Source organism: Grampus griseus, assembly GCF_964374135.1.
Source record: "Grampus griseus genome assembly, chromosome: 5".
NCBI classification, from domain to species: domain Eukaryota; kingdom Metazoa; phylum Chordata; class Mammalia; order Artiodactyla; family Delphinidae; genus Grampus; species Grampus griseus.
Window position 1 is genome coordinate 74,989,922 of NC_138998.1, and position 121,896 is coordinate 75,111,817.

Consider the following 121,896-nt stretch of genomic DNA (forward strand, 5'->3'; position numbering starts at 1 on the left):
TCAGCTCTAACTTAAAGTCTTTTTATCAAGTTTGAGTTCTACACATTTTAATAAAATCTGTGCTTTTAATACATCTGTGCTATTGAGTATCAATGAGCTAAAGAATAACTGAATTCTAAAGAAACTCAACTCTCCACTTTTCAAGAAAACACAGGTAATACTACTTTCTTTAACCCTTGGGAATGCCTCTGTATTTCGAAAAGGAAGCTAATGTCTGTGACAGTCATTACTGAGGCTCTTTGCCCCCTGGCACATGATTAGGACCACATTCCTGACTCCCTGTGTGAGATGGGAGATGGGGCTGTGTGACTAATTCCAGTCAGCGAGGTAGAAGCAGAAGTGATGTTCATCCCCTCTGGTCCAGAGAATTTAAGTACTCGTGCAAGACTCTCCATAGTGACTGGCAGCATGTCAGATGGTGGCTACTTTATCCACCTAGGTCCCAAGCCAATCCCAAATGAGTACATAACACAAGCAAGAAATAAATCTTTGTTCTTATAAATCCCCAAGATTTTAGCATTCTTTGTGGCTGTAACATAGCCTAGACTATCCTGTTATAAGGTCATCACTGTATTCTAGATCTATTCTGACCAATATGGTAGCCATGACTCACCAGTGACTATTTAAATTTAAATTAATGAAAATAAATACAATTTAAAATTCAGTTCCTCAGCTGCACTAGCCACATTAAGTGCTCAATAATCACATGTGACTAGTGGCTGGCTATCTTATTGGACAGCACAGATTAAAACGTTCTATAAAGTTCTATTAGACAGCACTGTTTTAGATGGACTAGGAGGAAAAGAGAAACTCCAAATTTTACCTTAACTATGCATATCACTTTTCAAATTGTGAAATTAAAACATAAAAGTTTACATGAAATCAGTCTGGAAAGTATGGTCTATAGTTTCATCAATCATACTGGATAACACAGACTCAATACTTACGTTATTGTGTTTGATTATTTATGTTCATATATTTTTTCACTTTTTAAGACATTTAAAAAGTACCAGTTCTGTGCTTCTCACCACAAAATCGAAATAGAGACCTGCAATTCACAAGCAATTACCAGATTACTTGTGATATGAAGCAACCAGTTAGGCAAAAAATCTCTGGTGCTTTTGGAACTTGTAGCTACTTGAGACAGGGGAGCATCCAACAGGGACAACTGAGATAGCAGAGAAAGAGACAGCACCCCTGGGGCAAGATTTCCGACAGTGAACCAAAAGGAAGGGGGAGGGGCCATCCTGATAGCTACAGTCATTTTAACCTTAGTGGCTTTGATCATAACTCCCTTCCCATTGGAACTGGAAATACCCAGGAGATCTACAGCACTTAGAGACAACAGTCAGTTTCTAACTGCTGGTTGTTTGAAATTTTAGCTCACAGGCCTTGCCAGTGTTCCAAATGCTTGTACATTGCAAGGAGGGCTTCATGTCAGAGATCACAGCCCCAGTAGTGACCACACAGAAGTACATGAGAACTCTTCACAAGACATCATTATTTGACTCTCTGGGACTAGATTTCTTCCAGCTGGAGATAACTAAGGAAGAAGAAGGTTACAAGTTAAGCTAAAAGTCAATTCATTATTATTAGCTTCTTTTGGGCAGACATCAGTAGCTTCCAACAGTTAAGAGACAGGTTAAGCTATAGGGCTTCTTCACAGTCTTGCTCCAGATGGTATGTTACAATGACCAATAGCCTCTGGTCAGATTTAACAGACATTTATTAGCAAGCAGTCATACAGCCTATTCTGTAAGCTCCATGAAGTCCCAGATCTGTCTCTCCAGAAAGCATCTCACCTGTTCACTGAAAGCAAGCACTGCAGGATATGAGGGGTAGGATCTAGCTGACCTGGGAAATCAGCCAAGTGGAATCAGTTCCAGCTCTGCTTCTCACTGGAGTTGTGTAGCTTGTGCTTCAGTTTCCTCACCTATAAAATTAGAGAAATTATATTTCCTCCTTCACAGATCGTTATAAAAATTAAAAGAGCTCATGCACAGTACCTGATCCTTACGGTCAGCTCTATCCTTCTAGCACTCGGAGATGCTAAGATGTGTCAGGAACATCCTCTACCCGCAAGGAACTGATAATACTTCTGTAGAAACAAAACAAATATGTGGAAAAGTTATACACTAATGAAAGATGGAAAGAATTATTGAAATTCCACCCACCTCCGGAAAAACATCTTTGTAACTGAAAGTGCACATACAGCTGTATGAAACACAATTGCTCTGAGTTTAGGAAATGCTACAACTGCCTTCTTGGTCTCCGGAAAAGTTTTAACTTCCAGTCTCTAAATACTCTCTTCTTCATAGTCAAAAGAGAAAAGCTCATCTGACCTTATGAGTCTTAATTTCCAATCAAGAGGAAATTTCTCAAAGTTGGCTTGACTTTAAACACACACTTAACCTTTAATCCCCAAAAGTTCTCTAATTTTTAATTCATATTTACAAAAGCTAATTCACATTGACTTGTTTCTGGCAGTATATTAACCACAGAACAAATAGGGCTCTGCTAGGCAGTCCCAGGAAAAGACTAGGTAGACACCTTTTTTAAGTTGTCTAGAAAGCTCAAAATGCTCCTATTTTCTGGAGGATCAAGAGATTAAGGGTTTAGAAAATGGGAAGCTACCATAGTCGAGAGAAGACCAAACATGAACTCCAGAAGACAAGCAGTAACCGTTCTCTTCAGAACCCCATTAAACCGAGAGTGAAGGAATACTTTTTATTAAAGCTATAAACCCCTCAAAGACAAATATGGGAGAAGAAAGATGAAAAATACCAGAATTTTGGAAGGTGGAAAGCAAACAGATGAGCAGGTAACTTACTTAGAGCACAGAAGCTGAAACCTGACTTCCTGCAGAGAAGAAGGCCAACAGGAAGGCAAGTCAGTTTTACTCTGAAGAAGCCTAAAAGGTTAGAGACTGAGGGAACCATGTACCTATGAAGGGGAGCCTCAAAAGGAATGTAAGGCATCAACTCACTGATGCATTGAGGTCATTGCAGGTCAAAAGTCCAACCAGGAAATCAATGCAGAAGTAGGATGGGATATATAGGAGTTAGGACAGACAAGGGTCCAGAGTCCAGGAAGTCAGTCTGAACACATCAATAGTACCCACGTTCAAAGTACAGAAAAGAGCCTGATTCTGGAAAGGCATCTGCTTGCTCAAGGAGTTTTTAAACACAGATAAAGTCATTTAAAGTTAAATTGGTTGTCCAAGAAGCCAAATCATTTAGACTTTTAATAATGCACCCTGTTAATGAGGGAGATCAGCTCGGTGCTTTGTGTCCACCTAGAGGAGTGGGATAGGGAGGGTGGGAGGGAGACACAACAGGGAGGAGATATGGGGATGTATGTATATGTATAGCTGATTCACTTTGTTATACAGCAGAAACTAACACACCATTGTAAAGCAATTATACTCCAATAAAGATGTTAAAAAAATAAAATAGAAATAAAATGCACCCTGTTAATGAATGTCTTATATTCATTTATTTAATGTAGAAGCTCAGTTAACTAATTTCCATTTAATCCAACTTGCCCAACCTAACCACAATTTTCATTCTTTCTGTAAAATAAATGAACTGGAGCCCACACACTTCTGTTCTACTAACTGATGGCCACTGAGTAGTATTATTTACCAAGAGTCAATTGGATTTGTTCTTAAACTTCTTTATGCCAGTTGTACAACTGTAATTACATAATTTAATTATTATATAAATCAATAAAAATGGGGTGCTAAAGGGAAGAGAAGCTGTTTCTATGGAAACTAAATTGAGGCTAGTGGTCATACGTGGCAGATTGGACACCTGAACTTATCTCCTGCCTCCCAAAACCTCACTAAAATGAAAGTAAAGGCACAAAAGGCATTAAACCCACAGGGCAAAGAATAAGAGAGGTGATACATTAGACTTGAGTTGTTGACAAAATTTTGGGATAAACTAATTGGTAAGTAATTTCGTTTCAAGTTTTTCCACACTGCAAGCATCTTCGGGGAGAAACCGTCAAAAAGCAAGCTGAGTCCTACCACAGAACAAGGCAAAAAACAGGAATTAGATTGACTGTCCCCCCTCCATCTCCTCCCTTAGCCGACAGGCCCTCTGACAGTCTCTCCTCGAACGCTGGCAGGAAAAGGGGTCTTTTAAAGTTAGACCAGAGGGAAAAAATAAATAAAGTTAGACTAGAGAAGCTGTAGACTGGTGGACAGCAGGCACAACTGAGAGTGAGAAGTAGCAACTCAGAAAACACAGGGATCGGGCAACAATCCCAACAAAGAGAACATCAATGTGTTCTCTGTATCTATGATGTTGGTTGGGTTTTTGTTGTTCTTGTTGTTGTTGTTTTATATTCCACATATAAGAGAGGTCACACAGTATTTGGCCTTCTCTGTCTGACTTATTTCACTTAGCATAACGCCCTCGAGGTCCATCCATGTCACAAATGGCAAGATTTCATTCTTTTTTATGAAAATTTTATATATATATATATATATATATATATATATATATATATATATAAACATCTTTATCCATTATCTGTTGATGGACACTGAGGTTGTTTCCATATCGTGGCTATTGTAAATTATGCTGCAATGAACATGGGGGTGCATATATATTTTCTAGTTAGTGTTTTCATTTTCTTCAGATAATGCCCAGAAATGGAATTGCTGGATCATATAGTTATATGATCACATAGTTATATTTTTAATTTTTTGAGGAAACTCAATACTTTTTTCCATAGTGGCTGCACCAATTTACATTTCCACCAACAGTGCCCGAGGGTTCCCTTTTCTCCACGTCCTTGCCAACAATTGTTCTTTCTTGTCTTTTTGATAAAGTCATTCTAACAGGCAGGAGGTGATGCTTCATTGTGGTTTTGATTTTCATTTCCCTGATGATTAACGATGCTGAGCATCTTTGCAGGTACCTGTTGGTCATCTGTATGTCTTCTTTGGAAAAAAAAATGTCTATTCAGATCTTCTGCCCATTTTTTATTATTATTATTATTTTTTTGCGGTACGCAGGCCTCTCACTGTTGTGGCCTCTCCCGTTGCGGAGCACAGGCTCCGGACGCGCAGGCTCAGCGGCCATGGCTCACGGGCCTAGCTGCTCCGTGGCATGTGGGATCTTCCCGGACCAGGGCACGAACCCGTGTCCCCTGCATTGGCAGGCGGACTCTCAACCACTGTGCCACCAGGGAAGCCCCCATTTTTTAATTGGATTGTTCTTTTGCTATAGAGTTGTATGAGTTCTTTATATATTTTGGATATTAATTCCTTATCAGATATATGATTTGCAAATATTTTCTCCCATTCAGTAGGCTGCCTTTTTATTTTGTTGATGGTTTCCTTTGCTGTAACAGAAGATTTTTAGTATGATATAGTCCCATGTGTTTATTTTTGCTTTTGTTGCTTTTACTTCTGGTGTCATTATGTGTGATAATGTCATCACTCTGACAGCTTACATATTCTTGTGATTTAAATTTTTCTTAGTTTTGATTTCTAATATGGATAATATAAAGTAGTTATAAACCACATAAATAAAAGTTCTTTAGGGGCCTCAATAATCTTTAAGAGTTTGAAAACCACTATTCTAGGCGATGATTTAATCCTAAATATAGCTAGGCAGTGCACTTTACTCTGAAAATCCCAGGCAGCACCCAAAATGTAACCAATACTACTGTTGTCTCCTCTTCCTTTTGAGTTTCCCACCAAAATATTCAACTCACACAAAAATATTAAAGAATTTACTGATTTTGTAAGGTAGGTAAGGTAAATAAGGGAATTCATATTGATCAGCATTTCATTTGAAAAATCCTCCCAGACCTGTCTCTTCTCCTAGGTTTCTCTCCTCTTCTCTTTATCTTTCACTCTCTTCCCTCCCCACTTTGCAGGGCAATTTAAGTACATCCAAGATGGGGGTAGAAAAAACCAACATGTCACTGCTATCTACCCTCATTAGAAGACATAAAGGGATTCATTTTTGATAAACTTAAAGAAAAAAATTTACTCACAAAACCACTCATTGGGGAAAGAAAAGCAGAATACATATAAACAGAAAGAACATTAAAAAAAAAAAAAACCTAGGGCTTCCCTGGTGGCACAGTGGTTGAGAGTCCACCTGCCGATGCAGGGGACACGGGTTCGTGCCCAGGTCCAGGAAGATCCCACATGCCGTGGAGCGGTTGGGCCCGTGAGCCATGGCCGCTGAGCCTGCACGTCCGGAGCCTGTGCTCCGCAATGGGAGAGGCCACAACAGTGAGAGGCCCGCGTACCGCAAAAACAAACAAAACAAAAAACCTAATGCCCTTACTCAGCCAAAGATAAACACTAATAATATATTGGTATATCCCCTTATAGATTTTTTCTCTCTATAGACAGATATACCTAACTGTTATAAAAATAAGATCTTAGTACACACCATGTATAGTCCACTTTTCTACTTAATATATTCTAAACAATTTCCATATCAAATGCATCTCTGCATTATTTCCCCAACTTTTTATTTAAAATTTTTTCAAACTTGGAGAAAGATTGATAGAATAGTTCGATAAACACTCTTAAACCCTTCAGTAGAATACTGTTGGGAGATGATCCACTCCATATTGTTCGGAGATGATCCACTCTGAACATCTCACTTTTCTGGACAATTCAGGTCTTCTGATCAAAAGCATTTACAATCAATTCCAGTATTTGTATAAGGAGCTGAAGGGGATCAGAATGTACCACCCCCCAAATATGCCACTTTGGCATAAGGACTATTTTGAGCTGAAGGCAAGTGAGAAACAGCAGATACAGAAAAAGCTCTCTATCCTCCCCCTATTTGCCTAAAAGCAGGGCATAAATTTCCCTTTGTGAATGTGTCCCCATCCTCTCTCATATATCAGGAAGAGCACAATAACACTTAATCACCAGACACGAGTTGACTCTAAACTCGTCTCAGCCCAGAGATGGCAGCTACATAACAAACTTTACTAAAAACAACCCTTATCTTCCATTAATTTTCCCCACAAGCTTACCTTCCCACAATTCACTGCCCATAAAAACCTAAACCCACGTTCCTTTGTCTTGTCACTTCTCCACAAACTTATTGCTCTTTGTTAAAATGGTATATAACCCTCTGGGTCTGACCACCTCTTTGGGGTTTTCACTTCATTTCTGTGAGGGCCCCCACATGTATATGAAGTAAACCTTTTTCTCCTGTTAATCTTTTATCAGTTCAATTCGCAGGGTCCCAGACACTGAACCTAAGAGGGTAGAGGATAAAGGGTTTTTTTTTTTTCCTCCCCTACAGAGACATTCCAGTAGGGTAAGGATTAGATATGTTTCTCTTCCCAGAGATGTTCAGAATAGTAAAGATAAAGACCTCTCCTTCCCATCTTGGAGAAGACTGGCTTACATTCTAGAACAAAGACAAGGTTTCTCTCTCTTTGGAGGGCAGGAGAGACAGGTCACCAGCAGCCATATATAAGATCAGAGTTTCCTAATATTTGTATAAGGAGCTGAAGGGGATCAGAATGTACCACCCCCAATATGCCATTACAGGGTTCCTCTCCTGTAATGCACCCCACTGCATATGCAGGTGTACCATCTGGCCCTCACTATGTTGCCCTGTGTGGATGGGGCTTGGTAACCAACATAAGATGTTGCTCTGGCTGCTGCTTTTGCCATAAATGATAAACTGTTTTTGTTTTGTGGCTCAGAGGGCTCATTATTTGTGTGTGTGTGTGTGTGTGTGTGTGTGTGTGTGTGTATGTAACAGTATAATATATATATAAATAACATGTATATTTTATTTTATATATATAAACATACACATACATACATACATCCTCTTCCTGCCCCTCTATCTGGACCCAGACTAACCCCCACACACATACCTTAAGCCACAAAGTACACCCTGAGAGCAAGCTCTGCCCTGCTCCTCTTCCTGTGAAACCCCACACTCCATCCACCTGGACCAGGCCCCAGACCATGTGTGTCCCCCATGGTATTCAAAAGAAGAGAACATTTCCTCATTGAGGGACCTGGGTGAAGAGGCCAGCTTCCTCAGCACAGGGTACTGGAACTTGGGCTGGGTCACAAAGAGAGAACAATGCCTTGAGGCTGTCCTTTGGGAGGAAGACTCCAAGAATTGGCAGTAATGGTCTCCAGGGACAAAAATCTGGAGCCCCTTGCTGCGGCTGGGCCCTGAAAGAAAAATATACATGAAAATACGAGAGTGTGTGGGGTGGGGGCCAGGCCACCTTGTTAGCTTGCAGGCAGAGTAGACATTTCTGACCTGTTATAGTTTTTGTCTTAACAATCACATCATTTTCCACATTCGCCCTTTGCTCACAATTTCTCTCACACTTGTGCTCTCTGTTACACACACACACACACACACACACACTTTATTTTTGCTGAATCATTTGAAATTAAGTTTCTGCAAAATCATTTTTAATGTCTGAATGTTACACTATTTTAAACCTCTATCATAATTTAACCAGTCTGTACTGCTGGACATTTAGATTATTTACAACAGTTTGGTACTGTAAATAGCATCGTGATGAGCATTTATAACTAACTAAATCTTTTTTCACACCCTAAATTTCTTAAGATAAACAGACTCACAGACAGAGAGAACAGACTTCTTGTTGCCAAGGGGAAGGGGAGTGGGGGAGGGAAAGACTGGGAGTTTGGGATTAGCAAATGCAAACTATTATATATAGGATGGATAAACAACAAGGTCCTCTACATGGGAATAGAATCTAAAAAAGAGTGGAAATACACACACACACACACACACACACACACACACATATATAACAAATTTACTTTGCTGTACGGCAGAAACTAACACAACGTTGTAAATCAACTATATTCCAATAAAAAATTTTTTTAAAAAATCAAGGTCCTACTGTATAGTACAGGGAACTGTATTCAATATTCTGTGATAAACCATAATGCAAAAGAATATGAAAAAGAATATATATAACTGAATCACTTTGCTGTACAGCAGAAATTAACACAACACTATAAATCAACTATACTTCAATAAAATTAAAAAAAAAAAAGTTGAGCTAAATCCCTTAAGATAAATTCCAAGAAGTGTACTTATTGGGTCAAAGGACATTCATGGTTTGAAGGTTTTGCTATGTATTGTCAAGCTGCCTTCCAGACAGTGTTATCAGTCTGTACATTCAGTAGCAAAATTTAAGAATACCCATGTCCTTATATCCCTGCTAACAGTATTATTTTTATCTTTGACATTCTGAAGAAGAAAAAAAAAGGGGGGCATCTATCTCATCATTTTAATCATCATTTGTTCATAAATGTTATTTATCTTCATTGGTGTGTTTATTAACCATTTATAAGGAGACCTATGGCCTGAAGCTGATCATAGAAAGTCATCAAGTACTAAGGCAGCTATCTCACAGTCTCTCATAGAGCGTCTCCTCTCTCCACATCTGCTCAGGTGTCAGCTCAAATTCTCAAAAGAATAATGTGATATAACCTTTTCATATTAGTCATATCACTGGCCATTCTATGGGCTAACTGGAAGTTTAGAGTGGAATTTAGAGTTTGAATCCTATCACTCACCCCTCCTTTTCTGCAGGGTTTTGTATGATAATGAAACTATAACAATTCAGGAAGGTGGGGAATGACCTCAGCACCATCTCCTATCTGGCCATTAACAGAGAGCCCTCTACATGAAAAGATACTCAACATCATTAACTATTAGAGAAATGCAAATCAAAACTACAATGAGATACCACTTCATACCAGTCAGAATGGCCATGATTAAAAAGTCTACAAATAACAAATGCTGGAGAGGGTGTGGAGAAAAGGGAACCCTCCTACACTGTTGGTGGGAATGTAAGTTGGTACAGCCACTATGGAAAACAGTGTGGAGGTTCCTCAGATAACTAAAAATAGAATTACCATAGGATCCAGCAATTCCACTCCTGGGCATATACCTGGACAAAACTATAATTCAAAAAGATACATGTACCCCTATGTTCATAGCAGCACTATTCACAATAGCCAAAACATGGAAACAACCTAAATGTCTATGGACAGATGAATGGATAAAGAAGATGTGGTACATATATACAATGGAATACTACTCAGCCATAAAAAGAACGGAATAATGCCATTTGCAGCAACGTGGATGCAACTAGAGATTATCATACTAAGTGAAGTAAGTCAGAAAGAGAAAAATACCACATGGTATCACTTATATGTGGAATCTAAAATATGGCACAAAGGAACCTACCTACAAAACAGAAACAGACTCACAGACACAGAGAACAGACTTGTGGTTGCCAAGGGGGAAGGGGGTGGGGGAAGGACTGGGAGTTTAGGATTAGCAGATGTAAACTATTATATACAGGATGGATAAACAACAAGGGCCTACTGTATAGCACAGGGAACTATATTAAATATCCTGTGATAAACCAAATTGGAAAAGAATATAAAAAAAGAGTGTCTATATGTGTATAACTAAGTCATTTTGCTGTACAGCAGACTGGCACAACATTGTAAATCAACTACACTTCAATAAAAAAATAATAAAAGAAAAAGAGAGAGCCCTATAAGGGTATGTTTTGGGGCACGTGACCAACCATGGAGATTACTGACATCTGGACTTTCAGCTTCCTGAATTGAAGATAGCCTGGCCAGTAGCACAGGGCTGATCAGAATTACACCCTACTCCCTATTCCCAATCACAGACAGAGAAACTAGAAAAGAGAGAGAATGGTGCACTGCAGGGCAGAAGTAAGAGTCAGCCTGGCTGCCTTTCCTGACTGTGCAGAATCTCTCGTCCCCCGGTTAAAACATGGCCCAAAGAATTTCACAGATCTTAATCATATTACTCTTTCCTCCTCCCTGTGGGGCCAGATATGTTTATTTCTGATATTTCCTGTGATGGGTGTCTTTCATTTTTGGCCACCCAGTATCTAAACACACTTCCTATTTGGAGGTAATTCCAATAAAGAAGCTCAAGTGTGGGCAAATAGCCCCTTTCCCATCTGCCTTGTCTCTAGAATTTGGGCATGTCAGCTTCCAACAATATGCTCCTACCTACAACCTCGACTCTGGAGTGAATAACACAGAGAAGTAAATGGCAGTTTAGAATCTTTCCAGAGGTGACAGAGGAAACAATAATGGCAGCATCCAATGCCCAATGGTGGCTGTGCCAATGAGAGAAGTTGTTAGATACTAACCAAACTCTTCCTGTGTATTGATTTGGTCTCTATTTTTAGATGTCTAATTTCCCTTGGCTCCTGTCGATGTTCCAAACCTTATTCTTCAGCTTTTCCATCAATTTTGTGAGCTATCCAATGTCCTTTCAATACACTCCTCTCTAACTAACCAGTTTTGGTCTCCATTGTTCAGGAAGCTGGAAATCTGATTAGTACATAACCTCTTTTGTACAGAAGTTGCCTTTTTTTATGGAGATGAAAAGATGAGGAAGAGGGGTGCCTCCCTATCAATAACTCCTGGATCAGGTGCCCAGCTCAAGTCCAGAAGTATCCACTATCCTGAATGTGTGATAAACATTTCATTGCTTCGTTGTATAGTCTTACCATCTGTATATGTATTCCTATCTGTAGTCAAAGGGATGAAGATAATAGGGTACAAAACATGGCCACTATCTGTCACCAGGGTTTTGCCTCAGCAGCTTCCCTTTAAAAGAGGTGCCAGGGACTTCCCTGGTGGTCTAGTGGGTAAGACTCCGTGCTCCCAATGCAGGGGGCCTGGGTTCAATCCTTAGTTGGGGACCTAGATCCCGCATGCCGCAACTAAGACCCAGAGCAGCCAAAATAAATAAATAACTAAATAATTTTTTTTTAAAAAAAAGAGGTGCCAGCGATGCTGTCCCCTTAACATCTTTTTTTAAAAATATATATTTATTTATTTATTTTTAGCTGCGTTGGGTCTTCGTTGCTGTGCCTGGGCTTTCTCTAGCTGTGGCGAGCAGTGGGTACTCTTCATTGGAGTGCACGGGCTTCCCATTGCAGTGGCTTCTTTGGTTGCGGAGCACGGGCTCTAGGCGTGCGGGCTCAGTAGTTGTGGCTCCCGGGCTTTAGAGCGCAGGCTCAGTAGTTGTGGTGCACAGGCTTAGTTGCTCCGCGGCATGTGGGATCTTCCCGGACCAGGGCTCGAACCCGTGTCCCCTGCATTGGCAGGCGGATTCTTAACCACTGCACCACCAGGGATGTACCCCCTTAACATCTTTATTATACCCAGATTAACTACAATAGCTTCTTACATGATCATCCTGATGCAGTATTTCCTACTATCAGGACTCCTCTTTATTTTTCATTATATATCATTTATGTATATCAAGCATATAAAGTATATCTAACATATAAAGTATAAGCAAAAAGCACCCAAAACATAAATATACATCTTAATGAATTATCACTAAGGGAAAAACCTATATAACCACCACCCAGGTGAAGAAATAAAGCATTTCCATTACTCCCAGAACTCCTCTCCCTGCCACTCTCCGAATCCTTGCTACTTGTCCCCTCTCGGTCATAAGTTCCTCCCTCCCCACTATCCACCTATCTTACCTATCCTGAGTAAGTATCCACTATCCTGACTTTTGTGATGATAATTTCTTTGCTTTTCTTTAGTTTTACCACCTGTGTATGAATCCCTTAAACAATATAATTTTTCATTTAGCCTGATTTTTAACTTTAGATGAATGAATCATACTGTATGTATTCTTCTGTGCCTTACTTCTTTCACTCAATATTGTTTGAGATTTCTCTGCTATAACTGAATAGAGCTGCAATTTGTTCACCTGCATCGCTGTAAAGTATCCCATCGTAAGATATACAATTTATTTATTTATTCTACTGTAGATAGATGTGTTCCATTTAGTGTGGGACTATAACGAAAAATACTGCTTTGAATATTCTGATATATGTACCCTAGGGAATCTTTAAGGCCATCAACCTAGCATTAGAAAAACAGTCATGGGATATGTGTATCTTTGACTTTCCTAGATAATGCCAAACTGCTTTCCAAAGTGAATGTGCCAACTCGCCACTTGCAGTCCCCTCACCAACAGCTGGTGTTATCAAACAGTTTCATTTTACCCACTCCAGAGAATGGCTAATGGTATCACACTGTGCTTATAATTTTCATTTCCCTGATTAATAAGAGGTTGAACATATTTGCATATGTTTACTGGTCATTTATATATTTTTTGCCCACGTTTTCAATGTAATTATCTCTTACAGATTTGAAGGAGTTTTCATACGTTGTGGAGACTAGTCATTTATTAATTACATGTGTGGCAAATATCCTCTCCCACTCTGTACCTTGCTTTTTTTTTTTTTGCTTGTTTTATGCTATCTTTTGATGAACAAAAATCCTTTACTTTAATATAGTCAAAGTAGCAACCTTTTCATTTACAGTTGGTACTTTTTATATCTTGTTTTAAAATTCTTTTCTTACCTTTGAGGTCATAAAGATATTCTCCTATACTAATTCTAAAAGCTTTAAATGTTGACTTTCACATTTTAAGTCTAGAAATGATTTTTGTGTATAGTGTGAGGTAGGAAATTTTTTTTTCGCATACGAATATCCACTTCTCCCAGAATCATTTACTGGAATGTTCATCTTTTCCCTACTGTATCTCTGTCATAAATAAAGTGACTATATATGTGTGGGTCTGTTCCTGGACTCTCTATCCTGTTCTATCAGTCTATTTGCCATCCTTATGCTAATACTATACTGTCTTAATTGTAAAACTATAGTTTACAATAAATGTAGTTACCTTGTAGAGCAAGTTCTCCCAATATCCTGGTAATTTTTGGACCATTAAAATTTCCATATAAAATCTCAATCTGCTTCTCAAATTCCACAAAAATCAAAACAAACAACAAAAACTAGTTGGTGAAATTTTGATTGCGATTGCATGCAATTTATAAATTAATTTGGGGAGAACTGTCATCTTTACTGTATTGAGTCTTCCAATCTATGAACTCAGTATCTCTCCACTTATTTAGGTCTTCCTTAACATCATCCAATAATGTTTTATAATTCTCTACGTAGAATTGGAACAGTAGCACAGAGGCCATACCTCTTAAATTATGCATACCTGTTTAAAATTGTTGTTCTCCTGGTGAACAGAACAGTTTATTATGAAAGATTTTACCTCTAGTAATGCTTTTTGGCTGCTATCGATACAGATGTATTACTGTATTAGTTTTCAATTACTGATGTAACAAATTACCACAAACTTAGTGGCTTAAAAAACAATACAAATTTATTATCTTATAGTTCTGTAGATCAGCAGTCCAGTACAGGACTCACTGGGCTAAAAGCAAGATGTTGGCACGGCTGCATTCCTTTCTGAAGGCTCTAGGCAAGAACCTACTTCCTTGTGTTTTCCAGATTCTGGAAGCCCCTTCCTCCATCTTCAAAGCCAGAAACACTGCATCTCACTCTGACTTTCTTCTGTAGTCACACTGCCTTCTGGCTGACTGATTCTTCCTCCGCCTCCCTTTTATGATTACAGAGGACCCACCCAGGTAATCCAAGATGATCTCCTCATCTCAGGGTCCCTGATTTAATCACATCTACAAAATCCCTTTTGTCAAGGAAGGCAACTTCTATGGTCTGAATGTTTATGACCCCTTCAAAATTCGTATGTTGAAATCAATGGGTTGTGCCCAAATAGAAAAAGCCCTAGAAAACTCACTTGATTAGTCTCAGCCCTAGCACTGGCATTAGCATTTACCTTCAGAGAAATCCTGGCTTTTGCTTTTACTAACTGATCACTGTTCTGGTTTCAATTTCCTATTCTTTACCATGCCCAACATAAGCCCTCACTCCACTTCTGATCCCCACTTTGGAGATACCCTTTACTTTCCTGCAAATTCAGCAATGGTTTAAAGAATGTTTATCATTTTTCAAGTCTTTGGGGTTTTCTCTCTCTCCCTCCCTCCCTTTCTTTTGGTAATGGAATGTGGTAGGCTGAATAATAGCCCCCAAATATGTCCATGCTCTAACCCCCAGACTGTTATTTATAAGGTAAAGGGGACTGGCAGATAAGATTAAGTCAAGGATTTTAAGATGGGGAGAGTATCCCTGACCATCAGGTTGGGCCCAATGTAATCGCAAAAGTTGTTGTAAGAGAGAAGCAGGAGAATCAAAATCAGAGAAGGTATTCCAACAACAGAATCAGAGATTGGAGAGACTGGAGAGATGTGACTGTAGCCAAGGAATGCCAGCAACTTCTAGGAGCTGGAAGAGGTAAAGAATGGATTCTCCCTTGGAGCTTCCAGAAAGAACCAGCCCTGCCAACACCTTGACTTTATCCCTGAAAGAATCATTTTGGACTTCTGATCCACAGAACTTTAAGACAATAAATTCCATGATGTGTCAAGCCACTAACTTGTGATAATTTTTTACAGCAGCAATAGGAAACTAATAAATGGGAGTTGATTTTTCTTTTCGGATAATATTTTCAACCTATAACTATTTAAGAACCTGATTCATTACCATGTCTTAGTTCAAATTTAAATTCCTCAGTCCAGCAATCAAGTCCCAACTATTTATTTAGACTTATTTTTATCCCTTCACCCTTGTTAGCTTTCTGTAGACACAACATGGCTGTGTCCTCTTACATTTTTTACCTTTTATCTTCTCTCACTTTAATGACTTTCAACCTTTTCATAACACATCCCTATGATTATGTTTGAGACATGCCTTCGAGAAGATTTTCCTGACTTCTCTCCTCACAACAATACTGCTTTGTAGTCCTCAGAAATAATGTTTATTTAGACCACTCTAACCTGCTTAACATTCTCAATTATTCTTTGAATGTAGCAATTCTCCCAATACTCGGCTTGGAGTAAGATACTTGGAGGCATATAATATGCATTCAGTATCTGTTGTTTTTATCTGCTGTATTAGTTTTCTGTTGCTGCAGTAACAAATTACCACAAACTGGGTGGCTTAAGACAAATTTGTTCTCTCACAATTCTCTAAGTCTGAGATCAAGGTATTGCAAGGCAAGTCTGTACTACCTCTGGAGGCTCTAAAGGAGAATCCATTCTTTGCACCTTTCAGATTCTGGTGGCTGTCAACATACCTCGATTTGTGGTTCATCACTCCAATCTCTGCCTCTGTGGTCACACTGCCTCCGTGGTCACACTGCCTCCTCCTCTTCCTGTGTGACTCTTTTTCTCTGTGTGTCTGTTCTATAAGGATATGTGATTGCATTTAGGGCCCACTGGATAATCCAAGATTATCTTCTCATCTTAAGATCTTTAATTTTAATGTATTTTCCAAATACGGTAACATTCACAGATATTTGACATCAATGAGGGGGGGCATTTTTCAGCCTACCATACCTGCCCAACATCTATTCTCTTCTTCTGATAACAACTCCCTTATTACTTCTGGGGGAACTATACCCCCCAAATGTGGGGGATGTATAAACTCAATTTATATAGTTTGGGTGAAGCCTCCCTCCTCCTGCTATGTGTATATGACAAAGACCTGGCCAGTCAGCATATTGTATCCCCTTTGGTTGCAATGATTGGCTCAGTGATGGGCATGTGAGTCAAACTAAAGAGATTACTTTCCAGGGCTTTTATTGGAACAAATGGGATAGAGCTGTGGTTTGTTGTTGTTGTTGTTCTGGGACTGCTAGATTAAGCAAAAGAAATATATTGACTCTCTTGCTGGGGAGAATAACGAGAAAACCCACAAAATTGAAGGAAAAGCATCAAGTACCAGACCTCAGGGACTGGAATCAAGACCCAAAGCCCTCAAAACACAGAGTCCCTCGTGTTTGCTTGGTTTCTCCTCTCCCCACATGGAAGGGAAGGTGACTGTCTGGAGCCAGGAGCGCAACCTCTTATTTTTAATAATCCTGACAAAAAGATGAACACTACACTCCAGCATCCTCATATCAATTTCACAGAAGAACTCTAATGAGCTCTGCTTGTGTCATGATAGTCCTAAGGCTTGAAATAATTACTTTTGCTAGAGAAATCATGCTTGCTCCAGACAGAATCATGTTGCTGGCAATGTGTCAGGCAATGAAGGGGAAAACACAAACAACTCAAACAAACCACTACTACAAGAAAATACCACTATTCCTGTCTAATGAAACTTGTGGTCTATTGGGGAGATAAGTCACATGAGTAAATATAAAATTACCGTGGCCTGTGTCATGAGAGGAAGTACGTGGAGACAAGGTGAATGACTCATTCCAGAAGTTTAGGGAAAGTGATGGCAAACTTAGATCAGAAGGAGGAAGGTAGGGATGGAGATTCTAGGCAGAGAGAACAACAGGCTCAAAGCCCCTGTGGCAGAAAGGCTCATCACTCATTGGAAGAACTAAGCTAAAGGTAGTATGTCTAGGGAGAGCATGGTGTGACGTGAGACTGAAGAAGCAGGTAGGAGTTAAGACCACGCACATTATTGTGGGTCACATTAAATATTTTATACTTTACCATAATTGCCATTAAAAGCCATTTAAATGTCATAAGAGAGTGGGGGGAAGGTAGTAGAAATGAACAAGTTTGTATTTGGAAAAGACTGTGACTATACTGGAGAGAACAGACTGGAGTCTAAGTGACTGTAAGAAGATACGTTGAGTTTTAAATTGATTTCCGACAGAGCTTTATGCATTCCTGCCTCCTACTTTCCCACTAAGCAGGTTATATTGGGAAACATATCAGTTAAATGAATGAAAGAAGCTTTTAGATAGTGATTATCTGCTCTGCAAAATGACTCGCTTCTTTATTTCCTTTGCAAAAATTTTTCCCTCTGATCACAGTCTGCAACGTGAGTACACCAACTTGCACTTTAAAGAAGTCAGGAAAACCAGGCAACAGGATCTCTACACAATCGGTGGGGCTGTAAGGATGAGACACTGACAACCGTTTAGTTATTACCTCTCAATCTTTAGATATCTCACGGCTCTAAATACCATCACCGCCCTGATGGCTGTCAAATTTATACCTCTAGTCCACACTTCTTCCTGGAACCTCAGTGTCTATATCTGTCTACTCAACCTCTCCACTTGAATGTCTAATAGACGTCAAGCTCAGCAAGTAAAAGATAAAATCTCAGATTTCTGCCTTCAAAATAGCTTCTTCTACAACTCAATTATTCCAAGCTACTCATAATGTCTTTTACCTCACACTCCACAGCTAACATATCAACAAATCTTATCAGCGCTACTTCTAAAATATGTCCAGAATTCAATTCAGTTTTCATCACCTCAATTGCGACCACTCTGGCCCAAACCACTACTCGCTACGGCCTGGATTACTGAAACAACTTCCTAACTGATAACACTCTTCACCAACTAACACAGTTATTTTCACCTGGCTCCCTCTATAACGTCTGGGAGACCGAGGACTTGGTCTTTCACTTAGTGCCATGAACCCCAGTGCAATCTCGCAGACGCTCCATAAAATAAATACTTACTGGAAAGAATAAATAAGTATCGTATACCACCACATGTACAGTAATTAATTTAAAGAGAGATTTGGGCATGAGAAAATTGACGGTTAGGAGACTTCTAATACAAACCAAAACTAGAACAAAGCAGTGAATGGAAAGTGAGGTCAGCTGGTTGAAGCAGGTTCCCCAAGCTGTCCCGCTTTCCTTAAGCAGACATGTTTTCCATATAAGCCAACATCCCTCTACCTTGGAATACTGTGGGTGGAAAGCTTCTCGCTCCACTCGACACCTCACCCTTAGCCGGCAGCCTAATCGTCTCATCCTCGTCCTGCTTCGACGACGGGCTTCGGCGACGGGCGAGCCCACGCGGCTTCGGGCTGGAAGACGCATTTGGGCATCCTCCAGGCCCTCAAGAATGACACTGGATCCTAGGCCACACGGGCAACTTTAATCGGATAGTAAAAGGGACATACTTCTCGTTGACGTTCTCCACTGTACAAGTAACTTAAAATCAAAAGGCAGGGAATAAACCTTCAGAGACAGAATCTTCAACCCGGCTAGCAGTTAAGATAAATGGCAGTTCCCGCCGGCCTCTAGGGATGATGGGAAGCGAAATCAGCGTAAATTGCCCTGACCCAAAATGGCAGGTTACTCGAACCGCGTGTATAGGGGTGAAGATACGACCACTGCGAGAAGTCAAGATGAGAAGGGAAAATGAAAGCATCATTTTATTAATCCCACACAGAGGCGGAAATTACAGGAGAGAGAATAACCAGGGACGACGAAACAGCCAGACGGCAGAAACAACTGGCCTGTCGAATAAGGCCAAACACAACATTGACCTAATCCAAGATGGCGCCGGAGGTTATTACCGGAAGCGCAAAAGCGGCGGTGATTACCCTGTTCCACGATGGCGGTGGCGACTGAGGCGAGCGGAGGGGCGGGAGGGCCGGGAGCGTCTTTGCCCTCCTCCAAGATGGCGGCAGCCGTGGGCGCTGTCCCTGGCTCCGCCCCGCGGCCTCGGCCCCGCCTCTCCCTTGTCCTTCCCACCACCCCGCTCGCAGTGGCCAGTCTGGGCGGAGGTGTTCGCGCGAGGAGAGCGTGCTCCCGGCGTTTGATATGGCGGCAGCCGCGGCGACTGCAGCGACGAAAGGGAATGGGGGCGGCGGGGCCCGGGCCGGGGCCGGCGAAGCCAGCGGCTCGCGAAAGAAAAAGGGCCCGGGGCCTCTGGCCACGGCGTACCTGGTCATCTACAATGTGGTGATGACCGCGGGGTGAGGCTGGGGCTCGGGAAGGCGGGGAGAGAGTCTGGCCGGGGAGGGGGCTCTGCGGCAGGAGGAGCGGCCCGGCTGGCCCGCCGCGCGCAGCGCAGCCCCGGTGGCGGGAGTCCGGTCCCCGGCACCTGGGCTCCGGGGGCAGTCGAGGCTGAATCCGCCTGGGTGCTTGCTGGGGGTCGAGCAAGTTCCCAGGTACCGAGCTGGAGTTCCAGTGCTCCAAGGGGGCTCGGGGGAGGCTGCCCAGGCGCTGGTCCGGAGGGCCTTGGGAGGACGTATGGGCTAGCCACACGTCCATGTCTGAGGGGCGTTGTGCCGGGCGATCCTGCAGCGCTGAGAGCCCAGGCGGCAAGTCACGAATGGCGAGCTGTTCTCCCCAAAGGGAGTGGAGGGAGCTGTGTCTGCAGAGTTGACCATTTATTTCGGCGGCTGTTTTCAAAATCCAGGATGAACTTTAATGGGAAAGGTAGTGGAACAGCGTTCAAAGTTTTTGCCCAGTGACATGAGCAGTCCTGTGCTTTAGGTGAGTTTAGACTTTGTAGGATGGATTGAGGTGGGGAAGACACTAGAGATGGAAGGCAGAGTTACTGGGGAGAAGCGTAATAGACCCTGGAAACAGATTTTACCCCCTCTTGTTTCTCCTTTATTTCAGTCCATCCCTTGTCGCAGAGAGTTTTTAGTTGTAGTTATGACACTAACTGTGTGACCTTGGATAAATCATTTTATTTCTCAAGACATCCGTTTTTTCATCTGTAAAAACTAAAGAGTTGAGCTAGGTGATCTCCAAGATTCCTCTAATTCTCTGACCCCATTATTTTTGATGACAAGGATCACAGGATCAGACTGTTACATATTTTTAAATTTTATAAATTTGTAAAAAAAAAATTCTTAACATTTTATTATGAAAATTTTCAAACATATAGAAAAGTTGAAAGAACTGTATAATGAACATCCAGTTTTATTTATTTTTAAAATAGATAATACATTGGCCAGGTGCAAAATTGAAAATGTATGCACGGGCATACAGTGAAAATCTTCCCTCTACCTTCCCTTCCACCCAGATTTCCTCCCTGGAAGGCAGATAATTTTGTTTATGTTTCAGATACTGATACAAGCAAATATGTGTACATAGGTATTTTAAAAATATGAATGCTAATGATTAGCATTTCAGCACCTTGCTTTTTTCACACACACACACGCAAACACATCTTGAGAGGATCATAGGCTTTATGGCTAGTATTAGAAATAGCCAGTATTGAAACCTAGGCTCAGAGAAGTTGTGACTTGCTTGACTTGAGGTCACAGAACTTGTTAGTAGTAGTTCTGGGTTTAGAAGCCATATTACAGATGCACGTTTTCTTTATCACATAAATGGTCACAGAATGATTTTAAAAGAATATTCATCAGTGCATATGTGTGTATTTATATATAAAAATTCTTGTCATCTTAGCAAGGGCTTTGATGAGAGCATTGTACTGAAGAGGGATTTTAAGATACATTGGGGAAGACGAAAAGAAGCCTTTATTCCTGAACCATGAACATAGAGAATGGGGTGGAGGGTAAGGAGTGGTATCTTAAACCAGAAGAAAAGTTGGGGATATGAGAGTAAAGTAAGCTTTTTTTCTAGGCTACTGAAAATGCTGAACCAGTTACACCATTAAGGAATTCATTTCTTTTTTTTTTTTTTTACAAACTCTTGTTCGATGTATTTGTATGATAGTTTCTAGAAATAACATAGACCACATACCCCACTGCTTAGTTAAGATTTTACACATAAATAAATCTGTTAGCACCTTCAAGGAGACACACCTTAATAATGATATACCTCATTTAATTATGGAACTTAACAAATAAAAAACTACAAGGCCTGAGAAATTTATTTTGGAGGACAGTAGAACAGAAATGTAGAGTTCAGAGCCATATGCCTAAGTGCTTCCCTGTTTTGTGTTTTGTATTGATCTGGCTTTCTTTACTAAATTGATTTTGGGAATCTCAGCTTAAAAACCTTTTATTCTTTTTAAAAAACAAACCATTTATTCATATGTCATTTGCAGTCTTTTAAAAGAATAGATTTTAAGGTAGGGGTATGTTCAATGAGATACTTCTAAAAATAGTTTAAAACATCTCTCCACCCTGTTGTTATTACAGACCCTTTAACTGCACAGGGCATTTAAAATTTTCCTTTAATAGTTTTTTTCTCTTGTCTTGGACTTCCTGGCACCTAATTTAGCTGCTCAAGGACCAATTTAGCTTATTTCCCTCCTTTTGGTCTTGTTCTCAACGGGCAAGGTTGCCAAAAAGCTGAGCTCCAGATGGGTGAGGTGCCACTGTGCTTTTGCAAAAAGCACTCTTCGTAGGGTGCTGCTGGAGGTGCAACATTTCTGTGCATTACATACAGCTTAGCATTTGAGAGTGATAATCGATAAACCTAGGACACAGATCTTGAGGGCACCTTTAGTAATATCTATGATTGCCACATCTTTCTATTATAATCCTACTTACTTTTTTTTTTTCTTCTGATTGCTCTTTTTCTTAGGTGGCTCGTTATAGCTGTTGGTCTGGTCAGAGCATACCTGGCTAAGGGTAGCTATCATAGCCTTTATTATTCCATTGAAAAGCCTTTGAAATTCTTCCAAACTGGAGCCTTATTGGAGGTGGGTCCTGAGATTTGTTGTTGTTGATTTCTGTTGTTTTAAAATTAAAAACAAGCTACTAAATTATATTGAAGTAGCCATGTTTCTGCTGGATTTGCTTTAAATGTTGAAAACTTGCCTCGTAGAACGCCGTGTATAATGTTGATACCTGGTTTATCTTTTTGACATTCTACATAAATAAGATCTCATTTAACTTGTATTACCTGGAATATATTTTACATTTAACTTTTATTGGCAATCAAATGAAACAAGCTTATATTAGGATTTTTAAAAATTCTAGGGACTTCCTAGGGAAGTGTTAGCAAACTCAGATACTTACAGGGACCAGGCATATAATGGGAACAGTGAAGTTGGTGAGTGTAGGATGTCAGGAATGATAAATATAAGAGATAGTAGAGCCTGTTTAAAAGCCTCCAAAAACCTTTTTAAACAATAGTTTATTAATTTCCCTGTATTAAGGGTAATATATATATCCAGTCCTGTCTTCTGGGGTAAGTATATGATAGGATTTTTGACTTGCAATTCAAATTATTTTAAGCAAAAGGAAATTTATTGGCTTCTGTAGTTGATAAAGATAATAGGGTTAACTTACAAAATCAAAGGAACCAGCTTGGGAATGAGAACCAAGGATTTGATGTTGCAGCACTCTCTTTCCATCTCTCATCACTGCTTCTCTCTATTTCTCTTTGAATATTAGTCTTAGGCTCTCCTACTGCAGATTGCCTTCTCCACCTGGTGGGAGAGAGCTTATTTTTTCAGCGTTAGGGAAGGTTTCTGGTTGGTCTTACCTAGACCAATCACTCTTGCCAGTGATGTGAAATACTTGATTAGTCAGATCTAGGACACATGCCCATACTTCTGGCCAAGGGACTGTAGACTTCGTTAATGGAAAAGGGGGAATGAGGTAGCTTTGGGCACACACCATAGCTGCCATAGTTCATTATGGTGAAAAATTTTCGGGTTGCAGAGAAGATCTGATATTCAGTTTCATTTTACCTAGCCTTTAGGCCAAGCCCATCATGACATTTGGAAGGCTGTTTAAGAAAAGACCATTTATCTCCATGAAATGAGATGTTACCTCAACCTCTCACCCTCTTTTTTTTTTTTTAATTAGTTTATTTACTTATATTTGGCTGCGTTGGGTCTTCGTTGCTGCGGGCAGGCTGGGGGCTACTCTTCGTTGTGATGTGTGGCCTTATCATCGCAGTGGCTTCTCTTGTTGAGGAGCACGGGCTCTAGGATGCATGGGCTTCAGTAGTTGCAGCATGTGGGCTTCAGTATTTGCAGCATGTGGGCTCAGTAGTTGTGGCTCACAGACTCTAGAGCGCGGGCTCTGTAGTTGTGGCACACGAGCTTAGTTGCTCCACGGCATGTGGGATCTTCCAGGACCAGGGCTCGAACCCGTGTCCCCTGCATTGGCAGGCGGATTCTTAACCACTGCGCCATCAGGGAAGCCCTCACCCTCATTTCTGAAAGCAGAAAGTTGTAGGTTTTGGGTTTTTTTCTCCTAGAAAGCAGAGAGATTTCAATACTGTCCATACTTATATGTTTAAGTTAGATGGTATGATGAAATGAACGTACAGCTGGAGGCTGAGTGCCCTTATTCTAAGCATGCTGGTTTTACCAACTTACTTTGTGAATTTGGGCGAGTCATTTATCTCTTGTCCACCTTGTTTTCTCATTTGTAAAATAATTAGTTTGAAGTAGATTTGTAAAGTTCCTTTCTGCCCTAACAGTTTGAGTTTGAGGAGACTAGCAAATCCTTGTGTGGGCCATATTGTAAACTTAGAGGCTTAAATTTTGGGGGGAAAGGGGCAGTAGTAAATAAGTATCACTTGTCTGTCAGAGCTTTGGCCAGCACAGTTCTCAAGCTACAGAGAACCAAGTTTGGAGTCAAGACCATCAGAAACTGCCTGAGTGCTTGATATAGTAAGTTGTATCCAACTGGAATACTTCAATAATTTACTAATTTAAAGAGGATTCTATCTCTGTAAGACTTGGTAATATTAGAGGTATAATTTTTAAAATTTAAGGATATCTTAGGGAAGGTTGTGACATTAAATAGTGTGATGCAAAATCTACTCAGGAACCAGATCTTAGACTTGGAGGGATTAGCGCATTTATCCCTATAAAATTTTTAATAGGGATTTAAGAAAATATTTTGGAGTTCTGGTTTTCTCTCTGTTATCCCCACTAAGACCCAATTAGGTGACAAATCCTGGATTTGATTTTGGGAAAAGAACTCTGCAAAATGAATGAAGACTCCCTGGGATGTGCAGAGAATTAGCTTTGTAGATGGCAGTGATGGCAGTAGACCCCTCAACCTGAGACAAGAGAGCAGGCTTGCTAGAGCTGCATCTCCTGAGCCGTCCATTAAGGAATGTTTTATTGCCTACCTAACCTACATAGTATAATAATGTGCTTAGTGTTGTTTAATTACAGATAAGTTGTCCTTATGGAAATTATTCGTGCTTGACAATAAACCGTGTTTATAGGAGGAAAAAATGAGTCCAGGGAGGTCAGCTACTCACTTATATCTCTGCATGAATATTCTGAATAGTAATCTGTGTGATTATTCTTTAGTAGGTTCTGTGGGAATTTGCTTTAAGAGGAAATAGAGATTACTTGTTCTCAAGAAACTTCAAATCTTCTTAGGAAAATATAACACTTTGCTTTTTAAAAATATAAAACATTTACTAAGCAAGTGTAAATGGGCATGTAGTAGTGTAATACAGAAAGACTTTCTGAGGAAATTAAATGATTTTTTGCAAAATGGGTGCAAAGATATATTGAGTTTGTGATACAATAGTATAGCTTTTTAAAAAAATATTTATTTCTGGGGCTTCCCTGGTGGCGCAGTGGTTGAGAGTCCGCCTGCCGATGCAGGGGACGCAGGTTCATGCCCCGGTCCGGGAAGATCCCACATGCCGCAGAGCGGCTGGGCCCGTGAGCCATGGCCGCTGAGCCTGTGCGTCCAGAGCCTATGCTCCGCAACGGGAGAGGCCACAACAGTGAGAGGCCTGCGTACTGCAAAAAAAAAAAAAAAAAAAAAAATTATTTCTTTGGCTGCACCAGGTCTTAGTTGCGGCGGCAGACAGGATCTCCATTGCTGTGTGCGGGATCTTCATTGTGGCATGCAGAATCTTTCTGTTGTTGTTGCAGCATTCAGGACCTTTAGTTACGGTATGCGGGACCTTTAGTTGCGGCATGTGGGACCTTTAGTTGCGGCATGCGGGATCTAGTTCCCTGACCAGGGATTGATCCTGGGCCCCTACGTTGGGAGCATGGAAGCTTAGCCACTGGACCACCAGGGAAGTCCCAATAATATAGCTTTTTAATAATGTAGACAGAAATCCTAATTTTTTTCCACATACGTATCCAAGAATGTCTTGAGTAATTTTTATAGATAGTTTTTCAAAATATTCCACAGGTGATAGTTAAATAAGTATGTGTTTGAGTCACTGTAATGGGTGCCATGGAGGTTGAGCCCTTGCTAGTAAAGACATTAAAATCCTACTGGGTAGATGACTATGTTAGGACTCTTGGCTGGAGATTATAGAAACTGACTTAAACTGTAAGGGGAATTTATTATAAGTGTATAGTATGTCCCATGGAATCCAAGGGTGGGGATGCAGCTGGGCTTTAGGAATGGCCTGGAATCTGGGACTGGAGCACCACAGGGAACCCAGGAGGTCTTGCTCTGTCTCTTATCTCTACTATTGTCTCTCTCTCTTTTTCTCTGATTCTTCTCTTCTTGCAGACTGGGTTTTGTTTTTGGTTTCTTAGTCTGTGTGGCAGACAATGGTAACAGAAAACTCCTGAGATTGTAGTTTCTGCAATCGAGAGCAGCTAATTAAAAACAATATTATTTCCATTTCCATATTCCTAGCAAAGGGCCTATATATGTCCAGCTTGAATCAGGTGCTTATTCCTGGACCTGTAGACAAGAGTAGGGTCACATTAACCATATAGAAGTTGGAGGGAAGGGACAATTTATAGAAAAGTGGTGCTAGGCATTAAGTCCAAGAAGTATTTACCAAAGTAATGAGACGCAATACAGTGAAGATGGTAAGGCATGAGATGATTTATAAATTGTTAGAAAGTAAAATACTGATAACTTTGTGGGCCAAGGGATCAGTGTGTGAATAACTACAATGTGTCTTGAGTTGAATCTGAGAGCTAATTAACATAGGTAGCAAAAGTATATTTTTAAAATGCCATTCATAGATAAATAAAATATATCTCCATACCATAAAATGAGTGAATTACTGGTACTTGTTATAACATGGATGAATCTTGAAAACATGCTTTGTGAAAGAAGCCAGAAACAAAAAGCCATGTGTTGTTTGATTCCATTTATACAAAATGTCCAGAATAGGCAAATCATAGAGACAGAAAGTAGATTAATGGTTGCCAGGGGCTGTGGGGAGGAGAGAATGGGGAGGGACTGCTAATGGGTACAGGATTTCCTTTTAAGGTGATGAAAATATTCTTGAATTAGATGGTGGTATGGTTGCACAACCTTGGGAACGTAACTAAAAATCACTGAATGTACACTTTAAATAAGTGAATTTTGTGATATGTGAATTATATCTCAATTTTTAAAAAATGCCGTTCAGGGGCTTCCCTGGTGGCGCAGTGGTTGAGAGTCCGCCTGCCGATGCAGGGGACGCGGGTTCGTGCCCCGGTCCGGGAAGATCCCACGTGCCGCGGAGCGGCTAGGCCCATGAGCCATGGCCGCTGAGCCTGCGCGTCCGGAACCTGTGCTCCGCAAGGGGAGAGGCCAGAACGGTGAGAGGCCCGCGTGCCGCAAAAAAAAAAAAAAATGCTGTTCATCTATAATGAGCCGGATAAATTTTCTTTTTACTTTATTCTTTTTTTCGGGTCCATGATGTTCATGGATAAGGACAGACTATCTTTCCAGCTTTGTTAAGAACTGAGTTAAAGTTTAGAAATTAAAGATCCTACATTATGGCGCTTTAAAATTATTTCTAAGAGAATTTGGATTTCTAAATATATTTAGTTAACATAAGAATGTAATTGCAGCAAAGACATTTTCAAATACTCGTAATTGGATGTGCCTCTGTGATTGACAGTGAGGATTCCAGTAGGTTAAGGACTGCTCTGCAGAGACATTAATTGTTGAGACTAATACAGACCATCTTCAACACATGTACATCAGTACATATATTCAATATCATTTACCTGCCACCGTCCATCTTGGAATATCTAATGGACCACAGGCACCTCCTTTCCTTCTTATTCTCTTCCATCTCCTTCTAATGCTTGGAACCCTCTTATCTACCGAAAAATAAAATAAAATAAAGAAAAATAGTGTCATTTGTTATCTTTTCCTAGAGTTGATTTAGGACTGGGTCTGAAATGGCAGAACTGGTTCTGGAGAAGCAGTGAAGGAGAGAAGATAGCTTTTGTTGTTTTCTAAGCCCCATCTCTGTATTCTGGTCTAATTCTCATGCCTCACGTCACAACTCTCCTCAGATCCTTTAATGAAATAATAGGAAACTGATTTTGGATATTTCTCTAAAATATAGCAAAATCTTAAGAATTTGTAGGAAGAGGGCTCCCATCTTGTCTCCCTGCCAGTTTTTGTCTTTTTGCCTCAACTACTGGATGATTTTTTCCCACAGAGATACTAGGTGGTTGGGTTCTGTGATATTACTAATACTTTAGGCACATTATATATTAACTTTGCCTTTCTGAACTCATCTGGGGACATAACCATCATCTGTAATATTTTTCTTCCTTTTGGAAACATGCTAATTTCTCAGTAATTTTAAAAAGGAACTTCTGAAACACAAGCTATATGCACATTTTAGACTAACTTTATTCTGAGGACTTGTTTTGAGAAACCAGCCCTCTAAAAGAGACTTCTGAAAAGCTAGCAGAGCAAGTCATAGTAGAGCTATCTGACACAAACAGGAATGACAGCAAACCCAGACAAACCAGCTTCAGAAACAGTGTGAAAACCAGAGGGAAATAGAACTTGGGTATAATTAATAAGTGTCACAACATTAGAAGGGAAGAGGGAGACTGTGGGAAACAGGAGTCCACCCACACAGGCCTCACTGCTTAACAACTCAAGCAAATTGATACGGTATTCAGAGAAGATAGGTATTGGCTATAGAAAAGAGTGTGCTAAAATTTTTTTTTTTAAGAGAACTAAAAATGTCAATGGTGGCGGTTCAGGGCAGGAAGCAGGCCACAGTGCAGAGAAATAAGTGATACTGAAGATTCAAGAAAGGCAGGAGTTCCTAGTTATAGTCTCAGCTAAAACAGATTACAGAGCAGAAACCATTGGGACTGTTTAGAGTGTACTATTTGAATGTCAAAAAGAACATTACAGAATACATAGTGCCAGGCATATCAGAGATATTATGTGTTGGTGGACTAGCTAATGCATGAATGATTATCAATAAAACAGAAAAACAAAATATACAGGAAAGTAGTGAAACTTAACAGATGAATAGTATAGTAGAACCCAGGTATCTAGAAAACAGAATGAGGGTATACAACCTGTCAAAAAGTACGGCTACCAGAAGTAGAAAAGATTGGAAAGTATAGCTCAAAGACAATCAGGAAAAATTCTAGAAAACTATTCAGAACGGAAAGCCCCTCTCAGTGCGGTTATTGAGAGTATATGGAGTTGTACATAGGCACTGTTTTTCAAGAAAAAAAATCCCTTCCCTTCCTGGGCACCTATTTGTTAAATTTTTAAACTTAAAAGAAAGATAAGTGATTTCTAGCAGAGAAGAGATCTTAAAATGTAATAGTAAAACAACTTGGGACGTTAGACTTTGAAAAATAAAAAGATTCATATGAAGCTAGGAGACAGCATTAGGTTCCTGAATAACAGACCATGCAATTTCCTACAGATGGAGACATTTTGAAAACACCTACCAAAATAATAGAACTTTGAAAGAACCTTATCAAAGGGTTTTTAACTGATATATAAGTAAATAAAATTAACCAATTCTTTTTTTTTAATAAATTTATTTATTATTTATTTATTTTTGGCTGCGTTGGGTCTTCACTGCTGCATGCAGGCTTTCTCTAGTTGTGGCGAGCAGGGGCTACTCTTTGTTGCCATGCACGGGCTTCTCATTGCAGTGGCTTCTCTTGTGGAGCATGGGCTCTAGGCGTGCGGACTTCAGTAGTTGTGGCGCACGCGCCTAGTTGCTCTGCAGCATGTGGGATCTTCCTGGACCAGGGCTCAAACCCGTGTCCCCGACCTTGGCAGACAGTTTGTTAACCGCTGTGCCGCCAGGGAAGTCCAATAAAATTAACCAATTCTTTAGACTAGCACTGTGCAGAAGAACTTTCTGCAACAATAATATTCCAAATCTGTGCTGTCTGATATACTAGCCGCCGTTGAGCCCATGGGGCAGGTGAGACTGAAAATCTTGAGTTTTATTTACTTTTAACTGAAATTTAAATAGGCACATGTGGCTAGTGACTACTGCATTGACAGCATAGCTTTAGACCGTCATACAGATTGCAAGATATCCACATGTAATTTCATAAAATATTTCAGGTTCTCCCAGGGTAGAACGAAGTGGGAAGGAGGGAAAGCAAAGGAAGGCAAACCTTGTGATGTAAATTTTAGGTCACAACAGAGTTTATAAACTTTTTAATTCATAAGACAAAAGTAATGAGAATAATTATTAAAATATGGTGATGTTTTCAGGTTAGGAAAATCAAAAGAAAAAAAAGCAAATTGCAGATATTGGAAAAGGTATGGAAGGGTGCATATCAAACTGTTACTAGTGCTTACCTCTGAGGACGGATGTGGTATTTGGGGGGAATACAAGGGAATTTCTGCTTTTTATTCTATATACTTTAGTGTGCATTTACATATCACTTTGTGAATCTTTAAATTAAAAAGGAAAGATATAATATGTAATAAATATGTAATAAAGTATAATAGAAAACAAAAATGAATTAGGAAAATAAGATTTAAAAGTTCTTTGAGGGCTTCCCTGGAGGCACAGTGGTTAAGAATCCACCTGCTGGGCTTCCCTGGTGGCGCAGTGGTTGGAGGTCCACGTGCCGATGCAGGGGACATGGGTTCATGCCCCGGTCCGGGAAGATCCCACATGCTGCAGAGCGGCTGGGCCCGTGAGCCATGGCCGCTGAGCCTGCGCGTCCGGAGCCTGTGCCCCGCAACGGGAGAGGTCACAACAGTGAGAGGCCCACGTACCACAAAAAAAAAAAAAAAAAAGAATCCACCTGCTAAGGCAGGGGACACGGGTTCAAGCCCTGGTCTGGGAAGATCCCACATGCTGCGGAGCAACTGAGCCCCATGGGCCACAGCTGCTGAGCCTGCACTCTGGAGCCCATGAGCCACAGCCGCTGAGCCTGCGTGCCACAACTACTGAAGCCCACACACCTGGAGCAGGTGCTCCGCAACAAGAGAAGCCACAGCAATGAGAAGCCCACACACCACAACGAAGAGTAGCCCCCGCTCACTACAACTAAAGAAAGCCCACACACAGCAAAGACCCAATGCAGCCAAAAATAAAATAAATAAATAAATTTATTTTTAAAAAAAGTTCTTTGAAAAAAGAAGAAAATAGACAGCTTAGATAGGTTATCTTTTGATTTAAAATGAAGTACAGAATTTTACATCTGTTAAATTAAAAAGACAGTAGCAGTAACAATAAACTTATAGGATGATTGACTACACACAAATGCATTGTTTCTGATGTCTTTGCAAGTAGACTCATTAATTTTATCAAAGTAAAAAAGTAGGATGGTGGTTACTCGTTTAAAAAGCAAAATTCAACAATCTGTTGCCTGTAAGACTGACGTAAGCTTACTAAAGGACAAACCGGCCTTCCACGACCAAGCAGGCAAGAAAAACAGGACCATCCTGCTTAAGATAAAGTTGATTTCAGAGCAGAAGCCAAAGAGAAACTTGCTGCATTTACAATTTGTCACGCAGAAGGAACATGGTAGACACATGTTGGTGGAATTTATTAATGGCTGAATGATTATCATAGAAAAGCTGGCAGAAATGGCTAAAGAAGTAAAAATAGAATTGTACTTGAGAAGTGTCACAGTATATGTAAAAGAACACTGGAGACAAGAAATTGGGGTACTAAGACTTGGTTGTGCCACTTGGTCTCAACCTCTCTGTAATGAATATTCTGGATTAGATGACCTTAACACTTTTTTTCCAGTTCTAAGTGCTGTGGGGCTTCAACATTTCACAGTCAGAATATGAAAATAAAGCAGATAATGAATTAATAAATTATAGAGCCAAATACAGCAAAAAAGGTCAGATTAAGTGACAGAAAAAGTAACAGTGATTACGGAAATTTCACCTATTTCCTCCTTCAAAAATGGATATAAAAGGATTTTGAAAACATGTTTGGATTGAAACCTTTGAGAGAGCGCACTAAATACCCTCTTTTTCTTGCTTATGTTCTGAACATTGGGAAATAACTCAAATTGTATAAGGACCCTAAAAATCACCTTTATTAGTGATAAAGGCCTAGCGGGAGGCTGTGTGTTAGTGTGCAAGTCAAGCAGGTTTGCTAACTGAACTCCAGAGGTAGACTCTGCCTCCCCCAGGCAGCAGGGGCCAGGGCAGCATGGAGAAAACCAGAGAGCTTGGGGTTCTCTGTGGAAGCCCTAGGGTGGAGCTGAGGTACGCATGCCCCATTCTTGCCAATTTACTGATCAGATGCGTCATCCTTCCTTTCCCAAGTAAAGTGATTAATGGGTGGAGAGAGACCAGAAATATTTGGAAGAAAAGCCTTCTCATGAAGCCAGAGGAGAGGGGAAAGGTGTTTGCCTCTAATCATAATCATCTATAACATAAGTGCTATATATTCATCGTAGCAAAACCCAGATATACATAAAAGAAGAAAAAACATGTCGGTCATAAGATAATGATAACTGCTGATAACGTATCGATGTCTTTCAAGGCTACATGTTGTTATATAGGTAAGTTTTAAGAAAAAAAGATGAAATCATAAATACATATAATTTTCAAAACTAACCAAATACTGGTAAACATAACCCAAATTAGTTCTAGACCTCTCCATAACATGAGTGTAGTAGACATGCTTTGTGGAGCTGCCCAGCTCAGGGGGTTTTATTCTCTGGAAATTTTCACAGTTCTACCACTAGACCCATACCAGCTGCATCTCTACCCCTGACTCTGCCTCTCAGGCCATAGCTCGCTGATCCAGGGTTGCACACCTGGCCCAAACTGGGCTGGTCAGACTTTTCTCCAGGAATGTGGAATTTTGAATTGAAAGACAGAAATTGGAACTTACTATAGCTGAATAATGTTAAATCCATGAACTAAAGCTGCTTGGGTTCGTATTCCTCTTGAGACTTGTTACTCTTTTTTGGACTTTGTTATTGTTATTTTACCTTGGATTAAAAATGAAACTGAAGGGTGAATAGACACAGCACAGAGGATTTTTACCGCAGTGAAACTACTCTGTATGATACTGTAATGGTGGGTACATGTCATTATACATTTGTCCAAGCCCATAGAAGGTATAACAGCAACATTGAACCCTCAGCTACGGACTTCGAGTGACAGTGATGTGTCAGTACAGGTCCATCAGTTGTAACAAACATACCACGCTGGTTGGGGATTTTGATAGTGGGGAGGCTGTGCTTGAGTGGGGGGCAGGGGGTAAATGGGAGAGCTCTGTACCTTCCTCTCAGTTTTGCTGTGAACCTAAAACTACTCGTTAAAAAATGGAAGTCTTTTTAAAAAATGAAACTGAACAAACTTGTTGGTAACTTACAAAATTAATTTCCTTAGTGCAAATCTTAGAAACTTTTACAAAAAAGATGTTTCAAAGTAACCTATTGTGAAAGATGACATTCAACATTGAGCTTGAATTTTGAAACTAAAATGAGCTTATTGCCACTGGGTGGAAATGGAAAGGGTTCAAGAGAGAGATGTTTACTGCTTTTTTTTTTTTTTTTTTTGCAGTTTTTCTTTCTGTAATTGATCATGAGGTTATAGTTGATACCTGTGGCTTCCTTCTTCTACTACCCATTCCATATTTCCCTTACCCACAGCAGTGACCCAAACGTTCATTCCCAAGGGGTCTGAGTCCTTAGTCATTCTGCCTCTTTTTGGTTGCTGTAGTTTTCCATTAACGTTTACTACTGGAAATGCTAAGAGGTGCCTCAGAACCCCCTGGCTTCCATATATAGTCCGCTTTGCCTCGATTGTGTATGGCAACATGATATCCCCTTGGCAATCAGGATTGACCACTCCCTCCATAGATAAACCCCCTTTTTTTGCCTATTGGTGCAGTAGCATGAATAAGGAGCCCAAAATGCCAAATGGCAGTCTAATCTTCCAATTCAGTAGAACCATTGTTGTCACCTGGTGCAACCAGTAACCTTGTGGAGACTAAGCTCTCCAAACAAGTAGAGCTCAAAGTTGCCAGGATGGAAGGCAGAAATTCTTTACGTGGGTTAATAGGTATAATAGTGAGAGTAGCCACTCCTACTTCCTCCCCTTGATTCTTGGACCTGTGTAATCCGGTGATGAGGAATACAGCATCTGTGATTCAAAGTATAAACTGCGTCCTGTAAGGCAGAACCCTATTCTTTCAAGGTGCTGTCTCCCAGTTGGCATCATAACTGAGTCTTCGGTAAATCATTCTACCTTTCAACTAAGCCAGGCATTTCTGGGTGATGGCATATGTGGTTAAGAGCAAACGATCCAGTGGGCCTGAGCCCATTGATGTATGCATTTCTTTTGCTGTGAAGTCAGTTCTTTGATCAGACACAATACTTTGTAGAATGCTGTGATGGCAGATCAGGCACCCTGTGAGTTCATAGATGGCGACACTGGCAGAGGCATTGTGGGCAAGGAGGGCAAATCCATATCTAGAGTATGTGTTTATTCCAGTGAGGGCAAATGTCTGCTCCCTCCTTGGTGGAAGAAATCCCATGTAATCGACCTACCCTCAGGTTGTGTGCTGTCCACCTGGGAAATGATGCTTTATAGGGCCCTTAATTCTGATCTCGGCTATTGGCAGATTAGGCGCTCAGCAGTAGGGTTAACCAGGTCTGCCTTGCTAAGAGGAAGTTCATGTTGTTGAGCCCGTGCGTAGCCTCCATTCTTGTTAACGTGGCCAATTTGTTCATGGGTCTATTGAGGAAACACTGGGATGGCTGGGAAGAGTCTAGTTGACGTTAATAGTGTCCATCATTTTGTCCACCATCATTAAGAGTCTCCTTTACAGTAGATGCCATTTGGTGAGCATTCACGTGAGACAAATATTTTCAATGTCTATGCCCATTCTAAGAGATCCATCCACATACTTCTTCCCCAACTTTCCTTGTCACTATCTTCCAATCCTGTTCCTTCCAAGTCCCTGACCATCCAGCTAAACCATTAGAAACTGCTCATGAATGAGTCTAAATCTGTACTTCTGGTTATCTCTCATTCCAGACACAGGAGAGAAGCAAATGTACTGCTCAAAGTTCTGAATATTTATGGTTTGTAAGGCACAGATCTCAAAATCAATAATATATGTAGTGGTTAAGAACACCAGCGCTGGAGCCTGGCTGCCTGTGTACAAATTCTACCAGTTCCATTCATGCCCCAGTCTCCTGCTGGCTTTGGGGAGTCTCCTGGAGAGGCTGGGGAAGGGGGGCTCACCCAGGGAACACAGACACTGGTGGCAGACACATTGGGGAGCATTCAACCGCGTGAACACTCCTAGCAGCTGACATTGGATCATTAGCACGATGACATATTTTCAAGGGAGATTTTGAACATGGCAAGTCTTCTGAATGAGATATGCTTATTTTAGTTCAGTAATTCTCAGTAGATCTCAGCAAGAGCAGTGTGACCCCTCTAGAGTGCGATTTAGAAAACTGAGAGGGTATTTTGATTGCCACAATGAATGGGGGTGCTATAAGTAGATGTCCTGCGCTGTCTGAGACAGTCCAACCCAGTGGAGGTCTGTATTCCCCCTGACTTTTGTGTATACCATGGGCTGATCCCTCTCCAAATATAAATTGATAGTTTTGTAGTACATATTCATACTAAAAATCTTCACGAGAAATTAAACAAAAAGCTTATTAAGTTAGAAGAAGGTCATTGTCTTAGTTTTCTCTTGCTGCATGACAAAATACCACAAACTTAGTGGCTTAAAACCACACTCATTTATTAGCTCACAGTTCTATAAGTCAGAAACTGGGCTTGGCTGGGTTCTCTGCTCAGGGTCTCATTAAGGTGCCAGTTGGGTTGGCTTCTATCTGGGGGCTCTGGGAAAGAGTCTGCTTCTAAGCTTATTCAGCTTGTTGACAGAATCCACTTAACCTGTGGTTGTAGGTCTAAGGTCCCATTTCCTTACTAGCTATCAGCTGGAGGTCACTCCTAGCTCCTAGAGGCTGCTTTCCAGTCCCTGCACATGGCCTCCTCCATCTTCTAAGTGAGAAATGGCGTATTGAATATCTTTTGTTCCTTGAATATCTTTGAGTTCCTCTTCTGCCACCAGCTGGAGAAAACTCTCTGCTTTTAAAAGACTGGCCTGGTTGGATCAGGCCTACCCACATAATCTCTGTGCCTTAAAATCAGTTGACTTTGGACTTTAATTACATTTGCAAAATTCCCGCCCTGTGGTACCTTGTTTAGTGTTTGATTGGATAACCAAGGTACAAGAATCTTAGGGAATCATCTTTAGGATTCTACCTAGCACAGTTGGTATGAATAGGGAGCTTAAGTGAAATAAAGGTATCATCTCAAAATAATTGAGTAATTTGTTCACTCTGCACATTCTGTTCTGTAAACATGATAGCATTTTCAGCTTGCATATTTAGTTGAAAAGGATTCCAGTGCAACAGTGCTATAACTGCAAAAGCAATGAAATTTTTGATTGAAAATATGGAACAGATTGAGATTCCTGTTCAGACTTTAAGTTAATGGAGACTCGTTAAATGCAGGGATCTCATTCAATTTCTTTTTTTTTTTAATGAATTCATTTATTTAATTTATTTTTGGCTGCATTGGGTCTTCGTTGCTGCGTGCGGGCTTCCTCTAGTTGCGGCAAGTGGGGGCTACTCTTCGTTGTGGTGCGTGGGCTTCTCATTGCAGTGGCTTCTCTTGTTGGGGAGCATGGACTCTAGGTGCGTGAGCTTCAGTAGTCATGGCACGTGGGCTCAGCAGTTGGGCCCATGGGCTCTAGAGTACAGGCTCACTAGTTACGGCCTATGGGCTTAGTCACTCCGCAGCATGTGGGATCTTCCTGGACCAGGGATCGAACCCGTGTCCCCTGCGTTGGCAGGCAGATTTATTTTTTAATTAAATTTTAAAAAATTTTTAATTTATTTTTGGCTGCACTGGGTCTTCATTGCTGCGTGTGGGCTTTTCTCTTTGTTGTGGTGCATGGGCTTCTCATTGTGGTGGCTTCTCTTGTTGTGGAGCACAGGCTCTAGGCGCACAGGCTTCAGTAGTTGTGGTTCACAGGCCCTAGAGCGTACGCTCGGTAGTTGTGGCACACGGGCTTAATTGCTCCGCGACATGTGGGATCTTCCCGGACCAGAGCTGGCACCTGTGTCCCCTGCATTGGCAGGCAGATTCTTAACCACTGCCCCACCAGGGAAGCCCCCTCGATTTCTTTAATATAACTATTTTAATAATATTTTATACTGCCTTTTTTTGAATCACTACAGTTCAGTTTTTTCCTAAAACTATCCACAGTTAAACAACTACTTTATCACATCTTGCATTACTGTTTTTTTGTCTAATCCATCTTCTTTTCCTTGCCACACCATTCAGAGAATATTGTTTCCAAGTTCTTTTTACAGACCAGGCACAGATTGTATGTCCCAGTGGGATTTCAAAGCAGAAGGATGTTTTCTGTGATACTTTCTTCCTACCCTATCCCATGACATAATCTAGGGGATTATTTTGACACCACACTTACAAATAAATAAGACCTAGCTTCATTTGTGATAATGTTGTACTTCCTCATTTTCTCTACTTTGTTATTTACTTGCCGTGTTGTTTTAACTTCAGTTAAGATTACTCCCCTATGTCCATTATTATCTTAATACTGTTTTTATTTTAGGGTTGGTCTGTACCTCTGTTCTTTTATTTTCCTTTTCTTATCCAAAGTGCTTTCTTGTATTCTTATTTTTAAATCCAAACTTATTCATCATAAGTTGATACATATATCTGACTGCTTCATTATGTCATTGTGTCCCCAAGCATTTATCTGTGGAAATACATATTTTTTTAAATAAACTACTATCTTTTTATTTCTTCTTTACATATTGGTTAGGACACTTTATTTGTTTTAATTTTTGTGCAAGTAAGTTGTATCATCTATGAATTTTATATTTAGTAAAGGAGGCATTATAAAATATGTGATTAAAAAGGGGAGATTGGGTCTCATAGGACTAAGATTTGTTCTGTCACACAAAGAAGACATGATAGGCCTTAAGGTTATCCATCCTTTCCTGCAGTGTCCTATTGTAAATCAGCAGCCTGGATGTCTTGCCACATACATGAATAGAATAGGTTTTCTATCTAGGCACTATCATCTGTCTTGTCTCAAAGGATGCTCATCACTCATCTTTCATTCCATTTCATTTCAGTCAGCACATATCTTAGTTTTCCTCAACTTTGCAGCAGGAGGTTTGGCTTATCTTGTAATATTCACACATTTGAGATTCTTAGCAGTGTTTTCTTTTGAAAAATATAAGATTTGCAGTCTGGTAATTCTTTTATCAGTTATCGACATATTTGTGCAGCTTGATTTTTTTTTAATCCAAGCCACCCCCATCCTCCTCCCTTCAGAAAAAACTTAGTGAAATCATAGACTTGAGCACAGAGTCTTATTAGACATGGTTTTTTTTGGTTTGTTTTTTGTTTGTTTTTGGTTGCGTTGGGTCTTTGTTGCTGCACACAGGCTTTCTCTAATTGCATTGAGCAGGCTTCTCACTGCAGTGGCTTCTCTTGTTGCGGAGCACAGGCTCTAGGCACACGGGCTTCAGTAGTTGTGGCACGCAGGCTCAGTAGTTGTGGCTCGCAGGCTCTAGAGCACAGGCTCAGTAGTTATGGCACATGGGCTTCGTTGCTCTGCAGCATGTGGGATCTTTCTGGATCAGGGATCGAACCTGTGTCCCCTGCATTAGCAGGCGGATTCTTTTTTTTTTTAATTAACTTTTTTTTAATTTTTAATTTATTTTTGGCTGCATTGGGTCCTCATTGCTGCGTGTGGGCTTTTCTCTTCATTGCGGTGTGCGGTCTTCTCACTGTGGTGGCTTCTCTTGTTGTGGAGCACAGGCTCTAGGTGCACAGGCTTCAGTAGTTGTGGCACATGGGCTCAGTAGTTGTGGCACACGGGCTCTAGAGTGTAGGCTCAGTAGTTGTGGCGCACGGGCTTAGTTGCTCCGTGACATGTGGGATCTTCCCAGACCAGGGCTGGCACTCATGTCCCCTGCGTTGGCAGGCAGATTCCTTTTTTTTTTTTTTTTTGCGGTACATGGGCCTCTCACTGCACAGGCTCCAGACACGCAGGCTCAGCGGCCATGGCTCACGGGCCTAGCCACTCCGCGGCACGTGGGATCTTCCCGGATCGGGTCACGAACCCGTGTCCCCTGCATCAGCAGGTGGACTCTCAACCACTGTGCCACCAGGGAAGCCCGGCAGGCAGATTGTTAACCACTGAGCCACCAGGGAAGTCGCTAGGCATTTTTTAGATAGAGCTAAGTCTTGTCAAGTTATAGCTTTTTCAGGTATAACTAATGTACAGTGAAATGATACAAAAAGCAGTATAGTAGGAATAAAATCTAGGTTCTTGATCCGCTACATCACTTACTACCTTGGTGAAGCTGAGCAGTGTTTCTAAGCCTTCGTTTTCTCATCTGCAAGTAGAGATATCTGTCCTGCCCATCTGCCAGGGTTATTGTTAGTTTCAAACAACACAATGACGGCTTGAGAAATGTATTCCAAAATGCACTGCAATGGTTGTTAGGTCTTATCATCCAGAAAAGCTTTGGTCATTAAATCAACCTTGTAGATGGCTTCAAATTACTTCTTTACTACCACCACCCAGGTTAAAGCAGTGCCAGATACAGGATGAATTGGAAGGGGATTTGGAAGAACCTAATTGGCTGGTTAGATGGCCATTGAGATGGAGAGGAGATAGCAGTCTCACCCATGCGCTGGAAATAAAAAACTGGGGAATACATGCCAAAAGCATTGGCAGGACTTGGAAACCTGTTTGACTTGGGAGTGAAGGAAAGGAAAGAGCAGTTGAATCTGAGAGTGGGGGGGTTGGTGATCAAGAGGCGTGGTAGGTATGAAGGAAAGGAGGGGTGAGCTTCCTGCTGAAGCATGCCATCTTTTTTTTTTGTTTTTTTGTTTGTTTGTTTGTTTTTTGTGTGTGGTACGCGGGCCTCTCACTGTTGTGGCCTCTCCCGTTGCGGAGCACAGGCTCTGGACGTGCAGGCTCAGCGGCCATGGCTCACGGGCCCAGCCGCTCCGCGGCATGTGGGATCTTCCCGGACCGGGGCACGAACCCGTGTCCCCTGCATCGGCAGGCGGACTCTCAACCACTGCGCCACCAGGGAAGCCCGCATGCCATCTTTGAGTTGCTGCTGGTACACCTAGATGGAGATGTCCAAAGGAATGTGGGCCTGGAGTTCAAAGAAATCTGGGGTTAGAGATTAGACTGGGAATACCCCTATAATGAGATCACAGAATGAGATAAGATGGGGTCCAAGGGTAGAGCTTTGTAGAATAAATGTCTGCATTGAAGGACCTGCCGGGTAGGAAAAGGCTCTTCTGATCTTGTGTTCCATAGTCTGTGATAGTTCTGTTCTGTACAGATGGGACATGGGAGTTGTTGTACACTGGCTGCTCTTACCATTTGATGTATTATAGAAGAGGTCCTTGACATTTGCTAAACTACTGGGTAAGATTTATTCCTTAGGAAATCTTCCATAGATACACAAACTAAAAATGAATAAACAAAAAACTGAACTAGAATTTACATTTTGTTAAATAGTCTGTAGCCAAGTTTAAAAATTGAATGTTCATTTTTCGAATTCAATATTGCTGGCAGACACTGCTCTATTCTTCTGAAAGGCTAGTTTGTATGAAATAAAACTATAATATTATTGGTCTTTACTAATTCTCTTTTCCCCCCTTTTTCTCTCTAGATTTTACATTGTGCAGTAGGTGAGTATGGAATTGCCCCCCAACTTATGTAGAGTGGATTCTGCTTTCTTTTTTTAAGTCATGAATGATAGGTTGATTAGATTCTTACTGAACATTGAAAAACTAACCTATTTAATCATTATATATAAAATTGCTTAGGCTTTTGGTTTCTAAAATCATGGGTACTATTTAGATGTTATCACTGAACACTTTATTAAATGCCATGGCTGTTTGTCAATTTAAAGAGGCCTCTCCTGCCTTCTCAGTACAAGGGTAAATAGAGAAACACCTGGCATATTTATAAAAATGTGACTTGGAGTGCTGGGCTCTGTTGAAAGCCCTCTCTGATTACTTAAATGTTATACTCTCTTTCCTTATTTTTTAAAATGGAGTACTGCATGTATTGCCTACCTCTCAGATGAATATTTAATGTATGTGAGAGGGATTGGAATGTACAAGTACAAAGGGTTATATCAATGTGAGAGATTTCTGCTAAAAGCAGATACAATGTGATTCCTCTTTGGGGAATGCGGAGGGTCATCAAATTCTGCTCTGGAACTAAGGCATAGCTTCTAGTCTGGGGCGACTAGACTCCTCTAAGCAGAAATCAATTTTGGAAAGTTGATAGACCCTGTGGAGTAAACCCATAGCGGTTGCTGTGCATGTGGACTTGTCTCTCCAAGGGAGGATTTGAAGTTGCTACTCACTGAGAAGCACCAAAAGTCTGAAAACTCCAGAACTATGCATTCAAACCATTATGGCCCTGATCAACATAATGGATAAATTAAGTGGGTACTTACTATATTCGGGGCACTGGGGAATTCAGAGATGAGGGGACTTACGGTTCAGGTGGACACACAGCAAACTCTCTACCATGGGCCTTAAAGGGATCACTGTGATACCTGGGCTCTATTACTTTTAAGGAAGACAAACATCTTCCTTATAAAGAATTGCACCTCGGCTATTTTCTCACTAGGAGGAGGTCTACAATCAGAGATTTCTCAAATGATTTGCAAAATTTTGTATGGATGTGTCTGTGTTTGCTTGGGAAGGTGGGTAGAATTCATAGCTTTCATAGATTCTCAGAGGAACGTGATTCAGAAGGTTAGGAAACTGCTTTAGCACCTTTAAGCAAGAGATTTGCAAGGAGCTTGGAGACTCATTTGTCATGTGGTCTGCTTTCCCAGAGAAGGTCAAGGGACCTGGTCCCATAGCCAGTAAATGGCACAGCCTCACTTGGGACCTGGCCAGTCTGAGCCAGAGCCCACCTGACTGACTTTATTTTACGGTGAACGGGTTTCAGCTAGTGAATAATCTTACATACATTTCCTTTTTAGTCCTTTATCTAGAGTTTTGAGGTGAAAAAGTTGTCCCTTCTTAAGTGCTTAAATTTGTAGATTGGGGGATATGTTCAGCCAGAGAGAGTTCTGGAACCAGTTCAGGCCTTCTCCATATGACTGAACCCTGTGCCCCCAGTCTCCCCCCTCTCTTAACCTTTAGCTGCCTCCGTACAAAGCTCTTATTAGATGCATGTTTTCCAAGCATGTGTATTATTATTTTAATTAATATTGCCTTGTATTTTAATACACAAATTCCTTTTATCTGTCTTAGAATATATTCTCATGCCTCTATAAAATTTCTACCCCTGGAAATAAAGTTTCTGACAAGTATATTTATTCATTCATACCAAGAACATGATTGAATGCCTACCAGGTGGGGCCAGACACTGGTGGGTGGTGGGAGCAGAGAGGTGAACAGGCACAGGCTCAGGCTCAGGAAAGCCACACTCAGATGGGCGCCCCTCTGAGCGCCTCTGGCAGGATGCACTCCGAGGAGTAGCATCTATGTCACACTCCCCTCTGATGGTTTGTGGACAGGTGTCCCTAGGTCTTGGTTTGGTGCCTGACACACAGGACTTTAAAATTCCTTCTTATTTTCTCAAGAACCTTGTTCCATCAGTGATTCTCTCTCTTGCATCATCACCCTTTGTCATCTGCCTTTTCCTTCTCAGCTCACAAAATGCTCAGAATGCTCCATCCTAAAAATAATTTTTAACCTAACCTTTGACCCTGCCTTCCTCCCTCATTACTACATAAGTCCTCTTCATCCCTTTTACCAGATTTCTGGTATACTCTTTCCACTTCCACGCTCCCATTTATACCTTAACCCAGCAGTTGTGCTTCTGTACCCCTTGTCCTACTAAAATTGCCCTCTGGTCTAAAATCAGCACGAGTTTCTGTTAAATTCTGAGGAATTTAATGTTTGGAATGTACTGAACTTCTCAACTACATTGGGTACCACTGATGACCCCCTCTGTGACATCCTGTTCTTTTATTTTACATCATACTGAGCCCTCCTGGCTTTTCTGGTCCTCTGTGGTTCTTTTCTTTCTTTGGGGGCTTTTCTTTCTCCCCTTGCCCCTTAATTGTGGGTGTTCCCAGTATCTGGCCCAGCACACTGCTCTTCTGCCTGAACAGGCCCTCTGGGTGATCTCTTCCCTTCTCATGGCTTGAGGTACTTAAGACCCTCAGTTCTTTAACTCCAAGCCACACCTGCACCCCAGGCTCCAGACTCACCCCATGAGCTCCTGGATGTCCACTCCTAGATGTCCACCTCCTTCTCCTCAGCAGCCTCCTTCTTCTTGTCAGGTGCTCCACCAGCTTCCAACCACGATCCATTCAGTCACCCATTCTAGACCTAGTGCTCATCCATGATGTCTGCTCTCCTTTCCCCATACTCCCATAGCCAGGTGGTCATCAGGTTTTCTCAATTCTGTTTCCTAAATAGTTCTCAGATTGTCCTGTTTTTTCCAGCCCTGTTCAGGGTCTGAGTATGTCTCATCTGGACTCCCGTATCACACTCCCTGAACTTGTAGGTTTATAATATTAATATTAGTAATAATAAGAGCGATCATTATAATAAGAGCATTTACTATGTTTCAGTGCTTTACATTCATAATCTACTTACTTCTCATTTTACGGTTGACAGAACTGAGGCTTAGAAGGTTTTATATCTTGCCAAAGTTCACTTAGCTAATAAGCCCTAGAGCTAGAAGTTGAACCTGTGGCTGTGTGCCTCCAAATCCATGCTTACAGTCCTCGAGGGATTGAGTTAAAGGATGATTCTGAGCATGTCACTTCCATGCTTAAAACCCTTCGCTGGTTTAAACATCTTCATGATTTGGACCCTGCCCACCTCCCTAGCCTTACCTGTGTCCATTCCCTGCCTCCCACTCTGTGCTTCAGCAACCCTGACCTTCTTGTGTCCCCCCGGCCCCCCATACTACTGCACTACTTCCTGCCTCTGGTCTGTGCCCAGGCTTTGTGCTCTGCCGGAGTGGTAGCCCATCCCCTGCAGCTGGCAGCTTCCCCCAGTAAACTCTCCTACCACCCTCTGGCTAGATTACATACCATTCCTCACTTTTCTGTAATACCCTGCAACTCACTCTGTTATCACACTTTCCACAATGTATTATGGTCTGTCACTATACCTATATCTCCCACCAAGATCACTGAATTTTTCCAAGAATGAGAACTGTCTCCTATTGATTTCTGTATCCCAGCACCTAACAGTTCATGGCTCCTAGTGGGAGCTCAGTGAACTTTTGATCATAATCTTACTAAATTCTGGTGAAATTTTCTGAAACTTGTTTCAAAATGTTTTCAGTTTCTTAAAAAAATCAGTAAGAATACTAATAAATAGGCTGTTTCTAACATTAGCCTAAAGGCAACCCTTTATTTTTTTACTCATACGACTTAAGTTTACTTTTGGAATGATGGTTTATTTTCCTGTTGCTTTCTGAAACTTTTCACTGTGATAGCTTGTTCTTTTAGAAACTTGTTTTAATGCCTTGAGATGTCTTTAGTTTACATATTGTTGATGAGAAGTCTAGACCTCAGTCAGACCTGGGTTGGTTACTAGCTGTTACTTTCAGGATGTAACTCAACTTTTGTGTGCCTTCATTTCTTCCTCAATAAAAGGAGGATAATAATACCTACCTCTAGGGTTGTTGTGAAAACACGAGAGGACACACATGAGAAACACTTAGCTTAATGTCTAAGATATAGCAATGTTGAAAATTGCCCAATAAAATGATAGTTCTTATTATTAACAATAATAATGTCATAGAATGTTGAAAGTTTTATTCTGTCCCTAATGTAATGTTCCATATTTAGATTTATATAAGTGTAACTCTTCCATATTCTTATTTTTCGTAAATTGTAATTTCTGTGTAAGTGAGTGCTTCAGGGCCACCTGTTCTTAGTATGGGTTGGAGTTGCTTCTTGTCCATGGTTGTGACAATGCAACTTGGCAAAAATAGCCTCCAGAAATAGTAAACTAAAATTCCACGTGAGGGATTCATTTCTGTAAGAAAGTCAGGCCTCTGTCCTTCCAAATGGGTTTCCATGCCCCAACTTCTTTCAAGTGGGTTGTTTGCTCTCCACTGATAATGCAGGAACAAGATTTCTTTTGCAGGGAGGGAAAGGGGACAAGTGATAGCCCTTTTGAGCACATGTTGGGGACATATTTTTTTTAATTAAGGTGTAATTGACATATAGCATTGTTTTAGTTTCAGGTGTACAACATAAGGCTTTGGTATATGTATATATTGTTAAATGATCACCAAAATAAGTTTAATGTCCATCACCTCATATAGTTATAATTTTTTTCTTGTGATAAGGACATTTAAGGTCTACTCTCTTAGCAACTTTAAATATGCAATCCAATATTATTAACTGTAGTCGCCATGCTCTGCATTACATCCCCAGGACTTGTTTATGTTATAACTAGAAGTTTGTACCTTTGACAACCCTCACCCATTCCCCGCACCTCCACCCCTTGCTTTTGGCAACCACCAGTCTGTTCTCTGTATCTATGAGTTTTGTTTTTTGTTTTTGTTTCCTAGATTTCACATACAAGTGAGATCAAACAGTATTTGTCTTTTTCTGGGATAAGATTTCTTAAACACTGTGGTCGCAGCCCTCAGACCAAAATTCATAATGCTTTTATTTACACAGTGTTTTTCTTTTTGGAAATGAGAATTTAAAAACCCAGTTGAGACATGTCTTTTACAAGACTGCAAAGAAGAGTTGTGGTTTTCTTTAACCACATGGTACAGTTTGTACTGAAAGAAGTATTACCTGTTTTTCTGTGTTGTGCTCAAGATTAGATTGTGGAAGAGGCATATTGGATATGGGTGGTTCTCAGCTAACTCCAGAGTATGGTTACCCCACTTTGTTGGGGTAGAAATTAGAGGTAGAGAGACTAGAACTGATGATACTCTTTTTTTTTTTTTTTTTTTTTTTTGTGGTACGCGAGCTTCTCACTGTTGTGGCCTCTCCCGTTGCAGAGCACAGGCTCCGGATGCGCAGGCTCAGCGGCCATGGCTCACGGGCCCAGCCGCTCCGCGGCATGTAGGATCTTCCTGGACCAGGGCTCAAACCCGTGTCCCCTGCATCGGCAGGTGGACTCTCAACCACTGCGCCACCAGGGAAGCCCCTGATGATACTCTTAATAAGATGTAACATTGTGTGTTTGGTGAACCTTTGTGTTGGAAATTACACTGTCAATATAAATAACTTTGGAAGTTCTCTTGATTGAAAACTGTAGAACAGGATCTCAGTCATAGCCCAGAGGGTATTATGTCTGAAGTTGAGTATTAGCACTCTGATATCATCAACAGACAAGGACAGAAGCCCTTTCACATAGGTATCCTAGATTTGTGGTTTCAAATATTTGCTGTACATTCCAGCTTGCACTCCTCTCGTAAACTGATGATACCTTTTACTTAATTATTTCTTAACAATTAATTTTAAGAAATTTGTAATCACCCTAATATTAATAGGTAGCATATTGCTTCGGACTGATTTTATTAAGTAACAAATGGTGCCAGGGAGGAAAGGGGCAGCTGCCGGAGAGACAAGCACCAGAAGACCCAGTCTCCTACCAGAAATCTTATCCCTCCCACCAGTGAGAATGAACTAAATCCTCTCCAAACTGCAACGCCTCCTCCCATCCGCCCCCCCTCCCCGGCCCCCCAGAGGTTCAAGCTTTTATTACTCATTTACAGTGCAATATTGTGAAGGACATGCCCTCACATATTACTAAAGCCAGACCCAGAACCTTCCGTGTTGCAGCAGAAGAGAACTCTGGAAGGAAAGCATTGTGGAGGAAAGGAGTTATTCCCCCAGATTTGCTCACCTGGAATTCTGCTTTCACCCCTGCGCCCAGCCCTCATGGGTATGGCTGGGCACAGAAACAAAACTGCCTTCTTTGGTGCCTCTTAGCTTAGTTGACATTTTTTAAATGAACTTTACCAAAAGTGAGAAAGAACAAAAAGGGAATGAGTATCAAAAGTACAAACAGTATAAAAGTAGCCATATTCCCAAAGTATAAATTTCTGATCCTGAGATCTATGTCCCCTTTTGTTAGTGGGAACTGACACAGGGTCACATGGACCTTGCTGGCTCTCTTCCACCCTGTTCTTAGTGTGCTCAACCCTGGGACCCATTTCCCCAAGCCAGTTTTCCTGGCTTACAGAATACAAAATGGTGCAGATTTAGATTCAGAAGTTGCTTTCTGCCTGGGGGCATGTTTAGTGGTAGTACTGACAGGAGAAGGAGATGCCCTTTGAGGTGGGGAAATGGACTTAACCTTTCCCAGCAGGCCGGCCTGTGTCTGCTGCCTAGAGGGCTGTCTGGGTGCAGTGGGCTGTCTGGGTGCAGTGGGGAGGTTAGAGGCCTGGTCAACTCCTTGCTATTCTGTCTTTGTCATTTATTGAGTACAGTCATTTCCCAGCATCCCGACACCAGAACTCTACCAAGACCATGTTCATAATCTTTCCCAAATCAGCCAAGCCCTTCAGACCAGTCTAGCTTAGTCTCCCTCTACTTTGGCGCTTTGATTATTCTGTTGCCTCCTGATCACATTTTGCCTCCTCCCCTCTAGACAGAGAGAGAAGAGGAAAGAAAGATAGTTTTAGCACCTGCGTCTTCTGCTCCTCATACCCAAAGATTCAGCCACTTTCTCTGAATAAACTTTGCATTTTCACACTCCATGGTTTTGTACATAAAATGTCCCTTTGCCTGGAACATCCAGCTCCGTAAGTTGTTCCTGGCTGTGACTGAATGTACTGAGATGAAGGGAAGGGACAAATAGGGCATATGCTCATCAGGAGCCCAACGTGCCTGAGCAGGGAAGGTGAGGGGCTTACCCAGAGCTCACGCACACTGCCTGGCACCTGGCAAGCACTCAGTAAGCTGTAGCAGCTCTTCCATTGATTATTAGTGGGCAAAACATAATCCCTGAGGGTTTCTGTGCCCAGCTGGAAAAGGGAAAGCCATGAATAGAGCCTAGATCAGGGAATTTTACCCTTTGCCATTCTTGCAGGAACAGCTAGGGGTTTGGTTTGAATGGAAGCCTGTTACTGAGATATTTTAAAATATCTTCTCGGTAAGGTAATATTATCTTGTTTTCCAGTCCATCAGGAACCAAGCTAAGGCAGACCAACCCCATTGGAAACACTACTAGCTGTGTAGCAAGTCAGGCATCCTCCCTCTGGGCATTAGTTTTCACATCTGAAGAAGTAGGAGTTTGACTAGATAATAGATAATCTCTAACATTCCTTTCAGCTGGATGATCTGAAATTCCATGAAACTAACTATGAAGTAGCTTCAGAGATGGTCAGTTATCTGGGCAATAATAGAAAAGGAGGATGCGCTAGATGTTTAAATATACCTATGTATGAGTATTAGGAAACTTGTTTCAAGTATAGTATTGATAGATTTAGTACATTTTCCCTCTCAGTGCATTTTTTATTGAAGTATAGTTGATGTACAAAATTGTATGTTACAGGTGTACAATATAGTGATTCACAATTTAAAGGTTATCTCCATTTATAGTTATTATAAAATATTGGCTATATTCCCTGTGCTATACAATATATCCATATAGCTTATTTATTTTATACATGGTATCAATAGTTTGTACCTCTTAATCCCCAACCCTGATCCTGCTCCTCCCTGTTTCTCTCTCCCCACTGGTAACCGATAGTTTGTTCTCTATATCTGTGAGTCTGTTTCTTTTTTGTTAAATTCATTAGTTTATTGCATTTTTTGGATTCCACATATAAGTGATATCATACAGTATTTGTCTTTCTCTGTCTGACTTATTTCACTTAACATAGTGCCCTTCAGGTCCATACATGATGCTGCAAATGGCAAGATTTCATTCTTTTTTATGGCTGAGTAGTATTCCATTGTATATGTATACCATATCTTTACCCATTCATCTGTCAAGGGACACTTAGGTTGCTTCAATATCTTGGCAGTTATAAATAATGGTGCTATGAACATTGGGGTGCACGTATCTTTTCAAATTAGTGTTTTGGAGGGTTTTTGGATATATACCCAGAAGTGGAATTGCTGGATCATATGGTAGGTCTGTTAGTTTTTTGCGAAACCTCTTCCGTTTTTCACAGTGGCTGCACCAATTTACATTCCCACCAACAATGTGCAAGGCTGCCCTTTTCTCCGCATCCTTGCCAACATTTGTTATTTGTGTTCTTTTTGATGATAGCCATCTGACAGATTTGAGGTGATATCTCATTGTGGTTTTGATTTGCATTTTCCTGATGATTAGCAGTGTTGAGCATCTTTTCATGTGTCTGTTGGCCATTTGCATGTCCTCTATGGAAAAATGTCTCTTGAGTTCTTCTACCCATTTTTTAATCAGCTGGTTTGGTTTTTTTGATGTTGAGTTGTATGAGCTGTGTATATATTTTGATTAACCCCTATCAGTCATATCATTTGCAAATATTTTCTCCCATTCAGTAGGTTCTCTTTTCGTTTTGTCAGTGGTTTCCTTTGCTGTGCAAAAGGTTTTAAGTTTAATTAGGTCCCATTTGTTTATTTTGCTTTCTCAATGCATCTTGAAAGCCCCAGCAGAAAACTGAATTGGGGTGGGAGATGGACACACACACTTTCTATGGCATACATTTACCCATGACCATCACTAGATGGCACCCTTGTATTAGTAAGGAGACACTCTGAAGGTAAGGACTTCTGGAGGACGTCCAATAAAAACAGTGATGAATCAATAGCTGAAACTGAAAAGAGAGAGAGAAAAGAGAAGTGGATGTTTTTCCATCGCTCTCTCATGCCTTGATCATTAATATTTTAGGTAACAAAAAGCTGAAACTTCCTGCATTGCCCTGGAGATTATCTCATAAATATTTCTTAATTATAGGCACAGGGTATCTCTAAAATTAAAAATTACCTTAATTTGCTTAATTGTAAAGCTAGAGACAAAGAAAGTATTTCAGAAGATCTCTGGTCAGATGGTTTGTGACAGTCTGAAGTCAGTAAACCTTCCACTTATGTTCTTAGCTTCAAAAGCAAGATTAGTCCAGCAAAGCTGGAAACACCATCTAGTGACCGAGTTAATTGCATTGAGCCAAAAAGTGAAAGTTTAGCAAAAGAATTCTTTGATGTATGATTCCACAGCAGGAGTTGAATGCTAAATAGTGTATTAATGAAGGAAGCAAGAACACTTTGGAATATCTGGAATATCTGTATGACGTAGTATGTCTTTTATAGTTTTGTACAGCTTTCCTAGGAAAGGAATTTTTTCTTCTTCATTCATAGTGAACATCTTTCCACTAGTATTTTAATAACAGTTCCTGCCTCACAGCGTTCTTTCAATTAGCAATCTGCTTTTGAGATTCATCCATATCTTCACATGGTTTGAAAGTTCATTCCTTTTTATTTCTGAATAATATTCCACTGTATGGATGTACAGTTTGTTTATCCATTCACCTATCGAAGGATATCTAGTTTGCTTCCAGTTTGGGATGGTTATGGATAAAGGTGCTGTAAATATTTGTGTGCTGGTTTTGTGTGGGAAAAAAAATTTTTTTTGCATTTTCAGATCAGTTGATTATGTACCTAGTAGCACAATTATTGGATCATATAGCAAGACTGTTTACTTTTGTAAGAAACTGCCAGGCTGTTCCAAGTAGCTGTACCATTTTGCATTCCTGTCAGCAATGAATGAGAGTTCCTGTTGCTCTGCATCCTCACCAGCAGTTGCTACCTTGGGTTTTAGCCATCATAGTATATATGCAGTGGTTTCCTTTATTTTTTTCTTTTAATATTCATTTATTTGGTTGTGCTGGGTCTTAGTTATGGCAGGCAGGCTCCTGAGTTGCAGCTCGCCTGCTCCTTAGTTGCGTCGCGTGGGTTCCTTTAGTTGCGGCATGCGGGCTCCTTAGTTGTGGCATGTGAACTGTTAGTTGCGGCATGCATGTGGGATGTAGTTCCCTGGCCAGGGATCTAACCTAGGCCCCCTGCATTGGGAGCTTGAAGTCTTAACCACTGCACTACCAGAGAAGTCCGAGTTTCCTTTATTTTAATTTTCATTTCTCAAATGACAAATGATGTGCACATTTTTTTATATTTTTATTTGCCATTTGTATACCTTCTTTGATGAGATTTCTGTTCACATCTTTTGCCCACTTTTTAATTGAGTTGTTTGTTTTCCTGTTGAGATTTTAAAATTCTTACTATATTTTGGATGTAAATCCTTTATCAGATGTATGTTTAGCAAATATCTTCTCCCAGTCTGTGACTTGTCTTTTCATTCTTTTAATAGTCTCTTTCACAAAGCAGAAGTTTTTAATTTTAATGAAGTCCAACTTAACCAAAGTTTAACTTAAAACCAACCAACTTTACACTTAACCAGCTTAAAACCAAAAAATTGCTTTTATGAAGGAATTTTTTTCTTTCATGGATTATGCTTTTGGTGTTGTATCTAAAAACTCATTACCAAACCCAAGGTCACATAGATTTTCTCCTGTTTTCTTCCAGAAGTTTTATAGCTTTACACTTTACAAATAGGTCTGTGATCTGTTTCAAGTTAATTTTTGTGAAAAATGTCTAGTCTGTTTCTAGATTCACTTTTTCACATATGGACATCAGTTGTCCCAGCACCATTTATTAGAAAGACTATCCTTTCTCCGTTGAATTGTCTTTGTGCCTTTGTTGAAGATCAGATATTTGCATGGGTTTATTTCTGGGCTCTCTATTCTGTTCTGTTGATCTAAATGTCAGTTATTTTTCCAATACCATACTGTCTTGGTTGTAATAGATACAAGGCCTCCAACTTTCTTCTTTTTCTTCAGTATTATATGGGTCTTTTGACTTTCCCTATAAACTTTAGGATCAGTTTGTTTATATCTACAAAGTAGCTTCCTAGGATTTTTGACTGATATTGTGTTGAATCTATAAATCATGTTGGGAAGAATTGACCTCTTAACAATATTGAGTCTTTTAGTCCACAGACATGGACTAGCTCTCCACATATTTAGATCTTACTTGATTTCTTTCATCATTGTTTTGATGTTTTCCACGTAAAAATCCTGTACCTATTTTGTTAGATTTGTACCTAAGTATTTCCTTTTTTTGATGTTATTACAAATTTTTTTTTTTTTTCAAATTCTGGTTGTTCATTGCTGGCATATAAGACAGCAATTGGCTTTTTATGTAGTGGCCTTGTATCCTGCAACCTTGCTCTACTTGCTTATTAGTTCCAGGAGGTTTTTTGGTAGATTCTTTGGGTAGATCTGTATAGATAATCATGCCATCTATGAATAAAGATAGTTCTGTTTCTTCCTTTCCAATTTGTATACTTTATTTCTTTTTCTTGTCTTACTGCATTAGCCAGAACTTCCAGTTTGACATTCATTATGTTCTTTACTCGGCCTTGCTTGTGTGTTTCTCCTGGGAGGTCTGATACCAACCTAATATCTTGCCCTTTTAAGATATTTTGTCTTTTGGGGACTTTCCTGGTGGCGCAGTGGTTAAGAATCTGCCTGCCAATGCAGGGGACATGGGTTCGATCCCTGGTCTGGGAAGATCCCACATGCCGCAGGGCAGCTAAGCCCGTGCACCACAACTGCTGAGCCTGTGCTCTAGAGCCTGCGTGCTGCAACTACTGAGCCCGCGTGCTGCAACTACTGTAGCCCGTGTGCCTAGAGCCCGTGCGCTGCAACAAGAGAAGCCACCACAATGAGAAACCTATGCACCGCAACCAAGAGTAGCCCCCGCTCGCCACAAATAGAGAAAGCCCATGCGCAGCAATGAAGATGCAACGCAGCCAAAAGGAAAAAAAAGATATTTTTTCTTTTTACCTGAAAATCATAAAAATTTTTCTGTTTTTCCACCTTTATTGAGATATAAAAATTATATATATTTACAATACACAGGGTGATGCTTCAGTATAAATATACATTGTTAAATGATTGCCACACTCAAGCTAATTAACATATCTATTACCTCACAGTTATCTTTTTTTTTTGTAGTGAGGACATTTAAGATTATTCTCTTAGCAAATTTCATGTATACAATATAATATTATTAATTACAGTCACCATACTGTACATTAGTTCTCCAGAACTTATTCATCCTGCACAACTGAATCTTTGTATTCTTTGACCAACATCTCCCCTTTTTCCCCATCCCACAGCTCTAAGCAGCCACTATTCTGTTCTTTGCTTCTATGAGTGTGAGTTCTTTTAGATTCCACCTATGAGTGAGATCATGGAGTATTTCTCTTTCTTGCCTAGCTTATTTCACTTAGCATAATGTCCTTCAGGTATACCCACATTGTTGCAATGACAGCCTTCTTTTTTAAGGCTGGATAATATATGTGTGTGTATCATGTTCTCTTTATCCATTTATCCATCAGTAAACACTTAGGTTGATTAAGTATCTTAGCTGTTGTGAATGATACTGCAATGAACAAGGGAGTAAAGACACCTCTTCAAGATACTGACTTCATTTCCTTTGGATGTATACCCAGAAGTGGCATTACTAGAACATATGGTAATTCTATTTTAAATTTTTTGAGGAACCTCCATACTATCTTCTCTAATGGCTATACCAATTTATATTCCTACCAACAGTGTATGAGTTCCCTTTTCTCCACATCTTTGCCAACGCTTGGTATCTTTTGGCTTTTTGTAATAGTTATTCTGATGGGTGTGAGGTGGTATCTCATTGTGGTTTTTGATTCGCATTTCCCTGATGATTAGTGATGAGCTTTCTTCATATACCTATTGGTCATTTTGTATGTTTTCCTTTGAGAAGTGCCCTTTCAGGTCCTTTGTCCATTTTCTGTTTTGGTATTTGTTTTCTTGCTATTGAGTTGAGTTCCTCATATATCAATATTTTGGATATTAACTCCTTATCAAATATATTATTTGCAGATATCTAGGTAGGTTGTCTTTTCATTCTGTTGATTGTTTCTTTTGCTGAACAGAAACTTTTTAGTTTGATGCAATCCCATTTGTCAGTTTTTTATTTTGTTGCCTGTTCATTGAGGGTTATATCCAAAAAAATTTGCCCAGACCAATGTCAAGAAGCTTTTTCCCTATGTTTTCTTCTAGTAGCTTTGCAGTTTCAGATTTTGTATTTTAAGTCTTTAATCCACCTTGAGTTGATTTTTTTTACATGGCATGAAATAAGGGTCCAGTTTCATTCTTCAACATGTGAATATACAGTTTTCCCAGCACCATCATTGCAGAGACTATCCTTTCCCCATTATGTGTTGTTGGCAACTTTTTCAAAGATCTTTTGACCATAAATGTGTGGATTTATTTCTGGGTTCTCTATTCTGTTCCACCGGTTTATATGTTTGTTTTTATGCCAGTACCATGTTGTTTTGATTACTGAAGCTTTATGGTATATTTTGAAATCAGGTAGTATACTGCCTCTAGCATTGTATTTTGTTTGTTTGGGGGGTTTTTTTGGCTCAAGATTACTTTGGCTTTTCAGGGTCCTTTGTGTTTGTGAATTTTAGGATTTTTTTTTTCTATTTCTGTAAAAAACACCATTGGAATACTGAAAGGAGCTGCATTGAATCTATAGTTCACTTTGGGTAGTATGGACATTTTAACAATATTAATTCTTCCAATCCATGAACACAGGATATCTTTCCATTTATTTGTGTCTTCAATTTCTTTTATCAGTGTTTTATAATTTTTAGTGTACAGATCTTTTATCCCCTTGGTTAAATTTATTCTGAAATATTTATATATTTTTTGATGATATTGTAAATGGAATTGACTTTAATTTCTTTTTTGGATAGTTCATTGTTAATGTGTAGAAACACAACTGATTTTTCTCTGTTGATTTCCTGTCCTGCAACTTTACTGAATAGTTGTTTTTTTTGGGAGGGGGGGTGAAGTTTAGAGTTTTCTATATATAAGATCATGTCATTGGCAAACAAAAACAATTTTCCTTCTTCCTTTCTGATTTGGATGCCTTTTATTTCTTTTTCTTTCATAATTGATCTGGCTAGGATTTCCAGTACTATGTTAAATAGAAGTGGTGAAAGTTGGCATTTTTGTCTTGTTCCTTAGAGGAAAAGCCTTCAGCTTTTTACCATGGACTATGATGTTAATTTGTCATATATGACCTTTATTATGTTAAGATACATTCCTTCTATACCTAATTTGTTGAGAGTTTTTGAGAAGGTTTAGAATTTTGTCAAATGCTGTTTTGCATCTATTGAGATGACCATATGACTTTTATCTTTCATTTTGTTAATGTGGTGTATCACATTTATTGATTTGCATATGTTGAACCATTCTTGCATTCCAGGGATGAATCCCACTTGATCATGATGTATGATCCTTTTAATGTGCTGCTGAATTTGGTTTGCTAGTATTTATTGATGATTTTTTCATCTGTGTTCATCAGAGGTATTGGCCTGTTATTTTATTTTCTGAGTTTAGAAGTATTCTCTTCTGTTTTTTGGAGGAATCTGAGAAAGATTCATATTAATTCTTCCTTAAATGTTTGGTAGAATTCACTGGTAAAGCCATCAGGTCTTGGGCTTTTCTCATTGGGAAGTTTCTGATTATTGATTCACTCTCTTTACTCATTATTGGTCTGCTCAGATTTTCTCTTTCTTCTTGATTAAGTCTTGATAGGTTGTATTTCTAGGAATTTATCCATTTCTTCTAGGATATCTAGTTGGCATATAAATGTTTTTAGTAGTCTCTTATGATCCTTTGTTTTTCTGTGATATCATTATAATGCCTCTTTTTTCATTTATAATTTTATTTATTTAAGTCTTCTTTCTTTTTTTCTTAGTCTAGCTAAATATTTGTCAATTTTATCTTTTAAAAAAAACCCAGCTCTTAGTTTCATTCATCTTTTCTATTGTTTTTCTAGTCTCTGTTTATTTCTGCTTTGATCTTTATTATTTCCTTCCTTCTGCTAACTTTGGGCTTAGTTTGTTCTTCTTTTCCCAGTTCCTTGAGGTATAAAATTAGGTTGTTTTAGATCTTTTTTTTTTTGATTTACTTATTTACTTATTATTTATTTTTGGCTGCATTGGGTCTTTGTTGCTGCACACAGGCTTTCTCTAGTTGCGGCGAGCGGGGGCTACTCTTTGTTGCAGTGAGAAGACTTCTTATTGCGGTGGCTTCTCGTTGTGGAGCATGAGCTTCAGTAGTTGTGGCACACAGGCTCAGTAGTTGTGGCTTGCAGGCTGTAGAGTGCAGGCTCAGTAGTTGTGGCACACAGGCTTAGTTGCTCCGCGGCATGTGGGATCTTCCCAGACCAGGGTTCGAACCTGTGCCCCTGCATTGGCAGGCAGATTCTTAACCACTGCACCACCAGGGAAGCTGAGATCTTTCTTAATGTAAGCATTGTTGCTGAAACTTCCCTCTTAGAACTACTTTTGCTGCATCCCATAAGTTTTGGTATGTTGTGTTTTCATTTTCATTTGTCTCAAGATATTTTTTTATTTCCCTTTTGAATCTAATTTTCCAATTTTATTCCTGTTACTGGTTTTTAGCTTGATACTGTTGTGGTTAGAAAAGATACTTGATATGATTTTAGTCTTCTTAAATTTGTTAAGACTTGTCTTGTGGCCTAACATGTGATCTATCCTAGAGAATGTTCCACGTGCATTTGAAAAAGAATGTGTATTCTGCTGCTGTTGGATGGAAAGTTCTCTGTGTGTCTGTTAGGTCCTTTGGATCTGTAGTGTTGTTCAAGTCTGCTGTTTCCATATTGATGATCTGTCTTGGATGATCTGTCCATTGTTGGAAGTGGGGTATTGAAGTGCCCTGCTAATTTTGTACCGCTGGCTATTTCTTTCCTCAATTTTGTTATCAGCTTTATATGTTTAGGTGCTCCAATGTTGGGTGTGTATATAATCAAAATTAATATATCCTTTTTGATTTGACTCCTTTACCATTATGTAATGATCTTCTTTGTCTCTTGTGACAGCTTTTTACTTAAGGTCTATTTTGTGTGATGTACTTTAGCCACCCCTGATCTCTTTTGGTTACCATTTGCTTGGACTATCTTTTTCCATCACTGCACTTTCAGCCTATGTGTCCTTGAAGCTAAAGTGTTTCTCTCGTAGGCAGCATATTGTTGGATCTTGTTTTTTAAGCTGTTCAGTAACTCTCTGTCTTTTTTTTTTTTTTTTTTTTTGCGGTATGCGGGCCTCTCACTGTTGTGGCCTCTCCCGTTGCAGAGCACAGGCTCTGGATGCGCAGGCCCAGCGGCCATGGCTCACGGGCCTAGCTGCTCCGCGGCATGTGGGATCTTCCTGGACCAGGGCACGAACCCATGTCTCCTGCATCAGCAGGCGGACTCTCAACCACTGCGCCACCAGGGAAGCCCACTCTCTGTCTTTTGATTGGAGAATTTAATCCATTTACATTTAAAGTAATTATTGGTGCTATTTCTATTGCCGTTTTGTTTATTGCCTTCTGACCATTTTGTAGTTCTGTTGTTCCTTTCTTCCTCTCTCCCTGTCTTCGTGATTTGATTTTTTTTTATAGTGGTATCTTTGATTTCTTTATCTTTTGTGTATTTACTATAGTTTTTATCTTTGTTGTTACCATAAGACTTACATCAAACATCTTATAGTAAAATAGTCTCTTTTAAGCTGATAACCACTTAACATTGACCACATACAAAAACTACACTCTAACTTTTACTTCACCCATGTTTTTTTGTTATTGGTATCACAATTTACATCTTTTATGTGTTGGGTATCCTTTAACACATTATTGTAGCCATAGTTATTTTTTTTTTTTTTTTTTTTTTTTTTTTTTTTTTTTTTAGAGAATATTCTTCACCTGATGAAGGGTATTTACAAATACCTACAGCAAGTTTTTTTAAATTTTATTTATTTATGGCTGTGTTGGGTCTTCGTTTCTGTGCGAGGGCTTTCTCTAGTTGTGGCAAGTGGGGACCACTCTTCATCGCTGTGCGCGGGCCTCTCACTATCGCGGCCTTTCTTGTTGCGGAGCACAGGCTCCAGACGCGCAGGCTCAGTAGTTGTGGCTCACGGGCCTAGTTGCTCCGCGGCATGCGGGATCCTCCCAGACCAGGGCTTGAACCCGTGTCCCCTGCATTGGCAGGCAGACTCCCAACCACTGCGCCACCAGGGAAGCCCCATAGTTATTTTTAATACTTTTGTCTTTTAAGTTACATATCAGAGTTAAAAGTGATTTACATACCACCATTCCAGTATTAGAATATTCTGAATTTGACAATATTCTTACCTTTACAGTAAGATTTTTACTTTCATGTGTTTTCGTGTTGTTAGTGTTCTTTCATTTCAACTTGAAGAACTCTTTTTAGCATTTCTTCTAAGGCATGTCTAGTATATTGAACTCCCACAGCTTTCGTTTGTCTGGGAAAGTCTTTATTTCTCCTTCATTTCTGAAGGGTAAACTCTTTCTAGATATAGTATTCTTGGTTGGCAGGGGTTGTTTTTCTTTCAGCACTTTGAATATATCATCGTCTCTTGGCCTAACAGAAATCTGCTGTTAGTCTTGTAGGGATTCCCTTGACTGTGATGAGTTGCTTTTCTCTTGCTGCTTTCAGAATTCTCTTTGTCTTTGACTTTTGATAATTTGATTATATTGTATCTCAGTGAAGATCTCTGTATATATAATTTCTTTGGGGTTCTTTGGGTTTCATGGATCTGGATGTTGTTTGCTTCTCCAGATTAGGGAAGTTTTCTATCATCATTTCCTTAAATAAATAATGCCATAATTTCTTTCTCTTCCTGCCCATTTCTCCTCTGGGACTCCCATAATGTATGTATTGGTTAGTTTATGGTTTCCCATTGGCTTTCATCACACTTCTTCATTCTTTTCTCTTTTCGTTCCACTGACAAATTTCAAATGACCTGTCTTCAAGCTCAGTGATTCTTTCTTCTGCTTGATCAAGTCTGATCTTGAAGTTCTCTGTGGAATTTTTCAGTTCAGTCATTGTGTTCTTCAGCTTCAGAATTTCTATTTAGTTCTTTTTTATGATGTCTGTTTCTCTGTTGAACTTCTCATTTTGTTCATGTGTTGTTTTTCTTGTTTCATTTTGTTATCTAATTGCATTTCTTGTAGCTCACTGAACTTCTTCTGTGATTATTTTGAATTCTTTGTCAGGCAGTTTGTAGATCTCCATTTCTTTAGTATCAGTTACAAGTACTTTATTGTTCCTTTGATGGTGTCATGTTTCCCTGTTTACTCATGCCCTTAGCCTTGCATTGCCGTCTGTTTTTATAAACTGGCTTCAGCTTGGAAAGCTTTTCACCAGTCGACCTGGCCAGAAATTCTGGGCAGGCTATCTGATGAGGTCTGTGGGTCAGCTTGCTGCTGGAGTCCTCAGGCGAGCTGGCTTTGTGCCTGGGTCAGCAGATTAGTGGGCCTGGCGCCTGAGTCCGCTGGGGTGTGTCTGAATCCTGGGTCCATAGGGGCCAGTCTGCCACTGGAGTGAGCCTGGGTCTGTGATCATAGACCTGGGTCCTAGGTCCATGCAAGCCAGTCTGGAGCTGGTGGCCATGGAGGTTTGCCTGGCACTAGGGCCAGCTTGGAGCCTGGGGCCCCGAGGGCTGGACTGGAGCCAGGGGCTGCAGGGATAGGTTTAGTGCTGGAGTTTGTGGTGAAATTGGGTGTTTACTTCACTCTCCTTCCCCCATCGGAGGGTATTTCCCTCTGTACTATGCTACCCAGGCTTGATGGTGAAGGGTGATGCAGGTCATCCTTCCTATTCTGGTCTTCAGTGAGTCTTTTCTTATTTCTGTGCTTCACCCAGGTGCTGTAATCTCTCACCTGGAATCCTTAGCTATTGTGAAAGTACTTTAATGTGTGGATAGTTTTTCAAATTGATGTTTCTGTGAGGATAGTTTTTCACATTGATGTTTCATGCTGAAAAATCCTATTCTGCCAACCTGCTGATATCACTGAGGATTGTTTTCTTTATATTTAAAGTCTAATAGTTTTACTAGGATATGCCTTAGAGTTGACTGTTGCAGGGCAATTTCCCAGGTACCTAGTAGCCTCTTTTGATATGTAATTCAGGCCTTCTTTTATTTCTGGAAAGTTTTATTGGATTATAGTTTTAAATTTTAGTTCTGTTTCATTACTTTTTTTTTTTCAGGGGCTCCAAATATCTGTATGTTAGATCTTGTTTGCCTCCCTTCTTTTTCGGCCATTTTCTCTCTGATCCCTTTTACTTTAATTTCATTTTTATTCTCTTCGCTGTTTTGCTTCCTTTCTTCAGTGCCCTTTGTTAAATTTTCATTTAACAAAAGAGAATGTATTCATTTAACAAAAGAGAATGTATTCTCTTTTGATCACCTGAAATTTAAGTAGTCCTTAGGTCAGATATCATTTTGTCTTTCTCTTCTATTTCTGTCCTGAGTTCAGCTTTTGTTTCATTTCTGCCTGGTTTGGTCCATTTCTGTTCTTAGTTTTTGAACTTCTGATTAAAAATAATTTTTCATATACTCAAATGCTTATTTAATAATATTCAGTTTGGAGTGTTGTGTTAAAGTTTCCTTTGTGATTTTTTTTTGAGTGCATTTTCATTAGCTAAAATGTTTGATCCTCTTTTTTTGTTTTCTTCTGATAGTAGTTTTGTACGATTGTAAGTTGCTTTTATGTATTCATTGTGTGGCTAGTGTTGGAAGTTTGGTTTGATTTATAAGATTACTAGCTTGAGGACACTTTTATCTCTAAACATATGAAGTGCAGTCTCTTCAAAGGATGCCTTTTGTTTGAGGAGATCAGTAGGAATAGGATTTGTACGCCTGTCAATTGTTTTGAGCTCTCATTTGTGTTACAGGAGTGCAGATTTCCTCCTGTCTCTTTCCTCCTTCACCATCCATTCACTAAAAGACATCTCTCCGTTCCCTTTTACCCATTTCTGCCCTAGAAGTGATGCCTTTTTGAGATTGCCACTTGGGTCCCACAGACTTAAGTAATTCCCTTCTCTGTCGTTAGTCTAATCAACAAAGTGTTTTTCTCAGTGCTTTTGTACCTAGGGTGGACTGCCTCTTCCTGGGGGAATTTTTACCTCAAATTTCAGCCCTCTGTTCCTCTCTTCTTGCTAACATGCCATTTTTCCAGACTCTCACTTTCCATAAAGATTTGCAGTAGAGGCTCAAGACATGGCTCTGCTGGAATTTGGTGTTTATAGTTCTACTTACATGTGATTTGAGTCTGTAGTTGTCTATATCTTTTAGTTGTGCTGAGGGTTTAGGTTTTGTATAGGTTTATTTGTTATTGATGGTCAATAAAAATTTTTGGAGCTTGTATAGTATTCATTATGTAGACATTGTGATTTTTAATCAATGCTGTATTTGTTGAATAAAGTTTGCAAATAACTGTATCTGTAGCTAAATCTATACACAGTTGTGACTAGTCTCTATAGATAAATTTATAGAAATGTGTCAAAGGTCATATCGTATTTTAAGACTTTTACTAACGCATACTTCCCATTGCCCTTCAGAAAACCTCCAAGCATTTATTGAGTTTGTGCCAGGTGACAAGCACTGTACTGACTAAGCACCGAGAATACAAATATCAGCAGACCCCATCCTGTTCTCAAGCCAAGGACACAAGCATGAAGCAGAGTGTGACAAAAGTTTTGCCCAAAGGATAAGTTCAAAGGGGTATGGGAGCACAGAAGGAGAGATGACAATGCTTTTTGGAACCCTTTTCCACTGGAAGCAAATTCACCTCTGTCTTCACAGAATAATTCCTCAACTTTCTTACCTTAATGGAAACCTCATTCTCCGTAAGGACAGCACTTCCCTTGCTGCTTCTCAGTTCACTCTTCCACCTGCCCATTCCCTCTCCTAGCTCTCTTCCTATGGCTTAGGTCACCTGCACCTGTCCTTAGATTCTTTCACGGGCTCTTCTTTCTCTCTGTGTCCCTCAAATATTGGTGTACTTGGGCTTTGGTCCTTAGCCTTCTTCTTCTTCCCTGTGCAGTTTCCCTCTTTGACCTCACCACACCTTCCCCATAGCTTCATTGGCTCCCACATATTCTCTTCTGGGCCACACCAGCCTTCTGAGTTTCCAACTCAGCTGCCCAGATGAACATTGCCACTTGGCTCCTTTATGCACACCACAAACTCAAGATGTATAAAGTTTAAGTCATCATTTTATCTCAGACCTGCTTTTTCTCTTATTCTCTGGATCTGTTAGTGGCATTCCCAGTTTCTACTAGTTGCCTAATGAGAGACCTAGAGGTAAGCTATGACTCCCCCGCTTCTTTGCCTTTTTCACCATTTATCCCCCCCACACCCTCCTCTCTCTCACACTTGCTCTCTTTTCCTTGAAGGAACATTGTTTCTTTGCCTTTCCATGTTTTTATTCTCTCTGTGCTCTCATGTCTTCCTCTGAAATCTCTCTACTCCTCCTTCTTTTCCTCCTTGCCTTTTCTTCCTCCCCTCTATTTTTCCTGCCTCTTCAGTTTTGCTCATTTTCTCCATTTCTTTTTCCACTTTCGTCCTAATCTGTTCCCCCTGCATTTCCTGTTCTCAGACTCTCCTCAGCCCTCATTGCCCAGGTATGGTCATGCCTCTACTCTTCTTCCTTTAGAGAATTTGAGTTAGGATGAGACAGCTTGAGGCCAGAGTACCATTTCTAAAGCCTGAAGCAGGGAGAATGGTGTGGACAAAGTATCAAATACTTCTAGACTAGAAGCCAGCTCACTGTTTTCTCTCTTTCCCTTGTCTTCTGGGCATACATGGGTTTCCAAATGACAGCTCTGGAGTGCTTTGAAAGCCACAGACAGTTAAAACATTGGTGCAGGAAACACCTTCAGAAAGACTCCAATCTGATAAAAGAGACCTAAATGATTAGGAATGAGGGCTTTAACGGAATATCAATCAGTGAGCGTCAGCTAATCTTGGTGTATGTAATGGTGGCTCTTTTTCATAGCCTTCATAGTTGTAACCTTGAGATGTATGACTAACAATTCCAGGAGGCAGTTGAGTTGAATAAAGAATGTTTTGAACTCCTAAGTTATTCTGTTAATGACAGCTTCTCAGAAAGGAATCAAGTCTATAAATAATGGCAAATTAGCACCTTAAATAGACTGTTAGGAATCAAATAGACAGTTTGTTCTTATGATAGATTTTTGGAGCTGGAATGTATTATTTCTTTATTGACTTATAAGAAAAGAGGAAAAGTAAAGAGTATGTGACGATATAAGGCAGGAATAATCTTTTTACATGTATATATGTTTAATATATGTTGTTTAATTTTTTATTAAGTAAATAGAGTAGCTTTTGAAGGGACATTGGGGATATGTTGTTCTACCCTTCTGCAGTGATTAAAATGGTTACTGCTTCCACGGAATGAGCAGACACTCAAAATCATTTTTTACTTAATTTATACTTACATATAATTATATAATTACATATTACATGTAGTTACATATATGTGGGTATATATTTTATATCTATAACATGTACATTATATGTGCTTATACATATAGTTATATATAATTACAGATAGTTATGTAATTATACAATTTGTGTAATTATGTAATTACACATATTAATTATACAAGTTTTTATATATTTTACACAAAATGTATTAAAATATAATTTTATATTGAAAATATGGTTCTGATGAAAGGTTCTGTGTTTATTGATACATTAAAATTACCCCCAAACTGAGTGACTTAAAATCACAAACATTTCCTCTCTCATAGTCTCTGTGCGTCTGCAATTCAGAAGCAGCTTAGCCGGGAGGTCCTAGCTCAGCCTCTCGTGGTTGTAGTCAGATGCCAGCCAGGACGGCAGTCAGCTGAAGACTGGACTGGAGCAGAAGGATGTGCTTCTGAGATAACTCACTCTCATGGCTATTGGCAGGGGACCTCAGTTCCTCACCACTTGGTCCTCTCCACATAGGGCTGCTGGAAAGTCCCTTATGAAACGGCAGCTAGTGTCCCCCAGAGTGGATGATCTAAGAGAGAGGGCAAAGAGGAAGCCACAGTGCTTTTTATGATCTAGTCCCTAACATCACACACTATTACTCCTACCTTTTTCTTTTTGTTCAAAGCAAGGCACTAAGTCCATCCCACACTCAAGGGGAGGAAAAGTAGGCTACCTCTTAAAGGGAGGAGTATCAAAGAATTTGTGGGCATATTTTAAAACCATCCACGGGCTTGTTTTGCTTGATTTTCTCCTTCCTATAGTTGGAGGTAGTATAGCTTAGTGGTTAAGAGCATGGACTCCGAAGCCAGACTGCCTGGGTTTGGTTCTGCTTCTACCACTTACTCAGTGTGTGATTTAGCGCAAGTTACTTACCTTCTCTGGACCCCAGTTCCCTTCATCTATACAATGAGAAAAATAGGGACTTTTCTGGTGGTCCAGTGGTTAAGACTCCACGCTTTCACTGCTGAGGGCCTGGTTCAATCCCTGATCGGGGAGCTAAGATCCTGCATGCTGTACACGGCGGCCAAAAAAAAAAAAAAAGAAAGAGAAAAATAATAGCACCTATCTCATAGGAGTTGTGAGAAGTAAATTAGTTAATATAAGTAAAGGATGTAGAACCATGGTTGATGCATAGAGTACTCTCAATTAATAGTAGATTTTTGTATTATTGTTGTAGGTTGAGCAACAGCATAGCCTAATTGTTTCTCCCTTTACTTCTATATAGTTTAAAGTAAATCATGGTCTAACAGATAGCACCTAATACAGAGTTTCTGGTCATCTTGGCAGGTACTTCAGGGATACATGGTAGGAGCAAAATAAGCTGGTGACACTCGGTGTAGATTCCACCTGTAGTAGAATAGCCTGTGAGAGATTTAGCTTCATAATGACACACCATGAGGAAATGGTATCCCTCTCCACTCTGAAACTCTAACCTCAAAAGGGGTTTCTCCTAAACTTTACAGGAACCTGCTCTGGGATATGGGATCTGTGTTGATTATTCTTAGGGTTCATTCACACATTCAGCCCATAAATATTTATTAAACTTCTTTGGAGTTCAAAACAAAGTGATTCTTCATAGTACTTTGTTTACTGTGAAGAATCAAGTAAAATACTATTTTCTAGCTCTCTAGAGTTTATCTCCTTTCATATAACATTTTCCTCTTAGATCTGTGGGTGATTTGCTTAGAGTATGGTGCTTATGGGTAGACTTTTTCCTTAAAATAATCTGTGCAGGGGGAATAGGGTAATCACATTTCCAACACTTAAAGAAAAATGATTCATTTAAGGGCAATGAACTATTTATGATAGTTAAACGTTGCAGTAAATACTGCAGTTATATCTGGTAGATCTTGACCTGGCAAGCCACATTCTTGGCTCCAGGAAAATGTTTTTAAAAGATGCTCATGAATACCACATGTCATAATTGCAAAAGAGAGCAGATTTTTTGCTTTTGTTTTTGGACATAAAATATTTGTGATTTTGTTTTGAGATATGAAATCTGGTTTATAGATGATTTAGGAAATTGTTAACCAGAAGAAAATATTACACCAAACTTTCACCATCTTTCTTACAGATGCCATTAGTCTTCATGACTGGAAAGTGTAATTGGAATAGCTTCTTTTTAAAAGTGTTACCTTGTCCTGCACTCTGATATACTTTGACTTCTTAAGTCTACTCAAATTCCCTTCAGATTTTTGGTCCATTTTCTCAACTGCAAAAGAAAGAGTATATAAGTAGGATTGCATTTGGCTATACGTGCCAGAATTCTGACTACTGTGCGTTAGCCAAATAGGAGTTTCTTTTTCACGTATAACAAGAAATCTGTCTTTCTGCTCTACCGTTCACGGAAGTGTGTCACTTTTGTCTTGGTGCGTGTGGTCCTGTAGTTATAATGTGGCTGTGATGAGTTATGTGGTGTCATGTCATATTACAGGCAGAAAGTGGCTGCACAGCAAGGCTTTCCAGAAACTGTTTATTTTTCATTGGTCAGAACTGTGCCACATGGCTTCTTCCAACTGCAGGGGATTCCAAAGAAGCTAGTGTTTTAGCAGGGTACACTGCTATTCCATATAAGAGCAGTACTCTGTTAGTAAGGAAGAGAGGAAAATGCACACTGAATAATCAACCAGTAGTGGTTGCCACAAAGGATTTGAATGGTTGCTCAAGTCTTGAGCCAGTAGAGCAATGCATGAGTCCATCCACTTGGCAACAGAATATAGTGATATTAGAGTACTTGATGTGAATAATTAATCTGCCTTATATTTTTAAAGTTGGATTTGAAAAGCAAAAACATAGATTGGTTTACTTCTAGACAATATGTATGGTCATAAATCTCAGTACCCCTAAGTAATATATGTGATCATACATCTCAGTAATGACTTTATATATGATCAACTCCTCCCAGCAAAGTCTTTATTAGAATAGGGGGTATCTGAATAAATAAACTCTTCCAAAAGCTGTTTGCAACTTAGATTTTTGATTACGTGTGATTTTTTTTTTTGCTAAAATAATTGTAAATCAGTTGTGTGTGGAAACAATTATACATTGTTTTGATTGAACTTCTACCCATTTTTATTCTTAACAGAATTTGTAATATGGTGGCTATTAAATCATGTTGTGGTGATTTTTTTTTTTAAGTGAAAAGGCCTTATTTCTAAAATAACCTTATTTCTATATAAAAGTGAAACATGCACATTATTTTTAAAATCAGCTAATACTGAAAGACGTAAAGAGGAAAGTAAAAATCAATTTAATCTAACTACCCAGAAATAGTTATCATTACCTTTTAGATATATATTTTAATGCATATAAAGTATTTGTTTTTCAGGATAATGTATTTTAGGTGTTTAAGTAATATATTTAGGAATTATTTGTGAACACAGTTCAGTGTAAATAAGTATATTAACTGATATATCTCTTGACATAAAAATTTGGACGGCTTCGAATAAATAATTTCATTTCAAACCTGAAAAGGTAAATGGAAGTGACTGTTTAATTTTCATTATTCATAGCTAAAAGTTTTTAAAGTAATGTTTCTGGAAAAGCTTGACATTAATAAATCCTTACTAATTTTGACTTATAACAAGAAATAAAAGGTTTTGCTCTGAGCCTAGGATTTCCTTATACCTCCTTAAGTCCATTTATTTATTTGAGGGATTCACAGTTGAAATATATTCAGAATAATAGCAGATGATTGATATGAAAATAGAAATTTTTTTTACAATGACCCTTTAAAGTTCTGTGTAGGTTGGGCCTTTTTGTACCTGAACATTCATTTGCCTATCATTTTCAAGCTGTAGATATATTCCACCTCTCTAGTTAAATTTAGCTGAGGAATTGTTAGGTTCAGGTTATAATTGCTCTTTCTCTTCTCTTCACTTTCCCAGCCTCTGCAGTACTTTGACAAGCTTGACTCCTCCTGCAAGTAGCGTTTTCAGTGTGTGTCTTTTATGCGCTGTCAACAGGCTCTTTCCATGTTCTGCTGGCCTCCTACTCAGTGAATGCCACCCCCGCCTCCACCCCCGCATTAGTGCAGGAATGGGAAATAGAGCTGGGCAGAGTCATTGTACTTTTAACATCTACTGTATGAACAGCCCTCAGTATACCCTTTCTTTTATCCTTCTTAGATCTCTTGCTTACAGTAAGAGTCAAGTTGCCTGCAAATGGTTCTTAGTGCCTTGATTCTGGGCTCAAGTTTCAAATATCTGGGCTTTCCTACAAGTATGGGTAACAGAGTGAAAACACTATGTTTCCCATTTAAATGCCACCTTAACATTATTTATTGGACAAATAACATTATAAATATAACAAGGGAATTCATTTTAATGTAAAGGAAAAAATGCCCTAAATTCTGCAAGTCTAGTCAGCAATTTTGTTTTTCTGTGTTTCCTTCCAGGCCTGGTCTACGTGCATATACGGTTTTTACATTATTAAAATCAGAGTGGCTACCGTTTGATTGCTGTTTTTCCCTTTAATATAACCATTTTCCATTTTTTTACATAATCTCTATAGTGATACTTAAATGAGTTTATTTTTCAAATAGGTAATTCATTAAAGGGTATACAGTGAAAAGTGAGCCCCTGTCCCACCCTGGCTCTCCACTTATCCAGTTCCCTTCCCCCTTTCCCAAACTGCTTTCCTTAGGTTCTTGTGACATAACAAGATATATATATTCTTTTTTTTCAAGCTTGATTTTTTTCCCTTTACCAGTTTTCAGAATAATGTGTTGGTTTCCCAGAATCCTCTAAAGAAAACCAGTAAAAGTTTGTGGGGTTTTTTCCCATATACAATATTTTTTATTCTTTAAAAGGGTTCAGGGTTTGGCTTTAAATCAGGCAGCAACACTTCTCATCAGTCTAACAGCTCTGTCACCATGTCAGACTGGCTTCAACTAGCAATACTTCATTAAACCCAAAAGGAAAAAATTTCAATTTTGAGGAAAAAATCCCGTTCTGAGAACAATTGACATTAGTCTGTAAGTTAAAACAAAATGAGGGCTAGCATTTCATGTTGCTTTATACACCGTTGTCCTCATACAGAACCAGAGATGTCATTTTCCTGACTCAGGCAGGCACTGATACTAATGGACGCGCACATGCATGTTCATATACACGTGCACGCGCACACACACACTCCTTCCTCCATACAACACAAATCAGAGCGTGTCAAAGGGACAGTGAAGGTCTTTGCTTCTTATTTTATCATCATGAACTCATGAATTTTAACATATCCGGTGTGATTCAGTCCATTGTATTTCTTCTTTTTAATGCTCAAATTGGCCATCTTTGGCCAGTGGGAGCATCTTCAGATTGTCTTCCGAGTCCTTTATGATAGAACCTCAGTCACCTTTTTAGTGTCCTTACTTTCTGATATGACAGGGTGTTTCACGTTTATCTTGTATTCACTGATATTTTTAAATTACAAAATATCTCATTGAATTAGATGTATTGTCATGCCTCCCAGTGGAAAATGTTTAGATTGCCCCCATTTTTTAATATTAATTTTTCAACCAATATCTGTTGATATGTGAACTTTTTAGTCTTTGGATTATGCCTTTTGCATACATTTTCACATGTAGTTACTAATTCAAAGAGTATGAAGATTCTTTTAACAAAAATATTGCAAAATTGGGACTTCACTGGTGGCCCAGTGGTTAGGACACTGTGCTTCCACTGCAGGGGGTGCTGGTTTGATCCCTGGTCTGGGAACTAAGATCCCACATGCTGCAGGGCAGGGCAGGGCCAAAAAAAAAAAGCCAAATTGAATTGCAAAGGATTATTTTTAATATTCACTAAGTTAATCATAAAAAATCATAGGTTACTCTTGTTTCTTACTTTTTTTGCTAATTATGAAATTGTATATACTTCCATGTTTGTTTATTATGTTTTTTATTATGTGAATTATCTACTATGCCCTTTGCTTATTTGTCCATTAAGGTCTTGATTTTTTAAAAGACAAAAACAATTGTGTCTTTATATGCTTCGAATGTTAACCTTTTGTCGTATTGGTTGCTAATACTTTAATTCTCTTATAGCTACATATTGACCAATAATTAACCTTCTTTGTGAATAACCACCAAATTTTAAACATAAATTTGTTTAATATTAATTTGTTGTATTCAACTATCATGTAAGCTTGGCAAGTCTCTTTACCTCTTCACACCTCAGTTTCCTCATCTATCAAGAACTGAGTCGAACTTGATCTCTTAGATCCTTTCCAACTCTGACAGCCAAGATTTTCTTAGCTAAACATCACCATACTTAAATAACCCTTATGGTTACTTGCTCTTTTAAATAAAGAATCTTTCCCAAGAAAGCCTTCTTTCACAACCTTCTAGTAAAGTTAAACTTCGTCTTCAATCTTCCTTCCCTACTCACAGGGTTTGGTAGAACTCTGAGAAAAAACATGGTTTAGCAGAAGTGTATTTCTTGGTTTGCTTAAGTGAAATCCTGTGATTGTTGGTTTTTTCAAGTAGTAAGGAAATGATTATACTCTCAAACTTGACATTAAATCTTCTGTTATTTCCAGTAAGTGACAATCAGATTGGGTTCAGCCTTTTGAAAAAGCTTTACATAATAGAATTTTCATAAGTATATTAAGACAAAACTTGGTAAGTGTAAAAATAGAGGTACTAATAAATCTTTTCTTTTTTTAAGAAAAGCTTATGATGTCGTTTTGCTGGTGAAATATATATGAACTATCCCTATTTCGAGGCTGCACTTAACAGTCTGATCTAAAACACCTACAGCTCTATGAACAGTAAAACTAATCAGGTGGCAATTTGCTATTGGAATGCTAACTATAATACAGAGGTTTGAGTGAGGTTCCATGACTTATAATTGACTTGTTGTGTCCTCTTTGAGAATGGCTTCTAATATTTTTATGTTTTCATCTTTTTCAAAATGTGTCACCCTTTTATAATATTATCTTCAGAATGGTTGGAAATGTGTCATTTTTTTAATGTTTATATTTTGCTCTCTTTCAGAGATTAGACTTCCAGTAACTTTGTTAAAAAATGGAGACCCCAAAAGTAAACAAACAAATGAAAGAAAGCCTCTGGATATTTGATAAAACCCTCCAGAGCTCATTTCCTTCAGAGGCCTCTGGATCTCTTAAAGCCAGTTTATTGTTACTTTTTACATGTAAGAACCTCAGTTAAGTGGAAGAGCAAGCTAGTGGCAGACACTCTGAGAGCCAACTATCTGAAACAGGAAACAGTGAAAGCAAACAGAAAAGTGTATAGAGGACATCCAGTAAACTTGAAACTACTACTGTAGTCAAAGCCATTTTACGTATAAGTACATGCTCAAACCGAGCCCCTGGACTACCCTGGCAGTCGAGGGGTTAAGATTGCACGCTTCCAATGCAGGGGGCGTGGGTCTGATCCCTGGTCAGGGAACTAAGATCCGCAGGCCCAGTGGCGCGGCCAAAAAAAAAACACAAAACAAAAATGAGCCCCTTGGTTCTGTTTTTTTCATGTACACTGAAATTACACATGGATTGTTTTCTCTCATTACATTAGTCATAAAGGAGCTCTAAGCCAAGTTTGTGTTCTGCCCCAAGCAAGTGTACAGGCCTTCACCACATCCATTTAGGTATTGATTTCTCCCATGGTTTCAAGAGATTTTTTCTATCCCTTTTTCCATGCACTCAACTTCCTACCTTATATTTTTATTATGTATCATAGTGCTTTTCCAGCTTTTCTCAAGTCTGCCTAATATCTGTGAGGAGTATACTTCCTCTCCAGGGGTTTGAGAGTAAAGACCAGATAACTTGCCATAAATATGAAACACTTGAAGTCCCCTTCTTTATGTTTTAATGTAAAAATGGATTCCCCCCCCCCGAATTTCAGGGAAAATTAATGAACCATGAAGATGCATTATATATATCCTGTGGCTTTGTCTTCTAAAGTGGAATTGCTTATGTAGAGGTAAAATTCCAATGAAAAACACCTGAAATTGTTCATACAACAGTACAACTTAGTATCGACTCTCAGTGAGTCCAGCACAGGCACTTTTCCCTCCAGTGTTGCAAGTGTTTACTTTTCCTTCATTTGAATGCCGGATAAAATAATTGGCTCGCATTTAGGGCCTCATTAGATGAATATTATATTATCTTTGTACAGTAAAATCACAATCAACATGGCCAGGAGACCTGAGACCACCACTCACTCCGGTGCACACATTCACACTGAAATGCTGGGTAAAGTTGCCCGCATGAATGTATTTTTCTATCTTATTTTCTTTTGGTTGAGTTCATACTGTTGAGTTTGAGTAAGTTGACTGCTAGTAGCATGTCGCTGGATTGGACCCTAAAGCACATATTTGGGGTATACATGCCCCAGTGTGAGAAGCACCTCTGTATTTAAAGTTTTGTCACATAAAGGGAAAAGATTTCATTCGAACTACACGGTTTTTCCCAATGCTAGACACATGAAGTATCATTGTACCTGATTTCTTATGCTTCTCCTTTATATCCATTTCAATTTGGTAAAAAATAAGCACTTAGTAACATTATCCTTTTAACACAAAATGTAATGCCATCTTACAGTTTAGTATATCTTTTCGAAATGCCAATCTCAAATAAATCCAGAGGTTATCATATAAATACCATAATTTTGCTGTTGATTTCAGTGTAAGACACAAATTTCTTTTGTCAGAGCTCAATAAAGTAAGTGTGGTTATGATAAATATATTGAAAATTGCTTTCTGGGGGGGTCAGGTGCTGCAAGCCCAAGAGGCATGGCCAGTTTTCTATGTTCTGGAAAAAAAGAAAAGAAAATTGATCTTCTGTCAGTCCTTCTTTAAAAAACAAAAGAAGCCAGTAATCTTCTTCCTTGAATTTCATACTCCCACTTTTCTCTTCATTTTGGCCAGAAATATTTTGTTTCCCTAAGAATAGCTTGTACTGTAAGAGAAAATATTTAAGAAAATTCCTATTTAAGATTGGAATTAATTCAATTCCAGAATTATCTTTTGCTGATGCCAGATGTTTCATTTCTTGTTAAGAATGATGATTTTTAATTTAAATTTTTAACTCATGTTTTTTATGAGTTCAAACAATGTGTAAAGGTACATAAAGTTTTAAAAAAATTGTACCAGTAGTGCTAATCGTCATTTATATTAGATAAACATCATCCCAGGGAGCATTCTTTTCACATATATATTAATATAAGGAAGAAAAAGTAGATGGATAGAAAAATCAAGTTATGGGCTTCCCTGGTGGCGCAGTGGTTGAGAGTCCGCCTGCCGATGCAGGGGACACGGGTTCGTGCCCCGGTCTGGGAAGATCCCATGTGCCGCGGAGCGGCTGGGCCCGTGAGCCATGGCCGCTGAGCCTGCGCGTCCGGAGCCTGTGCTCCGCAACGGGAGAGGCCACAACAGTGAGAGGCCCGCGTACCGCAAAAAAAAAAAAAAAAAAAAAAACAACAACAACAACAACAACAAAAAATCAAGTTATATAGCTCATGCTATACATGCTGTTTTTCATTAAAATTATTGAGTTTATAAAAAAGAATATGGTGTAAAACCTTTAACCATGAGAGATACATTACTTACTAAAAGGCCCCTTAAAGTTTAACAAAAAGATTATGAAAAATTTAGATTAGAATTACATTTAGCAATATTTTAGGCAATATCTCTTAATTCTTCCATCTCTTCTTCCCTGACTCCATTTTTAAATTGTTACTAATTTAATAATATTATAAATTATAAGCATTTACACTCTGTTCTATAACCATAATTACCATAATTGTTTTGTCTTAGTGTTATATATGAATGGATTCGTTGCCTACTATGGGCCCTTTTGCCATGACTTCTCCATTCCTGAGTTCTTTATTTTGATTTGTATCTTGTTTGGCTGAATTTCTGACAGCATGTGTTTCTCGGGGTCAGTCACATAGGCATTATGTGCCAAGTTCATTCACGTTTAGTGATGTCTACCTTTTGCCATTACACTAGAATGACATCTTGTCTGGGTGTAATATTCTTGAACATACTTTCTTTCCCTCAGACCTTTGTAGTGTTGCTTCATTGTCTTTTGACATTGAATGTTGCTGTGGAGAAGTCTGAAGCCAGGCTGATTTTCTTGCCACTTTGTAGGTAACTTGCTTTTTTTCCTGGATCCCAAAGTATTGTTTTTTTAACCAAGAAAGTTCTTGGTTTTACTTATTCACTATCAGTTGTTTTCTGAGATACAGTGTATTCTTTCAATACAGATTTAGTTCTTTCATTTCTTGGATTACACCCAAATACATTAAATACATTAATGTACTTAAATACATTAAATACATTTTGTTCCATATATTGGGTTTTCTACTTTGGGGATAACAATTATTCTTGTGTTGGATGGTCTTTGTCTTCTGTAATTATTATCTTCCTTCCAGTTGCTTTAATCTTTGACTTTTCCCTTAAATGCAATGCAAGCTTTATTTTATTTATTCTTGATTTAATTTTTTTTTTTTCTTTTTGGCTTAAAACAGCACCTCTTTATTAGCTCATAGTTCTATAAGTCAGAAGTCTGAGTGGGCTCAGCTGTGTTTTCTGCTTAGGATTTCACAAAGCCAAAATCAAGGTATCAGCTGGGCTGGGTTCTTATCTGGAGACTCTAGGGAAAAATCTGCTTCTAAGCTGTTGGGAGATTTCAGTTCCTTGTGGTTATAGTGCTGAGGTCCCGTTTCCTTGCTGATTCTTGGCCTGAGGTTGCTCTCAGCAATTGAATGCTGCTCTCCAGTCTTTGCACATGGCCTCTCCATCTTAAAAGCCAGCAGTGGTGCCTCAGATCCTTCTTGTGCTTCGAATCTATCTGAATTCTCCTCCTGCCGTCAATGCATGCTTTATTTTTGTTTTTTTCTTGCATTATGTTCATATGGTTGCCATGTCTTTTCGTCTTGCTAAAGGGCAAGCAGCCCTGTCCAGCCATTTTATTTGCTGTGTTACTGAATCCTCCCTGACTGCATTTCCACAGTATTTAAGATTCAGTTGTCTTCCCCTCTAAGCTACAGTTTAAGGATGAAGGTTTTCCTGATTTATGTATTTTTCTACATGCTGAGGGCATGGTGGTAGGGCTTAGGAGAGTACACAGATATTGAAACATAAAGCCTCAGTAATTAAAACAGTGTATGCATGTATTGATATAGAAAGATCATCAGGATATTTTTAAAAGAAGAAAAGACTGTCATTGTGGAAAAAATTGGAAAAAGAGTGTGTATAAATATATCTTTATACATTGACTTACATATTTGCTGTTGTATACCTAAAATATATCTCTGGAATGATAGACAAAAAATTAATTGGTTGCCTGTAGGAAAGGCACCTGAGTGGTAGTAGGATGGAACTGGGAGGGAGACTTTTCTCTGTGTATCTTTTTATACTTTAAAAGCTTTGAACAGTGTGAACGAGTTACTTATTTAAAAACAGGTGAGCTCTTCCTTCTCTTCTGAGATTTAATCGCTTCATCCTGGGATTCCTCAACCCTGTAGAAAGTATATCCTGTCCTCATAGGGAACTTTGTACCAGTCTTCCAACTCTGGGGGGTCTGAAAGGCTTAGTTAGCATCTGTGAGGTGGCTCCCAGTTAGTTACTTCCCCATCACTTTCCAGCCTCCACATCTGTTACACTCCAGTCAGAAATTGGTGTTTCTCTCCCAATCTAGGCCTGTTAGTGAAAATTCTTGCGATTTTGTTGATTCACCAATATCACTTTTTGGGAGTTGGGAACAAAGCAGGAGGTGTGCAATAATCCTTTCTTGGCTAGCACTTTTTAAAATATATGGCATAAAGTTGTACCCCATTCCTTTCTGCTTGCTGCTAGTGATTTTTGTTGTTGTTATTTAATGTTTATTACTTTTAGTTCGTGGATTTGGAATTTCGGTAGGGAGATTCTGATTTCAATTTCCATCATTTAGTTGAATTTCTGGCCCCAACTTTGTGTGTCCTTTCTTGCTTTGGTAGTGGGCGCCGTCTGAACACTATGCTACTCTGCTCCCAGCCTGTGTTGCCTTTCCTGTACTTAACTTTCAACTGGTCTTGGTCATATGTCGCCAGTCTCCCAATCCCACTACCCTGGCCCATGTGAGGGCTGCACCAGGCAGGGAGGATTTCTAGCGCTGCTCAGCTTTGCAGGGCTCAACTGTTTGGAGAGTCCTCAGAGCACCCTGGTTCTGGAGAAACAAGAACCTGATTGCCGAATCCCCTTTATACAGCTTTTGCTTGTTATGTGCACTCACACAAGTGCCTGTGCTGCTTTTATCTGCCAGTGTTTTGCTTCAAAAGTTCACTGCCTTTTCAACATAAATTCTCATAATTGTTTCTCAATTTATAACCTTGCCTTGCCAAAGATTCACACTGCTGACAGAGATATCTTTCTGAAACCAAGAAGCACTCATGCCATTTTCCAGTTTATAAATGTTTAGTAGCCTCACATCAACTTCAGGGAAAACGTGCTAAAAATAAAAGCTATCCCAAAGTAAATCAGTTATAGCCTGAGAGTGTAAGTTCACAAGGGCAGGGGCATTTCCTTCACTGTTGTAACCCTAGCATGAAGAACAGTACCTGGCACGGAGCAGGTACTCCAAAAATGTTTGTTGAATTAAATTAACAAATAATAGATATCTAGTAATCATTTTGAATGAATTTTGATCTAGTAATAGCTTACTGATAAAATTGCAGAATCTCTCCGTCATTTGGAAACAACCAATTGAAGCAGTCAACAATTAAAAAAAATGTGCGGTTTGGGTAGTTTGAACATGCTGTTAATGAACATTGTATTCAAATAAAGGGTAATGGTATAACAAATGTTAACACAGTGGGATTGACTGTAAGAAGTCTAGAAAAGAAAGAGGATCTGGTCTGTCTTACCTATCTGTATTCCTCATTCCACAAGGATTTGTGGTAACTTAGACACAAAATATAGTACTGTAGTATGCTTCATGTTTGGCTTGAAACTTTCTGACTGTCAAGTTGAAAAGGGCAACTGAGTTATATAATTCTTATCATTGGAGAGGAATGATGAGAGGAGAGGAGAGGAGCAAACACTTCTTAACATTAAGTTTTTAAACAGACTTCCCACTTGAGGCTTTATAGAAGGGGCATTGAGTGATAGGGTGGATATTACACTGCATACCACTCCTACAGCAGATAAGGTAATAATTTTTTAACCAGTTCTTATGAAACCGACCTGATGATAACAATAAACCCAACTCAGTGATGTCAGTTCTTTTCAGAGCTAAAATAATATGTTTCATCTGTGTGGCCCTCTATTGTTTGTCTGGCTTGAATCCAAGGATAAACTTGGAGCTCCTGGACTTCATATGATCTTCCCTATGAAAGGGTTCGTTCCTCCCACTGGCCTTTTTACTGATCTCTTAGAGGAGGCATTTTGAGATTGGGCTGTCAGGTGAGGGCCAGCAGTGCTAATTGCTGGGTGACTGGTTGAGGTAGGTTCATATGCTGTAGAAGCTAAGTGAGAGTTGGTATGGATGGCATCACTTGGAAGAGATTCAGGTGCCTAACTAGGTAGATTCCCTGGATAGGGAATGCAGAAGCACCTGCAGGCAAAGCCAGAAACATCTCTGCATCTGCATCAAATTAGAAAGCATCGATCGGCTTTTTATTCTCTAACTTAATAAGATTTAAATTCACTTCTGGGGCTGTGCTAAAGCAGGCACTCTTTTATGCTGCTGGCGGGAGTGTATATTGATACAAACTTTTTGGAAAGCAATTTGGCGGTATATTTCAAGAGCTTTGAAGGCATTCATGCCATTTGACCTAGCAATTATACCTCTGGGAACTGTCCCAAGGAAATAATCCTTTTTTAACAAAAGGGTCTAAAGGGGCTTCCCTGGTGGCGCAGTGGTTGAGAGTCCGCCTGCCGATGCAGGGGACACGGGTTCGTGCCCCGGTCCGGGAAGATCCCACATGCCGCGGAGCGGCTGGGCCTGTGAGCCATGGCCGCTGAGTCTGCGCGTCCGGAGCCTGTGCTCCGCAACGGGAGAGGCCACAACAGTGAGAGGCCCGCGTACCGCAAAAAAAAAAAAAAAGGTCTAAGCCTCAAAAAATTTTAAGTGTTATTTGTAATACTGCATTACTTCATTTATAGTGTCAAGAAATTGGAGCAATTTAAATGTCTCACAGAAGGAGAATAGGTAAGCAAACATATTCAACTCAAAGGAATATTATGAATCAAGTTAAAAATTTTGGAGAATATGTTTGTTGTAAGATAGAAAATTTCTTAAAATGTTAAATGAGAAAAGCAAACCACAAAGAGTATAAACAATAGAAGTTGAACTGTATTTAAAAATATACTTAGAAGAAAAGACTGATGGGAAATTTACCAGAAAAGTAAATCTTTGTTTTTGGTTACCAAAACTTACTTTTAAGGAAAAAATCAGATAATTTTTGTTTAGCACTTTTGAAAGGGAAACATATATAAATATTCATGTTTCCTAGAAAAGGGAGCTTTATAGTAGAGAAGGGATAATTAATAAAGCTGTATATAACTGAATTGTGATATTCATCTTCAGATCTCCCAAATGCCTCTGTTTAAAGTCACACTTACAAAGCATTCTGATTTTGACAGCAGAAAAAAGCACCCCTAGATGAGGGTCTCTAAAAGCCCAGACATTTAGTAATTACAAAGGCTGTGCCTTTATTACAAGTGAATAAATTGACATTTTGGTTTAATAACTGGGATTTGACTAATGAGTCAGTCTCCCAAGAGCCTAGTTCTTGCTCGTGAGTGGCATAAAATTAGATTTTTGAACTTGGAAATCTGAGGTCCAGATCCTGGACTTTTTTTTGTTTGTTTTTTGCAGTACGCGGGCCTCTCACTGTTGTGGCCTCTCCCGTTGCGGAGCACAGGCTCCGGACGCACAGGCTCAGCGGCCATGGCTCACGGGCCCAGCCGCTCCGCGGCACGTGGGATCTTCCCGGACCGGGGCACGAACCCGCGTCCCCTGCATCGGCAGGCGGACCCTCAACCACTGCGCCACCAGGGAAGCCCCCAGATCCTGGACTTTTTTGATCCCTGCCCAAATATAGCAGCAACCCTGGAGCACTGCTCAGACCATTAGCAGTCTAGCCCATTGTTTCAGTGGTAAAAAAAAGAAAGAGCAGAAATAAAAGGAAAAATAAATCATGTTTTTATGTGATGAGCTGGCCTTTGAGTTAAAAAAAAAAAAGCTAGAAAGAGTGGTGATCTTTCCTTGAGTGGCAAGTGCTTAATAACTCATTTAGGAAAACTTTTTGTTTGTCAATCTTTTTTAGTTTTTCTTATTTGAAATGCGATCTGGCTAAGTATATACACTTAATGTTTGACTCACTAATTAGCCTCTTTGGCAGTATTACATATTATATCATCAGGCTCTGTACTTCATTCGTACATATTTTTAAATAAAAGGTTTATTCACATATCATTCAATTCATTCATTTAGAATGTACAGTTCAGTATTTACAGTTATGCAACCATCACAATAATCAATTTTAGAACATTTTCATCACCCCGAAAAGAAACCTTGTACCTATTGGCAGTCACTCTCCATTTTCTTCCTAACTTTCCAGTCCCAGGTCACCACTAATCTACTTTCTGTCTCTATAATTTTGCCTACTCTGGACATTTCATGTAAATTGAATCATACAACATGTAATCTTTTGTAACTGGCTTCCTCGCTCAGCATAATGCTTTAAGGTTCATTAATATTGTAGCATGTATCATTACTTCATTTCCTTTTATTTATTATTTATTACTTTTTATTTATTTTATTTCTAATGTCCCATTATATGGCTTTGCCACATTTTATTTATCCATTCATCTGTTGATGGACATTTTTAATATTTACACTTTTTGGCTAATATGAATACCACCACAAACATTCATGTACAAGTTTTTCTGTGGGCATATGTTTTCATTTCTCTTGGGTATATATATTCCTAGGAGTGGAATTGCTGGGTCATAGGGTAATTCTGTATTTAACATTTTGAGGCAGACTGTTTTCTAGAGTGTCTGCACCATTTTCTAATCCAATCAGCAATGCATGAGTGTTCCAGCTTCTCCACATCTCCACTTGTTATCATCTGTCTTTTTAATGATAGTGGGCGTGAAGTGTATCTCATTATGATTTGAATTTGCATTTCCCTAATGATGCTGAGCACCTTTTCATGTGCTTATTGACCATTTGCATATTTTCTTTGGAAAAATGTCTATTCAAATTCTTTGCCATTTTTAGATGGGGTAGTTTTTTTTATTGTTGAATTATGAGTTCTTTATATATTTTGTATATATTTCCTTATTATATATATTTGTAGATATTTTCTCCTACCTGGGGGTTTTCTTTTCACTTTCTTGATGGTGTCCTTTGAAGCACATAAGTTTTTAATTTTGATAAAGCCCTTTTTTTTTTTCTTGTGCTTTTGGTATCATATCTAATAAACCATTGCCTAATCCAAGGTCACAAAATTTACATCTATGTAAATAACTCTATTCCAAGAGTTTTATAATTTTACCTCTTACATTTAGGTCTTTGATCCATCTTGAGTAACTTTTTATATATGGTGTAAGAAAGTATCCCAGCTCCATTCTTTGGCATGTAGATATCCACTTGTCCCAGCACCATTTGTTGAAAAATAAATATTTTTCCATTGACTTGTCTTGACACCCTTGTTGAAAATCAAGTGACTGTAAATGTGAGGGTTTATTTCTGGACTCTCAGTTCTATTCCATTGATTTATATGTCCGTACATTTATATTTTTCTTTTATTCATTCTACAAAGGTTTATTGAGCATCTTTATATGCCAAACATTGTGCTTGACATGTCCATTTTACTTGCTTTTGAGAACCAAATCCTACCTCTTCAAAGCCCAGATCTTCTTTAAAACTCATTCTAAGATATAATTTTCTTTCATAGCCAAACCTATAGAGCTTTATATGATTTGCACATGGTCTTTTGGCAAGTTGTAGTTTGTCCAACTATATAAATGTCTAGAAGTCTGAGTGTATTTTAGAGGGCTTAGAAGAATGAAAATTGATCAGGGATAGTCCACTGAATGTATTGAAGGTGAGGTTAGTTTTAAAGCGGAAGAAGAATTTACAACCCGTGATGAGGGGTTCCTGGCAGGTGTGGAGCTGCCCACGTGCAACTTGACAGGTCCGGAAAGTTGTCAAGTCTAGTTGCTGGGAGCAGTAATACCAGTGAGGAATGGTGGAGAGGCTACTGGACTGCATACCCATAATTCTGCTTCCAGATTTTATTTTTGTAGCAGTTCCTTTCCAGTGTAAAGTTAACAAAGATAGGAGAATGTTTTCAGATAATGACTTATTGCTGGGTTTAAGATGAATTAAAGGAGGGAAGAATTTTATATAATGGTGGTGGCTGGTCTCTAGATTGTGGTTGTAGGAACTGAAGGGAGAAGCCAAAGAAATGTAAACTTAGCAGAACTTGATGATTATCTGAAATAACTAAACATGATTCCAGTGTTATAACTTGAGAACATTGTGAAGATAATTGTACCAATGCTTACTGTTAAGAACAAGGTAAGAAGAAATGGTATATAAACTTTGATTTTGTCCACTTGTTGGCAGAATCTTCAAGTGGGTTATAAAAGATGCCAATTTAACCATTAGATAGTATATCATATCAAGTCTGATATCCAGGAGCTTCCAATATTCCAGTGACACAAATACCATTGATTTTCCTTCCATAGTTGCCTGTTCATTTTTGAAATGCGTATTGTGAAAGGAACTTTCAATGTCTAATTTTAAAGGTTAAGCAGTGGTTTTATTTTCTCTACCTGTATAAGTGGTTTTGAAAGGCCTACGAAAGGTACCTAGATTCTGTGGTTTGCTATTGCCATTAACAATTTTATTGTTTTGGGGGAGGAAAAAAGTTTTAATATTGACTACATAGAAAAACATAGTCTATATAGCAATGTAGATAAGTTTCAGTTGCTCATGATAGTTTTGGCTTTAAACATTAAAATTTGGATGTTTTAGAAAATCTATTACATTTTGAAACTAGTACAATACATTTATTTACCCATCCTAAAATTTCTTTCAGGAATTGTTCCATCTTCTGTTGTCCTGACTTCTTTCCAGGTGATGTCAAGAGTTTTTTTAATATGGGCAGTAACACATAGCGTCAAAGAGGTAAGTGTTTAAATTGACAAAAATAAAATAGCTATCAGCTTTAACAAATGTTAGTCAACTTTTCTTTCTCACATGTGTGTTATGGCTAAAGATGGAACTCCAGGTCATATCAGTATAGCCCAGATAAAAATCCCTCGTACTGTAGGAATTGGGTTACTAGTGGGAAACATACCCCAAATATGCAGTGTTGTGAAGAGAAGACTTATTACACAAAGTCCTGAAATCTCAGTTCCCTTGGAGATTGGGCTGGTATGGATGTGGTCTGCACCTCAGTTATATTTTTCTGCTTTCTTGTGTGGATCCAGCACCATAAACTCTGGACATCTTCATCCTTGTAGTGGGACCGTTGTGGAAGTGAGAGACATTAATGCGTTCCCAGAACAGTCCAATCTTTGTAGGACCAGGAGAAACAAACTTGTTTCCACCTAGCCCACCAGGGTTAATGGAATTCCCAAGTGTGCTGAGTCTAGTGATTCTGGGAGGTCTGGGGTGGTGGATACCTGGGCAGGCCCAGGGATCTGTGGATACGCTCTGCTGGGGGTCTGGGGTGGTGGATACCCTCCGCTGGGGGTCTAGGGTGGTGAATACCCTCCGCTGGGGGTCTGGGGTGGTGGATACCCTCCGCTGGGGGTCTGGGGTGGTGGATACCCTCTGCTGAGGGTCTGGTGTGGTGGATACCCTCTGCTGGGGATCTGGGGTGGTGGATACCCTCTGCTGGGGATATGGGGTGGTGGATACCCTCTGCTGGGGGTCTGGGGTGGTGGATACCCTCTGCTGGGGGTCTGGAGTGGTGGATACCCAGGCAGGCCCAGGGATGCTTCTTGTAAGAACTGGAGGGATTTACCATGGGTGTAAATCCACAACTAAGCTTTCATTTTCTGGTATCAGGGAAGAGAATTGTTTTCTAGTATGTTTTTGGCTTTTTAAAAGTCAGTTATTACTTGCTAATGTCATCGTGAGGAAGAGTACCTGTAGCCACCAGGAAGATTCAGTTTTCAGGTTTCCAGTCCCAGTAACTTATCACCAGCATTATTGGGTTCTTTAGCCTCATGAAATGTGCTAATCCGTTAGCATTATTCTGGTTTTTTCTTTGTCTTCTATTACTCTGAAATCCCTGTCAAAACATTTTGTTTTTCAGAATTTACTTAGACAGTTTCATTTGTATTTTAACTAATGATTTTTTTAACTTGTTATTGGTGTATGATATACATACAGAAAAATGCACATAGCTAATGAGTTTTTAAGCAAAATTGACTAAGCTAAGTTATTGTTTCTGTTATAGATTCACAGACTTTTTCTTTTAAGCTCTTTCACTCCTTGAAGATGTCTGTCTACACTTTCTGTGTAGGAAGAATGTAAAACAATCTCATACTTTTACATGATCACTTTTTAGAGTAATCACATTTCTTAAAAAAAAAAAGTCAAAAACAGGCAAGTAAATCCGAATGTAGCATATTGCCCCTTGACCTCATTCTTGTTTCTGGAGTCAGGAAAAGTTATCGTTTTCATTGGTTTCAAAGTTCTTTCTATAAATCATTTTTAACCTGTATTTCTTCCTCCTTTACTTTTGTGTATACACTCTGTCCTTTCCATTTTAACCAGCAACCCGAATTTTTAATTTCCCAATAGTCTTAAGTGACTTAAACTTTCTTCCTAATAGTAACTCATTTATATTCTTAAACAGGTAATTATGTACTTTCGATAATTAAATGAAGATAGAGCGTTTTCAACTCTGGAGTGTTTAATCAGTTTGCCAGTAGAGTCAGACCCTAGGTGTCCAGGAGCTAATGCTCCAGGTGATGGGTTGTTCATGACCTCTGCTTCTCCTCTCCTCTGCTTCAGTAACCACTCTTCGGGCTTCCCTGGTGACGCAGTGGTTGGGAGTCCGCCTGCCAATGCAGGGGACGCGGGTTCGTGCCCCAGTCCGGGAGGATCCCATATGCCGCGGAGCGGCTGGGCCCGTGAGCCATGGCCGCTGAGCCTGCGCGTCCGGAGCCTGTGCTCCGCAATGGGAGAGGCCACAACAGTGAGAGGCCCGCGTACCGCCAAAAAAAAAAAAAAAAAAAAACCACTCCTCTGCTTATTAGCACTTCTGACAAACAGGGTGATAGACAGACAGGTAAATCAAAAATGATTACAGTTCAAGTTAAGCAGTTGTTACCATATTGCTGTTACCGACATTTGCCAGGATTTCCTGGGCAGAGCAGGAAGACAGCTTGGATTAGAAAGCTATTAAATGTCTCTGTGGATTACAGCTATGTTGACCTGGCCATTGCCCTCAGTAACCTCCTGCCTGACAGATGCACAGACTTGACATTTAACAGATGGTTTCACAGGTAGTGTCATATTTGAGCCTTACAGTAATTTAAGTTATATGCTTGTTAGATTTGCATATTCATAATTGTTTCTCTGCAACCAGACTTACCCAATTTCTACTATTGTTAACATATCATTTTCTTAGGACTGTAGTAAATTTTATTGTCTTTCTGTCACCTCTTGGGTCCTCTTCTTTTCACATATACCCTATTGATTAATTGACTTACTCCTTTCTCACGTAAATAGTATTTGCTGTTCCAAGATCACACTTCTTTTCTCCTCATTCCCCTTTTCTTTGAAAAGAACCCATTCATCATTTTGTTTATGGCAGTAGATTCCCTCCTGGCCCACCCCAAGTTGCTAATAGCTAATAGCTGTTGCTGTGGCGTTTCAGAGGCCAGTCTGCTGTCTGTGACCTGTTCCTCACCCCCTTCTCTTGGCCAAAGGCTATTTTTCCTGCGTAGAGTTTCGTGTTAGCTATAATTCAGTTTGTTCTATACAACATTACATATGGCTTCCCTGTTAAACTTCCATTCTTCTGTTTTACCGAAACATCTTTAAAATATCTGTATTTTCTTTATATCCAGCTTTGTTTATTTTAATGGTGGGAATCACATAACCAATGCATAGGGAAATTGACCTCAGAAATAACTGCTTCATAAAATATATATCACTTTCTCATAGTAATGTTCAAATTCTTTTCACAGTACTCTACTTTCATTCTCAGTTTGTTTTTACATCATATTTCCCTCTAAAGTGGACACAGGTTCTTCATTTTCATAGCATTACATTTGGATTTGGACTCTTGTTCCACCCTCTCTGGCCTGCTTATATTTTCTATGCTCATTCCCCTGTTTTCTGTAATTGTACATGATGTACTAAGGTATAGCCTGTATACCTTTTAAGACTAGATACTACTTTTTTCATATTTGAGGTATATTTTCTTTTAAGACGCCCGTTAGGACATGCATCCTTACTTGTCATTATAATTCTTTACTGCATGGAATGCTAGTCACGTAGATGTCACCAGGTATATCATAGAACTAAAAGGTGATCAGATGGTTTTCTTTAATGATGTATAAGGACCCACCATCACTAGCAGGACACCTTGATGAGCAGGATATTAAAGAAAAAATGTCTCTATGCTCAAAAGCTTTTTCTTGACCTAACAGAGCAAATAACCTTCCCACTTCTTTCCTTTTAAATGGACTTTTTATATAAGCAAAATAAAATTTCTGATAAAACAGACAAGCTCAGGGTGGGACATAGGGTTTGAGGGATACAGGAGGGAATCAGAAATTCTAGCTAACCTGTTTCCTTTCCAGTTTTCCCACCTGACCTCCAGAACTGAACTGGCTTCTTTCCCATTCCTTAGCCAGGCTGCCCACTGCTACTGCCACATCAGGCCTCTATGGGCATTTGTTCCCCTCACCCTCTGTTTGGGTCTGTGTCTTTGTCTCCTCATTGAACTGAAAAAAGATTGACATTTTTCAGAGTGAATTGCAGTGGGAGATGCCACCTTCTGTCCCTCACTATGACCCCCCTTCAGAAACAGACAAGTCCACAGGGCACATATTCTTCCTTGTCCAAAAGTAGCTAAGCCAAGCCCCAGATTCCTGGACACACAGGTAGGCCACTGTCCCTTTTCCTGGCCCAGCCCTCTTTGGAGAAGCCCACACACATCCTCTCCGGAGTTCTTAGTGTAAGATCGCCATGTTCTTGGAGCAGAAGTCCCAGGGCATGGGCAGCGGTTGAGTAAGAAGTTGCTGGGCTCTCGCTGACTTTAGCCTAAGCGCAACAAACACCTTCGACACCTTACCAGCGGTAATTTGTGTAAAATAGACTATACTCTGGAGTGCTGAGCCTTCTCTCCTTTCTTCCTCACCCTTTGCCACCATTGGAGAAAAGGATGTTTGCCCACATTCCTTTGGAATGCTCCGTAAATTCTCCTGATTTCACCAGTCAGCTGTTTCCCACTTCTTTCTGGCATGCCACTGGGCTCTGTAACACTTAATCTGCCGTCTCTGCTAACTTCTCAGCAAGATGCCTACAAAAAGCTTGCCATCAGTGTTTAAGAAAGTTAGTAACCTCCAGTTATGATAAAGATATCATTATGCTGTTTGTTGTTGTTTGAGGCATTACAGTTTACAGAGGGCTTTATTAAAATATGTTATAATTATCCACTCTTGACAACTGTCTCTTGAGGTAGGTTGTAGTTCCATTTAAAGTTTGGAAGCTAGAGAGGCAAATGACTGTCTGTCAAATGGCAGAGTTGAAAAGCAGACTTCTGAATTCACAGTCTTCCCACTGCATCAGAACTTGCTCTCACCGGTTAGAAATGTGATGTAAACACATCCTTATTTTTGTGTGCTAACCATACTTTCTTCATCCCGTGTGGAGTTGAAAACCCCCATCTCAGACCCAGAAGCACTCTTCCTCTTCAGCGGTTCTGTCACACCACATGCATATGATTCTCCACTCAGATCGTTTACATGTGAAATGTACAAAATCAATTGTAGGCCCTGGGTGCTCTTCTGCAGCGCTTTGCCCATGTGCTTCTCTGGTTTTTAGTGCTCATTTTAGGACACTCTGATTAAATCTCTCCAATTAATTGGCCTTTCCCCATGAAAATTCCAAGACTATTTTTCATACTGGGGTTTATGGACTATTTGGAACAGAATTACCAGAAAGCTTCTTAAAAATGCACTTTCCAGGTCCCGCCCCACATTTGATAAAGAATTTTGGGGAGTGGAGACAGAGAATCATCACTGTTATTAAGCTCCTTGGATAATTTGATGAATTCTAAGGTTTGAGAAATGCTCTAAGAAACTGTAGTGTTGTGCTGTAATTTTATTTGCCCTTCTTTTTTCTTGATTTTACTTCCCACTTCTGCTTAGTTTCCTCGAGACCTAACCAAATTTCACCATCTCTGTCCCAAATCTGAGAGCCATAGTCTCATTCTTAGAGAATGAAAGCCTGGAGTTCCCTTACCCAGCTAAGTGGAGGGACTGTGGAGTTTCTGGTGCCTTCTCCAAAATCTAGTGTCTGTGGAGCTGAGGCTCACTTGCATGTAAGAGGAAGCTTGAGGGGCCCACCTTGAAGTCAGAGGCAGATTTGAAACCATGGCATTAAAGAAGCTAAAGCATCATTTGTTTGGGGGGCGAGTTGGAGGGAAGGGCTCCATCCTGGGCAGGTGCTTCTTGTTGCCTGGCCAGCGCCACCAAGTAGATCATTCATTATTCCAGGTAGATTGTTATCGTTTCCACCCAAGGAAATACTGCACAAACATCTCTCTTCCTCGGTTTTCTCAAGAAATGTCATCTTCCTTGGACACTTTTGTTATTTTCTAGGTAAGTCCAATTCAGTATTCTAGAACATGGAGGCTTAACAGCCATCATTTTCATGAGGAGTGGGTGAGTGTGCACTTCGACACTTACCCTGTGGCTTAGGACAGAGCACTTCAACTTTCTGAGCCTTGTTTTTCTCATCTGTGACATGGTAATACTGGTATCTGTCCTGCTCATTTCACAGAGTTTTTGTGGAGATTAACTGAGGGGAATACGTGAAAACAAGGCAGCAGTGTTTAGAAATCAAGGTCTCTAGCATGCAGTTTTTTGCTGAGCAGCTTCTGAAACCCCTTATAAAGCAGTTTCACTTCAGAAGGATTGCTACTTCCTTCATAGATGCCACACAGTTTTTTTTTTCTTCCTCTTTTCCTCTCCTTTTTCACTCTTGTGGAAGCTAAAGGACTAAGTACAGTGGTGTCCCCGATACTCCACGACTGTTTTCCTGGAGGATACTCCATGATCCTTTTCCTGTTGTGCTGCATTATAGGTTTTCCTTCTCTGCTGGGTCCTCCAGCTGGGCTCGCGGTGCACTCATGCTCTTGCTGCCTCTTGAGGTTGCTTCTCTTGTTAGCATGTTTCCTGTGGCTGCATGTGCTCCTTGTCCCTAACGGCCATCCATGAACATGGGCTTTCGGTTAGGCAGGAAGGGCACCTTCTTATCCATATCATTCAGATGAGGAGCTGAGAGGCTGCATCTGGGGCACGTTGTTCCCTCCTTGGGTACTGTGCTTGGACCAGAAGCCACGCCACTGTCTTCTAGCCCAGGCCATTTCCACAGTGACGTTCCATCTCAGTTAGCAAAGGACATTGGGAGACATTCAGTATCTTTTGGCCCCTTGAGTGCTAAATGTCTAAAGTTCTCCACCCTACTCCATCTGTTCCCTTACTTTCTATTTTAAATATTTCTGTAGGTGGATTTGCATCACCTTCACTTTTAAAATTAGCACCTCTCCTAAAGGTGGGAAGCCTCATTATTTGATTGCTAATCAGACACTGTCAGACTTTAGACAACTCCAAGACAGTTGTAGCAGTACTTTAATGCCACTTCCGCATCTGTTAATAATGGACACTTAAAGATAGTGTTACTTTTCCCAAGGCTGGATGGTTCACTTTGACATTGAATATATTTAGCATAGGTGATTTTGGCAAAATCAGGTTGTCTGTTTTTCCCTCAGTGTTTTTCTGTCCCTTTCCAACATTTTCTTGAACCATGTGTAAAAATTTTATTTCAAAATATTGCAAAATATTTAGATCCTTTTGGGTTCAGTGTAGGCTCACTTCTGATGTTCCATGTTGCATCTTTCTCCCATTGTCTTAGTTCTTTTGTAGTCCTTGGAAAACTTCAGTGGCATTCCTTTGTTCAAAATGTATTATACTCTGTTCTTTGATAATTAAGTCAGTTGTGTTTAAAATAAAATAAAACATCTTAAACCATACAAATGAGTGTTACCACTACATCCTACAAGAACATAGCCTCCCTTTGTCAGTTAATAGTTGAATAGGTTCCAGGCCCAGCAAAATCAGGAAATCAGTTTCATTTGTGTTTAATGTTAATCTTTTTCTCCTCTCGGCTCTCCTCCACTGCACCCTCCTCCATCGGTGACCCTGCCCCACAAACACCCTCACACTTGAAGTTTCTCGGGACCTTTTCTTTTGCTTTCTTACCCCAAGGGCTAAATCTGACATCATCCATTCCCATTCCTCAATTCTGGCACGAGAGGGAGCAGTTAAACCAGACAAACTCCCTGGAAGATTGCACGGTTATCTTCATTTGGGGGAATGTCATTCAGGGCAGGAAGGCCCAGGGCCTGACCTGTCAGCTCCAAAGGAAAGTGCCCCACTCTATGAGGTTCCTCTGGGACTCAAAGCCAGACCTGCCCCAGCCTGCCCAGTCCAGACTGCCCTGCAGATGGCCAGGCCTTTCAGGCCTGAGCACTATTGGTTTCTTCCTTTCCCTCTGCCCCAGAACTTCCAGATCTTGGGTTTCCCAGTGCATTTACAGTTCAGTTAGTCTTTTAAAATATTATGCTAAAACGCTTCTCCCCCATTTAATTGACGTTCTGGATGTATCAGTGGTGTCTCCTACTTTCCTCCTAATTTTTTTTCCTTCTATTTCTGATAATGGAATTTCTGACACAGAAGCTCATTGTTGGAATGAATCTTCTTCAAGCATAAGACATTTTCATACTATTGGGTAGTATCTTAATATATGTAATTGCTGCTACTTAGAAATAGTAGGAAGCCTGTTTAGAGCCAAATCTGGATACTTGGAGTCCTGAGATTAACAAAGATGTCTGACTTTTGGCACTAGGAAACTGTCATGGAATAGGAATGAGAATGATGAAAGAAAAAAAGGTTACCTTGCGTGTAAAATAGTAGTTTCCCAAAGAAGCACCTGAGATGAGATTTACAGGCTGGGAGCCTAAGTGGTTTCAGCTTTGGTTATATGTCATCAGCTTGAGTTGAAGAATAAATAATGCAGGGAAGTAAGCCTGTGTCATAGAAGTGTGCTGTCAAGTTGTACAGTCAGTGGAGAGTTACCAATAAGTGAATTTGACACTCAAACCAGTTTTCACCCATGGTTTGAAAGTGAAGTGAATTCAGGTGTTTATTTCAAGCCAAAAAGGGTAACTGTATAGTCCTGTATAGTGATAGAAACATGTTGGTTACCAGCATTTTTCTTTTGGATATTTCCTCTATCCCAGGACTGTACAAAGGAACTTTTGGTAATGGCAGAAATGTTCTGTGTCTGTGCTGTTCGATATAGTAGCTACTAGTTGTATGTGAACACATATTGAACCCTTGAAATGAAGTTAGAGTGAATGAGGAACTGAATTTTAATGTAATTTAATTTTAAATAGCCACATGTGACTGGAGTTTACTGTATCGGACAGTGTAGCTGTAGTTGTTCAGTGTAATATTATTTACCATTCTCTTTATTTCAGTCAGTTAGGTTCCATATATTTTATCTCATATGTGCATGACTGTGTGATTTAAAAAAAAAAAAAAGCAGGGCTTCCCTGGTGGCACAGTGGTTGAGAGTCCACCTGCCAATGCAGAGGACACGGGTTCGTGCCTCAGTCCGGGAAGATCCCACATGCCGCGGGGCGGCTGGGCCCGTGAGCCATGGCCGCTGAGCCTGCGCGTCCGGAGCCTGTGCTCCGCAACAGGAGAGGCCACAACAGTGAGAGGCCTGCGTACCGCCAAAAAAAAAAAAAAAAAAGTAGCCAAAGGAAATTTATATGGTATACTTGGTATGCTGTGTTCTTTAAATCTGGGGATTTTTTGTTTAGTACTCTAGATTAAATTGTCATAAAAATCCTGATTGCAGGTGTGGGAAGCAGTGTGGATGGTATTCTCATCTTTTGCAGAGGTAGCAGTTGATTAACTGGTGAGGCAAGAGGCCATATAGACCCTACCTTTGAGAGACCTGCAGTTTGGCCTTTGCGGTGGATTCACCATGATAACATGTCCCACATATGCCTTTGTTGAAAACCATTTCACAGGCCTTTTCTCTCCCATTTGAGTTCAAAGATACCATAGAAATATAGTCAACATTATTATCCCAGTGAGCTCAGAGATTCTCATTTCACACTGTAAAAGTGAGCTGGTGGCATACATCGTGAGCATTGCTAAAATATGTCAGCAAAGTCAAGGAAAGTTAAAAATTATTAGCTATAAACTGCTTTTAAACAGCTGTGCTCCACGGTACAATGAGTGGCATTTTTAAAGCATTGATAAATATTCATTGGAAAACTTTTTTAATATGTAGGAGGAGGAACTGTCTCTTAAATTATCTGCTCCTTTGCCAAATCGGTCCTTTATATGCTGTAGCTTTTTTCAGTATAACTGTATTTTCAGCATTAATATGGAGAATCAGATAACTTAATTAAAAATATATAAATGGACAAGAATACCAGTACGTTCAGTCTCCTGATAGTTGACCTGCACAGTGAATGCAGCAGGTAACTGGTCTCAGTGGGAATCTTGAAGATGACAGGGGAACCTGAAGAAATCATCCCTATCCCCCTGCTCCTGTGAAATATATATGAAGTGTATTTCTATTGCTTCTGGGAAGAGGGTTCAATAGCCTTTTTTACCTACCCATATCAAGAAGCCCTATATAGTCAAGAAGCTCTCATTTAAAAGCTGTGATGCATCGTGGATAAAATAAAGCATATTACTAAGTCGTCTGCATTTTCCAGAGAGAGGACCTTTTTCCAGTCTGAAGTGACCCTGGTGCGCTTTGGGAGCTTGTAAGACGTGACTTGATACACATGTGTGGTTGTGTGTGGAAGCATGCTGAGGGTGTGCTTGCATTTGGAAGGGAGGGAGGAGACTAATTATTAGGCTTGATGCATTAAAGACTTTTAACTTGACTTTTCTCTAAATTGCTGCCATAATCGTTTGTATTGCATCTTCTCCCCTTTACTATATTTTTCTCTGGCAAAAAAATTACCAGGATAACCCAAAATCCGATAATCATGCATCTCTTTTGCCTTCTGCATTGGTGCTGTCTTTTTAGGTCAAATTTAGGGAATCTTTTATTGAGGTTACTGCTTCAAAGAAGTGTATGTTGAGAGCTTCAAGTGTAAAAACTAATCAAATTAACCAAGTTTTTATATACTACTTAATAGTTTTTAAAACTTTGGAGTTTTTCAAATAGTCATGTTACATTTGTGTAGCAGTTCGCCATCTGTAGCAGAGCTTATCAGTTGGCACCAGATGTCTGTCCCACAGGTGGGTGTTAAAGGAAAGTTCAAGCAGAATATGATGACTAGAGGGTGTACATCATCTCAGAAGAAAGGCCGTGCTCACCTCAGCTAGTGATTGGCAAATCGATCGAGTGTTATGCAGTCGCTCTTTTAAGAAAAAGCAGAAATACAGATTTTTTTTTTCTAATGTGAAATCTCTAACTTAAAAAACTGGCTCAACTATTTTTTAAAGCACTGTACAAACTCAAAGTATCTGTGGACCAGGATCATGGGACATTGTTTTAATATTTATGCTCCAGGAGATGGTATTCATAGCCTTTGGGGTTTTTTTTCTTTGTTTGTTTGTTTTCATTGGGGCCTTTGTTTTTATTTTCTGTCTTACTGACATTTTTGCAATTCTTAAACCATCATAGAACAAAAGAACCTTGACATTTCACAGTGTATATTGCCAATTTTGTGTTCTTTTGACCATGTCAGTTACATTTCTGACAATGATCAATCCTGTCCCCTCTAGAGTGTTGGGTAGGCACTCTAGGATGATACATTTAGAGGTCTGGGGCGGACAGTGGGGTGAGTATGCCCCAGCTCTCCCTATGCGGCCACAGTAACCTACTGCTGGGAATACTGTTCTCGGGCTGTCTTGCTGTAGTTAAAGGACTGTTGCTTCGTAGAATACTCAGACTGTATTGGGTATGTATGATCAAGGTGGGACTAATTATGACCCCATTCTGATGCAGTCCTCGTGTTTGAGTTTGGTTGAAGGAAATAGTTGCATGAAAACTTTTCAGTTAATAATGTGCTCTTTGGAGGTGAGAAAATCAAACAGAACTCAGGAAGATCATTGGGAAAGGCTAGCAGCTGGTGAGATCCTTAGACCTCCCAGAGTTGGTACAGGCTAATGCCTTTAACACTTACCAACAGGAAGCAAAACAACAACAAACAAAATATCATCTTGGTAATTAATTAAGCCTAAGAGGCAGCCACCAACCTGTACTGGGTCCCAGCAGTGGCTAGCATAGATAGTAGAAACTTAATACAGATTTGTTGAATTGAATTTTTCTTTCATGGAATAATAGTAATAACTGCTGTATATTAAATGGCTAGCATTTTACTAAGCATTTGATACGTTTTTCTGACCTCACATCAACCATGCAAAGGCAAATATTGCCTCAGTTTCCATGTGAGGAAGCTGAGTCTGGGAGAGATGAGGATATGCAGCCTGGAAGCCTGGAGGTCTGTTTAATTCGAGTTGCAATGATTGGAGAAGAGGCTAGTGGTAGGAACCTGCCACTCTTCCTTCATGTTTCCCAGGAAATGGGCTGAGCAGATAGTAGCATTAAAGTTGAACTAATGGGAACATATTAGCATTCAGACCTGCATGTCTGTCATAAATATAGAATTGATCATGCATTGCTTGTTTACCGCATGCTTATACATTTTTCTCATTGCATGTTCAGAAAAGTTAATTTCATGACCAAGACTTGTTTTCGTAGGCCAAAACGTTTAACTAGGCCATCATCCATATCAAAAATTAGTCCTTAGTTATTGTGTTGTAATGAAAATAATTTTTTAACCAGTTCCCTTTGTCATTATAGGTTAAGAAAAATCTATGTAGATGCACATTTTTTTCTCCTTTAAAGGGGAAGAACATTAATATATAACTTGCATTTTCCATAGAAAAGGAATATTATTTTCTGGTTTGTTTACCGTGTACCCTATCATGGATTTTTAATAAACACTAAATCATGAAGGACACTTTACACATGAAATTACCATGTGAAAAGACGCTAATCCAGACATCTTTTTTTTTTTAAACCACCACATGTCAATATTTATTACATTTCAACTTCTTGTCAAGGATGACATTCCTTTTAAGCAGATAACTAAGTGAGTTACATTTTTATTCAAAAAAGCTTCAGAAAGTTATGGAAAGGACCAGGATTGTCGTCAGAATTGTCCAGTGCCCCAGCCCGAACCTTCTGCTGACGTCACCATCCAGGCAGCAGCCCTGTGGCCTCACCCTCCCTGCGGAGCTGCCCTCCTCACCCAAGGCTGTTCCGACCAAGGCAGAGAACACGCAGGCCAGGCTGCAGATGGGTCAGAATACTCATTCAGTACCTTCTCTGCTCCGGTATTGTGCTAAGCACTAGGAAGCATGGGAAGGAGAAATCACAGGTGCTGCCCTTACAGGGCTTGCTCAGGAGCAGAACTGAGCAGTACGGTAGAGTGGGATAACTGACAAGGCGGGAAAGACAGGGTGCTGGCACCATGTCACGCTTCCGCTGCCCAGCTGTTTTAGCTCCTGAGGAGCTGTTCTAGTCTCCCAGGCCCTGTTGTTCCTCCTCATGGGGTGGTCTTGGGGATGCAATATGTTAATACATATAAAGCATTTAGAACAGTGCCTGGCACTTAGTAAGTGCTCAATAAATGTTAGGTACATATTAGCTATAATGTAACCTAATCTTTTCCCAAAATTATAGTGACAAATTTCTACACAACTGTGTTGAATTCTATGTCCTGAAGCAGAGATATAATTGACTTTTAAAAGAGAGATATAATTGACTTCCCATAGGAATGAATTCTTTTATACTTACTAAAATGGTTTCACAGTTAGCTGGTGAAAATTTAGACATAATTACTTTTACCATACTTAAGGAATAATTAGCCCTACTAAATGGGAGTTATCATTATCTTAATCATCATTATTATCCTAATCTAAAGCATTTATTGAAAGTCTGATTTTGCTTCTTAAGTAACCTAACCCCCTTTTCAAAGCGAGTTTTCGGACCTGCCCTTGGGGTACTTACAGTGTAAGACAATAGTGATGTCGATACAAATTTAGGATCAGCAATAAACCTGTTGTTCCTTCTCAAGTGTGCTCTTATTGGTAGTCTTCGTTATAAATGTTCTTGTATCTTCTTTTATGGTTATGGAGCCCGCCTCTTCCAGCAGATTTAGTGGCTTCATATCAAAAGCAATTTATAGAAACCAGATGATATTGTTTGCTTCTAATTATGTCCCCAAAGTGGTTGCTTAGCTGTCAGGTGATATTTTAAAATAATTTCTTTAGAAGTAATTTCAAATTTACAGAAAATTTGAACTAGAACAGTACGGAGAACTCTCATGTTTCCTTCATTCAGATTCCCCGACTACTGACATTTTACTACATTTGTTCCTGTTCCTGTCACCTGTTCCTCTATATTTATCTACCCGTTATCATTCATTTTTTTCTGAACCTTGAGAGCAAGCTGTACATGACGTCCTGTCACCCAAGTACATGTTTCATACACTCTCCTACATCACCTGCATAACAATCCTCCAGTCTGGAAGCCAAAACTGATACAATACTATGGTCCCATCCGCAGGCCTCATTCACATTTCACTAACTGTCTAAACTAAGTGTCTTTTTTTTTCCCTTCCTGGATGGCACATATTTGCTAAGTATCTTCTATGCTCCAGGTATTGTGCTAAGCACCAGGATACACAGGGAAAGGAGAAACATGGGTGTTGCCATATATACAGTGAGTTGTCAGATCTCTTTAGACCCCTCAGTCTAAGACTAAGAAGTCCTGATCTGTCTCTCATGTCCTTAACAGTTTTAAAGAGTATAGGCCTTAATTTCCCTAGGGTGACCCTCAGCCTAGATCCATCCAGTGTTCCCTCATAACCAGTTCAAGCCATGCATTCTTGGCAGAAATACCAGAGAAATGGTGCCATGCTCTTCTCAGGGTATCACATGAGGTGGCAGCACCATGACTATACCCATCCCACCCCTGGTGATGTTGACCTCAATCACCTGCTTCTGTTGGTGCCTGCCAGCTTTCTCCACCTTCAAGTCACCATTTTCCCTGTTTTATTGATCAGTATTTTTCGGGAATGATTCCTGGTCTCTATCAGCCACCTCTGTGATGGCTACCAAATGGTGATTCTCTACTTATGTCATTTCTTTTCCATGTATTAGTTGGCATCCTACTGTAAGGAATAGCTTTCCCTTTCTCTCATTTATTCATTTATTTATTTTATTTGTATCAGTTTGGACTTGTGAATTCCTATATAATCCAGTGGATTGTAATCTGTTATTTACTTTGATGCTAAAATTGTCTGTGATTTGGTCAGTGGGAACCCTTTCTTCTTGTCCTTTTGACTTGTCTTCATCATTGTTTGAGCATTTCCTTACTTTCTGATAAAAAGATTTCCAGAATCATCTTGTACTTCCCCTGCCCCATCCCTGGAATCAGCCATTATGCCAAGGAACCTGGTTCCTTTTAGTGGAGGATGGTATATTTAGGAACCAAGATCTGGTAGTTGAGGTGCTCCTCGCTACTGGGATGTTATTGCTTCTTGGTCCTCTCAGTAGAGAAAGCTACTATATACATATATGTATCAATACATCTATATGCATATATACTCATACACGTGTATATCTAAAAGTATTTACATCGCTGTATGTGTATATGTGTATACACACACACACACACACACACACACACACACGCACACATAAAATCATGAGCTCATACCGATTCCTCCAATTACAATTCAACATCTTGGTGTTCTTTCTAGCGACTCCCTTCCATGTTTGTAAATACCTATTCCAACAATGAGAAGTCCATTTTTTAATATATTGATTTATTTGCTCAGTTTACTTATTTACAACATGTCACTGATTTTCCAACCATACTAGCCATCTCTTACACCTGCCATCTCTATGCCTCTCCCTCACCTCCCCATCCTCAATTGCAAGAGAGATGTTCTCCCCACAGCAACAGGGGAGTGTGTGTGTATGTCTAAAGCCCAAGAAGACAAGTCAGAACTGTTCAGAGTTTTGGGACAAGACCTGGATTCAACTTCTGTAAACCTCACTTTCCTCATCTGTAAAATGGGGGTTCGAAGAGGTAATATATGTTAGAAAGTGCTTTGCAGGTAGTATGAGTTCAGTAACTATTAGGTATAATTATTTTTACTGCTATTGTGATCATAATTATTAAAAAGAGGTTATTCCCCCCCAAATTAAAAATGGGCAAAAGACATTTCTCAAAAGAAGATACACATATGACCAACAAGCACATGAAAAAATGCTCAACATCTCTAGTCACTAGGGAAATGCATATCAAAACCACGACGAGATGCCACTTCATACTCATTAGGATGCTACTGTCAGGAAGAAAAAAGGAAAATAACAAGTGTTGGTGAAGATGTGAAGAAATTGGAATCTTTTTGCACAGTTGGTAGGAATGTAAAATGGTGCAACCAATGTGGAAAACAGTTTGGTAGTTCCTCAAAAAGCTAAACATTGAATTACCATATGATGTAACAATTCCACTCCTAGGTATACCCAAAAGAATTGAAAACAGGTACTCAAATAGATATTTGTACACCCATGTTCACAGCAGCATTATTCCGATAGCCAGAAGGTGGAAGCAATGCAAATGTTCGTCAGTGGTTGAATCAGTAAACAAAATGTGGTATTTACGTACAATATAATATTCAACCTTTAACAGGAGGGAAATTCTGATGCGTGCTACAACATGGATAAACCTTGAAAACGTTATGCTAAATGAAAGAAGCCACACACAGAAGGACACATATTGCATGATTCCATTTAACTGAGGTACCTAGAATGAGCAAGTTCTTTTTTTTTTTTTTTTTAAATTGAAGTATAGTTGATTTACAGTGTTGTGAAATGAGTAAGTCCTTAAAGACTAAAAGTAGAGTGGTGGTTACCAAGGGCTGGAGGGAGGGAGAAATGGAGAGAGATTATTTAATGGGTACAGAGTTTTTTTGGGATGATGAAAAAGTTTGGAAATGGATGGTGGTGATAGTTGCACAGCATGGTGAATGTACTTAATGCCACTGAAATATACACTTAAAAATGATTAAAATGGTAAATTTTAAGTTATATATATTTTATCACAAACATAAGGAGATTACTAAGATTTTAAGATGACATAACATGAAAAACTTGCCTATATGTATTCTTTTAAGACTACATCCTTTTTCCATAGCGTCCATTGGTTATAGATATATTGCCTCCCCCACCCCCCAGCAAAACACAACACATACACACACACACACACGCAGAGTCTGCCAAAGGAAGGCTGAAGAATGATATTTGTAGAGGTTAACAGACAGGGAAAGTTGGGGGAGTCAAATGAATCTAAAACAGGGTTGACTTGTGGGCTACATGTAGCCTGCAATTTGTGATGGTTTTTACATTTTTAAAAGGGTGTAAAAAAACAACAAAAAAGAATACCTGACTAAGGCCGCATATGGCACAGAGCCTAAAATATTTGCTGTTTAGCCCTTTTCAGGAAAAGTTTGCCAACACCTGGTCTGAAACGACGCTTTGGACTGAATTGTGTCCCCCAAAATTCATACATGGAAACCCTAAGTCCCCCAGTGTTATGGTATTTGGAGGGGGGGCGTTTGGTAGGTGGTTAGGTTTAGATGAGGTCGTGAGGGTGGGATCTTCACGATGAGATTCATGCCTCTAAGGCATTAATATCCTTGCACATGATACCTTTTACATATTTTTAGAGAGAACTTCCCTCTCTCTCTCACGTTCCTCACAAGGAAGCAAACATGCTGGCACCCTGAGCTCGGACTTCTAAAACTGCGAGAAAATACATTTCTGCTGTTTGAGCCACCTAGACTACGGTATTTTATTATGGCAACCAGAGGAGACTGAGATAAACATACTGTTCACAGTTCTGCCGAGAAGAGACTCTAGTTCTCACCTCCGAGATTTTACCAAAATCTGTTCTCTTCACAAATGAAAAAGGTATCAAGAAGAGGAAAGAACACCTACCAGAGAAAGCATGATCAGGGGATTTCTTTGAAATAACCAGAGTGGTAAGCAGTAGGTTCCAAAATGCTAAGAAGAATAGGGTTTCTACAATAGTGATTTTCTTATGTGGCACCAGCTGTTTTTCTTTGAATGTAATAAAAATGACAGCTTTTCATATACTGATGCTCCCTGAGCCTTTTCAAGCAAACAGATGATGCTATTTGTTTGTAAAGGTTTTTCTCTTGCACCCATTTGTTTCTCCAGCTTGAATTTCTTTGTAAACTCCCTTGGCTAAATTACACAAGCCACCCACTCCCCACGCCTCCTCTCCCTTTGTAGAGCAGGGGGCTGAAACCTGCTGTCCACGGTGTGGAGGGTCCAACACGCAGCTCACCGCACCAGGCAAAGGAAGGTTTCCTGGCCAGCCAGGCTGCCCCCGGTCCATTCCCCCGTGTGTGCCATGATTGTGAACATGCAGCTTTGAAACATGGCTTCAAGACATTTTTGGTCAACCTAGCCCAAACCTGCTCATTGATCTTCCTGGTTTTAACTCATTCCATTCTACCCCTATTTTGTGTTATTGGATAGTTATCTGCAAATTAGATAAGCTTGATCTCTGACTTTATGTGAGCCCCTCCCTAATAACATGTACTTCCTATTGATCTGAAGATATCATTTGTACAGAATGATCATTTTCCCCATCCTTAGTCTTTTTAAAATTGTGACATGGTCTTCACAGCTGGATTCTGGGAACAGACTGTTTTCACATTCATCCTGAGTCTGAGTTTGTTACAGTTCTTTTGTTTATAGTCTAATGGGGCGGTGGGACAGTGAATCAAATAACCTGCAGGCTGGATCAGAGTGGGAGGCGGGGGGGGGGGGGGGGGGCGGGGGGGGAGGCTTCTTTGTTTGCTTTTCCCTTATTTGAAGACCTCTAAGACTCCGTAGAAACTAATATCAGGTATCAAAAAGCAGGCCACTGATTATGATTGAATTGTTTTGCTTTACCAATATCTGTTGAGCTCCTACTTGAGAAAATCACAAAGTGCTTTTGGGAATCAAAAATGAATAAAACAAGCTCCCTGCTTTCAAGACGATTACAATGCAAAATATTAGAAGAACTTCTTGTTTAACCCAAAGGTCTTTAAGGAAGGCTTCAGTCCATAGCTGTAAAAACATATCTCTTTAAGATGAGGAGGATTACAAAGTCTATCAAAAAGCAAAGTGTGCTCTGAAATTATATTTTAGTATAGATGGGTTTTAAGCAAGGATTTGGGGACAGACTGAAAAATGAAACATGAAAGCTTTAGAGGGGTTTAGCTTTTGCTTTACTTTGGCTAATATAAGAGTGCCAGGAAAACAAAAAGTACCCTTGCTCTTGACAGTATAAAATTCTTATTATTTTTAGAGGGTAGTAACTATGGATTTATGAAATTCTTTGTGAGAGCAATTTAGTTAATAGGTATGTAAATGACTACTTATTTCATTGTGTAGGTGGATCACTCCATGTACACTTTCTGAGGAAGAATGTAAGTGCTAAATTAACATTGCAAATGCAGAGAAGCAAAAGTTAAGGTTAGAATGCCATACCTTTGTTGTATTAGATGTTAGGAGTAAGACAGAGACGATCCATCTTGTAATTGAAATTTGTTTGATTTCCTCAGTGGAGTTTCTTATTCACATTCAACTCTCTAACTGCTCTTTTCGGATGTAAGAAAATATAAGTGAATTGGTGTGCAAGGTTGTTTCTTATTATCGGTTTCCAAGTGCCAAGGATCATCATAACCTAGCTGGGGTGGGAAGAGGGGGTGCTGAAAGTTAATACCACGGTAATAAATTTTCATGCAAGATTTGCAGTCTAAGGCATCTAGTGAGAACATCCCCTAAAAAACATACATAAGGAGCTCTGTTTAAAGTATATTGTTTTGGGGACTTCCCTGGTGGTCCAGTGGTTAAGACTCCACACTCCCAATGCAGGGGGCCCGGGCTCAATCCCTGATCGGGGAACTAAGATGCCACATGCCGCAACTAGAGAGCCCACATGCCGCAACTACTGAGCCCATGCACTCTACAGCCCGTGCACCACAACTAGAGAAGCCCACACACCACAGTGAAGACCCAGCGTGCCAAAATAAATTAATTGATTAATTAATTAATTTTTTTTAAAGTTAAAAAAAAAGTATATATTTTTTTCAGCATGAAAACAACTTCAGAGGAGGCTAAGTATTCCAAAGCTCTTCTGGCTTTAGCCACCTCCTGTGATCAGCATGGAAGCTTCTGTAATCCTTGAGTTAAACCAGGCCTCATGGAGGCAGAAGTCACCAGTGGGAGAGAATAAATGGGCCCTGCCTCGTAGCTGGTCTCCAGCCTCCCTCACGTGAATTCATCCTGCCCAGGGAATTAGCTTCAGTTGTGTTTTAATCATTATATTGCCATTCTTTGAAACTTCCTTGGATTCCAAGTTGTCATGCAAATCAAATTAAAATTCTTGTTAATGGAACCCAAGGTTTCCACCAATTCACCCTTCTGCCATCTTACCTAACCATTCTTGGCTCCTACTAACGCCAGTTCACATTCTCCACATCAGGTCAGCAAACGAACATGCAGAAACTCACTCATCGTGTGTGTTTCTCCCTGTGGGCTACAGCTCATATAATTTCCCCTCCCTGTCTCTCTTACTCATCAGTAAGCCGCATTCCTTCTCACTTGGCTCTACACAATTGTTGTCATAGGCATGCATGTGTTCCTTTATGTGGTAAGCTCTTTCTGTGCTGTGCTATGGCCATTGAGAATAAAGACCAGGGGCTGTGTCGACTTCTTCAACCCACCAGCTCTGTAAGGGGGGTGAGGGACTCGGCTCCCCACATGGTGAGTGCTTCTTTGTTAAGATGTTTTATGTGTTTGCTTTTGCTTTTGTCTTCCTTTTCCTACAGGTACAGAGTGAAGACAGTGTCCTCCTGTTTGTTATTGCCTGGACAATCACAGAAATTATCCGTTACTCCTTTTATACATTCAGTCTATTAAACCATCTGCCGTACCTCATCAAATGGGCCAGGTAAAGAAGTACAGGGAATGAAGACTAACTTTTGAAGTGATTTATCACTGTATTTTTCCTTTATTGCCTAAATACTATTTTTTATTTCTAAAAATAAAATTGTGAGAATTCCCTGGTGGTTCAGTGGTTAGGACTTGGTACTTTCACTGCTGTGGGCCTGGGTTTGATCCCTGGTCGGGGAACTAGGATCCTGCAACCTGCACGGCGTGGCCAATAAATAAATAAGTAAATAAATATGAAATTGTGTGAGACGGGTTAGGTAGAAATCTGGTCTGTGGACTTCATCAGAATAAGTGACTGTACATAACTTTAATAGAAACACTTTAAAATTTTTTATCTCTACTTATTTCCTTGGGATCAATTCTTTTCAGTTAAATTATTCAAAAGAGATTTGATATACCATGCATTTTTTGTCCATAGAAAATTTTACTGATGAGCTTCTGCCATTTTGATGGATTTTGGACCAAGTCCAATTCTTGTCTCAATTTTGCCAACAAGATAACTCTTAAATTACTTTTTAATTAATAACAAATGTTACATGGCAGTTTTAGCATATTATCAGTTTAGTTTGCTTTGATTATTTTTAGCAGTAATATTTGTTATGAATTGTGTAAAAGGCTGATAGTTCATCTAATTATCTGAACTAATGTGTGACACAGTTGTGAGCAGTTTTCTGAGTTAGAAATGACTACAGGAAGGAGTGACAAAGCCAAAGGATCAAAATTGTCCTTGGGGGGCTTCCCTGGTGGCGCAGTGGCTGAGAGTCCGCCTGCCGATGCAGGGGACACGGGTTCGTGCCCTGGTCCGGAAGGATCCCACATGCCGCGGAGCGGCTGCACCCGTGAGCCATGGCCGCTGAGCCTGCGCGTCCGGAGCCTGTGCTCCGCAACGATGGTTCCTAGACAATTTATGAGTCTAGTGATTAAACAGAGACATAAACCAAATGTCTCCAACATTTCAAGCATGTGAACTTCTCCTTTTTCTTTTCTTTTTTTTCAATAAACAATTGTATTAGGAAAATGGGAAAAATATAGCAGTTTCTAACCAAGCTGGGCAGACTTGTGAAAGCTGTCTATCCTGGTTATAGGGAAAGTTTATTGACCAAACCCTGATTTTACAATTAGAGAAAGATTCTTTTGTCCATTGTCTTCTGTGGCCCATGGAAGAGTCTTCCTTTTCCACCATCCTCCTCAGCGTGGCTGAAGGTAGCAATGGAGAACATGTCTTTCTTTTGTCACAGATTTCTCAGCACGATTCCTGTACCTGGACATTGAGAGCCCAGTATTTATTGTCAGCCACAAACAGCCAAAGGCTTTTTAGAATCTGAGCTGATGATGTCTTTAGCAATACTTACACCTCAGAATGGCTTCCCGTTAGTTCCATAGGATGAACCTCTCTGAATTGTTTTTGAAACCTGAGGAACTCCTTTTTTTAAAGTGAAAAAAATTGTGTGGAGTCACCCATGTGATAGTAATTGTAGTTTTTTTGACTGGAAAATTATGTAATGACTAAAGGCTTATCATAAAAATTTTTAATGTCTTTTAAAATTAGGATATATTTTATTTTTCACAGTAGCACGTACAGACATTTGAAAAGTTGTAGCAGTATACACACGTTGGATGTGCTGTTTTTTTCAGTCCACAGACCAGACTTTGGTGTAGATTGTAGGGATTCCTAGACACCATGCTCCGACACCTTCCCCCCCAAACTCACCCCCACCCCACGAGGCAGGACCTTTCAGTATAAACCATGACTCAGTGCCCCTACTTCACCAATATTTGGCATCATCTCAATTATTTGAGGGAGTTGTTTTGAAGAGTTGTTTATTTAGGCCAAATTTTGAGGCTGACCAAACACATTTTTTTAGAACATTCAGAAGCATACTTGCTTTGGCCCTTTTCAAAAACTGGCTTGTAAAACCTGAATTTAAGCAGTGGGTAAACAGGGAGATGTATAAACAATAGCTTTCTACCAAGTAATCAGTATTGGTGGGGGTGCATCTTTCTACTAAAGCTGGCTTCGAACCTCAGTAATGAATGTTTTGTTTTGTTTTAGGTACACGCTTTTCATTGTGCTGTACCCAATGGGAGTGTCAGGAGAATTGCTCACAATATATGCCGCTTTGCCCTTTGTCAGACAGTCTGGCCTATACTCCATCAGTTTACCTAACAAATACAATTTCTCTTTTGACTATTACGCGTTCCTAATTCTGATAATGATCTCCTACATTCCAAGTAAGTAGATGTTTATGCATATATTTATTTATGTTTCAGAAATTGGCTCAAGAATAACTAGAGTGAAATGCCTTTGGTTGTTTTTACACCGTAAATCTAATTTATTGGGAACGCTTTGGTTTTTGTTGAATGCCGACTGTCAGAGGGAATTTTCTCTGGTAGTAATTGAATAAAGATGAACCCTTCTCAATACAGCTGCCAAAATGCAGTCCTTCTCAGTGTGTGTTTTAAACAGTGAGTTCCAGGATAGGTTAACTGTCTATTGGAGGAGAGTACTGAGTGGAAAGCCATTAAAGACCTTACCTTGAGTTTTTCTGTCTCTTGAGAACTGCTTGTCGTGGTATTTGAAAAACACTGTAAAGAGATTTTTACATTTTTACTGTATCAAAATAGACAGTTACTTCACTTTTAAGGAATTGATAGTTAACTAGAAACAAATAAAATAAAAATAGATTAATTTATTTTTTCTATATTTCTTACTTTCTTGTTTGGAAATAAACAGAGCCGTCTGAATAGGACATAGTGTTATCTTCAGGATGGTTTCCAATTATTTTAATAATTCTGAAGGTTTAAATATATGGATAATCAAACATGTCTATCAGCACATGAACAGAGAGAAAAAGCCATGTTTGAGGCTTCTCTGAAATGAGTCACGTTTGCTGAGGAAGAGTTGTTTACTCCTTTTCTCAAATTGTGATGTTCAGTTGCAATCCTATGATTGATTTCCACATATCCAAAAGGATCTTGTTTTACCCAAGGACACGTAAAATTAATGTTTCTTCTCATTTAGCTACTTCCATAGGCATTGTGACTCTGAATCTTATTTTAGTCTGTGAGAGAGATGCTATGTTCTCCCCTAAACCTCAGGTTGAATTCAGACTGGAGGGTTGGATTTTTCTTCAGCCCACAGAATGAATCCTCCTAACAATCATAGGTGACATGTTTGTGTCCCCCTGTGGAAAATTGCATTTCATGCGTTGTGAGAAAAAAAGCCCACCCCGATTTCATGTGAACGTTTATCTTGGAGAAGTTCTTGGATGCAGTTCTGCTACATGACTCATTTTCTACTCTTATTAATGATCAAGTCCTCCTCTCTGGTGCTAGAACCATGGTGGCTAAAGGCCATCTCTCTTCCAATGTAAAAGGTAGCTGATTTTCAAACAAAAGATAAATATGGAAGAGTGTAAAAATTTAAGTAGTAAAAATTAACTTAGAGCTTTTCACCTTTCTAATTTTGTTCCCCTAGAGTTTCGTTTCCAGTCTCTAGAGCAACAGTTCCTAATTGCAGTTTTGCCACACCCAGGCTAACACATATCCCAGCGAGCACCACAGGATTTATTTAAATTCAACATAAGTCTTTGAATGGCGATAGATGCTGTATTGGGTAACTGGGAGAGGGGCAAGGAGAATATCATGAAATCAAACCAATAACAAGGTGCTGCGTCATTGTCAGAAATCTGGGGCCCCTACCTCAGAGTTGCTGCAAGGTTTTCTGTCTGTGGAAGAGGAGGAGGGACTCTGTTCCAGGAGCAGTTCTCCAGGGCAGCCCGTGTCTGTCTGCACCTCGGAGTCTTCTTTGTGCTCTGGTGGGCAAGCAGTGCTGCCCAGCCTTTTGCTTCTGCCTGCTGACCTCTCAGCGTAGCGAAGGGGCCTGGTCAAGCACAGGAGGATAGGATGATAAGATGCCTGAAGGAAAACAAGCCCAGTTCTCTGGGATTGTCCTTCTTGGCCTGAAAAGAGAGAAAACACAGACCTTAGAGCCAGCTGTCTTACAGGGAGTAGGGCAGCGCTCTCCTCTCAACAGACGTCTGCTTTTACCTCAATCCTTCCCCCTTCTTCTATTCTCAGCCTCTTTTTGATAAGAGAACTTGGCTTGGTTAAAAGCTGTATTCTTTCATTTCTAAGGCAGCTTAACTCTTGTAGAACAAGGACAGGGATTAAAAGGTTCCCTCCAAATCCCTAACTCCCCACCCCGGTCAGGATGGTCATGCAGGCCATATTTGTGTCTGCTGGCACTCACTATGCTTCTGGCCTGAGCCAATGGCCCTGAATGTTTTCAGTTGTTTAGGTTGTTAATACTGAGACCAGTTTGTACAGTTCATTCCAGCCAGCTGCACATTTCCAACTTTCCAAAACTTGGTATTTATGAGAAGAAAATGCAGAGTTAGGAGAGGTTGCTGTTGATAATGCAGCTTTCTTTACCAAATTTGGTTTCCTTTCTACAACTTACGTTTCTTTTAACCCTCTTTAATGGGGAGTTAATGATATACATATCTTACATAAAGCAGCGCCTCTTCATTATGGTCCTGACCTGCTGTTGCATTGGTGCACACATAGCCCGTATTGTGTGTGGCCCATGAGCCGCAGCCATGGGAGTTTTCTCATATCGAGGTGCTTTGGAGTCCCTTGCAAGATGCTCTTTTCCTCCTCTGCTGCAGATGCAGTATGAGTATGTACAGTATCCACAGGACTCAGTAGACATCTAAGTCCTGTTTACATCACCTCCCCCCATCCTTGTGCAAATTGGTGAAAGTTAGCTATAGGGGTGTTAGCTATAGCCTTAAAAAGGCTGTAGAAAGTTAGCTATAGCCTTAAAAAAAAAGCTGAGAGAAATGAGAAACAATGAGTAGGGTGAGGGCACCAAGAAGCAGGGCACTCTCCACGTTGTCAGTAACCATAACCGCACCTCTGATTTTTAGAGGAGCAGAAGAAACTTGCCCCAAGCAGAGCATTTCCAGTTGCTCTCAGCCTTCAAGTCTTAAGAGAGCCCATTTCCTTACAGGAAGGTGGGTCCAGTGACACGCACAGCTCCCTACCCCGACTCCGACACACCAAGCCAGACACACATAACGTGCACAGCCGCCATCTCCACCCTCCATGTCCTGAGCTGTAAGAGCAGAGGGTAGACTCCTAAATGGCCCGTTGGCAGGTGGAGATTTTCAGTGTAGTTAAAAGCAGTAGCCATGCATCTGGAATTGTTTCAGCCACTGTAGTTGGATTCAGTGTGAACTTGTGGGTAATTGAGATGGAGACAGTGTCACCCAAGTTCTGGTCACCAGGGAGTCACTCTCAGAGCAGTAGAGAATTTCCAACCCAAGTACCCCCATTCTCCTGGCCTCCCCCACACATTCCTTTCTCTTGAGCACTGAGAAACCTCTGGAAGATGTAAAAAAATGAAAGGGCCATATCGGCTCTCCAGTTCTGACCTGACCCTCTGTAGCCAGCAGGCCCTTGCCTGGGGGATGAAGAAGGTGTACTTGGCCGTCTTGCTGCCACTAAGGGCCTAATGAATGGCTTCTGGATCGCTGTCCTCCCTCAGAGCCTGTGGGGCTACAGCCACCTTATGAGTGGCGTAATAACAAATGCAGCCAGTGGAAAAGTCCTTGGTGTACTTTGCCTCAAAGTTTCCCTTTACTAAAGTAGGTCTGTAGAAATGTGACTGGCCACACATTTTCAAATGATTACAATTAGCATTCCTTATGGTTTAATTATATCTTTACTTCCAGTTTTTAGATTATAGAGCTTGTCAAATTTTCTGGCTTTCATACCAAAATAGTTCTCTCACTGTTGAATTTTATGCACAAGCTGGGTCTTTTCTGTGAATAACTTCCTGCCTGCAAATAGTGAGTGGAGTGGATGGCAGCCCAGTTCGGCACTGGGGCCTCCTCTGCAGTTTGTCAGATCTGTGTGCACACACCCACTGATGTCTTGGAGTACTTTGGGAGGATCATTTGACATTTGGCCAACTTGGAATTCATTTAAAAAGGAAGAAACTGTGAGAGGAGAGTTGGCAGTAGTAGAAATTACCTCCCCCAAAACACAGGTTACTGTCTAAAAAATACAGATTGGAGCGGTTGGGAAGGGAAGGAGGGATAGTGTACATCCAAGACCATCTCACTGGAGTTTTTCACATGGTTTTTGAACCCCCAGTTTACAGTAACCTTGTGAAGGTCAGGTAGTTTAAACTGGCATTTCCCAGCAGGGACACTATAAGCATTTGGGATGACACAGTTCTTAGTCATGGGGGACTGTCATACTTTGTGGATTTTGGCATTCCTGGCCCCTTGTGCTGAATGCCAGTAATCTACCCCCTTCAATACTCTCCCCCCACCCGCATTTCTAAAGACTCCCTAGGGAGGCAGGACCACCCTATTCATTTGAGAACCGGTCCTTTTTAAAGTAATCTATTAAATGACCAAGAACAGAATCTCCGGTGCCTGAGGGCTTGCTTTTCATATGGACTTTTTCCTCATCCAGACCTCGCTTGGTGGTGTTCAGATCAAATGTCACAGCGTTCCTCCCCCTCTTCAGTCTTCCCACTCAAAGAACAGCCTTTCTCTGGAAGTACTTTCAGGAGATCCTCCCTGATGACAGTGCAGTAACAGAGAGGCCGAGACTAAGAGTCAGGAGCCCCGAGCCTGGTCCTGACTCTGTCAGTGATGTGCTGTGAGACCCCAGGCACGCGCCCATCCTCTCTGGGGCTTGAGTTCCTCCTCTGTGAACAGGAATAATAACTCCATCACTAGATTCTTCCCCTAGTTGTTGGGGAATCAGAGAATAAATGTGAAGATAATATGAGAGAGTGTAAAGAGTATCATTTGGCGGCTCTGTGGCATCTTGATTGGTAATGGTAATGTCAGTAGTGTCTGTCATTCCAGTCCACACTACCCTTCCCCCTCGGCTAAAGCGGGAAAGTCAGTCCCTCTGTGTTTTTCCTCTCTCTCCAAGCCCACTTTGTTACCTTCCTTAGTTGCTGAAAGAGAAAGTGGTCAGAGAGTCAGAGAGGACCTCAAGTCCATGTGCTTTACATAGAACATGTGATTTTAAATCATCTCCTTAATGAATTCTTTCTTTTCTTTCCAGTTTTTCCCCAGTTATACTTCCACATGATACACCAGAGAAGAAAGGTCCTTTCTCATACTGAAGAACACAAGAAATTTGAATAATTCCTGCTTCCTGCACACCCCCAGAAACAAACTTTCCAATGACAAAAGATGCTGCAGACTTTTTCTGTTCCCAGTACGTTTCATAGAAAATAAGTAAGAACTTTTTTTAAAATACTAAAAAAAACCAAAACAAAACAAAAACCAAAATCCAGTGTCACGTGGGCCTGGGATTTTATAAAAAACAAAACAAAAGCTGTTACATAAAACATCCTTGCTGGTCCATCTCAGCATGTTCTTTCCACCAGAAGTTCCCAGTACTTATGACGGCGCTGGAAAGGGGTTTGGCGTTTTTTATCCTCCTGTTTCCTTCATGTGTCTGATAAATAAAGATCTGTAATACTAAATACTTGAGCGTTACAGTCTGAGTAATGAAGTTGTGCCCGCTCAGTGCCCAGCTTGCAGCAGCTATGTTTCAGTCTGCAGTGTGTTTAGCATTCCCTCTCAAAGTGCTTGACTGCATGCTGGAAGCCATTTGTCCTCTGGAATGCTCTGAAGTTATGGCTGGGACCTTCCCCCCTATCTAGTGAATGACTTATACAATGTATATATGTCTGTGAAACTTTGGAGTAGTGCCTATAATCAGAAAACAGCTAGAACCCTTTTGTTTGTTTTCAGTCGAGTCATTACTGCCTGCCACTACGAAGTGTGCCTGAATTTAATAAGTATGTGTATATTGTAGAGAAGCTACTTTATCTGGGGCTCAGCCTCAATCATATTTTAACAAAATGACAGTTCTCAGAAAGGGAAAGCTCAGTCACTAGTCAGCGACAAGTACCTTTCACAGTACCATTCTCAGAACACCCTTGAGCAGGGTGTTTGCCAAGAGCAATTCTTACTTAGGGACCTGACGCCAGTCTAGTCGCACAGGAGTAAAGAATCCATTAACAAAAGCACACGGAAGGCGTTACTCTAAAAATGGAGTCTGGAAGAACAGTCAGGAATGGGTTCATATGCCCTTATTATTGTACCTTCACATTTTCATTCATCTCTTCTGTTTGGATACTTTTCCTAATTATGGCCCTGTGTAATTCCCACCAAGTTGTAAGTCCAGAGGCAGTGAAATGTTCCAGTTGGGCAGTCATGAGCTAAAAGTAGTATTGTCCCCACATTTTGGATCAGCCAAGAAATACTTTGGACATATGGACATTGTCTAATTAACATGATGTCGCCATACTTTAATTGCTAAACTGTGCATTTAAGGCTCTTCAGGAAAGGGTTGGATAAAAATGTAAAGCCCAAGTTTAGATGTGCATTAGATTTTAAACACAGAGTGTTCTTTGTGCAAACTTCACCCCCGTTTTTTTTAATTGGTTGATCTGTAAAAGTCTAGCTAACTGACTGATTATCAATTAAAATATAATTGCTAATATTAGAAGTGTCGTAATGGAAAACTAATTTTTAAATGCTTATTTTCATAGAAGCTTGAAAATTAAGATGAAAATGAGAAGAAAATATGCAGCCTATAATTTAATGCAGGTAGATGTGTAATAAATTATTTTTGAATTAAACATTAAAATTCTGCTTCTTAAAGTTAGCACTCTTAACTTGGGCGTGTTGAGATTAGAATCTATTCTTGTATTTGATAAATAAAATATGTGGGAAAGATTATTTTTCATGCTTTTTCTTTTTATTTTTCCAAAAATGTATTTCTACTATAAAATAGAATCAATTTGGGTTATATTAGCCTTATTATTAATTTGAGTAAGATTTTTTTCATTTGTTTTTGGAATAGTTGTAGAAGATGGGATGAGAAATGTAGGTTTTCCAGGATTGCTGGCTTGGGGCTTTTATTCGGGCCTCTCTATTATAATTTGTCACTGTGAAAAACAGCCTGTCACAAATAGTGGTTATGCATCAAATTGAACTTTAGCAACAAGAACGCAGCGAACAACTCCCTTCTCAAAAAGGGTCTCAACCCCAGTGTGCATTTTTGTCCATCAACATTTGAAATGCTCGTTGAAGATAAGTAAGCCATGCCACCGTGTCCTTCAGTCACCTCTCTCAGTAACTGGTTTCTTTATCTCTAACATGAATTCATTTCTCTTTGGAAGTGGTGGTGTTCTCTTATGAATTGAGAACATCTAACCCCACCAGATGTCACATCTTCTTATAAAGTGTGAATGAGGAAGGTGGTGTTTTGGTGGGTATTTTGTCAGACTTACCGTTTTCATTTCAGGGCACAGTCAAAGGCATCAACTGCCCAGCCCCCCACCTGATTGGGTGTTTCAGATCCCCCACTTCGGGTACCACCTTCTGGCAGAAAATGCTTTGAGGTACGCAGTAGTGCTTTGTAGACACGAGCTGCTAATCCGCATCTTGCTGTGTTCTATTTGCTAAGGTTGGGTTAACACGTACTGACTATCATCAAAGGCACCGTGGAGAGTTAGTCATGGAATAAAGCACATCCTTCCTGATGAAAACGTTCCTCTGGAGCAAACTTCTGACAGGAAGGGTTTAGACAATGTAGCGTTAAGGCATGTGAAGAGATTGTGCCCTCACTTCCACTCATGTTTCTGGTTATTCGTTTATAATAAAAGGTTGGCATTGATGTGGTACAACCTGCAAATTATTTTCAATTCTGAGTTTCAGATAAAACGTTATAAGACAATATCAGTACATAATGCTCCTTTGAAATTTGGGTAAAAAATTATACAACCATATATATAGTCATTTTTATATTTTTTCTATGTTGGGAAAACCAAAACTGTAATTTTATAAGTCTTTGATTCACTAAAATTATATAATTTAAATGTATTTTTTGTATATTTAGAAATAAGGAGTTCAAAGACTATGCTTAACTTTCTATGCATGCATTTGGAAGCTGTTTTTACCTGATAATGTAGTAATAAGTTGTATTCATAAAATACTGATCTGTGTTGCATTTCAAAATAAACTGGTGTGTGCGCTGCCTGGATTTGAAATACTGACCAGTGAGTCTAGTGATTTTTCACACTGCATTGGCCTGAGAATGGTGTTGTAGGATTACGGAAGAGTTACAGTTCTGTTAACGGATTCCAGCTCTTTCTTTACAGTTTTAAAATCTATTTCTGCTATTCACTAATGGTTCTACACTTACAGGAAAAATAAACAGATTATATTAAGAGGTTTCCAAAAAGTCATTCTTCCTACCAGTCAGTCTTCAAGCTTACCAAGCCAGTCTCCAACCTGGCTGCAGAAGGACAAGACAGATTCCTCATATAGGTGACCAAGAAAAATAAAAAATTAATCAGTAAAAGATTGAGGGCCCTTTTCTTACAATGTGTGTGTGTGTGTTTTAATCTAACTTTTCTAATGTAAGTGGAGAGGGGAAATACTGTTGCCCAGCAATGTTCATCTTATAATAAAACCAGTACTTGGTCAAGTGGTTGAGTACCTCCTCCTGAAAACAACTCCAAATACAGAGCAATCCTGGGCACTACTTTACACACTGACGTCCACAGTAACAAGTGGGCAGAAAGACACTGAGAAGGGTACTCGGCTCAGCCACTTCTGACCTGCTAGTACTAGACCCTAGATTTCCTCACCTCATAATGAAAGTGCTGATGCGTCCCTGTGCCGGTCGCTTTCTAGTTATTTCTCTGGGTGATCTCAGGGTGCCTCCAGCAGGGACATGCCCCCTCCTGAGTCTGCCAAGTTTTTCTCAGAGTTGTCACCGTTGTCCAGGACCGTGGTCTTTGTTCCAAAGAGGAACATTTTCTTTCTGAACACTGTCTGGTCACAGGCATTACCAGCACAGTGGTTAGGACCACCTCTCTCCTCACATAGAGTTTAATCTGCTTCGGAGACAGACTTTCATTTATGAAAAGAAAGAAAATTATTTCAACTGAAATTGAAGAACGGAGGTAAACTTAATAGTAGAGGCTACACAGAAAACACAACCTTTCAGTCTTAGGGTGGTGATGGGAAACTAGCCAGGGCTTTGTAATTTGTCATTGTCATATTTTATGGCAATTATGTGTACTGTGTTAGCATAAGCCCCAGCCTGAGGAATTACCATTGGTATAATTAAGAGACCTACTGTTACACACAGCGTTCCGAAAATACTGCTGTGTTGTTCTGTTCCCTTTAACAAGAATGAAGACTAGCTTTGCAATTCCTCATTTTTTTTTTTAATCCCAGCACTACAAATAGACTGGTTCGTTGTTATACAGTTTAGTGGTGAAGAAACTGTTCTAAACAACTATTAGCAAAAATAGCCACACCTATTAAACATTCCCCTGCCGGCAACTGGGAACCAGAGTTAGAAGAGAGAGCTGTCTGGGGTTATTTTTGACCAACACTTTTACTTTAAACATGTGAGAAACTAATCTTTTTTTTTTTTTCAAATTTAGCGAGATACCCCGATACCCCTTATTGTTATAGGGGTAGGTCTCATTACCAAAAATAATCTTTTTTTCCCATAAAAAGGCAATTCACCTTAAAAGTCACTTGATGAGCAAAAATAAAATGTGAGAGGCGGTGTACTTAAGCACCTAGTACCCATTTCATAAATCTGCTTATGTTTGGAAATTGTGTTTTCTGTTCACTAATTCCAGAACATGGACTTATTACAACGGCAGTGCTTCCACATCTATCTTTGACTTTCGTGGATGCAATCCAGATGCATTTCCAGATGCTGGACTTGGTTAAAACCCAAAGGCGATTTCCGCCTCCGTGTTGTCGTAGCTGGGCTGTCCCGCTGGAGGGCAGCACCTCACAAGCGATCCGGGGCCTTGGGAGTCAAAGGCGTTTGGAACACAGCTTCGGTCCAAGGGCGCGGAAGGGGCAGAAAGGCGCACTATAGCAAATTAGTCACAGATTTCTCTTGTCCATATAAATTAAAGGCAGCCCGATCTTAAAGCATATTCTGGAGGGGTACAGGAAATAACACTTTTTAGAGCAAAAAAACCCAGCTCGGATGCGTGCTTTGAGGCTCCAGCTATTGTCTTCCGCCTTGGGAGACCTCCCCGGCTGGGACCCTGCAGGCTGCCTGGCTTTGAAATGAGAGATTTTGGAGCTGGTCGTAAAGCAGGTGTTAGTGCTCCTGTTTAATGGAGAGCCTGCTTGTTAATCTTTGAAACGTTCAGGAAGGTCAGTTCCCACTCTTCTGTCTCTGGATATTTTTGGAGGGTGGCCGGGGCCATGAAAAAATGTCAGGCCACCTTATAAGGCCGTGTCTGGCCCCGAGAATGCTTGTCTGCAGCATGTCCAGTACACTCTGTGGGTGTGAGTTAACTTGACTCTTGGACTGTGAGTTTTCTCATAGATTTAAAATACTTCTATTCATGCCATGGATTATTGTCTCTTTAACAGCCTTAAAGTCTTCCTCAAGAGCTGTTTAAATGACACCGATTTGGGACATACCAAATAGATAACCAAGGGCACACGTAATGCCTCTACAACCACACTAGTTGACTGTGCCAGGGCAGACAGGGATAGTCTTACAGCAGGTGGTTTATTTAGCCAATGTATGTCAAAGTGAAAGCCACAGAATATTAGTTATGAGGGCATGGGAGTATGGATATGCTGGGGGGAACGGTTCTGTAGTTTAAGTTGAAACAAAGTTTTCTCTCCTGCTGTGCTTTTCAGATCTTTTTGCACCTGAATGCAGTTTGTGACTCTCCAAGAGATGGGGTGCTACTGCAGGCTTTTCGAAAGCTATTTTCAGTCTTTATCCTTGAAACATCTTCAGGGCTAGAGCTCCTTGAACACCATGAAAAATACTAATCTGTTAGCAGCTTTCCCCATCAGAGGATGTTAACATGTCCTGGGGGCAACAGAAAAAGAGATGCACGAGGGCTTAGCCTGGGATCTGGGATGATTTTCCTTGTTTTTTGTTTTTAATAAACCACCATCTCAAATAGGTAATGAATTACACATGAGATTGAGAACCCAGGTGTCAGCAACCCTGGATGGAGTCTACCATTTGCTACTTTCTGGTGCGTCTAAAGGGAGCCTACCAGTGGATGTGAACTTATCTGTCTGAGAAGACCCAGCTGGGACCAACAGCCCCAAATTGGATCAGCCAACTGCCACTCCCCCTGTGCCTACACCCCAGTTTAAGTGCCCGCTGTCAGCCCGTTACTCAGGCTCATGTCCTCTTTGAGGCTCCTGGTGTCAGGAAATCATCTCCCTGACTTTACCCTCATTCCTGAACGTCACCAGGTGACGGCTGCTTTGTCCTGGTGTGCCCTGTTATCTGACAAGGCCTTAGAGTTCCTTTCGCTCTGGGTGGCATCCTCCCCATGTCAGCTCACCACCTAGATGCTTGGGAGCCAGAGAAGCCATCACTCTCTGTGCAGAGGAAACTGAGGCTCTGAGAGGGCACGTGACTTCTCCAGGGCCACATAGTGAGACAGCTGGGACCAGTTCTCTGCCCGCCCCCCACCCCCCGCCAGGGCAGCTCCGGGGCTATGCCCTGCCCTCTGCTGCTCACACCCATCCATGGCTTTCTGAAGCTTCCAGCTCTCTCACTGTTCCCCATCTCTCCCTGTTCCCCAGTCTCTCTTGCCCATGACCCCTCAGGCTTCCCATCAGACTCTCCTGCCAGACTCCACCATTCTTCTCACTGTTATCAGAACCCCCGTGCCCCTCTGCCCTCCCACTGCACCCTCTTGGCAAAACCCTGAGCTGGGATCATCCAGCTGCTACCCTTCGCTGTGCCTCACCCTTGGGGCTGCCTGGCTGGCACTGCCCATGATTCCCTTTAGACTCCATCCTCCTTAAACCTCTGACTCACTCCCAGCCCAGGATAACACCCCCAATTTCAGAGAAATGTGCCATCAGGTAGCAATTCCTTCAACTTTCTATCACCACGTCTATAGACTTACCTATACTGAGCATACCCTTTTCTTTTCCTCCTGTTAGAATGGAAGGGGTGACCTTCTGTCCAAAGTTAATCCCCTCCTTGTGTTCTAGATGTTTCCACCACACACACACACACACACACACACACACACACACACACTTAGGGATCTCACTCCAGCCATCCCATCCTCTCTGTACTTCCTCTTTGCCGTCTCTTCCCATGGAGTGCCTCCCCATCTTGGCTTTGACCCCAGCCCTCCACCTTCTCTCCTCCTGTTCTCCTCTGCTTCTCACCTCCCACTCTTCCCGTCGCACCCAGCCTGGCTCTTCCTGTCATGCCACCGACACGGCTCTGTTCCAGGTCACTAGTGACCTCCTTGTTAGGAAATCCAGTGTATGCTTTGTGGTCCTTGTCGTACGGTTGAAATTGGGGTACTACCTGCTGGATGTTAGAAATAATGATATGGTTTTGGAGTAGACTGGGGGCCCCAGCAATACCCAGTCCTGGCCCAGAACTCTCATTTTTTCTCCATGCATCTCTAATGAAGGTGTATGTGAAAGAAACAAGGGGGAACCAGCCAACAAAATGTGTAATGGTTAACTGTGGCTTGAGCCCCAGGGGAGCATTCTGGTAAGCTCCTCATAGAACACTCATGCTTCCTAAACCAGTAAGAGGAAGTAGCTCAGACTAAAGGCAATCGTGAGACCTGCTCAGCTTACCTCTCACCCTGTTGTTCATAGGTCCTACCACTGTGATAGAAAGGCTGACCCAACACACCACCATCTCCAGGGAAGAAGTACTCACAGATGGAATGCCTGTGCCACCATGCTTGGCTCCAGGCTGGCCTGGGCTGGGAAGGACAGGAAAGCATCCAGGGAGAAAGAGCAGATTTGGCTCTGCGCACCACCTAATGGCTAGAAGAGCCAGAAGAGAGACCCACACCCCTGTACACCAACCTCCTAATGATGCCCATTGACTCCACTCCCTCTCGCTAGCAGATGGAGCTCCATCAGAATCTCGAAACTGAGCACAAAGATTAGCATTCCTCTTCCTTGGGAAGGAGCCAAGACATGCTGAGGAGAATGAAGAGGGATCTTGGAATGCCTCCCAGGAAGCCAACATGGTTCTCGAAATGATCTTTGCTCTGGACAGCCCGCTCCTCTGGTTGCCTCCTGCCTCCTTGACCAAACTTGCTCAAGTCTCTGCCAAAACCCCCTGACTCACAGGTTGAGTGCATCAAGGATCGCCCAGGGTACTTGACAAAATCAGATTCCTGGCTCCCTCAGAGCTCCTGAATCTGAATCACTGGAGATAGAGACTGGGGCTGTATTTTCACCCAAGCTCCCGGGGGATTCTGGTCCAGGGGCTTACTCTGAAGAACGTTGCCTTCAGGGCTCCTGACCCTGAAGGTTCCATCCTAACTCCTTACTTCAAATCTGAGGCCCCTGATCACCAGCCCCCGGAGCAGATTTGGCCCTTGAACATGTTCTCTTTGGCCCACATTACTTTTTTTTTTTTTTTTTTTGGCGGTACGTGGGCCTCTCACTGCTGTGGCCTCTCCCATTGCGGAGCACAGGCTCCGGACACGCAGGCTCAGCGGCCATGGCTCACGGGCTCAGCCGCTCTGCGGCATGCGGGATCCTCCCGGACCGGGGCACAAACCCATGTCCCCTGCATCGGCAGGCGGACTCTCAACCACTGCGCCACCAGGGAAGCCCCCACATTACTTTTTAAAATTGAATCAGTTGTGAACACTTTAAAGTTGAGACATGTTATGTAACCATCTAAGAGAAATCAGAAGATGAGGCAGCAAGAGTCACTTTCCCATATGTTGGGCATCGGTGAGAACCCAGGAGAGCTGCCCATGGGACTGGGTGCTCAGGAAGGGATCAGGCTCAGGCCACGGTGCCCCCTGTCACCGCCCAGCCAGGCCCCTCTGGAGTCTGACGCAGGAGCTGGAGAGGAGGAGCAGGGCTGCCACGGCTTCACGTTTCCTCTCTGTGCTGATGACTGCAGGCCTCTGACTCAAGCCTGCATCCGTCTCAGAGCTCTACTAGACCCCTTCACTTGGGCATCCCGTAAGCGCCCAGAGCTCAGCCTATCCAAAATGAAACTCCCCGCCTCCCCCTGCCACAATCCCTTCCTCCTCCCCCGTGCTAGTCTTTCCCACCTCACTGGATGGCATCCCATCCACCAGCTGGTCAAGCCAAGAACCTGGGAGTCATCTCCCCTCTTCTGCTCCCTCACTGGCCCTCACTTAGTTTTTAATCAGTCGCTAAATCCTATTGATTCTATCTCCAGAGGATCAATAGAATTTATCAACGTCCCTCCTCCGCTGCCTCTTCTCTTATCTGGGCCACCACCATCTCAGCTGGACGGCAGCAGTGGCCTCCCAACCGGCTGTCAGCTTCCACGCTTGCCCTCCCCCCAAATCCATTCTCCATACAGAGCCAAAACAGCCTTTTCAAATGCAAGTATTATCACGCGTTCTCTGTCTCAGCCTGCAGTAACTCCACTGTTCTTGGTGCAACGTCCAGACCCCTGAACCTGACCCAGTGACTTTCTGCGACCTGTGTCGGCTTTGTCTCCACCCTTCTGCACCCCATGTTCATGAAGACCTATCAGGCCCTTGGGGCGCCTGGCTCTCACCTCCTGGTCTTTGTCCAGCACATTCCCTCTGCTGGGAGGTTCTCCCTCTCCACCTGGTGAATTCCTTCGTGTCCTTCAGGAGTGGCTGTGGCCTGGCCTCCAGGAAGTGCCTGTCCGAGGTCCTAGGACCGGCCCTGGTGTACTTCCTGGATGCTCCCACAGCGCCAGGGAGCCAGAAAAAACCAGGAGCCCCGTTAAGTGAGAGTTTCAGGCAACAGTGAAGTATGTCTCATGCAATATTGTAATTTCTGAGGCCACTGTGACAGTGCTTATATTTCCCTCCCATTTCTCACTGCCATCTTTTCTCACCTGTTTGCCTGTCAAGACTGCAGACTCCACAAGGGTGGGAACTCCTCCGGGCTTGTGGACCACTGTATTCTCAGTCCCTAGGCTTCTACCAGGGTCTGGGGGACTGGCAGGAAACAAAAACAAATGATTAAATAGGGTCGTTTCAGATACCAGTAAGTCCTTTAAAGAAACTTAGGAAGTCAATGTGGTAAGAAGGGGCTGGGCCTGCCGCTTTGGCTCATGTGTTCAGGCTTGGCCTCTGAACAGGGATGGATGCAGGATTCGATCCAAATTCCACAGATCCCAAAGCGCACAGTGGTTTCCCTCCACCATGCTGTCTCCCTGCTCCCTGGAGCACAGGGGCATTGGCAGGGGGCAGGGGGTTCATTTAGGATGACTTACGGGGGGTACCCCACCCAGATAGTCTCTCAAAGCGTACAGCTGCCGGCTCCTTGGAGACTTTTGGTGCCCTTGGGTCCCCTGGCAACCCCCTGAACCAGGCTCCCTGAGAAGCCCAGTGGATGCAATGGGAGGTGGAGGTCCAGGAAGGGCTCCACCTCCTGGGTTCCAGGCTGCAGCACTCTGCTTGACACCTCCAGTCGGAGCCCTGGGGGTCTGAGCTTAAAACCCTACCTCCCCACCAGACTAGGCCTTTTCCTCAGGCGCTTCTCATTAGCCGAGCTGATGACAGCTTAGAGTTTGGTTACGAGGAATTCTCACAGCCTGGGGGTTGCTTATCCGCAGCAGCTCAGGACCAGAGCTCCTCCCCGGAGCTGGGCTGGGCCCGGCCTACAGTGCCCAGGATGCCCAGATGTGTGCCCACATGCCATGGGCATCTCTGTGCACAGGCTAAAGCCTACATTTGTTTGATTACCTCTGCCTCTTCTCCCCTGCATTAGGACAGCTGATCAAGCTGAAAGCTCCAGGCGCTTCTCATAGCCTGCCAGCTGCTTGAGCCTGCTTCATTTCATATTCAAAGTCAGGAGAAGATGAGCAGCCCCACCTGCTCCATGGAGAACTGTCACTGAACACCACCCACCTCATACCTTCCCAAACCTCCAGCCCATGTTGTACACGAGGGAACCATGACATGTCAGAACCGGAAGGGGCCTCAGAAGAGCATCGTCACCTGCAGCCTCCACTTGTCCAGAAACTGAGTCCAAGGAGAGACAGGAACACGGGTGGTCAGTGGCAGAGCTGGACCCCGCATTCCCAGCCCACAGCACGGCCCTGCAGGCCACTTCTGGGTGTACGGTGAGGGGATTTCATGCTCCTCCAGGGACTTGAGCTTCCTGTCGAGGGAGGCAGAGCCTCAGCTGCCCACACTGTGATTTCAGGTGCAGACTTACAAGGAGATTGGAGAATCGGGGGAGATGGACCCTCCCAGACCCTGGAAAAGATGTCAGGGACACTGCCCGTACCCGGAAGCTTGGAGGACACAACCGGGGGGGTCTGTGCCAGGCAGCCCTGGGAAGGCTGAGGGCGACAGGAGGAGGAGGCCTGCTGTGGGGTTCCAGTGGCCCCTCTGACCGCAGAAACCCCGAGGTGGTACAGCTTAACCCAGGCCCGTGAGGGTTTCCCAGAGTACCTACAGGTATTAAACCAAGAATGGAAGTTTGTGGGCTTCTTCCGGAAGTCCCAGCTCCCAGCATCAGCCCCTCTCCCCTCATTGGAGAAGCACAGCCTGGGATGCAGCCTGCAAATGTGGGATCCCAGGGCTCGCCGAGCCTCCTGTCAGGAATCTCGATTCAGAGCCAGGCAAGTTGGCTTCCCTGGTATATTTAGAAAAGTCAGGCTCCGGTTGCTCCCTGTTCCCTTACAAAGTGTGAACTGCACCCATCACATGGAAATGTGATTCACTTCTCAGCAACCAGGCTGAGCTGCTTTCCACCGCCTCCAAACAACCCTCCCTCTCTGCCCCACTCAGCCCTCCTGCGCCCATAGCTTCATGTTCTCCGCCTGGAGCTGAGGGCTCTGGCAATGCTGTGGCCGCGGAGAACAGGTGGAAGGCACCTCCAGGGTCAAAGGCAGAATGGCTCTTTTGCATCTTTTTGGCAATGCATTGGTCTCGCTTAGTCTTGTTCCCTTCTAGAAATCTGGATGCTTCTTCCTCACAGTCTCCTAACCCTCGATTCTCGATCCCCCCAGCCCACACTGCTCCTCCTGCGGTCTGAAGCCTTGGAAAGGCTCACAGTTTGGCGGTGAGATCCTCATGGAAACAAGTGCAGTAAAGCTGAGGTTGCACCCCTGCAGTCTGTGAGCTGAACATGGCTTTTTTTTTCCTTTTCTAAAATGATATGCTAAACTGTTTTGGTTACTAACATTTTTAAATTAAGAGGGTTCACATTTTTAAAAATTAATTTCCTGCTTCTCTTGAAAAAATGCCCTGGAGTTCTGGCAACCCTGGGCCCCAGTCCTACAGGGCACATGGCAGGGTCAGGGTGGAGGCTCTCCCTCTGGATGGGCAGGTTCTCCAGGCTACCCCACCAGGCCGTGCATTCATTTGTGTTTTGGATGTGTAGCTCAAACATCTAGGGTCTCTCTCCTACTATACCCGGATGTATCTGCATATAGCAGGTGTAAAGCAGCTGTATAGACCCTGCTGTAGGGACACAAAGAAGATGTCATTTCTCCCTCTCCTCTTTAATTTCTCATTCTTTTGATCCTCAGTCCCCCTAATTTATCTCCGTTTTTCTCTCCACCGCTCTCTAGTGCCCTATGTTATTGGTTTGTGTGGTTCTGTTTTTGCCCAGCACCAACCTCCCCAACCTCTGCCTGGTTACTTGGAGACAGAGCAACACGGAGCTTCAGAGTCAGGCCTGAGTTTGATTCCTGCTCCACTTTCTGCCCTCACCACTTCCCCGAGCCTCTTCGACATATAAGATAGGGACAAAATAATACCTAGTTTACAGGGTTTCTGGGAGGATTAAAGGAGCCCCTGCCCTGCTCGTTAAATGGCTGAAGGGACTTGAGTTTGCTTCAGTGGAGGGCAGAGCAGAGGCTGTGGCCGCCTTGCCAGACACTGCGGGAACCTCAGCCGCTTCCTCACCTCGTGGTCCCGGGAAGTAAGGAGTCCAAGTGCACAGGCTGCTCCCCAGGGGCCCCAGAGGTGGCAGTGCCTCTGGCCCTTGAGGGCAAGAACTCCCTTAAATGACGGGTCTCATCTGGTTGGAGGACATTGTTCAGGCCCAGGCTGGGCTCCATCCGAGGAAGCCAGGCCAGTAGGACAAGCCAGGGCCTCAGACCACGTGTTCCCCTCCTTCCTCCGAATGACAAGCTCCAATGCCTGCCCAGACCCCGTATCTGCCCGGGGTCTTCCAGC

The 121,896-nt window shown here is 40.7% G+C and overlaps 1 protein-coding gene across 2 annotated transcripts; it reads left to right on the forward strand.

Annotated features, from left to right (window-relative positions):
- The first annotated feature begins 19,519 nt into the window (after nt 1–19,519).
- Nucleotides 19,520–111,756, forward strand: HACD2 (3-hydroxyacyl-CoA dehydratase 2). Of its 2 annotated transcripts, XR_014296747.1 has the most exons (8): nt 19,520–19,707; nt 22,244–22,361; nt 40,548–40,566; nt 81,362–81,450; nt 101,549–101,670; nt 103,726–103,904; nt 108,768–108,923; nt 111,027–111,756. XR_014296747.1 is itself a non-coding variant. In XM_082654367.1 (7 exons), the coding sequence occupies exons 1-7, from the start codon at nt 19,553–19,555 to the stop codon at nt 108,848–108,850; spliced, it is 765 nt and encodes a 254-aa protein (XP_082510493.1). In that variant the 5' UTR covers nt 19,520–19,552; the 3' UTR covers nt 108,851–111,756. The 2 variants fall into 2 exon arrangements, 1 of the variants encoding a protein (XP_082510493.1); XM_082654367.1 differs by having other exon boundaries at nt 108,768–111,756.
- Nucleotides 111,757–121,896: the final 10,140 nt, after the last annotated feature.

Coding starts and splice junctions, on each gene's coding strand:
- HACD2 (XM_082654367.1), top strand. CDS start 19,553: ATGGCGGCAGCCGCGGCGACTGCAGCGACGAAAGGGAATGGGGGCGGC. Junction 19,708..22,243: donor AATGTGGTGATGACCGCGGG/GTGAGGCTGGGG, acceptor TCTTTTTCTTAG/GTGGCTCGTTATAGCTGTTG. Junction 101,671..103,725: donor TACCTCATCAAATGGGCCAG/GTAAAGAAGTAC, acceptor GTTTTGTTTTAG/GTACACGCTTTTCATTGTGC.